The sequence below is a fragment of the Prosopis cineraria genome, unplaced genomic scaffold, assembly GCF_029017545.1.
Source record: "Prosopis cineraria cultivar Desert tree isolate PC_DT_omini unplaced genomic scaffold, ASM2901754v1 PC8, whole genome shotgun sequence".
NCBI lineage: Eukaryota > Viridiplantae > Streptophyta > Magnoliopsida > Fabales > Fabaceae > Prosopis > Prosopis cineraria.
Window position 1 is genome coordinate 6,952,083 of NW_026555339.1, and position 124,352 is coordinate 7,076,434.

At 31.5% G+C, this 124,352-nt stretch overlaps 14 protein-coding genes across 18 annotated transcripts; 8 read left to right on the forward strand and 6 right to left on the reverse strand.

The window, feature by feature from the left end:
* Window positions 1-1,381: 1,381 nt before the first annotated feature.
* LOC129317013 (transcription termination factor MTERF9, chloroplastic) lies at window positions 1,382-4,993 on the reverse strand. Its single transcript, XM_054961315.1, is given in 7 exon segments — window positions 1,382-1,693; window positions 1,773-2,406; window positions 2,521-2,900; window positions 2,903-3,209; window positions 3,296-3,402; window positions 3,478-3,544; window positions 4,610-4,993. Coding segments are annotated over 6 exon segments (1,461 nt in total). The 5' UTR covers window positions 4,892-4,993; the 3' UTR covers window positions 1,382-1,693; window positions 1,773-2,088.
* A 1,264-nt stretch (window positions 4,994-6,257) lies between these two features.
* LOC129318769 (uncharacterized) lies at window positions 6,258-8,257 on the forward strand. Of its 2 annotated transcripts, XM_054963706.1 has the most exons (4): window positions 6,263-6,638; window positions 6,829-6,878; window positions 7,225-7,306; window positions 7,856-8,257. In XM_054963706.1, exons 1-4 carry the CDS (start codon window positions 6,278-6,280, stop codon window positions 7,900-7,902), a joined length of 540 nt encoding a protein of 179 aa, XP_054819681.1. In that variant the 5' UTR covers window positions 6,263-6,277; the 3' UTR covers window positions 7,903-8,257. The 2 variants fall into 2 exon arrangements, with proteins under 2 accessions (XP_054819682.1, XP_054819681.1); XM_054963707.1 differs by lacking the exon at window positions 7,856-8,257 and having other exon boundaries at window positions 6,258-6,670; window positions 7,225-7,308.
* A 12,642-nt stretch (window positions 8,258-20,899) lies between these two features.
* LOC129319087 (scarecrow-like transcription factor PAT1) lies at window positions 20,900-24,102 on the forward strand. Its single transcript, XM_054964131.1, has 3 exons — window positions 20,900-21,052; window positions 21,781-23,606; window positions 23,707-24,102. Exon 2 carries the CDS (start codon window positions 21,956-21,958, stop codon window positions 23,549-23,551), a length of 1,596 nt encoding a protein of 531 aa, XP_054820106.1. The 5' UTR covers window positions 20,900-21,052; window positions 21,781-21,955; the 3' UTR covers window positions 23,552-23,606; window positions 23,707-24,102.
* Window positions 24,103-26,307: 2,205 nt separating this feature from the next.
* Window positions 26,308-31,302, reverse strand: LOC129319086 (probable WRKY transcription factor 20). 3 transcript variants are annotated; one of them, XR_008595410.1, is made up of 7 exons: window positions 30,849-31,297; window positions 29,152-29,316; window positions 28,331-28,841; window positions 28,069-28,225; window positions 27,834-27,992; window positions 26,625-27,173; window positions 26,308-26,513 (listed from the first exon to the last, which is right to left on the reverse strand). XR_008595410.1 is itself a non-coding variant. In XM_054964130.1 (6 exons), exons 1-6 carry the CDS (start codon window positions 31,071-31,073, stop codon window positions 26,702-26,704), a joined length of 1,611 nt encoding a protein of 536 aa, XP_054820105.1. In that variant the 5' UTR covers window positions 31,074-31,302; the 3' UTR covers window positions 26,308-26,701. The 3 variants fall into 3 exon arrangements, 2 of the variants coding, with proteins under 2 accessions (XP_054820105.1, XP_054820104.1); XM_054964130.1 differs by having other exon boundaries at window positions 26,308-27,173; window positions 29,230-29,316; window positions 30,849-31,302; XM_054964129.1 differs by having other exon boundaries at window positions 26,308-27,173.
* An 8,027-nt stretch (window positions 31,303-39,329) lies between these two features.
* Window positions 39,330-42,386, reverse strand: LOC129318636 (FRIGIDA-like protein 1). Its single transcript, XM_054963514.1, has 3 exons — window positions 41,312-42,386; window positions 40,302-40,465; window positions 39,330-40,228 (listed from the first exon to the last, which is right to left on the reverse strand). The coding sequence occupies exons 1-3, from the start codon at window positions 42,207-42,209 to the stop codon at window positions 39,602-39,604; spliced, it is 1,689 nt and encodes a 562-aa protein (XP_054819489.1). The 5' UTR covers window positions 42,210-42,386; the 3' UTR covers window positions 39,330-39,601.
* An 8,799-nt stretch (window positions 42,387-51,185) lies between these two features.
* LOC129318467 (probable serine/threonine-protein kinase WNK11) lies at window positions 51,186-53,624 on the forward strand. Its single transcript, XM_054963243.1, has 3 exons — window positions 51,186-51,343; window positions 51,731-52,231; window positions 52,964-53,624. Exons 2-3 carry the CDS (start codon window positions 51,731-51,733, stop codon window positions 53,354-53,356), a joined length of 894 nt encoding a protein of 297 aa, XP_054819218.1. The 5' UTR covers window positions 51,186-51,343; the 3' UTR covers window positions 53,357-53,624.
* A 7,737-nt stretch (window positions 53,625-61,361) lies between these two features.
* Window positions 61,362-64,359, forward strand: LOC129318391 (probable inactive receptor kinase At5g53320). The gene is made up of 4 exons (XM_054963116.1): window positions 61,362-61,384; window positions 61,880-62,814; window positions 62,861-63,037; window positions 63,674-64,359. Exons 1-4 carry the CDS (start codon window positions 61,362-61,364, stop codon window positions 64,357-64,359), a joined length of 1,821 nt encoding a protein of 606 aa, XP_054819091.1.
* A 3,858-nt stretch (window positions 64,360-68,217) lies between these two features.
* LOC129318683 (heterogeneous nuclear ribonucleoprotein 1-like) lies at window positions 68,218-72,956 on the forward strand. Its single transcript, XM_054963582.1, has 5 exons — window positions 68,218-68,474; window positions 68,587-68,767; window positions 69,011-69,240; window positions 69,519-70,719; window positions 72,350-72,956. The coding sequence occupies exons 3-5, from the start codon at window positions 69,019-69,021 to the stop codon at window positions 72,361-72,363; spliced, it is 1,437 nt and encodes a 478-aa protein (XP_054819557.1). The 5' UTR covers window positions 68,218-68,474; window positions 68,587-68,767; window positions 69,011-69,018; the 3' UTR covers window positions 72,364-72,956.
* A 2,005-nt stretch (window positions 72,957-74,961) lies between these two features.
* Window positions 74,962-77,206, reverse strand: LOC129319045 (mitochondrial import inner membrane translocase subunit TIM22-3). The gene is given in 7 exon segments (XM_054964076.1): window positions 74,962-75,182; window positions 75,184-75,380; window positions 75,869-75,922; window positions 76,002-76,034; window positions 76,037-76,073; window positions 76,206-76,327; window positions 77,015-77,206. Coding segments are annotated over 7 exon segments (666 nt in total). The 5' UTR covers window positions 77,178-77,206; the 3' UTR covers window positions 74,962-75,122.
* A 2,927-nt stretch (window positions 77,207-80,133) lies between these two features.
* Window positions 80,134-84,170, forward strand: LOC129319014 (heterogeneous nuclear ribonucleoprotein 1-like). Its single transcript, XM_054964045.1, has 5 exons — window positions 80,134-80,385; window positions 80,502-80,682; window positions 80,923-81,152; window positions 81,415-82,615; window positions 83,514-84,170. The coding sequence occupies exons 3-5, from the start codon at window positions 80,931-80,933 to the stop codon at window positions 83,525-83,527; spliced, it is 1,437 nt and encodes a 478-aa protein (XP_054820020.1). The 5' UTR covers window positions 80,134-80,385; window positions 80,502-80,682; window positions 80,923-80,930; the 3' UTR covers window positions 83,528-84,170.
* Window positions 84,171-87,507: 3,337 nt separating this feature from the next.
* LOC129317721 (kinesin-like protein KIN-12F) lies at window positions 87,508-94,104 on the reverse strand. 2 transcript variants are annotated; one of them, XM_054962089.1, is made up of 16 exons: window positions 93,705-94,104; window positions 93,435-93,572; window positions 92,782-92,865; window positions 92,557-92,682; window positions 92,416-92,469; window positions 92,233-92,286; window positions 92,039-92,131; window positions 91,816-91,911; window positions 91,516-91,658; window positions 90,973-91,122; window positions 90,733-90,862; window positions 89,760-90,635; window positions 89,496-89,594; window positions 89,312-89,422; window positions 88,310-89,098; window positions 87,508-87,950 (listed from the first exon to the last, which is right to left on the reverse strand). In XM_054962089.1, exons 1-16 carry the CDS (start codon window positions 93,987-93,989, stop codon window positions 87,702-87,704), a joined length of 3,477 nt encoding a protein of 1,158 aa, XP_054818064.1. In that variant the 5' UTR covers window positions 93,990-94,104; the 3' UTR covers window positions 87,508-87,701. The 2 variants fall into 2 exon arrangements, with proteins under 2 accessions (XP_054818064.1, XP_054818065.1); XM_054962090.1 differs by lacking the exon at window positions 90,973-91,122.
* An 11,356-nt stretch (window positions 94,105-105,460) lies between these two features.
* On the forward strand, window positions 105,461-108,545 carry LOC129318871 (uncharacterized). Its single transcript, XM_054963847.1, has 2 exons — window positions 105,461-105,778; window positions 106,588-108,545. The coding sequence occupies exon 2, from the start codon at window positions 106,603-106,605 to the stop codon at window positions 107,806-107,808; it is 1,206 nt and encodes a 401-aa protein (XP_054819822.1). The 5' UTR covers window positions 105,461-105,778; window positions 106,588-106,602; the 3' UTR covers window positions 107,809-108,545.
* A 2,374-nt stretch (window positions 108,546-110,919) lies between these two features.
* LOC129318928 (tubulin-folding cofactor A) lies at window positions 110,920-114,261 on the forward strand. Its single transcript, XM_054963938.1, has 4 exons — window positions 110,920-111,078; window positions 111,382-111,540; window positions 113,182-113,268; window positions 113,830-114,261. Exons 2-4 carry the CDS (start codon window positions 111,388-111,390, stop codon window positions 113,929-113,931), a joined length of 342 nt encoding a protein of 113 aa, XP_054819913.1. The 5' UTR covers window positions 110,920-111,078; window positions 111,382-111,387; the 3' UTR covers window positions 113,932-114,261.
* Window positions 114,262-115,014: 753 nt separating this feature from the next.
* On the reverse strand, window positions 115,015-118,314 carry LOC129318927 (probable cytokinin riboside 5'-monophosphate phosphoribohydrolase LOGL10). The gene is made up of 4 exons (XM_054963937.1): window positions 118,002-118,314; window positions 116,887-117,015; window positions 116,167-116,351; window positions 115,015-115,522 (listed from the first exon to the last, which is right to left on the reverse strand). Exons 1-4 carry the CDS (start codon window positions 118,209-118,211, stop codon window positions 115,144-115,146), a joined length of 903 nt encoding a protein of 300 aa, XP_054819912.1. The 5' UTR covers window positions 118,212-118,314; the 3' UTR covers window positions 115,015-115,143.
* Between the last annotated feature and the right edge of the window lie 6,038 nt (window positions 118,315-124,352).

Genomic DNA, 124,352 nt, shown 5'->3' on the forward strand with positions numbered 1-124,352 from the left:
TCAGTAATTATCTATTGCATGTGTCACGTGCTGCACTCCTCTTCTATCAAATATCACGCACGATTCTAACCAATTGAAGAGGATAATTTGCCACGTACATATATATATATTCATGAGTATCAATATCTTGACATGAACTAATGTCCTATTTGGTACGAGGGAGGAGTTTTCATAGAAATAGAGGTGAAAATAGAAGTGAAAATAAAATTTAAAAGTACTTGGCATGCAAATGGAAGTGAAATAACAAAATTATTTAATAAATATACTTATATTTAAAGAAGACCAAAATGCTCATAGAATTAAAAAAAAGATCTCCACTACCTTCATTGTTCACAGCCATCACTGCAAATATTCATAAGAAATCATCAAACTCTGACATCTACCTAGACTTGTCGGAATACCGCCGGAAAACTTCAGCACCTTAGATTCATGATACTAATTTTCGGTCTATGGAGAAAATGAAGCCAAGAAGTAACCATATCTGATTCGTTAATGTCAAAATTGTGCCATCTCAAAAACCCAAAGTTTAAAAAACAATAACAAAAATGGTGTTCGTATGCATAAAACATTGAGAAGACAGAAAGCTACAATGGATAGACCAAGCAAAAGAACTGAACAAAAAAAGGAAGCAAGTGAAAGATATCGAAGAGGATGGCTCTCATGTGGAAAGGGAAAGCAAGTGAAAGAAATCGAAGAGGAAGGCTCTCCAGTGGTAAGGCTCAAAAGACAGAAATTAGGGAGGAAATCGAATCAGAATTGAACTTCAAATGCAAATGGGAGGAACCTGAAGACAAAAATCAAAGAGGAAGAACGTGAACTAGAAAACGAAGGAGCATCATCGTTCGTCATGGGTTTCATTTCGGGATGCATTGCCGTTCATAAGAGCATCACCTTCATCTTTGCTGGAGTTATTGCCGTCCATCATCATCATCACCGGAGTCACCATTGTTCGGTCCACCGCCTCTCCACTACTCCTCAGCGTCGACAATGAGAGATGGTGAGGGGGCAAAATGGTTAGACTTGAGGCTTTAATGGAAGTGAAACTGGTTCCATGAGGTTGATGAGGAAGTCAATTCCAATAATTTTGATAGAAATGACTTTCACATGGAAACCAGTTCAAATGAATCAATCATGTAAACTTTTGAATTCCATTTTCACTTCCATTTCTCTAAACTCCAATTTCTTCTTACCAATCGGAGCATAAATGATATAGATGTCTCTGTCTTTCTCACAAACATAAGTACTACTTTGTCACACGAGAAATCCACCAGACAAGATAATAAGGTGATAAGCTTTCTATTGTCTGTAATACGGAAAATGAGGATAAAATATCACCTAACAGATTTCTCTGTGCCAAGATCTAAATAAGAGTTTAAGAGTATTCTGTGACAAAACCATGCAAATGTGATAACAGTTTGTTGTGTAAATACCAAAAGCTCAAATATGATTTTTGTTTCTCATGTTACTATAGTTCTTATTTCTCTTGTGAGTTTAGGGGCATGTATAACAACAGAAGTCCCCTCTATATGAGATATACAAAAGCATGGAAGGAAAAAATAATTCATTGAGGGCATTATTGCCAGAAAAAAGGTAAAAGAGGAGGTAGCAACCACAACATTTGTAGGAAGGATCGTTAAATTACAGCAGCTTCCTTATTTGATTTAGACAGCTTGCTTGCAGTATAGTCCACAACCTGCAATAAGTTGAAGGTCAAGTCACAATTCCTATAGAACGTATGAACTAATAAACAAGCACACCTTAAGATGACAGACCTCAACATCATGTGCTCTGCCTTTCTGATACCAAGGACTTTGAAAACAACCATCTGACTTTGACAAATACGATACCAGTCAACTTTCACAGAAGAAGTTGAGCTTGAGCCATTACAGGGAAGATTCAACAGAAATTTGAACGTCATGAAACATCAGTACAGAGCAGCACAAAAAATTGCCGAATGAACTAGAGTGATTGAGCTTCAGCCACTATGGCAACCATCATGGACGATTATATCAACAACTTGTAGGTTTCTAGTATTATCACTTGCAAGAGACTGCTCTTCCAGTACTCATGCAAGTGGACTAACACGCTTTATTTTGATTTTTCATACTTTTCAGCAAATTTCTTGATTAAAAGTCTCTGACGAAAAGCCAAATACTTATCCAAACTAGTCCCTGCCCACTGCTCACAAAAGCATTCATCAGTTGGGACCAGTGATCCAAGTGGGAATGGTCCTTTTGGAGCTTTCTTCAGAGAAACCAAGAACCTATGACGAGGACGTATTCTCTGGTCCAAAGACAAGCTCAAGTACATTGGATATTTGGTCAAGGATTGAACTTCATTCTGAAGTTCATTTACCAGATACAAGTACTTGGGCTTTAGATTCTCCTCCAGGGACAGGGAAAGGACCTGTAGAAGCAACAATCAATGAAAGAGCTAAAATGGAAGAATGGGATTTTGCAACAAAAAACAGAGTTCTGTTAATATATCAGTAATGGGGTCGTAAATAAATCAAAGAATGACCTGTGCAAGACTAGTCAAGACTTTTAAGATGTCTGAATTTTTCATTCCTATGCTCCTCAGAAAGTTAATCCTAGGCAGTAATCCATCATCTATGCTATAATGGAGAAGCTGAGGATGTTTGGTCACCATCTTCACTATGCTATCTCTGGGTGCTCCCAACTCTTTGGTTAGAAACATATACCGAATATTCCAGGAAATGTCAATACGCTGAACGAGAATTTGTGGGCTCAACTGAATGACTTTACTCAGATCCTTTTCCTTGATCCCAACTTCCTCAACTAAATATCTTACTGTTGGTTTTAAAGATTTTTCAACACTATAAGAAAGCAGGGATGGAGCAGCAGCAATGATTTGCCCTACTCTGGAATTTGGAATTCCCAACCCATCAAGAATGCAACGTGAGTCTTTAAATTGCTCTCCACAGTGTACTCCAAAATTTGTGGTTGTCTCAAAAGGATTCTTCTTACATCTCTATGTTTGACACCAACACTCATTAAGTATTCTAACCTTTCCTGTGCAGAACATACATTGATTTGAAGTGAGGACATATGCCTTTCATACATTTGGATAAAGTGTGATTCCTTGATTCCAAATGTGCTTAAGTAATCCAGAAGTGGAATCCATTTCTTATCCAAATTTATCTCCTCAGACAATCGAGGATATTTGTTCTCCTTTAAATTTCTACCAACCTGCAATAAAAAAAGAATATGGGGTTCCTCAGCTTCAGTTGTACATTTAATGGAATTTGCCACTCAAGATTATCACATCTCTGTACCTTTACACTGCTATTTGATTCAAAGGATACCACTTTCTCACTTTTTACCATTTTAGAGCTTTCCAATGATCTCACCTTCCACCCTTTTTCCTGTCGCCAATCTTTTACTGCACATTACACACAAGATACTCAAAATACTTTCACTTAAAAAAAAACAAGAAGAAGATTCATATCAAGCATACCTTCTATTTTCTTTGACTTAAATTTCTTGTCATTAGAATCGAAGTCAGCAGGCTCCGCAAATTCTTCCTGAATACACTCCACAATGAAAACAGTCGTGGTTTCAGCAAAGTAAAAATATATACAAATTTACAAATTTCCCACCAAAATCTAATGAAACGTTAAAAATAAAGTTACAAGCATGCTACTGGCAGACAGCGACACCATAATACCAAAGTACAGTGCTTCACCATAACAAAAAAGGGGAGAAAATAATATAGTAAACTCGTATATGGTGAATAAGCAGGGTAGCAACTATGGACAGCTTGTTGAATTCTTCCTTTAGTAATAAGATGGCTATGTGAAGAATTCATAAAGAAAATTCATATATGGTGACTAGAGAAATAAAACCGTCCATAATTCGAAATATCTTTACGAAAATCAAAATCTATCTCGAGAATATCAAAACACTGAAAGTCGGCCCAAAAAAAAAAAACAAAAAAAAACTCTTTGCACTACTTTTTTTTGAGTTGAACTCTTTGCACTACTTGATAACAAATACTCCCTCCGTTAAAAAAATATAAAAAATTTGAAATATTAAAAATTATAAAGTATTTTTTTAAGGTATAATTAATAAGTTCTTTTCCAAGAGTATCCCTAATAAATAAAAACTGTTCAAACCTTCACCTTTAAATAAAATAACCAGTTAAATAAGAGAAAGATGGTGTTAGTTTACTTATAATTAAGGCGTAATCAGGTTAGAAATGACTTATATTTTTGAAAGGAGGGAGTAAGAAACAGACATATGAATTGAAGACAAAAAATCAACATTAGTCATTTACCATGGAGAAAGCCTAGAGAGCAGAAACATTAGCGTCTGTCAAAAGGAACATGGAACAGTATATACTCGAAGACAAGAGCGTACACATAAATTCAGTTGAAAAAACATCGATTTCTCACTGAAAGCAGGACACTATACTTCTATCCTAGGAGAATTCCTCTATAGCAGGGATGACGTCAAAGATAGATTTTCAAATATCGTGAAGCAAGAACTTAAAGTAAAGCCATTTCCCAAAAGGCCATAAAGTACTCCCGACGGAGCAAACAACTGTTAACGAAAGCCCAAAAAATTCAGGAACTGAAAAACAAACTTACATCAGATAGCCAATCATCATCATCGTCCTCATCCTCGTCTTCCAATGCTTCATCATCAGCATCGCTGTCGTACGGTGATAGCGCCTGCCCGAACCTCGATTTCCGATTAGTCTTCAGAATCTTAGGGTTGGAATGCGCCGCAAGCACCACGAACTTGCGCGCTCCTCTTCCCCGACGAGATTTTGAGACCAAATGCCACTTGCTCAAAGTCGAAGCCAAAGAGGAAGGAGAAGAAGCAGGTCGAACGGGATTGTAAGGGTAGAAAGTGGAAATGGTAGCCATATCCGGACGGAAAAGAAAAGGAAGGATAGAGGAATACACTCAAAAACCCTAAACCAGAGAATCTCTCCACTCTGTCCAGTAGAATAGGCTTATCCTCCTCCACTCTCCTTCACTCGAATTGAAGAATCAGTTAGTCAGAATAAATATGGCGCGTCATTAATCAATACGTGGGCCATACATGAAACGGCGTCGTTGAAAAAGATTATCAGAAGTTGGGTGTCATGTCACCAGCCCATTGGCAGTTAGCATAATTCAAAGGGAGGCTGAGATCGTGTGAAAAGAATCAATTAATTCAGTTTAAATTTTAAGTATCAAATTTAAGAATTTTGTAAGTTGAGTTTTTATTTTTTTTATTAAAATTTAAAATATAAGTTATAAATTCATCATAATAAAATTACAAAATTGATAGCCCAACTTACAAATTTTTATAGTTTGACATTTAAAACTTAAATTAAATTAATTAATCTTTTTAAAATTTTGTTATCATTCTCTTAATTCAAATTCCAGATTCCTTAAGAGTATAACACCCCTTTTTTTTTAATTAAAGGATAAAGGATACTTGTTATTATGTGGACAAAGCTCCAAGGATGTTTATTTATAAATTACTCCTCACAAATAAATTCCATAAATTCACAAAAATACTGCCAATTTTTTTGGGCTCTAATTATAATTTTTTTATAGGGATGAAAATATGGCATTGTCCCAATTTCAGACTTATCGAATTATAAATTATAATATTTTAATTATAAATAATGAAGATTAATTGAAGATATATGTCCACAAAGATTTTATTATTCTCTATTATTTACAGCTGATTTTAAAAATATTTATAATTAAAATATGATAATTTATATTCCCTCCATTAAAAAATGTAAGGCATTTTTTGAGAAGTTAGATGTTTAAAAATGTAAGATATTTTTAGTCTTTTGAGATATAATCATTTTTTTTTTAAGTGTCTCTATTGATAATAACTTTATATTTATTATAAGATGTTTAATAGCGATAAATATAAAAAGATAGGGTCAGTTAAAAAATAGGTAATTATTTTATTGAATGTGAGATTCAATTAAAAATACTTTATATTTGTTAATGGAGAGAATAATAACAAAGATGGGTCGCCACTCAATTTTATTGTTGTTGTTTTTTATGGGATTTTATTGTCGTTATTATGCATTATTTTTTACCGTGTATTTGAACACATTTTCTTCCATTTAAGCTCCAAAAATTCTGTTGGGCCCATAATAATTTCACAATTTTCCCTTAACCCCATCATCAAAAATTAGATGCATCTGCCCCAACATTACCAGTTCAAGAAGCTAGAAAGCACATGATACGACGTAGTTCTAGTGAGAGGAATGCAATCTTCGAACGCGGTTCACAGGAGTTATGTGTGGATGGCGCGAACCCACTAGCTATGAGCCTACGTGGCAGGCTGGCAGCAATAGCCTTTGCGGACCGGTGGTGCGTGGCCGGGTCGGGAATAGGGATAATGCCATGGAAACTTCAGTGTCCTCATCTTCGTCCGTGCTTTCTACCAAGATTCCCACAACACTGAGCGGAGTGTATTGTTGTTCCGGATCAAAGGCAACGGTTCATTTTCCTATAAGGAGAAGTTGCGAAAATACATCGGTTCAGAATGCAAGAAGAACCAGAAGGACCAGGCCGATAGCGGCAATCAACGATGTACAAACCGTGCTTGACCCAGCTCCCGTGCAAGTCACATGGCAAATTGTGGTCGGAGCTATGGGTATTGCGTTTGGGATAATCCCTAACCTTCACGTATGCCCGTTGATATTCTCTTCAATGATATAGCGAGGATTTAATTTTCTGCTTACGTGGGATAGTGTTTCGTTGTCCTGAAAGAATATTGAAGTTGGTGCGTTCGATTGTATTTACAGTTTGGTTTGATAATGATATTTTTCTTTTTCTTTTGGTAGCTGGAGTTATGCCTTTTGTGGTGGCTGGAGTTGAATTTAGCAAAAGAATTGTAAGTTAATCTTGCTCTTGCTTTGTTGGGCATTGGCTTATTGACAGATTCTTAAATAGATTCAGACTGAAAAGGATCATAATTGAGAAACTTAATGTCACATACTGGGTTTGAATTCTTCAAAAAAGTTTCACATGCTATGTTTTCGCTCAATGATTTGATATGATAACAAACTCTTAAGAAACTGCACTGAAGTTTTGTTCCAATAGTAAGCTTAATTGTTTATGTAATATTGGCTTGACCCATATCTTCTGTAGATTTGGTCCGTCTAAGAATTTTTCTGAGCTAACCCGTAAGTTGTGAATCTTGTTCTCATACTGATGTGATTAATTGCATTGAATGACAGATAGCTCAGAAAAGATGTGAGGAGTGTGGAGGGTCAGGGTTGGTTCTTATGGAAAAGGAGTATTTCCGTTGCCCAGAATGTGGTAGGATTGCATGTTCTTCTTCTGCATAGTTGTTGATTCAGTTAAAACTTTCTTTCTGTCATTTTCAACTTTTCTGTTCTTTTGGATTTTAACTACAATCTTACATCTTAAGCCATTTACTAGGATAAATGCATCATTTTATAATGGCCTCTAAATCATGAACATCATGCAACTTGAAGATAAACAGCCATGAAGCCCATTGTTCTTCTAGTTGAAGAGGCCATGCATTTACCTTGCATACAACAAATAATACAATGGTTAATTCTGCTGTTGCTTTAGTAATTCCAGCAGCGCAATTACAGTTGTACTAATCAGTCTCATTTAACTTTATTTCAAACCCATGAATGATGAATCCAGCGAGGAGATAATACTTATTTCAAAACAAGAATGCAATTTACAGTTTTTTTGTAAATCATGATTTTAGCATGATGACTGAGTGGTATCGATAATTTTCTCTGCCTTTCTATGTTTCATTTCCAGTCTACTGGTCTTTACTTCTTGGTAATTAAATTGTTCGGCATATAATCCTTCATATATAACGTATTTCAGGTGGATTTCTTCCTTGGCAGTCTTGGAAAAGGTTCTTTTCTGGTTGAATGTCTAAAGCACGATGCAAGATATTATTTTGTAAGCACAACAATGAGGACTTCATTATAGCCATACCAATTGAATATATTTTCATCTTGTATGAGTTGGACCAATAATCAGTCTCTAACTGAATAGTTTTTCTATACTTGCTTGTCAAATACAAAATTTATTGGGAACTTCATTGATTGATCTTGGGGAAACTGGTGTTTTCTGCTTTATGTATTCAGTTATTCTATACGTGCTTGTCAAATACAAAATTTATTGGGAACTTCATTGATTGATCTTGGGGAAACTGGTGTTTTCTGCTTTATGTAAATGCCTTTGAACAAGTTCACTTCATCAATAAGCTATCCTCAGTCTGAAGATCCTTGTGAAAGCATCCTTGCAACTAGTTTAGCTTCTTAGTCATTCATTCAAAATAACATTTGTTTTGAGTGATGTTTTTATAACTCTGCCCTTCCCCTCTGTGCGCGCGTGTTTTTTCTTTTTGTATTCAGGTTAAGCTGATGCAATACAGGTGTCACTGCGCCGCATTGGCCACTGGCATTTGATATTAGTATTTGGTATTTTTAATATAATATTTAATTATGTCAGATTTAAATATTGTTGAGTTCGAAGGTAATTCTTTCACTCAGGCATTTATTATTATGTGAAGCACTTTAGTGGGAGTTGCAATTTTGTCCCATTTTAAAGGCCCAAGTTTCAGTTAAAATAAGTTTCATTCAGGTCATGCCCATATTCTGGCAAAACATGCCTGGCCCGTCTTGGGATAATATATCATATTAAACCCATTATCTGAGGGGGCAGAACAAAGTAGGAATTTTCTTCTTCCCCTTTTCAGTTTTGATTTGTCACTTAGTCATTTTTTCAGGATAAATGATAAAAAATCATTTTCATCCTTAAAAAATGCCATGTGAATATTATTTATAAATTTCCTTTCCTTCTGCCAAAGCAGCCAAAACTGGGGTTGTCGTAGGTGTACTTGGTGAAAAGTTGTTTGACCTTTTCCCCCGTTGTTTTAAAGGCTCTCTCATTGTAATGTCCACGTATCTTTTTTTATTTTTTTCTTTTTGGCCAGCCATATCTAATTTTCGTTGCGTAATGTACCGGACGAGAAAATTCATTAAATCAAGTGACAAATATTATCATAAGTAGTACAAAGTCAACAAAATAGTACATCAGCCGTATTTAATGTATCAAGATCAAGAGATATTCTGTAGACTTTACAGGGCTCATGAAAGAAAAACATAAACCAAATTTGTGTCTAGCATTTATTGAGGTTCCATGTCAAAAAAAAAAAAGTGTTTATTATTGAGGATCTCTACTGTTGGCTGCAAACAGCAAGATGATAGATCAACATTTACAGTCTAAATTATATTTTTTTTATTATTATTTGTTGTTTATGTTATTAGTCTTCTTGCATGTCATATAATCCTCCTGCTTATTATTTTTTTTTCAAACTGTGTTTCATGAAGTTAATATTTATTTTCACAGGACAGATTTACTTCATTAATTACAGGATAATAAAATTTTTAATTTTTAATTTTAAACATAATTATCATACTTAAACAAATTTCTTGAATTGTATAAATTAATTATTTTTCTCGTATATTTAGAAAACGAATTATTAGTACATGTGTATGCTGTTCATGTTGAGCTGCTGCTTTTGTTTCGATAAGTTACTGTTCATTAATTTAGATTTTTAAAATTTGATGATTCAAAAATTAAATATTTGGGTTCAATCCTTTTATTTTCATTTTTACAGTAAGTCTCTTTGGTTCAACGATGGCAGGCGGACACGAAGTATTTTAATATCTTCTTATCTGGAGTAGTTGCAGCAGAAAAAGTGAAATATTCCTTCTCCTTATTATTTTAAAGCAAATGGGTTAAATAAAGTCATGAACTCTTGCTGGTCCAAAAAAAAAAAAAGTCATGAATTCTCAACAATCTAGTAATTTATAATTAATATTCAATTGTAAACCTAAATAAAATCATTTGATGCCGACAAAAATTGATCCAATAGACAAATCTGTTATTTATATTTTAGAAGGGAAAGAATTTGAATTTGAACCTTATTACTAATATAAGAATTTATTAATAGATAATTTGTAAATATTGTTATAATTAAGTGTTTTTGAGACCTATTATATCCCTTTTGAATGCGTCTCTAAAACTAAACTAAACTCATTTAAGGGTTTATTTGATAACTTAACTTTTAACTTTTAAAAAATGCTTTTAACATTTAAATTTTAAATGTTTAAATATAAATTTCATTACAATAATTAATTTACATTAAATAACTTTTACCAAATAATTTTTACTAAACTGAAAACTAAACACACATAAGTTAGCTCAAGGGGGAAAAAAATGGTATCATCATTATTACCAATTTACTAAAACTAGTAATGGCATTTGAATAAAGTTGTTTAAAGAAAAAGGTATGTGTGGAATCACATTAATCAAATGGTTGTGATTTTGTGTAACAAATGATCAATTAGAAAACTTATAGATTAAAAAAATAACACATAAACATAATAACCAATATTAATATCAACACATATTATCACTATATCACCATACAAAATAAAATTTATAGTAATAAAATGTTTAGTTTATAAAACGTATTAAATGAAGGAGGAAAAAATCATCAATTGTTTGTGTATATGCGGTCCATTTCATCATTTTCAATATTTATTGCGAACACGTCATTCGTTATGTCAGATAAGTGTGACTATGTTTATTGTTATTTGACTTTGCGAGTCAAATCGTTCCAACCATTCCGTGTACAGTTGCACTGATATGAGAATTTTTGGGTGCCGATCCTCTCCTCATCTCTTTTCTCATTTTCTTCTCTTCTCGAGTCTCATTCTTACTTTTGAATAATAAAATCAATAATTTGAATTTAATTGTTTTGCCATAACACCATATAAAAATAAAGTAAATAAATTTAGACACAACTTACACTTCACAAATACATGCTGTTATTAAAATATTTTATAAATTAATTTTATTTATTTATTTTATAGTTAGAAACTATGCATGTCAAATTTTAATAATTTAAATTTATTTATTTATTTTTTAAATGTATTATTATGATAATTATTTTACAAAACAATTAAATTTGAATCATTTATTTTTTTATTTAAGGGTGGAGATAAGATGAAGAGAAGAAAAGGGAAAAGAGGAATGAAGAGAGAATAATGTTTCTTTATTTTTTCAGATCAAGTTTTTTGTTTTTGTTTTTACAAGAAAGTTTAAGTAAACTAAGCCTCATAAATCCATCAAAGAATTACGTAATTATTTATAAATCACCTGCTAACAAAAATCTCTTATAAATAATGGGATTTGAATGTTATGAGTCAAATTTTTAATAATTATATCTGTTAATTTCTTACATTTAAGATTCTATGATGTTGAACAAATGGCTGTTTCAATAATGGCTTTTTAAATTGTCAACAATAATACAAGTGGCAATTGAGCATCTTGGGCAAGTAATTAAAGTGATTGGCGTCTATGATGTTGATTGTTTGTCTTCAACGACACTTGCGCCTCCGTTATTTGTAGACGAGAACTAAATCATGACACGTTGCACATCCCTTAAAACTTGTTACCGCAAAAGTCTTGCTCTACTTTTTGTCTTTTTCACTATCTAGACTGTGTTTATGCATTTAGTGGTTGAGTTGCTAGGACGTGGATTTATTGCATTGACACTTCATTGCCCTGCTTTATTTATTGGACTGAGGTCCTAGAACTTACTCATTTTTGGATTCAAACACAATTAAACAAGAAACATGTCATCTAGAAAAAATTCAAGAAATAAAATCTTCACAAATTAAACCCAATGTATATTCGTTTCCAAGTCTTATAATAATTTCCAGTTTATTTTCGGCCGAATGGAAAATCACAAAGTCGACATTGGAAAGCACCCTGAAAGCCCCGTGGAAGTGGAAGGGGAAATCCCGAGAAGGAATTGCATGAAGAATTAAGCAAATTGATATATGTGCTACTCTTTTTCATTTTTATTTATAAATTATTTTTTAATTAATTTTCATAAAAGCAATAAAAGTAGTTAAAATTTCTCCATCTTTCTAAACACGCCCTTAGTTAAGTGAAAAATCTTAATCATTTCGATTCTCTCTCAATCATTTTATCCATGATAATTATTCAATGATATCCTCACCGAGGGCGTTATTAAAAGAATATTAATTATTAGGAGAACAATAATTAGGTTCCAAAATATTAAATTAATAATAGTTAAGTCTTTGACAATTTTTTTAATAAATGAGTTATGAATATCAATTAAGACAGTTATAAATTATTTTTTATAATTTTTTGAAAGGAACCTAACTATAATTAATTTAAGTTTTGAAACATAATTGTCATAAATTTTACAAAAGCGACTTATATTCGAATATAAAAAAAATTATAAATGAAAACTAAAGAGAAAGTCAGTATATAGTTATATTATGTAAATTCATTATGTTTGTGTTATTATTCACTTATTTAATAGTAATTGTTGAAAAAAATATTAATAGTAATTTTTATTTTTTAAAATTCATGAACATGATTTTTCTTCATGATCCATTGCAAAAGATGAATTCACAAGAGCCATATAAATCATAACATATATAAGAGGAAATTATCTTAATTTTAAAAAAGTTAAAAATTATTTAAATAATACTCCTTTCAATCCTATTTATAAGAAACTTTTTAAAAAAAATTAGTCTAAAATATAGGAAACTTTTTAATAATTAAATTATTTTTTTAATGTTATCCTTTCTTGATTAACGTAAAGATATTTAATATAATTATATTATTATTTAAAGCTAATAGTAAAAATAAAAGTATTTTTTACTTTTTGATAATATTAAAAAATTAATTTTTTAAAATATATAAAATAATTAAAAGTGTCGTGTAATAAACATTGAGAAGGGTAGATGGATGAAAGTGTTAGCAAATGAAAAAAATCAGAGAAGAGGTGACGCAGAAGTGAGGAGAAAATGATGCAGCAGAGAAGATGGATGATGACAACATGAGTGATGTGGGCTTGCAAGTGGTGATTGAAATTTGAGACACTGATGATGATAACGATAATGATGATAATACATGAGAATTAGATTTAACGGCAGATATTAATCCTTAAAACTTAGGTTTGAATTCCTGTTAATAAATGTTTTTACATTTAATGCTTGACATTAAATTTAAATATAATTACTTTTAATAAAAAAATATGATGAGCATCCAAAAAATAATAATAATTCATAGCCCTTGCCTTTTTGTTACCGTCTTTTATATGATTCTATCAGTTTATCAAAGCCAAGAAAGCCATTCATTCATCACCAAATTCTACGCACGCTTTCTCGAGTCTCAATTGCTTAAGTATACACGCAGGCAACGGATTATTCATTAATTTGTCATTTCATGCAATTTGCATAACTTAGCCAATCCCTGTCTTCATGAAGCTTTAAGAATAAGTTTCGCTACTTGTCTAATAATTTCTCTATCTGTTTACATTTTTATACAGAAAAATATAAGATTAAAAATTAAAAAAATTAATCATTTAATCTTTATAGTTTTGAACAAATTATAACTCAATTATTAAATTTTGACTCATAATAACTCAATTTTTGAAATTTTAACTTTGTTGTAAATTATTTTCTGAATTTTACTTCCTACAATTTAGTTCCTGAAGTTTTACTTTCTTAAATAGTAGGTTCTATATTTTAAAAAATAAAATTAAAAATATTTTAAAATTTATTACTAATATTTTAAATTACTAAACCCTTTTAATCTTCATAAATATTAAAATTTTGAAATATTTTCAATATTTATAATTTTATTTTTTAAAATATAGGAATTAATATTTAAGAGGTTGAAACTTTAAGAACTAAATTGTAAAAGGTAAAGTTTAATGATTGATTTACAATCGAGTCAAAATTTCAAAGATTGAATTATAACGAGTCAAAATTTAGGAATTGAATTACAATTAAGTTAAAATTATATTGACTAAATGATCAATTTTTTTCTTAAAAATTTCTCTATCAATACCATCCAATTACTCCAAGAGTCAAGAGTTGGTAGCTGCCAAGGTTAAAACTAAATGAACTATGGTTAATTTAGTTACAAATAAGGATGGATCCAAAAACAACAGTGCTAAGGGCAATGCAATATCACATAAAAGTGGAGGGGCCAAAATTAATTTTAGCATTTTTTATGAGCAAAAACAAAGTGTTTTTTTTTTCAAAAAAAAAAATTATGGCAAGGCTCCTGCTGCCTTCCCCAATTTGTCCCTACCTACAGGTGAAAAAATATTAAAATAGTTAATTCCCTCAATTTGTATATGACTTTTAGCAACCAAATGAAATTTTTACCTGTTAAAAGAATGGCCAATTTTAAACTTCTTTTTAAGCACTCATGTACAACTAATGGATTGTTTGCTTGTAAGGAGTTCAATCAAGGTCCTTATAGTATTTTTCTTAAGAGCATAAATTTCAACCTACATAACGTCCTTCCACTTGGGGTATTTCACTACTTGATTATATGTTTTAGACTCAAAGTAATTGCAAAAGTAATCAATGATAATTAAGCAAGCAAGAATGAGATTTGTGAGACCAAGAAGAGTGACATAAAGGAAATGAAGAAGGTACATAAGCAAAAGAATGATATGAAGAGGTAAGAGAAACGAGAGCTATAAAATTTGGAGTAACATAATTAGCAAAAGTAAAGGAGGATTGAATGATAAAAAATCAAAATAATTAAGGGCAGGTGCAGACTGTGGCAAAGGAAAATTAGAAAAAGTGGAAGATAAAAGAAAAGGAAACTTAATTTCAAAGAAAATGATATGTTGATTAATGAAAATATTGTGAGAATGCAAATTGAGACATATAAAACCTTTGGTGGCAAGGTAAAAATCAAGAAAAACACATTTTCTAATTTAATGATTAAATTTAGTGCGATGAGAAATAGAAGTGGAAGAAAAAACAAAGAGAACCAAAGACATAAAAATTAAAAAAAAATCAAGGAACACATTACAAAGAACTTCGTAAGGTGCTCGCTGTTGTAAAATAGGGTTGGGAAGATGATTAATGATGTAAATAGTATGTAAACTAGTATAAGATCAATAAACTATTGAAACAATAAAACTTGAGCGACATTAAAGTATTTACGTTCCACAACACTATTTCATTTATACATTCCAACACAAGTTATTTTATGAAGAATTCCTTTTGAATCAAATAAAAAATGCATGAGAAATTCAGGACCAACTTGTTTAAGCGAAATTTTTTTACAGCAAAACAAAATTAATTTTTTGAAATAGAATGAGGCACTTCAAATGAGTTCTAGTTTCAAATTTTAATTTCATTAAAATAACCTAAAAAAAGCAATAATAATTATTGACAATAGTCAAAATAATGATGGTTATGAACAGAAATAATATTAAATAGATCCCAGATATCAAGATGTAAAAGTTTAAGAGAACAAATAGTGTGGAAAACACAAATAGGATATGGTAATTTCCTTTGTTTGGCAATTCACTTTTATGCAATTTTTTAGAATAACAAAAGTATTTTTACCCCTCAACTATTTATTCAAGAACATATGGCATTATAAACTTTTATGTGATACGATTTCACTCCTTAACATTTGAAAATTGTGCTCTAAGTACTATGCCATTAAAAAAATTATTATTTATATATAATGTAGGGGATTTAATTGATATTAAATTTTTACAGGGTGCTTATGTGTAATTTTACATGTCTTTTTTTTTTTATTTCTAATGTCATTTTTAATAATTTTTAAGTTAACTAATAGGTAAAATTAATTTTTTTAACAACAAAGTGTTCAATACATCATTTTTTAATGTTATTAGAAATGGATTAATGATTGAATCGATCAAGGTGCAAGTTCACGCTTCAATAGTCAAATTGTTGGTTATTAAATTAATATATTTTAAATACCATATACTAACATTTATAAGTAAAATGATAAAATTACAAAAACTTATTACTGATAATAATAATCCCCACATGATTCAAACTTTAAAGTCATACCAACACATTCAATAACACAATCCAATTACACACTAACAGTCTAACATTGATAGTGTAATATAAACGAAACAACAAAAGAAACATCCACATTCAAAGTCATCCATGCATAGCATGACATTTTCATACAGTCAAAATTTATAGAAGCACAACTAGCATATAGAATCCAACACTCAATAAATAATAGATATCATTTATGAACAATGAAGTATTGAGCATGCAATATGAACTATAAAGGCCGAAGGGAGCTCTAACTTGTTAATCAAAAGAGGTCGAGGAGACGAACGCAATTGCAGACAAAACTCGACTAAGTTGACGCTGAAGACTGGAAGAAACTCAAAGCCGAAGAGCAGGAGCCATGAGCAAGATGAGCCATAATGTTAAGGGGTAGGGGTAGGTGGATGTATATGTGTGTTACTCTTCCTTTTACTGGAAAGGTCACTGTTTTCTACTAACAAAGGGATAGATATGTAGATGTGTGTGGGTTGTGTTAATATCTGATCTATTAAAAAAAACACACAAAACAAAGGAGTCATGATAATTATGTTTATTAAAAAAATAGGAGTTGTTTAAAATTATTTTCGTTTTTTAATTTTAAAAATTAATGTTTTATACAACATGTTTTGAGAATCAAAAAAATAATAAAAATATATATTTTTTATATTTTTTTTTGTTTTTCCGAACAATAATCTCAAACTATTTAAAAGATATTTTTATTTTCTATTCTTTAAAATAATATTTAATTTTTTTATTTTTCAAAACACTTTTTAAAAACATATTATTAAACAGTTTTTTTTGGTAGAACAGAAAATTAATCCTAAAATAGATTGCTAAACAAGCCTTTAAATTCTCTTCTGATAAATACATTTTAAGTGAAGAGGGGGAAAATTGCAGGGCCCACCCAAACCTCTATCTCATATTCTCATTCTCTCTTCGCATGTAATTGGAGAGAATTTTCTCATTCGGGAAGAAATCTTAAATTAAATATAAAATTGTGCATGTTTTCCTTTGTGTTGCACTGTCACTTATTACCAAGCTCCGCTAATTGATGCCTTGATAGTGCTGCGTGAGTGTTCTATCTTTTTGTCCCATCAAAACACAAATAGGAACTGAGATGAGCCAGACATGTTCCATGAATTCAATTAATTGATCGCAAATAAAGTAATTGATCCCAAACTTTTCCCTCTCATTTCACCCAAAAAAGAAGAAGAAGAAGATAAGTCTTAACTGTTATTATTATTTTTTTTTTGGGCCAACATGATGACGTCTTAACTTAATAAAGTTTACTTCGGCTAATCACAAATTAGACTGTTTTACTCACTCTTCTAGAAAAGCCTGAAACCTTTGATTATTTGAGCCATAGAGAGTTGCTGGATCAATTTCTATGACTAATTTGACGATAATAAATGCTTTTGTTTGGATAAGAATTTTATTATTTTTCTCATGAATAGACTACACGTCTGCTTAAGTGTAAATTAAATAATTAATAATTTTTTTATCTATTAAAAAAGTTGGTTGACTTAGACAAAGTTTGTTTAATACAATTTCAACAAAAAAAAGTACGCACATGACTTGCAGAAGAAACTGTCTTGTTTTTGTGCGGCACATGGTTTTGTGGGACATATAATTCTTGTTCTTATAGTAATAATCCGTGAACATTTGTACGCCTCTAGATAATTAAAACAAAATTACTTGTAATAGAATTGTATTTAGTTTGAATATGAAATCGGCCTGTAGTTTATATAATTAAATTTATATAATAAATGATAAAGATATAACAAGAAAAACATCATATTGAAAATTAATCTTTCAACGCTATATTTCTCTTCCGGGATAGAAATTCCACCTTAGTCTAATGTCATAGTCATGATATGATTTCGCATTCTGTAATCTAGCAATTGTGTACCACGCTTTGCAATTTTAATCATTATGATTACGATTATGTCATCAATTTAAATTTAGCATAGTGAAAGGGATTTATAATCTCTTAATGTTTTTTTTTTAAATTGAAAGCGACGATTTCTTGATAAAATAAACGATGTGATTTATTTGGTTCATCATGACAATTGATGAGTTATGAATCACTCCTGATCTTAAAGCCTCCCACGTTTTGCAACATTTTTTCAAAAAAAAAAAACCAAAATAGATTGATAGAACATATTTGTAGAAATTAATTGTCACTGGCTTAGCATTTTTTTTAAAAAAGAATTACTATGAAGTCCCACGACCTTAATTCACTTGTTAATAGACTTTATAATAATTAATTTTGTTATATGGTATATGCATTTAATTCTCTCTTTTTCCTTCCATTTGTTGAAATAAATTAGTCATTACTTTAATTGTTATACTCCCTATATCTTTTCTTTTAATACAATTACCCATTATTTATGGGTTGAGCTAGACATGATCACATTGGTAGCAAAGCTCTTCCAATAAATATTTAATACGGCTGCATATTCAAGAGTCAGGATTCAAACTTGAGACAACTAATTAAGTTAGTATGGTCCTTTATCAGTTGAGCTACATGCTCGTTGGTTTTCTCTATTTTTAAATAGAGGATAAAATAATAGATTCACATAGTTTAAAAACTTAGTTAAGTACAATAACTATGTCTAAAATTAAAAAATGAAGACTAAGTTATGTTTTTAACTAATGAAGCAAAATTGTCCAATGAAAATAAACATGGATTTTATAAGTGACAATTTAAAAAAATTAATATTTCTTAAAAATTATAGTATTACGTATAAATAAAAATAAATAAATATATTATTTTTCTTATATTTAAAAACAGAGTAGTAATTAGCTTCAATGATCAATAAACTTGTAGATTGATAAAATAAACTTGGAAAAATTAATTGTCACTAGCTGAGATTATTTTTTTTTGTCATTCGCTGAAACAAAATACTCGTTATTTTAACTATTATAGTCATTCAACTCTAGATATCAATAAACCTGGAGACTGATAACAATTTTGATGAATATTTGTGTCATTTTCCATATTTTTTAGTACTAAAAAATATATTTTTAATTTAATTGTATCTTGTAATTCTTAAGGTAAACCTAAAAATATATAATAAATAATAAATTCAATAAGTTATGATGTCGCGTACTCATATACACTGTTTCAGTGTGTTGAATTTGGATAAAAAGATGGAAGAAGAGAAATAAAGGAGAGGAAATGAAAGCCGTTGGGAGAAAGGGTAACATAAAAGAGGCATCCAGCGGCGAAAACCGCGTGGCCAGACCCTCCCACACGTTCGATTTGTCATCTACTTTGACCGACAAACCCTTTTTCTTTCTTATCTTTTTTTCTTTCATCTTTTATCAAGTGACGGATTCAGAACGTGACACGTGGAGGGTCACATTTAAAAAAATTCATGAAAGTGGTGCGGCCAAAATTTGTTTTCCCATTTTTTTAAGCAAACATCGTAAAAATTTACTCAAAAATCTCCCCCAAAAAGTTCAAGTGAATTGGATGGAGAGCTTATAAAGCCACGGCATGCTTTTAAATTTAAATAACATTCATTTTGAATGAAAATAATTTCAAATAAAATCAAAAGCTGTAATTCAAAGAATATTTATAAAAATATTTATAAATTGCTTCTAACCTTTGTTTGTATTCTTTTTCTCTCTCTGATTTTTTTAATAGCATAAGATGTAGATTTTATTGATAGTAAAGATCATCTTCTCAAGACACAGAAGGCAAAAGGTAAGGGGTTGTTTAAAATTATTTTTATTTTATTATTTTGAGAATTGATATTTTGTAAAATATATTTTAAAAATAAAAAATAATAAAAATAAATTTTTTTATTTTTTTATTTTCCAAAACAATAATTTCAAAACACTTGAAAGTTATTTTTATTTTTCTACTCTCAAAAATAATATTTTATTTTTTATTCTTTAAAATACTTTTTAAAAACATGTTACTAAATATTTTTTTTATTCTTTTATTTTAAAAAATAAAAAAATATTCTCAAAATAAGTTATTAAACAGGCCCTAAATCTCTCTTAACTAAATTGTTACATGTATAAGGATTGTGATTTGAGTTCTCAATCACTTATTTAAGTGATGAGAACTCTTATTGCTTATGCCAATTTTAACTGACACTCTTTTCTCTTTCTTACTTTTTCTTAGTTTAAAATAAATTTATATGAAATATTTTCATTGTCATAATCAAATTTGGATTCTCTAAGTTGGAATGGCAGCATCGTCGTACTGTTGTGATGTTGTGTTATCAACTCATTCCCATGCACACCATTCAGTGTTACTTGCCAGTCTCACATTTGATGAGGGAATGCAACACCGACATAATCTAATTGAATTCAAGCTATTTGATTATATTATTTTGTTTTTCATTTTAGATATTTTTTTAAGACTATTTTTATTTATCCGGGTGGATTCATGGACCAAATCAAAATCTTTAATAAATGTGGTTGTTCGTGACATTAGATCAAAAAATTGATCTACCAACTTAAATTGTCGTAGATAACAAAAAGTTTTTGTTCGTTAAGCAAGCTCGAAAGTGTATAAATCCACTTGAATAATAAATGTTTTATTCTTCCGGTCAAAACTAATAAAAAAATTGATGATGATAAAATAAAAAATAAAATTAATATTAATATATCATCCATATCAATATCATTCACGTCAATATAAAATATAAAATTTATAATACATTTATAAGTTTGAAACAATAAAATTTATTATTCAAATTTCATATAGTGTACCGTCATAGTACAATTGATTTTCAAATTTCACACAACATGGGTCAAAATAAACATGCTATAAAGTTGACTTGAAATAACCAACCAATCCACAATTTCTTAGAATCAACGAATAACAAACAAGCGGAGATCATTTAATAATTACTAGTTGTAATTAATACATCTAAGTCCACGTAATTTCAGGGCAACAATAGTGGCGTTAAAGTAATTTCCCAAAGCTCGACCTTCATTGTTGTTCATATAAATAAAACGGCAATATGCGTTTCAGAGGGAAAGATCAAGAGGGCAAGAAGAAGGAGAGCTGGAACACCTCTCTCTCTATCTCTGAGCTATCTTATCTCCAAAATCAGAGAGGCTCGAGCTGGGGATTTTTGTGATTCTTAAGGTGAGAATCTACGAAGTTATTTGTCTTCCTTGCTGATATAGTGAGTTTTCCATAAAGCGTTGGTGCTTTGAGCCACTTTCGCGATTTTCAGATAAAGCTGAGAAAGAAAAGACGCCTCCTGATAATTTTAAATTTTATTTTTCTATAAAATCTGGTTCTGCGGCTTGAAATTTCAGGTTTTAGTAATATCAGCAAAGTGATTGATCTGAATCTCTGGGCTTGAATTTTTCTGTTCAACGATTATATTCGTGAATTCATACTATTTTGTGGCGGTTCCTAGCTAGGGAAGGTGCTCTTGGTTTTGTACTGATGCTTACAAATTTTTTCCTTATTTAGGTAAGTGTACGATTTTGAAGATCTTTCCGTAAAATTGAGCGTAAGCGCTGGGTGAAAAACGGGGTATCACACACACACACACACACACACCCCTGAATTATTTAGTGCGTATACAACACGTAAACTTTGCACGCTATTTCTGTGTACTAGTAGGCGGCTAGCCTCCCTTTCTTTCTTCTTCTTTGTCTTCTTCTGGTGAACAATCGTTCCCTTTCTTTCATTGATATTAGAAATTTGATTCTTGAATTGTTTTCAGAGAGTTTCAGTGTGGTTTCTAACGCTAGCTGGTTTTTATTTAGTCAGTATGGATACTGCATCTTGGTTTTGTGTGGTTATGGCTCTTCTATCATGTTATTGTTCCTATAATTGTTGTCTTGTTACACTTTATGCAGAATAACACAACTCTAGGACACTGCTTTTACCTGGTAAAATATTGAAAGGTGGACATCAAGCATGAAGCCTACGAAGTGAAGAGGTATCAAACTTTTCTGTCAAAGAACATTGGGTATATTTGCGGAAAGGCATTTGGCACTTCTTGAGATTATTCATTGAAGTGGTTATTTTTCCATGGAAACTTCGGAGAAACATTCATATGGGTCTGGAAGGTTCTATGTTGGGCACCAAGACTACAACTCATCCGATAACACCAGCCAAGTGACTACTTACTCTTCAGTTCAGACTTTAGAGCAGCATTACACCCTAGAATCTTCCTCAAGAACAAACAGTTTCCCAAACCATAATAATTCTCCATCTACTGCCAATTTCTCACCTAATGACAGCCCTGCGTCACAGCTGGAGTCAAATTCTTATGCCCTAAAGTCTCAACACTCACTTGATATCATCAATGGCTCGCTAGAGAATGAATCTTGCTTGACAAATGACCTTGATGACTTGAGCCACAAGATAAGAGAGCTCGAAACTGCTATGTTGGGACTTGATACAGAAATTCTTGGGATGTATGATACTGTAGTTCCTGTGGAATCTAATCAGATTTTGTCAGAGGCAGAGAAGTGGAAGCTAACAATGGAGATAGTATGCAGAGGGGATTTGAAAGAAATGCTTTATGCTTGCGCAAAAGCGATGGATTCAAATGATACAGAGACAACTGAGTTGTTGATGTCTGAGATTCGGAAAATGGTGTCCATTTCAGGTAGCCCAGTCCAACGAATAGGAGCTTATATGTTGGAGTCTCTTGTGGCAAGGATGGCCAGTTCTGGGAGCGCAATCTACAAGGCTTTAAAATGCAAGGAGCCTACCGGTAATGAACTCCTTTCTTACATGCACTTGCTTTATGAAATCTGCCCATACTTCAAGTTTGGGTATTTATCAGCAAATGGGGCAATTGCCGAAGCCATGAAGGAAGAAAATAGGATCCATATCATTGATTTTCAGATTAACCAGGGCGGCCAGTGGATAAGCCTAATTCAAGCTCTTGCTGGACGACCAGGAGGGCCCCCAGAGCTCAGAATTACTGGTTTTGATGACTCTACTTCAAATTTTGCTCGTGGAGGGGGTCTCAATATCGTGGGGAACAGACTATCAAGACTTGCACAATCATGTCAGGTTCCCTTTGAGTTCCATGCTGGTGGAGTTGCTCCTTCCAAGGTGCAACTCAAAGATCTTGATCTTCGACCAGGTGAAGCTGTTGCTGTAAATTTTGCCATGATGTTGCACCATATACCGGACGAAAGCGTGGATAGTCAGAATCCCCGTGACCAGTTGTTGAGATTGGCAAAGTACTTGTGCCCCAAAGTGGTGACTCTCGTGGAGCAGGAATCCAACACCAACACTGTCCCATTCTTCCCCCGTTTCGTTGAGACAATGAACTATTATTTGCCTATTTTCGAGTCAATTGATATAGTTCTGCCAAGGGAGCACAAGGAGAGGATCAATGTGGAACAACACTGTCTGGCACGAGAACTTGTCAACTTAGTTGCATGTGAAGGTGCAGAAAGGGTGGAACGCCACGAGCCTCTAACGATGTGGAGGTCACGCTTTGCCATGGCTGGATTTAAGCCGTATCCATTGAGCTCCTTTGTGAATTCTACCATCAAGAATCTGCTGGAGAACTACTGTGGAAATTATACTCTAGAAGAGAGAGATGGTGCACTATACCTTGGTTGGATGAATCAACCTCTTATTGCCTCTTGTGCTTGGAGATAAAAATCCCCCAGAGCTGGAAATTGATTCAATTTTGCTATTGAGGGCTTTTAGTGAGGTAACCTATATCTGTATATTTCTATTTTCCCTTCAATCTTCATTTCATAATGAATTTACTCTATACTAATATAATACTTTCGTCACTCAAAACCATCCAGGCTTTTATATCAGAAATATCAGTTTCAGCAAGGAAGGAAGAAGGCTGGATTATATGAATTTATCTAGGTTTGCGGCTTGGGCCAAAGCCTAAGCGCATATTTGATATATGGAAATGTGTTTTTTATAAAGGAAAAGAAAAATGTATGTGAAAGACAATAGGATGTGTGCATTTTTCATTTTCTTTCTAGAAAACACTTTTTCATGTACCAAGCATGTGCTAATAGTCTTTAGCTGTTGGGCTTAAGCTTACCTTGACTTAGACTCATAATTAAAGACCTAGTATGTCCTAAGCACAAGTTTGAGCTCGATACACATTTTTGTATAAAATTCTGTCAGTTTTTAAGGGGGGAAAATGTTAATTGCTCTTCTAATAATAAATAAGTTCTATGTTTATAGCATTCGCCTAAAAAACAAAAGGTTCTAAGTTTATAGCCCAAAGGCATAGGCCTATTATATTGGGCCAAATATACACACGAGTTGGCCTAATCACTTAAAGCTTGGAAACAAACCGAAGGGTTATCCAAATGAGCCCTTTGTAAATTACGTTCTAAACATGCTAAACAAATCCTGGGAATGATGATTTTAGGAGCATTCGAAGTTATTAATTTAGATGAATCTGAGAATAGTCTTAACTAAAATACCCAAGAAATTTGAAACTCTCTGAACCAAGACAGTTTCCAATAGGACTTGTAGTTCAGATCTTTCTCAGTAGTGGCTTTGAAGGGTTGTTCAAAGAGTTTAGCAAACGAAATTTTTATTTCATAGGTGCAAAAATTTTATTTGTAGACAAGGAACCAGGTGCAAAAGGCAGATTTTGAAAGAAGAAATCTTTAAAGATTTTTTTGGTGCATTTTGATGCTCCATAATATAAGATATTTTATGAAAAATAATAATTTATCTATAAAATTTATTCTAAAATTATCTATTGTTTCACTCCTCAAGTATCTCTCTCTCCGTTATTAAATAAAGAATATTTCTGGAAATGCTTTTATTGAAGAAATTAATATTTTAATTGACTATATTGGTATTCACAATTTTGTTAAAAAAATATCTTATAAAATGGAAGATAGACAAGTATTGAGTTGGAGATTCCGAGTTAGATGCATCTCTACCTAGCTCTAATCTCTGCATCTCTGATAAGATAAAGAAGAAAACAAATGCATCATGTGATATGATAAGAAATATAACAAAAAGAGAATTGTACAAAAGGGGGAAACAGCTATTACTCATTGTATTTGATATCATAGGAGGTAAAAGAAGATATTTCTTTTCCTGATTTTCACGCCATTTTGTTGTTGCAACTAGTTATATAATTATAATGTGTGGGTCCTAAAGCTCAACTTGCTTGTAAACTGGTTGTACAAAGTGCAATTTTTTTTTTTTAAGGAGTGTTACGAAAAAGTATTAAATTTTTTAATTTCATTGTCTGCTGTCTTGGTAAACTTGAGATATTACCATCTCCTATCTAGATTCAAACTCTTGCTTTGTGAGATTATTATTAACAGCGGTGATCTCACAGATACTTTAAGAATATTTTTGACATATTTATTTAATATGATTACTCAAACTCAAGAGCATAGGATAAACTAATTCAACCCCTACCACCAGTTGAACTAAATGTCTCTTGGTTAAAAAATAAAAATAAAAAAATTACTTTTAACTTGTTCTTTTTGAGCTAAATTGATATTGCAAACTAAAATAATTTAGGCTTGTTTGGTCGCTACAAAGAAATGAATTGAAAAAATAAAGGTAATAATGAAATGATAAAAAATGTGAAAAAAGAGAGGTGAATTATACTCATAAAAGAAAGGGTAATTTAACTATTGGGTTGGGAGTTATGAATCATGTGGTTTGTGAAGGAAGCAATGATGCTTACATTTGTTAGATATATATTAAATTTTATCATGTTTATTATAAAGAGAAAAGGTTATTTAGTTTATTTTTTATTTGATCTTTTCAATTCAATTCATTCTCATCTTTTTTTAACAATTAAACAAGACCTAGCTATATGGAAATTAGGTGAATGATCACTCTCTTCTAACAAATTCTAATCAAGGAAGTTAAAATCATTTTTTTTTCTTCACTTCATATTTTAGCAGAATAAAAGATTCTAATTGCTCCATGCTCATCCAAGTCAGGCCTTCTATTTTTGGTGATTATAAAAGAATTCGCTCCATTTACAACTCTTTACTCTTAAAGCTGAGAACACAATCCTTTGAGAATTTCCATTTTCCATGTAAATGGAACTCTTTACTTTTAAATGGAACACAATAATAGAATCAGGGAATCACCGACCTGGAATTCAACCAAAGGCAAGACGCTATAGTTTTGAACAGCATTATGTGAAAACATGGGCTCTAATTATACGCAAGTGCAAAACAAAAGGAAAGAGAAAGACAATGATAAATTCACGGTTATTCTTGAGATTAAAGTGCAAATCATATATGCTCTAATTTCACATTGTCCACAAGGAAAAGAGGAGTCAGACTTAATTGCTTACACTTTTTTTTTCCCCAAACATTTGAAGTACAATTTACTTGTAATATTTCGTGTACAATTCATAAGATTTCACACTATCAAGCACGTCATAGATCACAAACTGTTTTGAACATGAGTTGCTTGAACATACAACAATCTCTTTTTAATTACAAACAAGAGTTCTTCAATGAAAGGCTTAACGCCCCTAACATAAACAGTACCTTTTACAAGGGTTTCTCTTAAAGAAGCAATTCTGAAATCAGCTTCACTTCTGTACAGATGAACTCCAATTTTAATTTACAAACAGTAATTAGACCTCCAAGTCAACCTGAAGAAAAAAGGCAGCTAATAAAAGCAATATAGATGCGGATCTCAAATAGTGAATCTACACATAAAAATGAACTATCTGCATTTTCATAGTGATAATAAGGTGTTTTACCCTTCCATCTCTCGCCGCCAAAATGAAGTAAAATAATACTTGGAAATTTATCTTTCCTCAGTACAGAGTAGACAACTTCATGGACCTGTTAGTATTCTTCCCATGCCCTGTGGGCACCGATAAGTGGAATGGTTCAAAGATGGAGGTTCTCTAGAAGAACCGTATGGATTTGAGCCATTGTTTAGAACACCAAAGTATGCTGGAGCTGGGGTGTTATGAACAAACTTGAAATTGGAACTGTTAGCATGAGTTTGACCATTCCCAAATTCAGAGAGTAGCATTTTCCCTTGCCCATTCAATCTATTTTCAGCAGCCGAACTGATTCCCATCCCGAGATCAAGGCTAATAGTATCGCTTTCTTCCGATCTTATTCGTGTCTGTCCGGCTGCAGCTGCTGGTCCTGCTGTATCATGGCTACTGCTTCTTGCAGTAGGCACATCATGATTGTGCTTACCCTCGTATGTGGTTATTACTGCTTTGGGATCATGAGAAGCCCTTTCCACATGTTTTCTAACAGGGCAGCCAGCATTTGTGCATTTGTAGTAACTCCTGCAAGAGTAAGCATAGTGAGAAACAGACAAGCATGAGAAGATGAAGCTAAAGACTTACTTTCTTGTTAGCCATAAAAACTAGGTCCAGGGACATAAATTTGATTTACAGTTTCATGCTTTTGATCCATTTCCAAAACACCGAAAGTACAATTATTATTGCAGTAAAAACTCAATAAAAGCAACGACACTCCCAGGCCAAATGTTAACTTGCTGAAGATTGACATCGCAGAAAGCAAAAAATTCTGCATGTCTTGGGCAAATTACGTAAAATACTGGCTTTGCTGGAAAACATACACACACGCACAAAACTTCACAATTGCAAATGTAATATTAATATACCATAACAACGAAATTAAAAAAAAAGAGGGAGGATTTTAAAGACTAAACAAAAATTGGACTAGAAATTAGAAGAGCCCCCTAAGTTACATAGATAATATTGCTGCAAGAAAGAGATAGTACAGTGCTTATATAACCCTTGATAGTTTACAATTACATGTCAAGCTGAAATCTCACTTCAATTGTTGTCCAGACGGTAAGCGAGAGATGAAAATAGGACAACAATGAAAATGAAAAATCTCTAATGACGAGCATATTTTAGATTTTATTTCCAATTTAGTCAATCTGGATTAGTCTCCTAGCCATATATGTGAGGACATACCTAGGGTTGGGATTGCCTCTCACCACCTTCTGCCCATACTTTCGCCAACGATACCCATCATCCAATATGTCAACCTCACTTAGAGTTTGTACAACAACCCTTGGTTCTCGAATAGGCTTAACTATAGGAGTAATGTCAGCATTTCCATTCTCTACCTTCCTGCTTAGTAAAATGCACAATGATCAGCAAGTAAGCACAGGAGAAAACTCACAGATTTGGCCAAAACTTTTCAAACCTTCGCTTTGAGAAGGGATCATCATCATCAACCTCATCACTGATCCTATTAGAAGCTAATCCTGCACCCTCCCGACCATCATCATTTGCTGCTAAAGCAGATAACTCTGGATTACCGTTGGGCTCAGTAGTGTGAGACACTTGACCATACATATGAACTGTTTTATATACAGAGGAAGAATGAGGATAAAAGAACAGTCATATAATATACATTGGAACAAGCAATAACAGTTGGAATTAACGAAAAGCATTTGGTTGTTTACCATCTTGGCCAGACAACGATGAAGGTTTATCAGATCTCTCCTCATGCATAGACATAGTAGTACCAGAAGAGTATCGGCGACTGGGTTGAGGTTTAGGATGATCATGTGATCCCTTGTAAATTATCTCTGTGATTTGCCCATCATGAGAGCGTTCAAATAGTTTTTTGACTTCGCAGTTAGGATGTGTGCATTTGTAATAGCAGCGTGGAAATTCACTCCCTTTAACATGCTTCTGTCCATATTTCCGCCAATTATATCCATCATCAGATGTTCTCTCAGCAGCAACTGAGACACCGCTGCCTCTGGAAGGGTTAGACCCATCCATATCGGCTTGAACAGGAGCACTAGCCCCTGAACAAACCATTTGAACAGGTGATGATAAACTTAATTCATTTGAGGGCATTGCCATCTCACTTTTCACTAATGGTGATGAAGCAGAAGACTGAGCTGGGCTCGAACCTTGTATTTGCATAGATGGTTCATTTACATGGTTGTTGAAATCTGTGGAAGCCTGACATTAAGTGAATAACATTGAGTAAGTACTAGCAATCTTGAAAACGACAATGAGATTGTAACATGAAATATGACAACCATGCTTGTTTCCAACTAAACTTCAAACAAAGGAACTAGAAAATTATAACATCAAAGGGATGATTTAATCAAATACGATAATGTTGCATATAGTTAGATATATAATTAAACTTCACATCTTGTTAACTATGTACACACATTAAAGCGCAGAAGAAACCCAGGTTCATACATCCACCTGATTAAACAAGATATGTTCATCACATTATTAAGATCAACAAATATTCCATTACCATGTTCGATCTATTGTTTGAGTTAAACTCAAAGAAGCCACATATTTTGTCATCAACAGTATTGGTTTTGAAGCGTACAGTTGTTGAAGGATATGTTGCAGAAGAAACAGAATCTTGAGCAGACTGAGGTTTAGTAAGAGACCCAGTGGTTGGTGAAGGCTCCACCTGCAAATCAAGAAAAGATGTAACAAATAAATCACAGCCCTTAAAGTGTAGCAATAGCTTACTGTAGTAAAACATACAATATGCAGGGGGAGTACATTTAGTTTCATGGGAAATAAAATGAAATGGGCGGGGGAAAAGCAAAAACAATAGAAGAACGGTGAGTTTCTCAATACCAGCAAATCATTAGGCCCCAAACATCAATAAAGGAATCAGCAAAATCAGTGATAACCTTACAAATATTATGCATATATACCCTGTTGGTAATACCCCCCCCCAACAAACTTCCAGTATGTTTATCTAAAGTGAAAATAGAAAGGAGAGAACACGTATAAACATCTGAGATAAGCAAACTACCGAGCAGATTTATAAGCCAGCAATGCATAAAGGCTCACAATATTTTCGCAAAGGAAAAATTATTTCTTCTCTCAAAACGTTAGGGTTCCTAGGACTAGATAGATAATCAGAAGATATGTGCTGTGGTAGACTGGTAGTTATATAAATACAACTGTGAAAAACCACTCCTGCACGAATCTCGCATAGAATTCTGCACAAATTAAGGCCGCCTAGACGATTAATGTCTAGATAATTGTGTCCTTTCAATTTAAAAAAGCAAAAAAAACTTGACCCACAATCTTTCTGACATTCCCTATACTATTCTCAGGGCACACTTAAAAAATCATTCCACTAATCCTTAAATGCATTTATTCGTTTATTCCAAACACAGATTGGAGATTGATTTTCAGTATAGCCAACTAAACAGTAAACAACCGCAAACAAACAAAAAGAGCAAGCACCAACAAAAAAGGAAGATTCATTATGTGAAAAAACAACACTGACATTAAAAAAGAATGTTGAGCGATCCTAAGAGCAAGTCAGATTCCAATGAATACTATATCAGGGAAAGGGCATAAAGCAGCCAACACAGAATTCTGCTAGAGAGCAGGCATCAGAATCCACCGGTCCCAACTTCCAACAGAAGCAAGCACCGATATATGAAATCAACTAATTGAAAGACCAAAGAAGAAAAAGCCAACTAAAAGAAATAATCGCCACGAGCAGAAACAAGCATATACGGTGCACTAACAAGAACATCGAATTTTTCATTAAAGAAAGAGCATCTTTAGCTCATCAGCATTTAAATCACGTCATAGAAGTTATCAATTATTCCTTCCAGAGTATAATCCTGGACGTGAAAAGCTCGCGAGAAAACAATTTGAGCCCAGCAAAGCAAGGCATGGACCTACATATTTGGTCGCAGGGTATAATAAGCAGGGAAATTGTCGTGAAAATAACAGATTCTCCAAATGCCACTCACAGTGGAAGACCTTTATTTCACCAGAGTCAACTTAACAACACTATCCTTGACCCCATTGAGCTGGACAAAAATACATTACGACCTCACTTTCCTTGTTATTACTCTCGTAACCAAACAGAGCTAAAAAAATCTTCAGTATATCCCACACACGCACCGCATTATCAAGCCAGAGGGGAAAACCAGAAAAGAAACCTAAAATAAAGAAGCCGGAGCTTACCTTGACGTTGGAGAGAAGCACGGGGGACTCGAGGAAGGACGAGGGACTAAGACCAGGGGGAATCGTGATACAGGGCGACCTGGAGATCGGAAGACTAGCAGGAGACAAGAGCTTGTACCTGGCACCTCGGGAAACGACGAATTGAGTCGAATCGGAAGAAGCAACCTGGCGGAGCCGGAGCTCCGAACCGGAACGGGCGTCGGAGGAGTTGATAGTGTTGTCCATTGTGAGAGAGGGAGCGGGAGAGAGGGAGTCAAAGAGGAAAGAGGAGGGGCAAAAAGGTCATTTCACAGGGGAAGTGTTGTCAGGAGGAGGAGGACTGGAGGAGACGGGAAGGGAGAGAGAGAGAGAGAGAGAGAGACGCAGTTGACTTGTAACTTTGGATCTGCTCTGTGTCTCTGACGGCTTGTGTGAGTGAGGGAGCGTCGTTGGCTTCGCTGCTTCTTTCTCATTTTAAACGTTCCCTCCTTCACCTCCTTCCACTTCAACCAACCAAACCAACCCCCTACGCCCTAACCATCAATCATTTTTTTTAATCACAACAAAATAAATTAGAGTTGTTGCCTGTGACTATATTAATTAATATTTAATATAAAAAAATGGAATGGGCGCATGTGTTGCAGAAACAAGTAAAAGTTATTTATTAAAAAATTTTCACTCTTCATTTATCATATTCTCACTGTTTAAAAATATAAAATATTTTTAATTTAATTTTACTCTCAATAAAATAATTATCTACTCTTAAATTAATTATATTTTTTTATCTTTATTCATATTAAACACTCTAAAATAAATATAAAGTCATTATCGATAGAGATACTTTTAAAATAAGGCAATGATTACACATCAAAATATTAAAAATGTTTTATATTTTTGAACATCTAACTCTTTAAAAAATTTTATATTTTTTAACAGAAGGAGGATACAATATATGATATCCAGTATTATTAGGTCATACTCCTTCTTGTATATATTTTTTATTCCTAATATAAGTCTTATGGACGGTTATTAATTATATTTTTCAATTTTACATCCAACAGATTATTAAAAGAAGAATTTAACTCCAATTTAAAGTTTCTATGTGGCTTCTAGAATGCTATGTTCCTCTTGCTTTTTGGTATAAGTATAATTGGTATATTTTTTTGAATTTTAACCCTAACAAATCACTCCAACGAGAGAGTTGAAAGTAGTAAGGAATGGGGGGAGTACCTTCTAGAAGCAATGGATTATTTATTTGGTGAACAAGCGATGGATTATTTTTATTGTGAGTTAAGTTTTTCTAATATTGTTCATATTTAAAGCCATTAACTATATGAAAAAATATAATGTAAATTTAATTTTTTTTATTTAAATACAGGTATTTTTAAATAAAATTAATAATTTAATTTTGATGAGGTGATTGAATATATCTTATAATAAAGAATAGAGAAAATGTTTGAGTATTATATGAATAACTCTTTTAAGAATATTTTTTGCATTTACATGAATCATAGTCTTGTGGAAGTCATAGCAGGATATAGAGCTTATGAATATTTTGTTTTTTAATATTTTTATCATATTGTGTATATGGATTCTTCTACTCTCATTTAAAATTATGAGTTATGTATGTATATAAAATAACAATAATTATTGTGTTTTATGTATATTTAATGATTATTTTCTGAGAAATATGTAAAGATTTACATTTTGATCAATATATAAAGATCAAATAATAAATGATTGCCACTAAAAAAAAAAAAAAAAACATTATTACAATTTTTAGGTGGGTAATGATCATTTACAATTTTTTTTTGAAGTGTTTTTTGAAAAAGCAAATCAATGATGATAATTAGATTACATAATCTAATAAATTTACAGAAATAAGTTATCCAGACATATTTAATTTTCCCTTTCATTGTAAATGTTCTGGTGCATCATAGTCATCATTTTTTGCAAGACTTTATGAAAAGCCCAGGTAATTTTAATTTTGTCTGAAGATTTTCGACACGTAAGACTCCCATGAGATTAGAACTTCATTACAACGACAACACAAAAAATCCAATTCTAGTGGGACCACTCAATCCTTTCAAAAATATAAAATACATATATATAATTAATATTTAAAAAATTTCTTATCAAAAAAAGCAAAAAGTGAGGATTGTGAGGATTTAACTTTTAGACTTTAAGCCCGGGAGGCTAATGATTGTGTCAAGGCATTATTTGCTATTGGACAAAGATTGTGTAACAAAAATGTTTCTATTCTTTTCCTTTTTCTCGCTGTACTAATTTTTTTGATTAAAAAATTGATTAATAGTATGATAATCTCACTTTAGCAAGGTAAGATTTGAAAGTGAAAAGTAGTGGGAAGTACCAACTCAATGTTACTCTTTACCACACAAAATCACAAAATGTGAGTGATTGGTGCAAAACTGCAAATCCTTTTCCTTTGAATTTGAAAGCCCAATTTAAACCAAAACAATTTTGGTTCCATAAAGGTCTAGATTCACATAATTTATATGACTGTCTATATCAACTAATATCACCTTAGCTCAAAAAAAATTGTTGTTTATATGTTTTTCTTAATTCTTTTTTTCTATTTTATGTATTCATGTACTTAATATAAGACAAATTTTATCAACTTTTGTTGTTCTTAATGTAAGATAGATTTAGAATATTTTTTCAATTTTACCTCTTGTTTATTTATTATATTTTAATTTTTAATAACTATTTATTATAATTATTAATTGCAAATAAGAGCGAAAGTGAAAATTATATATTTTTTAACATTTTCAAAAAATATATATCACAATATATGCAATGGTAACTATTTCATGATTTAAAAAAATAGTTTTTAAACTTCAATATTTTAAAAAATTGTACATCTTTTTAATTATACCCTTATTAAATACTTTATATAAGTGTTATAACAATGATAATTGAAATTCTTATGGACTATTTTTTAAAATATTTAATAAATAAAATGGGAATATAGTTGAAAGAATATAAAAATTATTCAATACCGTATATTTTGAATTGGAATGAGTAATTTGTTAATTAAATTCAATTATTTTTTTCTTGGTTTTTTGTCGGTAATTCCATAACCAATTAGCGGATTCAAGCCTCCTAATCGATTTGTTCATTCTAACATGTCTAGGTTAATTGCATGAAAGGTGATAGGGAGGATTGAGTTTGATCATGAAATTAGTGCATAAGCTTTGAAAATTGATTAGGTGCATCTATAACCTTTGAATTAACATACAAACTTCAAATTTTAACTGGAATTAACGCCAAAAGTCTTTTTTTTTTCTTTTTTACTCGTTGGCATTAAATTGGAATGAAAATCCTTGAAGAAGATCACATGGCCTCTTCATTCAATTTTGGTCTACAATTTAATATCTTATGATTTCAATTCAATTTTAGGCAGTTCTGTTATTATAGTTTAAATTAAATATGTTGCTAGTGGCAATTTTTTCGAGTGCTTTGGTGCTTATTATGGAGTTCAAATCTTATATATGAAAGAAAATTGCTGCTAAAAAAAGTTTTACCACCCATATGATTCAACCTAATCCAATTGGAGTCAAACAAGATATGATATGATTTTAAAAAATCAGTTAGTAATATGAAATAGTATACATTAAAAAAGTGTTTTCTAAAAAAAAATTTCCATACAAAAAATGGGATATGTATTTTTTTTTCTAAAAAGCATTTTCCTATCTACTAAACCTTGCATAAATATATCAATTTTATTATTCCCAATTTTAAAGCTATACATACAAACATTCAAAGATAAATGTGTTCATATGTATTTTTCATTGAGAGGTAATCTAATTTTGACTTCAGACACAAGCTAGGAGTTTAATTTGATCTAAACAGGGGATTTTTTGACTCAATTATTGGTAATCCAAACTCTGATGTCCCTTCAACTTTTAGTCGCAATAGAGAGTATGTGGTCAATTTTCATGGACGTGCTTGGAGACAATAAATAATAGCATCTGATGAAAAATGGTTTAAAGAAAGCAGAATTATAAAAAAAAATTATTTTTCTTCATTTAATTTAATTATTACATTATATTTTTACAGTTAAAACAAAAGGGTATCCTATTCATGCCAATAATTAGGTAAGGAAAAAGGAAAGCAAACCAAAATTTGAGCAATTAACGGCTAGCCATCCATTTAGAAGATCAAAGATTTGGTCGTTTTTTTTTTCTTTTTTTTTTCAACTTTTTTTTTATTTTTTTCTAAAAACTTGGAGTTATTATCTCTATCCACCTAAATGAAATGAATCGTACAATTGAACTTGTCACATCCATTAGAAGTGCACATGATAAATGTCTATCCAAACTCAAACATCAACTCTCTTTCTCTCTCTAAAAGAGTTTTCATTTGAAAGATATTTTTTGAAAGTATGAATCATTAGTGACTCCCACTTGATTGAAGCCATGTTCTGGGAATTTTGTAGCGTTCAATGCATATGGTCCTACATCTAAAATATATTATTTCAACACAATTTATCAATTTTAGAGAGCGAATATACCAGACTCAATTTGTTCTCTTTATAAAAATTTGATAAAGATATTTTGGGAGAATCCCAGTATTGTTTACAAAATTTATAAATTTTAGGGAGAGAATCTATGAGACTCAATTTTATAAAATATTATAAAGATACTGATAAATGTTAATCATAATAAAAGAAACTATGATCGCTTAAATATAAGATTGTGAATTCTAATTTATGTAAATACAAAAAAAAAATCCTTAAAAGATGTACTTTCAGTTGGGTTCAATAATTTTGGCAAAAAAAAAAGGGTTCAACAGTGTTTGAATATGACCCAGCTATAATAAAAAATCGATAAAGTCGAAATTGGGAGAATCCATGTTAGTTTATATGAGTTTGAAATTTCTAAATCACACGACTTAGAAAATTCCCCCCAAAAAAAGCAGAACATAAAAAAGAAAATTATTCCACTCATGTCTCGTGCATATTTCCTACTTTAAATAATTTAAAGCCCCCCTTCCTCTGCACCAAGTTTAGAGAGAAATTAAAAAATATATTTCCTTTTGTTCTATGCCAAAAAATATTAGTGCATTCAAATTTTCATTAAAAATAATACCAAGAGAACTTGATTCAAATTAATTATCAATATCAACCTTATAATAATCATTTTGAATGATTTTAACCCCACTACTCTCTGGGTGGTTGTATAATAAAAGTGGAGTAAGTAATCATGTATAAGCATATTTTCTTTTCTGTATTGCAAATTGGGATGGATGAAAATCACTTTAAAGGATGCTTTAAACAATTACGACTTTTTTTTTAAAAAAAAAGAATATTTCTTAATACACTACAAACAATCTCAAACTAAATAATAAAAATTACTTTAACTATTATTATTTTTCACATAAATTTTTAATACAACATAAAATAAACTTAAGACAAGGAAACACTGACAGAAAGAGTATTATAGAATACTCATTTAAACAACTCTAAATTTATTTGATCAAAATTTCCACAAATTTATGGTTTCGATCAAAGAAAAGGTCCTAGTGATATAAGCTATAAACACCTTAAATAGGTGTGCGTGTTTTCTTCTTGTTGATTGAATCCTGAGCATTAACAAGTCGCAAGCACAAAAAGAAGAAAGCTGGGAAGTCATGCACGGCCTATTTTCAAGGAACGCACTGAGAATACGTCTCAACCATTAGAGGAATAAAATTTTCCATACACTTAGAAAACGAGGTCTCTTACATGTTACATTACTCAACTATCAATACAAAAAAGATGAACTTCTTTTGGAAAGGTGGGATGAATAATCTTCTACAAAACAGCATCAAGTAATAATACAGACATATCTTTTCCCACAGGTAAAAGATCAATTCAAAGGTACCACAGTTTAAAATTTCTTCAATACATCTTTTTTAACCTTACTCCTAAGTCCTACCTTTATCAGACAGAGTCTAAGAACTTGAAATTCAAAAGAGAAATAAAAATCCTAGAGCTAATAACTTGCTCCGGTTAGAGAGGAAGAGACTATAGCTGCTGCACAGAGACATGAATGCAGAAACTCCAGGCATGGTCATGTCTTCACTAGTCAAAAAATTTACTCATGCTCATGTTGAGGGAAATAAATAGGGAGCATTTATTTACAACAAACGGAATTAGTTCAGTTAGTAAAGAGAAATGAGACTTCTCATCAACATGACCAAATTTAACCCTTATAGGGAACACTTTGAGAGCCTGTTTGGTGCAAAATTGAAACGAGAACAGGAACAAGAATGACAAAGCTATTTCCCATAGATATGGGAAACTTTCCTTCTATGATGTCATTTTGCCATTGATCAAACACTATGAATAATAGTACTCATATTTTCCCTTTCCTAAAATTCCTATTCCGTGTACTAAACACACCCTTAAGGTAAAACCTTCAATATACAAGGTTGAGGCCGACGCAAGATGCAAATAAATGCCTTCAAAAATTGCCCAAGTTTTTATTCTCGGCCACAGAATGAAAACGCCCTTGACAACTGACAGTAAAAACACAAACACAAACACAAACAGACACAAATGTTTTCTTAAGCTTATTCTCCTAATTACCAACGTGAGGGAGAGAGAGGGAGGTTATCTTCATTGTCCATTATTCAGTGTTCTTAGTTTGACCTGCTGTGAGTAATTGATCTACAATCCACAATGACTCACACAGCTCAAGATACTTTCTATGTCACTTTGCTTGGATTCAAAACTTTTGGATTCAAAATCAATGAGGCCAACCCCAAGAATGATAGATGGGTACCCAAACATGTCACAATTTGGGCTGCTTTCACCTTTCTACAAGAATGACACATCAACTTCCATGGCAAGAAACATACATGAAATGGCACTACCAAAAGCCATGAGAGTGATTAACGTCATTTCAGGTCCATCTACATAAGCTATAAGCTACTCAACGTGGATTAGGTGTCATAGTCTCTAAGAAGGAATGGATTAAAACTATCTCTTGTCTACTCAATTTACAAGTAGACTGAAACAAAAATCCCCCATTTACAAAAGCACGAACCGTAAATTATATCAAGTGCCCTTCACAACCAAAGCTACACGCCAATTCAATGCACGTGTGCCAAATTCAAATTTGAAGAGAACAGCAAAATGCAAACCAGACAGGAAACCAAGAGATTGACTTCACACTTTCAAGACAACCTCAGATGGGGCTATACACACAAAAAGAAAAAAGAAAGAAAGAAAATAGAGCGCCCTCAATTCTACTTTTAGAAGGAACTTAAAAAAAAGAGAAAGGGGGGGGGGGAAGGTTTGATGTTGAAGATAGAAAATGTGTAAGAGAGGTATACAAGAAAACCAATTAAAAAAAAAAATATAGCGGCATTTGCCATGCCACATCCAGATGGATGGTTCATAGGACTGAGTATAATAAGACTAAAAATAGGGAAAATACCGCTTCAACTCCCTATACTTTAACTGTGTTTTATTTTTAGTCCTTATATTTATTTTCGTGGTTTCTTATCCATTTTATTTGCTGCATCTGAAACGTTGGTCCTATATTTTGTAAAATACTTATAAGAATCATGAGATGACCCAATCAATGTTAATTTTACTGAGGTGGACTTAACATTATTAAACCTATTACATCTAACACAAAAAAAATTGTAAAATTATTTGATTAAAAATTTGATCTGATAAAAAAAATAGGAAAAGGAATCTCACTTCCCTAAAATGACAACGCATGAGTGAGAGGGAGAATGTCATCAGAGAAGTATAAAAGCATTAGACCTCAGCAAAATTAACATTGTTTGGGCCAACTCATGGTCCTTCCGAGTATTTTAGTTTTTTTAAATAAAGGGATTAATGTTTTAGACAGGGCAAACAAAAAGGATGGAAAACCATGAATATAAACTATAGGTACTGAAAACAAAAGTATAGGGACTGGAGTGGTTTTTTCCCTTAAAAACAACATCCTTCTAAACAATTATTAGCAACATTTAGTTCTCTAGGCACTGGCTCAAGTGGAACTTCCACTGGACACAAGTGTATGGGGTTTTGGTATACGTAGGTTAATCTCTATCCTGTCCCTTTCACACTCCCAGCTCCCAGTCCTTTGTAGATTGTAAAAAAATTTCTTAAAAAAAAAAAAAGTCATAAGTTTGAATTTTGACATCGAAAGTAAAGGCATATCTTATGAAGGTATGTGTTTGTTTATGGGGGAGAGGCAAACAAAGTAAAATCCCAAAATGACTAAATATATCCAGCAAATGTTTTCTGATGGCAGATTACTTCCATCCCATACATTTATTTTGAAAAGTCAAGCCATTTAAAACTACAGTGGCCTTCTTTTACTTTTTTAAAACAGAAAAGAAAAAAAATCATATGCGCATATGAACTGAAAGTAGGCTCATTTGATAAGAGTTTTACCTCAAGTGTATTAATTATCCTATACTTAATAGAAATGCTTTACTTTTCAAAGCCCATTTAAGTCCCATCTCTAGCCACCAAAAAACAGAAGAAAGCAAAGTAGGCTTGAATATCATGTTTAACCTAAAAGTAATCTCACAGATACAAACCGATCAAGCAATCAAAAGCATAAACCTAAATATCCCCTCACAATTCGTATCTACTGAACCTAGTTCCTATCCTACAATCATAGTGATTAAAGAAGCATAATACGCTTTTGATAACCAGAAACCAGCAGTGCTAAGCCCCGGAGAAACTAAAATAGTATAATATCACCCCAAGAGTTCAGTGTTGAAAACAGGTTCAGTTTCTTGAACTATTGAGGATAGTAAGATGAACGGTAATAATGTGGAAGACCACTATAAGCAGTGATTCTATCATAATAACCAGATGGAAAATTTGGCTCTGATGAGTATGGATGAGAACCAACTTGACTGGGGTTTCCACTGGAACCCATAGGGACACTGGCAAAATCATAAGACCCAGCTGAAGGACCCGTATAAGGTGAAATGGTGGGGGTTGGTCCCACCATGCTGTATGGCGTGGCTTGTGAGCTCAAGCATGAATCCTGATGTTTTGTCAACAAACCTGTTGAATGAACAAAAGGCAGTTGGTACTGGTGTAATGCTGAACTGGCACTACCAGCATTCTGCTGGACAGCTGGAACAGATACTCGAGGAAGCTTGTTTCCATTATGTTGCTTCCGCTCCTGGCTCTTGATATTTTTCTTTTGATGTTGCTGTTGTTGTTGTTGCTGATGCTGTTGAGACTGAGGTTGAGGCTTTGCAGCAAGAGCATATGCAGGTCGTTTTTTACCCTCCTTTTCCAGTAGTTCTATCCGCTGCTCAAGGCCTGATATTGGATATTCAGATTCAAGTTTGTGGCTCTGGATAGCCTTAATTACAGATCTCAGTTTATGTATTTCTCTAGATGTGGCCTCAGCCTGCATAGAACACCACAAGAAGTATGAGCATTAGCATCACAAATAAGGATATCAATTATAGGAACGCACTTACTGGAGGCTTCCCTTCTTCGAGAATTCTTTTAGCAAGTTTCTCAGAGTCATTCACACAAGCTCTCAAAATGGGTACTGGTGGGATCTTATCAGCAAGGTTAAACTCCATAACATACTTGACAGCCAAAACATATTTGCCCCTACCCACAAGTTTCTGAACAAGATCTGAAGAGGCAAAAAATAACAACAACAACAACAATAATAGTCGTTTAATCTCTTGCCAACAAAACTACCTAAAAAGATCAAACTATTAATTATACAAACATAACATTTAGAAACATGCGGCTGCCTGTCTATGCATACATGTGAAATGCCATCATCAGATGATAAGATCCACACTATCTTTTCTCTTCACATTTTTTATGTTTTAATCCACTCATGAAATGTACATGAATCCCATCTATCAAGTACACCATAACATGCAAACATCTGAACATCCCAAGGAAATTCAAGAAAGGACTGATTTCCACATCAATATGTGACAAACACTTGTATCAACGCATACTCTTTTGAATGAAATATCAACACCTACTTTACATAACATATTAACACTTAGATTTGTCTTTCCATTGCATGCTTCATAAGCAGATGCCATTTATCTATCAAATTAATATTGCAACCTTGCACGTGGTGCATATACCTACTTGTAATTTCAATAGTTGCTTCCAAATAAGAACCCTTATCAACCATTTCTTCACTTACTTTTAAAATCTTAAAGTTTCGTTCAATCTTACTATCCATCTTCATTAGAGAACGTAATGTTGAATATAAACTTATGCCGAAGCCACAAACTTCTAAAAATCGTAATTCCAAAAGCACGTCAATACATCATTCACATGAATAAACAAGGAAATCACCAACAAGTCTGTAACCAACAACGTACTATAATTCTAACACAAAGGTAGGAATCGTTTCATATTAGCATTAAAAAGTCCTAGAAGCTCCAATATAACATCGAACAGCAATAAATTGGGCGGCATTAACTGGCCCTTAAAAGGGAAATTGTCTTACCGGGAACTTTATCAACCAACCCCATAATTCGGCAGAGCTCGGGAACTTCTTTATTGCTCGCAGCCATTGCGGAAATTTCAACAAGGTCATCCATGCTGACTTCTGAAACCAAACCATAGGTCAACACAAGATGCAAATAAGCCGAGGCCCCCGTTGCGTCTGCACGATCGTCAGTCATGAACTTCCATTTCCACTCTGACGCCAACTTCCTAGCTTTTTCTCTCGCGTTGAATTCAATCTTTGGAGATATAGCCCTCAACTTTCCCAAGAAGAGTGAGCAACATGTCCTGATCCTCCGTATTTCCGCATTCTTCATGCCATTAGCCCCACAGAACCCATCCAATGAATCCAGAACCATTGCCGCTGGGTCTGGAGCACACCGTAAGGCACCAGGAAGCTCATCTTCAAGACCACTACCTCTTCTAAAATGCTCAATAACGTACTTCCTCAACCCCTTGCCATCCATCTTCTCACAAAATGCAACCAACTCGCGCCTAGGCGCCACTGCATCCAATACTACAGTCTTTTCGGCAATTAAATCAGTTACATTCTTGGTCGAAGGGTTTGAAGATGAGGGTGGGTCATTAGGAACCGAGGGACAATCTTCAATCTTTGGGTTTTGATTAGTCAATGGTGAAGAAGAAACGGGAATTGATTGGGTAGTAAGTCCCAATTGAGGGTCGCATTGCCGGGTTTCAAGGGATTCGAGATGCTGAAAACGTTGAGTGAGAGAATTTTGGATTGAGGTAAAATGGGAATCAATGTCAGACCAGGAGAGACGGGAGGTGGAGAAGAGAAGAGAATATTGAGTTTGGAGCTCATCGTACGCTTTCTTAAGGTTTTCTTTCTTTGCGTCAATGAGTTTTAGAGCCGCAGAAATTGAATTCAACGTAGCCATTTTTCTGGGTAGCAGAGGTTGAGACTGAAACCAGAAATCGATTAACTAGAATAGCGTTGCAGTGTTTGCCAGATAATTGGTCCGAATAGCAGGCCCTAGGGAGACCGAATCCAATTCTACGGAGATGAAGACGACGACGAAAAGAATAAGACGATGCCGTAACTATCGATGGGGATCGACTTCGGTGTTGCGGAAGATTTAAACCTTGCGCCTGCAATAAAACGCTGTGCGATCGTGTGTCGTTTACTAGCTTGCCGATGGGAAACGCTGCGTGTTGACTCGGTACTCCCCGACCTTTTTTTTTTATTTTTTGGTCCGATGGGAATAAAAGCGCAGGGGTACTAGACTCTTGCATGGAGAGCGAATGACTCAGAAAGACAATCAGGGGTTCGAGAAAGACACAAAACCATCTCGCCTAGACAAGGCATTTTTCACAAGTTTGTCCGCAATAGCATTAGCTTCCTATTTGCACCATTGAACTGACATTGACCAATTTTGTCCCAGCATATTAGAAATTTTCAGAAGAATATTTTGATCAAGGTGTTGAGGAGAAGTACCTATAGTAATAGCTTCAATTGCCTCCACACAATCTGATTCAATTACAATAGTCTTCCATCCTAAGTCTCAGGCTCTCTTGAGAGCCCAAAGCACTCCCTATAATTTTGCATGCAAATTACTTCCATATTGATATGACACAGGGAGCCTTTAAGGAATCTCCTTTTATGGTCACCAGCTACTCCTCCACATCTTATCATTGTATCATCCTTCCCACTAATCCCATCAACATTGATATTAACCACTTCAAGATCTAGAGTAGTCCAGCGATCACTATCACATTAATTTTCTCGATATGAGTTTCAAATTAGATCACATAGTCATGGCCTGCACTTGAGAGATGACTCCCTGAACTTCAAACTCTTTACCCTAGAACACTTTAAAATTTTTGCAAAGCCTTAATTGCTGACATAATATAGCAAACCAAACACCCCATCTAACGCCCTTTACCTGTGTATGCTTAGATAAGTTCTAGTCAATCCATGTATGAGATAAGAATTCTGGCTTGAAATCCCTAAAAACCAATCTCTTCCAACAAACAGCCACTAAGAGACAATCGCGTAGCATGTGTAATATGTCTTCTCAGCACTCAAGACACATATGGCAAGAGTCATTAGTTTGAAGTCCTCTAGCTGCGTGTAAAGAGTTTGTCATAAGCTTGCTCCTCTAACACAACCATAAGAATGTTTTTATTTCTTTGAGGTATAGGTGCCTTTTAAATTTTCCTCCACAAGTATATGCTATTTAAAGCAAGGCTCAAATATAGTTTCATGTAAGAAAATTTAGTGGTGAACTCTCCATTATTAAACCATCTCCACCTTGTTAGATCCTTTACATTACTGCACAAGATTTTAAAAAATTGTTCGAGTATTTTTGTGGGAAGATAGTCAACAAATTTCACCATATTTCAATTGCCAAATGCAGTCAAGAACTCACCCACAGTTTCTTTGCAAAGCATGTCAGGAGCCTATTTCAGTGTATAGGTAATCAAAGCCTCATGGTGAGGCAACCAACAATCCTTTCAAAATTTAACCTTTGTCCCCTATCCAACAAGTCATGCAATAAAGTTTGAAGTTTTTTCTCAAACATTACATAAGCCACGCTAAGCACTAGAGCCGCTCTTTTGAGCCTCAACCTTAGAGATAACATCATCACCACATCCATACTTTGTCCTCATAAATCTAACTCAAAGAAAATCTCTCTTATTGATCAACTCCCAACCCAATTTTATCATAAAAGCTTTGTTTTGATGGTGAGCCATTCCAAGACCAAGCCCTCTATCCTCCTTACGACGACAAACATCCTCCCAAGTAACTAAGTGCATTTTCTTTTTGGAGTGCATTTCTCTCCAAATAAAATGACAATGCTTCTTATCAATTTCATTGCATGTATGAATAGGCAACAAAGTTAATTGCATAGTATAGTTAGGAAAAGCGGTTACAACAGAAGAGACTGACTTGTGTCTAGCTGCCAATGACAAGGTATTACTTTCCATGATGATAACCTCCTATCCATCTTATTCAAGACATACTGATAAGTATCTTTAGACACTTGTTGGTGATGCAGTGAGACCCTACGTACTTATCAAGATCAGTGGTAGAAGTAAATTCAAGAAATTTACTAATTTTCTTAGCAAGAGAACTCTTCACATTTTCAGGGAGGAAAAAACTCTAGGCTACAATAAAACGCTATGATAGGTGTCGTTTATGAGCGTATCAATGGGAAACGGTGCGTTACTTGGTACTCCCTTTTTTTTTCAACGAGAATAAAAGCGCAAGGGTACTACCCTTATATCAAGAGCTAATGAAACGCTGTGGAAGCTTTTTTCGATGGAAACGTTGTGTGTTACTTGGCGCTTCCTTTTACCAGGGTCAACTAGAGTTAATTAAATTATTGATATGGTTAACAAAATATTCTTAACTTATCTTTATTGAACATATTATCTTTAAAAATAATTTTTGTCTCATGTAATTTTTTATTCTCTATTCATCAAAAATTACTCAAGGGTAAAATTGACAGAAAATAATTAATAATTTTTTTTAATGCAAGGTAACTTATAAAAAAAAGCATGGATTCTTCATGAAAGATGACTTATATATAAGACCAAACAAAATATTTCAATTCTCCAAGAAAATGACGCTCACATGAAAACAAGTATTTAGTGTTAGCATTATTATAGTTATAGGGACCTTAGGCATAGACAAAGAAAAGTATAGGGATTTGAAATACTGAAAAAAAATATTAAGACTTATAGCAAAACTTAAGTAAAGTACAGAAACATGTTTTCTCAAATCTAAAATATTGGATGATGTTTTTTCAGTAATGGATAATGCATTTTGAAGAAGGTAAAAATAAAAAATAACATATTTTGAATATTAGAATGATAAAGCTTGACTCGTAATTAGGCTGAATTTAAATTGAAATTATTTTAAAAATATGATTTATTTGTTAACAAGTTGACTCAATTGAATTTACTTCACATGTCCGAAATGTTATTTGGCAATACACTAGGCTTGGTTTTGCTGTGCTAAGTTTGTAAAGCATCAAAGCCAAGTTTCCCTCAAATCAACTAGGTAAAGCCCAACCCACAATCCTGATTATTGTGATTTTGCATCAGGTTTGAAAGTTCTTTTTTTTTTTAATTTTTTTTTCTTGTTATAATATAAAATCTAAACTTTAATAATTGAAATTTCAGTACAAATAAAAATCTTTTTTTCCCCTTCAAGAAGGCTAGCCAAGGCTAGAAGAGAAATAAAGATCAAGTACTGGGTGCAGATAAAAATCTTAATGCATCTATGCCGAGAAGACTGAGTGCTAAGCGTAATGAGGGGATCCGGTGAGAAAGAAAAAAAAAAAGGTAACGAAAGATGAGTGGGTAGAACCGTAGAAGATCGATTGTCTGGCATTAAGAGGAAGAGAGTGCGTGTGAGTGTGGATAAGTGTTAAAATTTTGGCAGGCTGGGTCAAGAACTCAAGATTGAGATGTGAGGAAAACAAGATGTCGTAAAAAAAAACAACAACACAGTTGGCTTGTGGGCTTAATCTCAGCCTAAGCAGGCTATATTTTGCAGGCCTTTTAAGTTTGAGCCTGAAAGCACTAACTTGTCTGTTTGTTTGTTTTCATTTTCAAAACTTTTTTTTTCACAACCACATTTTGCAAAATTAAGCCTGCTTTTAGAGATATAGAAAGAAGAGGCCAGCGTATAAACCTGCATGAATTTCTGAACTTTAAATGTCACATATAATTTATGAATGTTAAATTTAATGAAAGGAACTAATTGTTCACAATATGATAAATTAATATTTGTATTTCTATTAAAGAAAATACCCACATTAGTTATTAACAATACTTCAAATATAATTGCCTTTAATAAAAAAAGATATGCACTTCTTCCGTTCAAAAATATAAAGCATTTTTAATCGAATCTTACTCTTCAATAAAGTAGTTGCCTATTTTTCAATTGATCATATTTTTTTATATTTATCCCTATTAAATAATCTATAATAAATATAAAGTCATTATTAATATGAGCACTTTTGAAAAAAAAAAAAGTAATGATTATCCCTCAAAAGATTAAAAATACTTTACATTTTTTAACATTTAATTTTTTAAAAAATATCTTATATTTTAGATAACAAGAAAAATATCACTTATAGATTCTATTATTGTGAATAATCAACAAGTCAATCAATCAATGTGTAAAAGTTGGCACCAAAAAAAAAAAAAAAAGGCCAATCCGTATGTAATATAAATTTTGTGGCAAATCACACATTCATGGATGGGCACAGCCAGGCGAGCATGTAATGTGGACCAATGGTTCTTTTTACAATTAAAAAAAAAGGACTTTTAAAGAAAAGCATTTAAAATATAACCATCTGTGTTGAAATGGAAGGAAGGCGAGTGAGATACAATAGACGTCTTTTTCATCACAACATCTTCCTTCCCATTTGACTCCATTAATATCCCAAAGCCCTGAGCCAACTCTAAACCTTCAATTTTTTTTTTTTTTTAGCAAAACAGAGTCAAATTTAGTAATGACCAAATATATATATATATATATTATACACACTATTTCACTTGTAAAAAAGAAAAGAAGGAAAGCAATAAACCCTAGCATACAACCTAAACAAACAAACAGAAACGAACAAGTACAAGCTACCCAACCCCATTCAAACCAAAACAAATCAACCAATCCCCTTCTTCTTCCATGGACATCATCCTTGCGATACCAATCCTCTCATTGAATGAGCTGCAAGCATAATTGCCTGTCCTTGAAACCAAAGACAGACTACACCCCTCAACAGATCCCCATAATGCAAAACACTGCTGCAAATCATCCCAATACTTCTAGTCACAACCCTTTTCATCCACATGCAATGATCTTCAATAAAGCTCCTGAGACAATTAGCCTCAAGATCACAGTACCGTCACTAAACAAGTCCTTGAGCCCCAAAACCTCCAACACAGCTAAACATTCAGCTTGAAAAGCAGATACAGCATCAACAAGCTTCCTTATTCCCCTCCAAATATCAACCACTACAGTCCCTCCCTAATATCCCAATAGCTGCTTTGCCTGTACGAGCACAAATACAATAAACCCCATCCACTTTAATTTTTACAGAACCAACATCAGGTAACTAGGATTAATATCCTTCCTCTTCTTATTCTTAGCCATACAGACCCAATAACACTTCGTTCTCAACTCACCCCCACAGCACTAGCAATACACCCATTAATATTCATCTCAGCCCCTTCAAAGACAAATCTACATTTGCTCTTCCGAATGGACCAGCAAATCGCAGAAAAAAGAGCCACAGCATAATCATCAGTACCAAACTTTGGCAATAACCAATCCTCAAACCATTTATCAAACCTCCTGACCTTCCTGCTATTAAATCTCTTCAAGCCAAAGGAGAGCCAAACCATATCAAAACTCTAAACCTTCAAATTTAAATCTAAAAGTTTTAAAAAATATGTTTGTTAATTTGAAAAAAAATGGTCCCCGCAAGTTTTACTATGCTTCAATTGCTCGCCCAGTTATAAGACATAAGCAATGTATCTCATGCAATAAACTTAACATACCTAAAATAAAAATCTTTCACATATATTATATATAGAGAGAGAGAGGGAGTGTGTGCGGGGAGTTTAAGGGGGGAAACTTCTAGCATTTTGAAAATATTCGTCACAACATAAATACTACTTCTTTTTTAAATAGAAGATAAACTATTATGTGTCTTTTTATTTTTATTTCTAAACAAAATTATAAATTTCAATAAGTATTTATCACATTTTGTTCAAATTGTCCCTCATCAAAACAATGTTTATTAGACAAATTTATTTCATTAATTATAGGAATAGTTTAGTTCAGATTTTTTAATTTCAAACATAATTATTATATTTAACAAAAAATTTTAAATTGTATTAATTTATTATTTTCTCCTATATTTGAAAATGGAAGGAGTAGATTGAAATCTAGGGAGAAACTTAGATGTTTTCCTTTACAATTAAAAACAGTAGTGAAATAATGATTTAGGACCCATTTAGTTGTTGAGAAAAAAATGAAATGAAATATGTTGATAAAGAAATAACAGAGCAATTGAGTATAATAAAAATGTTGGTCTCTAATGGCATAATAAATCAAAGGTGGGATTTTAACTAGAAAAATGTTCACATTTAGTGCTTGTATTTTAAATAAAATTATCTCCAATAAAATATATGTATATAATAAAAAATTTATCTCAAATAAGATGATATATGTATGCAATAAAAATATGTCAATAAAAAATAAAATAATGATATAGATTAATAAAGAAAGAAATGTTATTGAGTAGGATGTAGGATCTCTCTGTTTTTTTATCTCATTTTTCTCCACTTCTCTCATCTCAACCATTTATTAAATCTATAATTTTAAAAAAATTATTTAATAAAATAATATGAATGATTGAGATTGAGAAAGTAGAAGAAAAATGAAATAAAGAAATGGGGAGGTCTCTCTCCATTATAATTTCAAGTACATAGTTCCTATAAATTATCTTCTTAAAAAATTCCTCACATTTGGTTTTTATGGTTGGTTGACACTATATCATGGCCTTTGTCAAAAATATCTTATGACATTTTATGTAAATTAATAAAATTATTTTTTAAAAAATTAAAGTTATTCTCTTAATATAAGTCGTTAGACAGAAGGATTGAATTTGTTTGACTAGTTACGAATAGTATGTTAGAGATACTATGTAGGGGGAAAAAATCAATGCTTTAAACAATGTTATAGTTATGCTATCATCTCATAATATTTTTTCAGAATGATTTAATATTTCATATTATATTCACAATTTTATTTAAAAAAATATCTCATATACAACAAAGAGAACTAAAAAAGAAGCTATAGGTTAGCCATGATAATAAGCCAGCTAGTTTGTATAATATTTTTTTCATGAATCAAACATGAATAGGAAACCATTTAAAGGACCTATATAAAATTTGGCATTTTAAATAACATACATGACAGGCTTTGTAGGTTTTAACTAGGTTTTGGGCATATATATATAATCTACCAACTTCATTACATATTAAATATTTATATATCATATAAGATTAATATTAATTATACATATGTAAACAAACCGGCCTGACAAGTTTATAAACCATGCCGTATATATTTACCTGAGTAGGCTTATCAAATTTCAAATTCTTGAATCCGGACTGGAGGGAGCCAGATGATATTATTACAACAAGAACTCGAGGGAGTCTGCGGCGCGTGTCGGCATCTGGATCGTTCGCTTCGGTCAGGTTCACGCAGGACACGTTGACGCGGAGACGCGCCGCCATACGCGGCGTTAGACATTGACCCGAACAACAGCAACGGTAGAATAAGACAGCGCATGAGGAAATGGCTCTGGATTCCACTTGCCAAGAAAATGCTTTTGGGTTATCCAATTCCCATGATGATGGAACTCCGGTTTGACTCTTGACTTTTACTCTGCCTTTCCAAGAAAGCAGCACAGCTCGTTTGAAAAACATGGCGAATTAGGATATACATAATCTGAATAAATGGTTTCATAAACCAGCGGCATGCAAGCTTTCCAATAAGTGAGAGATCAGCTCAATCTCGCTTTTAACTTGAGATAGTGTCTACCTTCTAATTTTTTTTAAACAAATTATGACCTAAAGGCTAAAATAAAAACACACGTATAAGGAAAAAATTATATAAATTTTAGATAAATATTAATTACTAATAGGTCATATAATATAAAAATTTGAATAAAAGACGCATCGTATAAGTGGTAAATTTTTAAGTTAAAAAACTCATAAACATCATATAAAAATAAACTTTATATTAGATTTATACTTACACATATTTTTTTAAAAAAATAGTAAAGAATTTATTTTAAAAAATACTAATGGCTTTCAATTATTTTTTATGCGTTATAATGATTATGTTGTATATATTTCCTTATTCTCTGTAATTATAGATAGAATTATTGGTTAAATAAACGAAAGATTGAAACAGTAATATAAATAAAAGTTCTAATGAATCAGTATCAAAAAATAATTTTAACAAGTCACAACAACATCTGTAATTTATAAACAATGCAGCTTATTTAAGATTTTTGGACGGGGTGTGATTAGAAATTAATGTTCAAATCATCTTAATAAAAAATACATTTTTTTTAAATTCATACTTCAAATGAGGCAAAACTTCAATTAAAATTCCATTTGATGAAAAAAAAATAAAACCAACTACAGTAGCTCATGGATTTGTCTGGGTCCAAAATCCTCTCCTTTAAGGGGAAAAATTAAATAGATAATTTTTCATCCAACAAGCCATTTAGCTAAGTACCTCACCTAAGCTAAATTTTATATTTTAAAACCAGTGTTGGTCTCAGTAAAAAATTATAACTACTTACATATTATTCCTTGATTTTATTTATAAAGTAAAGAGAGAGAAAAATTTAATTCTATTTATAAAATACTTGTTAATTTTTAATATTTCTCTTTACATTTTTACTCTTATTAAATGTTTTGAATAAAGATATGAGTAATAAGATTTAAAAATATTTATTAAGGATAAAGATGATAACTTGTTAAATTTTAACATAAATTAATAAAATTAAAAAAATTAATTATAATAAAATATGTTAAAAATAATTTATAAATAATAGGATGGGGCTTGAGTTTGAATTTCAAATTTCAGAGTATGTGTGAATAAAAAAAAAACTAATTCCAATAGTCATATAAAAGAAAACAGCACTTCATAAACAATATTTTCCTTCTTTTTTTTCCTCTTGAAGTTGATTGGCCATTACCCAATTGTAAGTAATTATTTAATTTTTAAAAGTCAAAATATCGCTGAAAAATCTATTTAATTAAATCTGAATTATATTAGATTAGCATTCAACTTCGCCAACCTCTTCGATTTCTATATAAACGACCACCGAATTCGTCTCTGTCTCTCTCCCACCTCTTCTTCTCTCTTCCTGATTCATCGTTGTGTTCTGCTTCCCTTTCTCTCACAAGGAGAGCTCAAGCTCGTTGCTTCTTCCCTCTTGCGGGGTCAAGCATTCGGTTTCCTTTCACGGTAATGATTCCTCAGTCCTCACAATCTCATTCTCTTCTGCATTCTATTTCTGTTATAATTCTTCAATTGAACGCTTCAAAATCTCTCAAAAATAAAGCATCAAATTCTATTTCTATGTCTTCTTCTCGGCTTGATGTGTTGCTTCTCCTGAGTGATTTGACTTTTCAAGCGCGCTATACGGAATATCTTCGTATTTACTTCAATATCTTTTTCTTTAGCTAAATTTATCTAGTAAATATCAATACGATGCTCGCTTGAACTTCAAATTGTTACCGGACATTATGTATTTTGCTTATCGTGTTGTATATTTTTCTGAATTTGTGTGAATACAAGTCTTAGGTTTAAATTGCTTTGATTTTGACGATTTTTTGTTTGAATTGGCGATAGATGCCGATTGTGAAGCCTGAAGCATCGGGAGATTCCGAACCGTTCGTCGAAATCGACCCGACCGGAAGGTACGGCCGATACGGTGAGCTGTTAGGGTCCGGTGCGGTGAAGAAAGTGTACAGAGCATTTGATCAAGAGGAAGGAATAGAGGTGGCGTGGAACCAGGTAAAGCTGAGAAACTTCAGTGATGAACCGGCCATGGTGGAACGGCTTTACTCTGAAGTGAGGTTGCTGAGAAGCCTCACCAACAAGAACATCATAGCGCTCTACAATTTCTGGAGGGACGACGAACGCAACACTCTGAACTTCATCACTGAAGTCTGTACGAGCGGGAATCTGAGGGAGTACAGGAAGAAGCACAAGCATGTGTCGATGAAGGCATTGAAGAAATGGTCGAAGCAGATTCTGAAAGGGTTGAACTATATGCATACGCACGAGCCTTGTATCATCCACAGAGATCTCAATTGCAGCAATATTTTCGTCAATGGGAATACTGGCCAGGTAGCAATTTTTTGCTTCGAATCGAAAAGTTTCTGCTGTTTGCCCCCCACATGTTTGCTTAATTGTCAAGTTGAAAATGGTATCCAAATTGAAAAGGAAACAAAAATATTAAAATGAGATATTGGTGTCTGGAAAATGGTTGGAAAATCAAATTTGATTTTGCAGTTATCTGTTGAGAACTTGCCGTTGCTTAAATCAATGAAAAGAGAAAAGGTCAAGAAAAATAAAGGAAAGAAGAAATAAGAAAATTCAGCATGTACTTTGTCAAATTGGAAGCTTTTTTATGAGAAATAAAGTACGCAGATCACGCATTACATTGTTAACGTGAATGAAGGAAAAGAAAAGGGTAAAATACAATTCATTATCTTGTGCTCTGGTCCTTTAGAAAGTTGACATGATGTTACCATGAGATTTTTTTGTTAGTACAGCACTACTGGTTCTTTAATTTCTTCAAATTGGATATACTTTGACACGAGCATCATGTGAGTTTAAAAATTATCCTATTTTCATGATTTTTTCCTTCTAAGCTTTTCCAAGATTTATACCACTCTGATTTTCAAATCTCCAATTATTCTCTTTCCAACCAAGCTCCATCCTCTTAAATTATTCCCTTTCCTCAGGACCATAGTATCAAAGATTTTGACCCTAAACAATACCGTCCTAATCAAATTGATATGAAACTGAGAGTAGATCATTTCTCAAAGAATATATCTATTTGCATGGTGAGTGTAGGTTAAGATTGGTGACTTGGGGTTGGCAGCAATAGTGGGGAAGAACCACTCTGCACATTCAATTCTGGGGACGCCAGAATTCATGGCGCCGGAGTTATACGACGAGAACTATACAGAACTGGTGGACATATACTCATTTGGGATGTGTGTGTTGGAGATGGTGACAATGGAGATTCCTTACAGTGAGTGTGACAATGTGGCGAGGATATACAAGAAGGTTTCTTCTGGTGTGAGACCTCAGGCACTGAACAAGGTCATGGATTCAGAGGTTAAGGCTTTCATTGAGAGGTGTCTTGCTCAGCCAAGGGCAAGACCCTCTGCTGCTCAGCTCCTCAGAGATCCTTTCTTTGATGGCATTGTTGACGATGACGAAAATAATAATTCTATTTCCTAATGACTCACAAGATGAGTGGTTCTAGATATGTAAAGTTTATAGTCATTATTTTCTTTTTATCATTAGTTAACAAATTATATTAAAAATAATCTCGCATCAACCTGATGGCTTCCTTTTACTTTGATTTATTCCCATCTTAGTTTACGTGTCATTGTCAATTTGGGGCAAGCTATTGCTTTTTTCTTTTCTTTTCTTTTTTAAAAAAGGCTGTCAAGTTGAATTGGATTGAATGTGAGTGGAAGTTAAAAAAAGGTGGCTGCTTTATTGAGGATGGTTCATGGTTGGTTATTTTATGCAATTTTGTGCACAAGAATTTCGTGTTTATACGAAACTTCAATTAATACTCAACTTGTCATAGAAAAGTTTCAAGTCTGACTAAGTATTCGGTCATGGCTAGGATTATTGATATGATTTTCGTTTTTGGGTCTGTGTTAACTTTCAGGAGTTCCAAAATTTTAAAATTTAATAGCTTTTTTTATACTAAATGAAATTCAAAAATTGACATCTAGGTTTAATAATAAGAAAAGCCATGATACGGAGAAGTAAGCGATTTCACTCTGGCATCCAAGTGCAATAATGTTATGGTGAGGAAATGCATGGCTTCGCTAATACTGCTAATTTTCTTTTCTCTATTGGATTCTTCGCCTGGAATGTAGTTGGATGTTAAATTTTTTATTTTCTTTCTTTTTTGTATTATGTTGTTTTATTATATATATATATATATGATTCGCTCCAAGAAAAAAATAATGTCAAGGTGATTTATGCAATGAATCCAATGATTCTAATGTTCTAAAACAATATTTTTTCAGGGAAAATAAATTTTATGAGGCAGATAGATTTGTAACCCTAATGCAATCAGCATCACTAACACCCCTGGCAAACAGCCTGCTAGTGGGGAATAAAAACAAAGAAGAAACGAAAAGAACTGCCAGAAAAAATGGAACCTAGGATTTAAATGATGGGAAAAAAAAATGTTATCATTAAACTAGCAGTCGAGCCTTTTGAGTATTATTTCATGTTTCACTCAATTTTTTTGAGGGATTAATATTACGTTTACCGATTGTAAGAATATCTTGAATTAAAAAAAATATTATCAGTAAATTGTGTAGCACAAAAAAAGGGTCATCCTGGAAATGTACAAAAAAATCTTGTCTCATTGCCAAATTCACTGTCTAAGTTAAAAAGGAGATATTGAAGAGACGTGAGAACACGAAAAAGAGATTTAACGTTGGCTTTGAAGTCAAAGAATAAGAGGAACAACAAAAAAGCAAGATATGGATGATTAAACATAACGAGTGGGATTAAATTAAATCGAAGGGAACAAATGTGAGGTGTGTGGATTCTTAAATATAAAAAGAGAAGGTGGGGAGGATTGTGGGAGAGAAAAGCTAATTAGGTTTAATTAAAAAAGACAAGTGGGTGGTGTGAGTTGTGACTTGTGACCCAAAGTAAAGGGCCTTCATCGTGCATTCCCACTCACCTTTGTTGCCAAATTATTGCACTCCTATTTTCTTCTTCATGACTCCTCTGTTTCCCAATATTCCTTTTTTTTAAAAAAAAAAAAATCAATTAGCCTTGTTGAGCTTTTGGGATTCCTCAAACATCAATCCTGCCACGTGTCTCAAATAATATTTACAAAGATATTTGTCATTTACTCACAAATTATTCACCAACCATCGTTATATCTGTAATGAGATTTAAACTCCACGTCTGATTGGGATATATGGCCAAATTATTTACCAGTTGAACTCATTTGGCTATTTCATTTCAAACATAATTCAAAGATGGAATTCAGAAACTATTTATTTCTTAGAATCTTGAGTGTTAAATGCTTGAAGAGGCACTAGTAAATTTTGAATATAAACTTGGTCCTTTTCAACAATTTCCCCTAATTTATGTTTACTGTTTAATATCTAACGCTCAACTTTTTTCCCCATTTTAATAGTTAATTTTTAAGAGCCATATTGATCCCAATTAATTCAAATCTCTCTGTCGGTCAAACCACTACATGCGCCTTAATAAATACTCCTTCTATTTAAAAATATAAAATATTTTTTAAAGAGTTAAATGTTAAAAAATATAAAAAAAATTAATATTTTGATATGTAATTAATATGTTTTTTTTTCAAAAATACATTTAATAATAAACTAATCAATTACTCATCTTTAAGTGAGACACTTTACTTAATAAGAGCCAACGTGAAAGAATGGCATAAGTTTATAAATAATTAACCAATATATTAGGAGAGTGATTTGGTTAAAAAAGTTTTATATTTTTTAATGTAGAGAGTAATTTCTTTTATTCACAAGATCTTAGCATGGTACATATAATATGGTGTTTTTTTTAATACGTATGCATAGTACATAGCATCATTTGTTGACCACGCAAGGAGCACACACATGCCCCATTTCCTGAAAATATGATGATCATGTTCCATGCGTGTATACAAGTTTTCATGAATAAGATAAAGCTGTGTTTAATTAGCTTAGTTTGTGTTCCATCTAAATCTGATAGAGATCAATATGTTTCCACAATTTTGTAATATATTATCCAATAAGTTATTTGGGAACCAAGTTAATATATCACGTAATGTGGGGAAAATATGTCTCTTTGCTTTGTTATGTCAACGAATGCAACTTTTAGATCAATACAATATAAAATATCTCAATATATATACACACGCGCACACACATATATCACAAAAAGAATACAAGTATAGGGTAAAAGAATAAATTGACTCATGAATTATAGGACTCTAAGAGCTTCTCAGATTCTAAATTTATTTTTTTTTATGTTCCCTTTCAACTGTTTGAAAATAATGTAATATGACCCTACCAATAATAAATATTAATTTTAATTGTTAGTTGACTAGAAAATTATAGAAAGGATATCAAAAATTATTGAAAAACATATCTTTAGGTTTCTGTGCTTTGCTCTTGATCTTTGTATTTTTATTTTTTATTGTTTTAAGTCCATCATATTTCTTTATGAAGGGATCTAAAACAATAAAAAATAAAAATACAAGGATCAAAAATATGAAAAAAATATATGAATCAATAGCAAAACACGAGTAAAATATATGGACATAAAATTATGCTTTTCCAAAATTATTAGAAAAATAAAAAATTACAATTAAGGATCCAAAAATTATAGACATTGACAAAAAAATTTGTTGGTCTTTTTTTATAATTTTTAGGCCTCTTTCTATTATTTTTTGATCAATTAAGGGTCAAAATTAATTTTTGTTGATGAGAGAAGTCAAAGGACACTGTTTTTAAAAATTAAAGAAGAGCAGTACATAAAAAATTAGTTTAGAATTTCAAATACTTTTATAGTTACAGTTTAAGGACCAATTTATTTTTTACCCCATAAACATATAACATGCTACATCATAATTTTTTTTAATCTGCTTCATCATGCTTTACTGCCATAAATATTAGATGAGATATCCGTGACAAATTGGCACAATAAATTGCACTCTTATCATGGTTCACCAAAGTATGTTGCACTTTATTAATATGGGTTGAGTCTAACAAAAAATATTAGTCTCTCTTAAATCAAGAGATAATGAATTAATATTTGAATTTCATTGAAAAAAGTACCTATATCTAATGCCAACTATAATTTGAACATAATTATTTTTCAATAAAAGAATACATGTATAACTATGTTGCAATTTTTGTAAGAAGTAATGAGTTTGATTTATTTGTAAGGAATTTGAAAGGAGTGAAATTATTTATAATTCATGAACAATATAATTTTTTTTACATTTTTTTTAAATATATTGATCGTGATTGATGCTTTTTTGTGTATATATATAAAGTGTGGATGATATGTAATTGTGTATTTGACTCCAAGTTCCAATCAGACATGGGCTATTTTTTTAATAAAAAATAAATTTAAAGATGAAGTGTTTTGTAGAAATTATTATCAATATCAATAAAAAATTTATGTATAGGTCCCTTAAAGTGAACTTATTTATAAATAAATTTTATAAAATTTAAAAACTACAATCAAGTCCTTTTAAAACTTAAATGCAATTTAAAATTGGAGTATAGAGATAATAATATCTCTATTAAAAATTCATTACATCAATTAATTAATTTATAATTATTTTATTATTAATTTATAATTATCACCTCAACTTTTTACAATTATAACTTTATATATCTAATTGTTAAATTAATCATGTTTTGCATGCTTAATACTAATTAAATAGAACTATCTCATTAATAATTTACATATATCACTTCAACAAATTATAACTACAATATCATATATTTAATAGTTAAATCATTCAAGTATTATTAATAAACTTTAACGCTCATTGTTTACAATTATCCCACTAAAAATTTATAATTATTATTTTAATATTTTACAAATGTAATTTTACATATGTAATTGTTAAACTTAAGAAGTAAGGGTGTTATTATTTTTATATTATAATTTCAAATTACACATGAATTCTAAAAAATCAGCCTAACAGTTTTTAAATTTCGCAAGACTCGCGAGAGTTATACATAATTTTTCATATCAATACATATAACAAAGCATAATGTTGATATATAGTCAATGTAAAAGGCAAACACCGGTCTATTTAGGGGGCCCATCCAGGTGGCGCAATGCAATCAAAGATTAATATTATGAGAAAGTGAAAATTTGATTAAGACTGAGAAATTCTTCTATGAATTTGGTTTATCACATTATTTATGTTCTATTTAATAAAAACTTATCTAGTTAGGTGAATATAAATGTAAATTGATTATGCCATTGATAACAATAAAACAAAAAAAGATAAGAAATTAAAGAAGTACTCTATTCTTAAAAAAAAGTCATAAAAAATAACGACATATTCTCTTCATTAAAAAATATAATGTATTTTTCAAACGGTTGGATATTTAAAAATATAAAGTATTTTTAATCTTTATAAGTATAATTATTCTTTTTTTTAATTGCCCCTATTAAATAAATTACTTTATATTTATTTTACAATGAAATAACCTATTAAATATGGATAAATATAAAAATATAGGGTTAATTTAAAAATAAGTAACCACTTTATTAAGATAAGATTTAGTTAAAAATACTTTATATTTTTTAACAAAGAGAGTACAACATTTTATTTGGTTGAATTGGTACTCCCTCCGTTTTTATATACTCCATCTGTTTCTATATATAAGATAATTTTAATTAAATCTCTCAAACTAATAAATATTTATTATTTAGTTAAAATCATATAAAAATACAATAATTTTTTAATTTTATCCCTAATAGTATCATAATTAATACTATGATAGTGGTGGAGAAAATATACAATTAATGATCTATTTTATTTTTCAATACAAGGGTAAAATTGTTTAATTATTTAAAAATATCATTGCTACCCTTTATATTTAAGGTCAAAATAAGTTTTTAGAAAATACCTTATATATAAGTACAGAGGAAGTATAAGAGAAAAAAATTATATTACATAGTTTAAGAAAGTTAATCAACCATAATAATTATATCTGAAAATAAAAAATTAGATAAAAATGTTCTATATTAATCAATACAAGCATGCATTAATTATTTCTCATTAATGTAAATTACAAGGGGTGATTTAGAAAATTTATAATAAATATTTATTGAAATAGGTGATTTTATTTATATAAAAAATAAATAAAAAGTGATAGTTTCTCTTACAAATAAAAATAAAAGGAGTACAATTCTATTAGACAAAGCATGCAAAATATGATGCATTAGACCCATGCAAAAATTTCTCAATTGAAAATACTTGTGTGGGCCCCCATGGACCATCTCCTGTGTCTAAATAGTTTTTCTTTTGCAAAAAATTATTCTATAAATAATTAAATGTATATTCTTTAAATTTATTTTTCATACTTAAATTCTAAATTTATTTATTTGGTTTTTAATTAATTTTTAGTCTTCGAATTCGAATTTTTTAAAAAGTCTAAGTTTGTATATACTTGTTATAATTATATTCATATTCAAATCTCTCAAATCAATAATTTATGAAATATTTATCTGGCGACTTCTTAATTGATATGAATTTGTATTAATTAAATTGATGATCAAGCCCCTGAGTAGGTAGTTAATTGTTCACAAAATTGACTCATTATAATTTTACTTTTCATGAGGTCGACTCTCAAGAACAAAACCTTGTAATTTGAGTTTAGATGCCGTAACAATGTTATTTTCGCACAGGATTAAATCTTGTTAGTTTAAAGTAACAAAAATTATATGCGAAAATAAATAAAGGTTAAAAAAATAACCAAATTATTAGCTGATTAATCCAGAATGTAATTGGGTCAGGCCCAAAGTCCAACTCAGTTATTTCTTATTACTGAAATGAAGGTGGTGTTGGGCTCTTCATGGCACTTTATACCTTGTGTCGTTATACAAACCCATTTTCACGGTTGATACAATAGAAAAACCATTTTCACGAGTTCCTTTTGTGACAATAATAATCAATCTTGGAGGGATTGGTTGCACTAATAAAAATATGAGCGATTCGAATCAATTTATCTTAAAATTTCATATTCTAGTGAAATATGTATCCATATTTTGGTAAAAAAAAATGTATCCATAATAAATAAAACTACTAAAAACATTCTTGAGGTACCTATGATTTTGTAGGACTTGTATTCATATATTTCGTGAAATAAAAAAAGAAACTGAAATTTGAAAAAAAAAAAGTCAAAAACAATGCGTTGCATGAAAACCTGACATTTTATTTTTAGACGGACTATTATTTTTAATTTATTATATGCGTCTATTACTGTAAATGGACAAGATTTAAATTTGTTTAAAGGAAGATTGACAAATAAATACCTCAAAATATAAAATTGATAATTTGGTCTCTCAAAATGTAATAATATCTTCTAAGTTTCAAATGACCTAATTGTTATTGAAAAATTTTATAAAATGACAAAAGTATCTTTTAATTTAAAAAAGTGTAACAATTTTTTTATATTTCACAACTCTAATTTATCAAATGACTAAAGTGTTTTAAGTATTTACAATTTTTTCTCACCATTTTTATTCAATGAGCAAACTGCAACAAAAAATTTTAAAATTTACAATTCTAACTTAGTAAATGATTAAAATGATTTAAGCATTTGCAACTTTTTATCACATTTTTTCTTCAATTAACAGAGTGTAGCAATTTTTTTTTTACAACTTCAGATATGAAATTTATAAGTCTGGTTTAATAAATAACCAAAATGGTTTCAACATTCACAAGTTTTGTTTTATCATTTTTCTTTACTTTCTTAAAATTAAGGGGTATTTTTATTATCTCATCAACACGGTAATGACAATTAGGTTTTCTGGAACTTTTTCACAAAATCAAATTGTCATTTTTTTAATTTTGGAGAAATTTATTTTTCATTGTACCATATTTAAATAAACACCCCAAAGATTTTTTTAATTTTGAAAAATTGAAAACAATACGAGAAAACAATTGGCAATGGATTGAGACAACATGCTGTCCCAAAACACTGCCATATCTTCTTCCATAATTGATGATTCCTAAAAAGCCCACATCTTACATCCTCTTCAAAAAAATTGTCAATTTACAGAAAATTGCATTTGAAGTAACAATTCTTCGAAACAACATCAATAATAAATAAAAAATTATACTATTTTAAATACCAGTCCTTTTTATTTCGTGAAAAATGTTTATATAGTTTTGATGGCAAGCTTTCTTTCATTTTGGTAAAAAAGTCTTTTCACATTAAAACTAATTGATAGATAGTAAATCCCTGGAAACTATATAGAAAATAATTATCACATTTTGTAATACGTAATTGTCATTTGCATATTTTGATGATATCTTCCAATCATTCTTCCTTTTTTTAATACATATTTAAAGTAGTTTTATTATTTATAAAGTTTAGGTGAGTTGGGTTTTAAAGACTATCAGAGTTATAACATTTACTCAAATTTAAAGAATACTTATAAAGATACTTACATATCGCCTATCAATAATATATTTTTATTGACAATGAGATTTGAACTTATGACTTTGTAAGTTATAGGTTGAATCCTTATTAACTGGACTAATTCTTTTATAGGCAAAATTTAATAATTTACAGCAATTATTATCATATTTATGTTAATTTTTTTAAAAAGTTATATTTTAACATCAACTAATTAACTTTTTATTATCCTTAAGAATAATTAACTATAATTATTCCGTACATTGAACGATGTTCATCTCCCACATCACCCGGCAACTTCAGAAACTGGGTTAACTTCGTGGACATAAACAAAGCTCCGATGATCCCAACTATACTTAATATTAACAGTTTCATGCCAGCTAAATCGTCGAAATCGATGCACAAGACATATCTTATCCTCTTTCCATAATTAAGAATCGACCACACGCGACATACTCTGTGATCAATTCGAGGTATAGCTTACCTTCACGAATTTCTCGTTCCATTTGCTGTCAAAAAACCAAACCAAAATCATGTAATTCCCGACAACATCGTCCTTCACTTTCACCGTGTTCTTAACCAGCAAAAACCTTTTCTTCGTTCCCCTCCTCCTTCTTCATGTCTTCATCGTGGTGTCTGGCCAAGCACAAGGTGGGTTTTCAGAATCTGAGCCGTTCTTCAGTTTCATCAGAGCCATTGATCCCCAGAACGTTCTTCACATTAATGGCTCATTTTCTTCATCTGCGAGAACTTCACATCTCTGCATGATGAAGCTGAAGGGTGTTAGATGCGACTCTGAAGGTACCAACATTGTAGAGATTAGGCTAGAAAGCCTGAATCTCACTGGAACAATCGATGCAGAATCTCTGTGCAGGCTTAAGAAGCTTAGGGTTTTGAGCTTAGCTGCGAATAATATCAGAGGCAATGTTCCGAACTCAATTCTGCACTGTGCTAGCTTGTGTTATCTGAATCTTTCAAGCAATCATTTGAATGGGAGAATACCCAGAGGCTTAACGAAACTGAAGTTTCTGAGAACATTGGACATCTCAAACAATAATTTTCTAGGAAAGATGAACTTAAGTCATTTGTTTGCTGATTCGTTGAATGAAGAAGCTGTAATGCAATCAATGGTGGATCCTCCTCTTACCAGTAATATTTCTCAATCTAATAATGATGAAGGAGACAATTTCTCGATCCTATATGTTTTGGTCATTGGAATAATGTTGTTATTCTTGAGTTTTTACTTTGCAAGCATTAAGGTTGGGGAAAAAAGTGCAGATCATGATAATAATGATGATGATAAGACATTGAAGAGCATTGAGCAATTTGATCATGCCATCAGAAAGGCTAAAATAACTGAGGTCAAAGAAGAAGAAGACATGATGATGATGAAGCTGAAGAAAAGAGATCATATTCATACAGATGACCAGCTTGTATTCTTTGAAGAGAATGAGAGATTCACAATGGAGGATCTTCTTGGAGCCAGTGCTGACTTAAGAAGCGAAAGCTTCTGCAGCTGTCTCTATAAGATAAAAACTGAAGAATAATGATGGCGAGTATGCAGTGAAGAGATTGAAGAATTTGCAGATATCCTCAGATGAGTTCAGTAAAACAATGAGGAAGATAAGCATGTTCAAGCATCCTAATATCCTTCCCCTTGTTGCCTACCGTTCTACCAGTGAAGAAAAACTCATCATTTACAGGCACCAGAGCAATGGAAGTCTGCTAAATCTTTTCAAGGGTGAGTTCACACTAATTTTTGAAACATGTTATATCTGCACATTTCCAATAGAATCATCTCATCTCAACATTAATCATAAAAGCTTAAATGGAGTGGCTTTCTTAAGCTAGTTTAAAGATTGATCAAAGGTGTGCGTGGATAGAGGTTTGGGATTAGGTTTCGTTCCTGGTGCCTCCCTTCTGGTCTTCCTCCATGATAGGTGGGTTTGAAAAAAAAAACAAAGAGAAAAAGAAACAAAAACTTCCTAACGTGAGTGCAAGAGGGAGATCAGAAAGGAAGCGCAAGGAGACAAGCTTGCAACTTGCAAGTCTAGAGGTTAGGGTTCAAATCTTCCTGATATCCCGTTTAGATAGTATTTCTTAAAATCTCAAATATGTTTTTGGTTCAATATTCGAGAGAAACGTCGTGAGAAGCAAAGTAAATAAGGTTTTGAAAGTCTATGATAAATTCATCATCATCTAACTGTGACGATTCAGGCAAAAAAAAAAAATCGTGACGATACTTTTTCAATATGAATTTTACCATCCATGAAGTTTGAAACCATGATCTAAATGTAATAAGCCTTAATAATACCTTCCACTCCACTCAATCACTCTTGGCCCGCTTTTAAGTCTTCTTCTTTTGTTTCTGTTTCAGACTATCTTGAAGGCAGAAGATATTTTCCATGGAAACTGAGGCTATCTATAGCACGAGGGATAGCAAGAGGATTAGCATGCTTGCACCAGAAAGTGAAAGAACAAGACACAACAATTCCACATGGGAATCTGAAACTATCAAATATCCTTCTCAGTGACAACAACAATGAACCACTTATAAGCGAGCATGGACTATCAAATTTGTTCCTAGACACAACAACCAGACTGTTCTTCATTTTGGGGCTGGCATACACAGCCCCAGAGAAGAGTCTATCAGAGAAGGCTAATGTTTATAGCTTTGGAGTAATCTTGTTAGAACTACTCACAGGAAAGAGCATAGAACTGAGCAGAATAGATCTCACAAAGTGGGTCAGATCCATGGTGAAGGAGGAGTGGACTGTGGAAGTGTTTGACAAAGAGGTTAGGGAAGATGAGTATCAGTGGGCATTTCCTGTGCTAAACGTGGCCCTCATGCGCGTTTTAAGTCTCCCAGAAACTCGACCTTCCATGGAAGAGTCGGTGAAGATGATAGAGGAAGTGATGAAGGAGAGAGAAGAAAATGATAATAATAAGAATGTTTCAACAACGGTAGCTTGCTGCCCTATTGGATCCAACCAGCATGAAGCTTGTTGCTCGCTTCATAAGATCATTCCTGATATGTGGGATTCTCCAGGATCAAATTATTGAGTTTTGAGTCTCCAGCTTCTTCTTCTTCTTCTACTTCACGCAAAGCATGTGCTTGCCTGCATTTTTAAATCTGATCATATATATAAGTACATAACCAAGTTAGTGATTATTGCAATATTTGACATATGAGATATCAGATATCTACGGTATAAAAGTGACGTATTTTGGTTAGTTTCATCTATATATATATATATATATATAAATTTGATCCTTTTCATAGTTCACATAGTATTAAGTGTTTGATGAATTATAAGATTTTTTAACTTGCTTTGATGGGTCACAATTTTTTTATACTCATTCCTTACAAATGCGCTCCCTGATGCCATGCGCTTGTGAAGAGAATGATCATCTTTGAATTAACTAACCCATCTTGTCTAGGGAGAATGATAGAGAGATTTCAAAAAGATTAATTAATTTAAATTAGATTTTAAGTATCAAATTTTAATAATTTTCAACTCAATCTCTCAATTTTATAACTTCATTGTAATGAATTTGCAATTTGTATTTCAAATTTTAGCAGAAAAATATTTTGTTATTTTTCGACCATGTTAAAATTTAAAAAATTAAATTATAAATTCACCACGATACAGTTATAAAATTGAGAGATTGAATTGTAAATTTATAAAGTTTGACACTTAAAATTTAATTTAAATTAATTGATCCTTTTGGGACTTCTTTGTCGTTCTCCCTTCTGTCTATTTAATTTATTCACAATGTTATGCACTCTCTCCATTTTAATGTGATGAACGTTTTATATTTTTCATTATGTTTTGAAAATATTATTTTCTTCAAGACTCCAGTGGAATATAAATTACTCTTTTTTATAATTACCCGTTTTTAATTGTTAATTTATTAGGGAAAGAGATAATATTTAAGAGATGATTAGATATTGATATTACGAGTAATTTTGTTAAATACACTTCAAATGTTTTACCATCTAAACTATTCAAAAGCTTTTTTTAGTCTACATATACTAAAAAGACAGGGAGAATGACAGAGATATCTTAAGGAGATTAATTAATTTAAATTAAGTCTTAAATGTCAAAGTTCAAAAATTTACAAGTTCGGCTCTCAATTTTATAATTTTATTGTAATAAATTTGTAATTTATATTTTAAATTTTAATAAAAAAATAAATTTATTTATTCTTTAATCATGTTAAGATTTAAAAAATAAGTTACAAATTCATCACATAAGTTGCAAAGTTAAAAAAATGAATTTAAAAATCCATGAAGTTTGGTATTTGAAACTTAATTTAAATTAATTAATCTTTTTAAAACCTATTTATCATTCTCCCAAAATGGTATCCCCTTAACTTCATCTTCTGGTTCTCGTCCCTACTTTTGATTTGAATTATTTAGATTAAATTTAGACATTTTAAGTTAAATATTTCATAAAAAATAAAATAACAGTTAGATATAAAAAAGTAAATAAACCTGAAGTGTCAAAATTCAATAAGAGAAATTCAAAGCAAAATGGAAGTGAGAGAAAATGTATTCCTGTACATTATTATTTTTTATTGCCAGAATTAATCCTGTACATTACTTTGAACATCAATCAAATCAGTATATGTAAAATACAATTTATAATAAACATATCATTATAAGTTATGAATAATGCAATTTATTTTTATATATTTTTACATAATACTTGAGAACGTGTCTAATTATTTTTTTGAAAAATATTATATACAATTAATTTATGCCTAAAAAAATATCCACATTCCATGCCCACTTGAACACATGATGAAACACAAACATACAAACAAAAAGCTACCCAATTAGGCTTTTAAAACAGCCTTTTAAGTGATTTCTCCAGCAACCACCCAACCCTCCTCTTGAAGAAATTCTGGTGGGAACATGGTCCACTTGCATACAATAATAAAGTTCTTATTTTTTTAATTCACCAAAAAAAAAGTTTTTATTTTTTATTTTTATTTGGTTGCTTGTAGATGTGTTGATTAATAAGAAGTATCTATCTCCTTCCACCTGAGCTGTTAAATTAAATGTCATTGGAATCAACTTTGCTTATCCTTTTCATGAAATGCCTCTCCCTCTCACACTTTGACAGAAATTCATTGTTATATAAATATGTATATCACAAGAATTTGATGGCCTAGAATACAAGCATCTCTACTGTATTTTTTCTTCAATTCTCTTTAAAAAAAAACACTTAAAAGAAAGAACACATGCTTGACTGTGACACCACCTCAACATATATAAGTCAATAATAATATATATTGACTGATCACTTGTTCTTGAAAATTTAATTTCTAACTAAGTTTGCCATTGCTTTTATTCTGTCTTTTTTGAGCTTTTCTTTAATAATTGAGTCCTTTAATTGCAAAACAAGCCCTTTAGACAAGATCTATCATTATTATTATTCTTATTGTTTTTTTTGTAATGTTGTTTGTTTTGTTTTTTTTTATAAATATAAACGAGACATGAGTAAAAATATTTAAAATAAACTATATTTTACTTTATTTTATCACCTGTGAACATTACATCTTATTAGTTATTATAGATTTTAGTACAACTACATAGATTTAGAAATTTTCGATGACATAGGCTCAATAATGTCTCTTACAGAAATACCAAATCTTACATTTTATTACATTTTTTGGGAATTTTGTAAGGATATCCTTGCCCCAAGTTGACAGAAGATTGCTCGTTTCAATCACATAATTTATATTTCAATGAAAAAGCTTCAACAAATGAGCACTTGAAAAATGTGTTGCAGTTTGAGTTACTTGACCATAATGAATTATCACAAGTACATTTTTGGTTAAACAAACTAATTTAACTGCTAAAATTAACAAAGGTATAAACTATATTAATGTCTTGGAATATTTTGAGAAGAACATTGCATCATTTAATAATTCAAAATTTTCGGTGCTTGCTAGAGAACAATTTAAAGGAAACACACAAAAAAAAAAAGTTCTTTAATCCTATTATATATGCGCATGACTATGTATGTGTGTGTGCGTATCATGCATCGATTGTAATTATATATAGTCTTTACATTTATGAAAAATATAAGTAATTGATTAGATTAAGAAAGTTTATCTTTCATGACATTTTGAATAAATTAAGAATTGATGGAATTAAAGAATTCTGAAAATTCAATGCCACACTAAAAGATTTAATTGACAGTATGTTTTTGAAGAGAAATGATCATAATGCTCTTGTTTATGAATATCATATATCCCAAGTGGAATTTTTCTTAATACGAAAAACTTATAAACTTAATCATATGTATGTAAGGTATTTGTTTCTAATCAAATTAAGACATGTAAAAATCATTTAAATATTATTTATTTTACAACAAAATCTTATTATTAATATTATAAACACATTAAAATCCATTTACTCTAATTTAATTGAATAAAAATAAATTAAATATATAAGATTAACTACTTGAATCATGTTCTCTCTTAATAATGTGCGGAGAAGGTAAAGCACCACAAAAGGGATTAGATTTTCTTTCAGTTTTTTTTTTTAACATAGAAATTTCATCAGTTCAATGCTACCGATTCAATCATATTAGATGCACACATTATTCTCTCACAAAAAAAAAAATGCACAGATTATCCAATGTCTTCAATCAAAGCCAATTTTCAAATATTATGAAAAAATTTTAAGAGTTATAAAACAAAAAATAAATAGCAATTAGTGTTTTTTTATAAAAAAATTGTCTTTGTTTTTTTAATTAAAACTTCAATTTCTCTGTCCGTAAGGTCACTTACCAAAATTCGAATTATTAAAAAAATAAAACTCTAATTTTATTCTGACTATGAATAAATGACTATGTTTTTTAAATAAAAGAAAATATCATCATCTGCTGTCATCTCTTGCTCCTCCTCCTCCTCCAAATATTCTTACACCAGACGATTTGCAGTCTCTCTATTTATATATCGTCTCCTTCTCATGTTAGCTGCCATTTCTATCTCTGTTTATTATTTTCCTTTTGATTTAATTGAGGGGCGGTGGTATCACCAACGAAGAGATAAAAAGCAAGGGACAGGCTTTCGATGGAGGATGAGCGCATCCTCTGTTTTCCTTCTTAGTTTTCCCTTACATTGAAAATTTTTTCACAGATTTTTCTCATCCGTAACTGGTAAATTGATATCTGTGTTTGCTTCATTTTTCGTCGATCTCTTGACCCTTTGTAGTTTCGTCTTTGATCCATAAAAATTCATTTGCTTTGGTTTTTCTCCTTCTGATTCCAGATAATCTGATTCTTCTTTTGATTGATGCACGAAAGATCCGATGTTCTTAGATCGACTTTGACAAAACCCACTTCGTTTCTGATCGAAGCTCCATCTGGGTTCTGTCTGAATTTAAAGTTAAGGAGTATCTTCTCAGATTTTCTTCATCTGCATTCTTGATCGCTTTGCGATTTTCAAGCAGGTGAATATTGAATTTTTCTTCGCAGACTGAGCTTAATTATTTATCATCCGTTAAAAAATTTAATTAAATTGTTTCTGTGTCTGGATTTTTTCGCCATCATTGAATTATTTAGTCATCCTTATGGAATTGTGGTCACTTCTTGGTGAACCATGAGAATTTTGATCCAAAATCATTGCTTGTTTGAATTCGTACGAACTTAGTATGGAAATCTGTTATTGATAGCTGAATGGTCATGCTTGGCAGAAGAACAGATGGAATCAGATCTTGGCAAGCTTTTCATTGGAGGAATTTCTTGGGATACTGATGAAGAACGACTCAGAGAATATTTTGGGAAATATGGAGAGGTGATAGAGGCTGTGATAATGAGAGATCGCACCACAGGTCGTGCTCGTGGTTTTGGCTTTGTAGTGTTTGCTGATCCTGCAGTTGCAGAAAGAGTCATTTTGGAAAAGCACATGATTGATGGTCGCACAGTGAGTTAGTTAATCGTGGATATATATACATATGTGCAGTGATAGGACTCACCAAAGTTTTCGTTACAAATGACGACATAATCTTTGTACTTTAGTTCTAATCTGTTGATGATATAAATTGTATTTATTTCTGGCTTCCATGGGCTAAAGACTTGCACTTTGCTGGCCGATTTGAGCTACTTATTATGTACATTGGATGAGAATTGACTTTTGATTATAAAAAGAAATTGAAAGTGACTTGCAAGTTTTGATCTATATGCTGGCTTCTCAATTTTCAGGTTGAAGCAAAGAAAGCTGTTCCTAGGGATGATCAGCAGATGATCAGCAGAACCTCTGGCAGTGTACATGGCTCTCCTGGTCCTGGGCGCACAAAAAAGATTTTTGTTGGAGGACTGCCTTCCAGCATCACTGAAAGTGAATTTAAGAAGTATTTTGATCAGTTCGGTACAATTAATGATGTTGTAGTGATGTATGATCACAATACCCAGAGGCCAAGAGGCTTTGGCTTCATCACTTACGATTCAGAAGATGCTGTGGACAGAGTTCTTTATAAAACATTTCATGAACTCAATGGAAAAATGGTTGAGGTCAAGAGGGCAGTTCCAAAAGAGCTTTCTGCTGGATCCAGCCGAAGCCTGTTGTTAGGAACTAATTTTGGTTTTAATAGGGGCAGTAGCTACCTAAACAGTTATGCACAGAGTTATAATATGAGTCCAGTTGGGGGCTATGGAGTGAGGATGGATGGTAGGTTTAGTCCTCTTACAAGTAGTAGAAGTGGAATTTCCCCCTTTGGCACCAGCGGTTATGGAATGGGACTGAATCTGGACGCAGGACTGAGTGCAGGATATGGTGGCGGGACTTCAAATTATGGAAGTAATCTCGGATATGGTCGGGTGATTGGTCCTTTTTACAGTGGTAACTCAAGCAGATATACCACTCCTATAGGCTATAATAGTGGTAATGGGAGAAGTGATTCTCTAATGAGCTCATCTTCTCGAAATGTCTGGGGAAATGGTGGCTTAAGTAATGCCAATAACCAAGTCAGTGCTGGTGCTAGCTTGGGATCTGGAGGTGGTCCTTTTGGTGTTTCAATTAAAAATAGTGGCACAAATTGGGGTCAATCCTTTCCAACGCAGGGTGGAGTGGCTGCTTCCGGTTACACCACTGGGATTAATGTTTATGAAGGTGGCGACAACAGTTTTGGGTTAGGAGGTACAGGGTATGGAAGAAGTGGTAATATAGGTGTAAATTCATCTTCTACATTTTCTACATCAGCTGGTGGTTATGAAGGATCCTATGGGGATTTATACCACAATAGTTCAGTTTACAGTGACTCAGCTTGGCGATCTGCCGCTTCTGATCCAGATGGTTCTGGTTCATTCAGTTATGGACTTGGTGGTATAGCCTCAGAGGACCCAGTAAAGACTTCAGAGGGTTATATTGGAAGCTACAATGTTTCAAGCAGACAGCCTAATAGAGGTAAGACCTTTGGATACATCAAGTGACCTTATCTCATAAAGAAATCTGATTATAGTTTATTAATATGATTTTTTTATGGTATCTAAATGTGAGATTAAGGATGGAATGCCACCCAAAACCATGCTATGGTAGAAGCAACATGCCACCCCTAACACATATTAAGGCTTTGCATATCAGAAAATGAATTGTTTAAAAAGAAGTTAAAAAGAAAATATGGTTATTAAGGATTTACTCATTTGTGGTTACAATAGTCTGTTCTTAAATTTGGATCAGCGAATTTGTGTGATAAATTGTTAAGGACACAAGCAGCTTCACTAGTGTTTTCCTTCAATCAATATCAATCAATCTAAAATTTTAAATCTAGAATGAGCTGCACTGTTTACAAGCTATAAACAGCGACAACTCCTCTCAAGTTCTTAATAACTTTTTTTATTCTTCCAATATCCGTCCACACATTTTATTGGACTCATGGAACTTAATCGTTTATTGCTTCATTATTTTTTCACAAGAAGGTTTAAATATTAGAAAGATGAGTATCTCTCCCAAACATCATTTGGGGGAAAAGATATCTCTTTATGCCCATTATTCTAGGTTCCTCATCTTTATTTCCCCCATGGATATCAATGCTGACAAGCCACAAGAAACTTTTAATAATGTAATTGTTTTCATTGATTATTTGAATTGGAGAAAAGCTAAAGGAGTTATTTGTGACCGTAAGGTGCCTAATAAACTTAAAGGAAAGTTTTATCGTACTGCTATCAGACCGACAATGTTATATAGTAGTGAATGCTGGGCTCTAACAGGACAGCAAGAGCATAAAGTTGGAGTAGCAGAGATGAGAATGTTACGATGGATGTGCGGACATACACGTAAAGATAAAATTCGAAATGAGCACATACGTGAAAAAGTGAGGGTGGCACCTATTGAGGAAAAAATGGTAGAAAATCGGTTGAGATGGTTTGGGCATGTACAAAGAAGACCAAGGGAGGCACCAGTGAGAAGAGTGGAACATATAACTTTGAGTCCGATTAAGAGAGGTAGAGGAAGGCCTAAGAGAACACTCTTGGAAGTTGTTGAACGTGATCTCTTAATTAATAATATTTCTAAAAGCTTAATAAATGATAGAGCACAATGGCGTCTTGCAATCCATGTAGCCGACCCCACCTAGTGGGATAAAGGCTTGTTGTTGTTGTTGTTGTTGTTGATTATTTGAAATGGATTATCATATAGTCTTTTTTTAAGAGTTTGCTGCAATTTGAGTATAAGTATAGCCTACTTCTTCCTCTGCATGCTCCTCCTAGCATTGCTGATTTTCTTTATCTTACAGTATGATGAAATTGGATATTTCCTGAAAATAATTCATTGTTATTTTCAAGAAAGTGTACAACTGATTTCGTGTTAATGAAGCATTGTGATTTTAATATCAAATTTGACCATTCAATTCATTTATGTGGTCATCCAATGAAGAAGGACCGGACCATTTGCATAACTTTGCCTATCAGATCGCTATAAAATGGTTGACATTTTGGGATTTGCATTCCTTAAATATGTCAAATGTTTTGGGATGTTATTTTGACTCAGTCCAATGAGTTTTATTCACTTTCTCATCTCGTCTTCCCACTTTCTCCAGGAATTGCTGCCTAGAGGAGATGTGTTAATTCGGTTTATCATGGAAACAGTAGATCAAGTGAAACTGGTCAGGAAAAAGAGGTTTTGTGAATTCTTACATTTTCAGCTTATATGGATATCATCATATATATATATAGCTAACGGTGTTCTTTCATTTGAAGTATACATGTTCAAAGAAAGCAGTTTACAAATTTTATGTAAGGTTTGGGATTTTTTTTTCTTTTTCTTTTTTTGGGTTCTCTTGTTATTTTTTCAAGACTTAGGCTTCCTTTCTTGGAATTTGATTGAGCTGTAAAATCAGATTGCGGGATATACTCATGAAGATTGGTTCCCATAGTGTAGTAGTGCATCTCCAGCAACGCGTATCAGCATTAGTATGTTTAGTGATAGATTAATGATTGTTAAGCTTTTTTTTCTTTTGCCCACTGTAATGTGCGGCAGAGGTGTTGTTCGTGTCACCACGTTCTTCTGAAATATGTTTTTTTTCTCATACCAAGTTGTAAGTGAGGTTTAGTTTGATTTATCAAGTGTGAAACATGGGAGGGATTTGCAGTTTAGGATCCCCATCAAATAATTAAGTTGCTAAACAGTTTTATAATTCTTTCTTAGACAGATTGTCATACAAGTTTTTACAGTTTTCATAGTCATTGTCTGATTGATGAATCTATAATTAGTCAGTCTCTTCTTCTCCTGTTTGGCTTTTTTTTTTTTTTTTCCAAATGCTTAGTGCTGATAATGCATATGATTGGAAATGGACAAAAGTTGATTGGTTCAAATAAGTGGGTTTGTTAAATGAAATATTTTAGAGCCTATGCTTAGTCAGCGTAGACTTTTATTATGTTATTTGGCTTGCTGTTTAGGGCAAATAATATGCATATTATTGAAATATGAACAAAAGTTGATTGGTTCAAGCAAGTGGGTATGTCTCAGAATTGAAACATTTTAGAGCTTATGCTTTGGCTGTAAAGACTGTTATTTTATTTAGCTTTCTGTTTGTTCCTTTTATGGGATACCATCCTTCTAATAACATATTAGATTTTGATTTTTCACCCAATTTTTGTGTGGTTGCATTGCAACTTGGGTAAACCAGGATTTCTTTAACTTTAATTGAAACACACAATTATATGTATTTCACTATCTATAAATTTTTGAAGTTCCTTTTTTCCTCCTAATACCAATTGATTTCGAGAAGTCACAACTAATTTAGATAGAATCTTTTTGGATCACATGGGTATAAAAATTTGTTTCTCGGAAAATAGCAATTAAGGACAACTGAAAAAATTTATATCGGTCAAATATCAGTTGTTAAAACTCAATGAAAAACAAACTCAAATGGATTTTTAACTTAAAATAAGTTGTTAAAATTTGAATAAATATTTATTGGTAAAAGACTAACTTAAATAATCAATTTAGATTTTGACAATAAATAGTCCTTAATTAATATAAATTTCTTTCAACAATTTTAATTGATATTTTTTCTTTATTTCTTTTTAACAAATCATTATAGTGTGAATAGTCCAGATTCATGTCAGGTTGGGCTCTAATAAAAAAACTTTCTCAGCATAATTTATAATTAAGCACACCTTATAGTTATGCACATGCATTCACAAAAGCCTTCATGCAAGTTCAAGCGGTCCCATTTCTAACTTACGAAGTCTCTTATGTGAGAATAAATTAAATATTGTTCTCTGGTTTCTGCTTGACTAAGTCGAAAATAAATGTTTCTGTTCTCAGAGATTCTATATAGTTTGTTTTGCTATTTTTGTTAATTTGAGAGGATTTATCCAAAGATGCTTTTAAAAGTTGTTTTAACAAGTGTTGAAATTGAAAAGTAATGTTTGGCAATCAACTCAAGGGGGAAAAAAAAAAAAGAGAAGAGAGTAGCTTTTGGGCTGAGAAAGGCCACCTGCAGATTATTTTATTCATATAATACTTCGACCGTGGGCGATTACTTTATTTTTAGTTTTTAATTATGTGCTCAAAATTACATTCGTTTGGAATCATTATTTTCAAAAGTGGTTACGAAAGGAAAGTAAAGACTTAACGAGTGCATATCACGCCACAAGAATTAAATGTATAAGAACTTAACGAGTGTAGATTAAAGGTACTAATTAATAATTTTCCCAAAAATCTTTCTCAAAAATCAATAAATGTACCAGTACAAAATATATTTTATCTAAAATATCAGTATTTAACAAACACTTTTTTTATTATTATTTCTTGAAAGCCACAGAAAATTCTCATTTATAAATGGAGGTGCTTGGAAAACTTGCTTCATCCTTGGTGCACAAAAAAGTATTTTTTAGAAAAGAAATAAAAAAAAATATAACTAAAAAATGAAATAGGTGTATTTTTCATTTCTTTTCCAGAAAACATCTTTCTATTACCAAATATTGCATTAACATATTCGTGTTGCTCAACCACCGCAAGTTTCAAAATATAGCCTCCATAATTTAATCTCATTTTTAATACTCATGAAGACAAAATGTCACAATTTTGCATTGCATAATTGTCTTTTAATCGGCTGCTCAACAAGCCTTCGAGTCGCGTCATTGTTCAAATCATCTAGAAAGTACTCAATGTAACCAATTCAAGCGATTCGAGCTCCAATTCAGCACAAATCCAGATCAACCATCTCATCAGAAGTAATTCCAGATTCAACAAGAAGTAAACCTAAGTTGTTAGAAAATTATTAACATGGTTTAGTTAACACCAACTAAAAAGAGAGAACGTGTCTTATTCACATGTTGCTAAAAAACCCCCAAAACTATGATTTATCGTTGAGATGTGGGAAAAGTGCCCTTACTGTGATGTTTCGGAGACTTGCAGAAAAAAAGAAAAGGCTCCTTTTAGTTCATTTGGAAGGGAAAGTTGGAGAGAAAGTGCCAAGGGAGGAGGACGTGTGGGGTAGTGCACACTTGTTTTACTGGAGATGGCATGAGCAAGGGCTGGCTGTTGCTTGTTTAGCCCTTCAACGATAAAAGAAAAGGCCCCAAAAGTAAGGCAGCTCTGAAGAAGTTCATGTGGTGCACCTGGAAAATCCTAGAGAATAAATCAAGATTGCAAAAATAACTGGGAAAAATACAACTTTCATCTGTATTTAACTATGCATTATATTGATTTTCAGAAGAATCAGGTGGTCTTAGTCGACGAAGTTTTTTCTCTCTATTTTGCGTCATTTAATGGGGTAACATTTACATCTCAAAGAATCTCTCGACTTCCCAGTCAGGATAAGTCAACTGCGTCCATTTCTCTCTCTCCTTATCTCTTTATTTCAGTTATCCATATTTAATACGCACAAACGCACTCTCAGTCTCAATGCTTTGCCAATAAGATGTGATTTAATGCATATGATTGGATTTATCTATATTTAACACGCACAAACGCACTCAGTCTCAATGCTTTGCCAATAAGATGTGGTTTGATGTATATGATTGGAGAGTTAATTGCATGTGTGCATGTAAGGATGAGGAGGGCTATTTACAGCATCATTCAGAAAAGGCAAAAGAAACATTGATACCTGGAAAACTTAAAGCAAGACCAGTACAGCATCCAGCTACCCCAGCATTAATGTCTGACGATGAAATAGTCAAATATCACAAATATGTTACTATGAAATAAAAGTAACAATTCCATGGTAAACAAGCTTATACCATCATCCTTTCCTCTGAGTCTTTTCAAGATGCGACAACCAAACTGTGCACTCCCGACAAAACTGCAAATGACTAGTACATAGAGAAAAGATTACAAGCTGTTTAAAAAAGAAAGAAAGAAAGAAATATATCCAAATGTGAACTGACTAGACAAAGTTAAAGTAGCTGGAAGAAAAAAGAAAAGGACTAAGGTCCCCAATGCACCTTGGCATAAGATCCTGCTTCCACAAAGGATCCTTTGAATCCTTTCTTCTTAAACAATCCAGCATCTGAGACATGCCCAACAAAGGCATCCTTGAGTAATATCATAAGGATTGAATGTAGTACTGTAAGCAAAAGTCAGATTTCTTCAAAATGGTCCTATAGTCGTTACCTCAGAAATCATTGAATTCTCAAGTCAGGAATGGATTATGCATACTTAAAACTAAAACACCTGTCAAAAATCATCACACGGCTGGCAAATTATGTACCAACATCCATTTTCATCCAAATTACAGAGTAGCTAATACCGAGTAAGCCTTTTACTAAGTGAGGGCATCCAGAAAAACTTCAAGTCCTAATCAACACATCATTAGGGGGAAAAGGATTAATTGTAAGTTTATAACAAATCACAAGAGCTTTCCCCTAAAAATTGAATCGAACATGTTTCCTTATTCTCGAGTACATTTTACCAAAGGATTACAAATCTTTGCAGCCCAAACAATATATCGTTCCTCATAGAAACCTTCCACCAATGGAAACCAATATTTCCCGCTACTGAAACATTACTTCAAGTCCATCCACATTCTGACACAGCAATAAGGTAACGACAATTTCCATAATCGGAGAGGCTATCTTCGTCCTTAAAGACAAAAGTTATAGTTTACACGCTATTCAATACGCAATTTTTTCTCCGTTAGGTTCATCTAAACATCTAATGCTCCCCAGCTTTAGAAGAATACTCAAAATCAAGCTATTTAAGTAATGTATGTAGGAGTAAGGCAGTAAGTCGCAGGGACGGGGAGAGAGAGAACAATAGCCAAAGACGGAGCCCATCAAGTCGCCGGAGGCAGAGTCGCCGGCGAATCGTAGAAGGCAGACAGAAGGAGAAGCAGAGAGTGCAGGAACTTGAGCCATGCGAACAACGGTTGCTTTAGTGGTAACCTCTTTGTCGGAAGCGATCTTCGAAAAGGCCATGGTTTGTTAAATCCAAAATGTGGTCGGAGCTGGTGGCATCGTCACTTTTGAGATAAATATTTTACTTCCGAGAGCCACATGCGCATTTAACGTTGAAGATTTTTCCCGTTCCACGTTTTTTTTTTAAAACAAATATTAACAAAATTATGAATTTTAATTAATCTAACAATACTTAAATTTCGCTCAATTATTATATAAAAATATAGGTAAAAAATCCAATTTTATTTAAAAGGATATTATACTTAATTTTGTATATTTAATATGATTGCTTCTAATTAAATTAAAACATTTCTATCTTTCATAAAGTATTTACTTTCTCCATTTAAAAATATAAGATATTTTTAATAAAATCTCATCATTAATAAAATAGTTACTTACTTTCAAATTAACTCTATTTTTTATATTTATTCATATTAAATACCCTATAATAAATATAAAGTTATTATTAATATGAGCACTTTTGAAAAATCAATGATTATATCTCAAAAGATTAAAAATGTTTCATCTTTTTTTAACATCTAACTTCTCAAAAAATACCTTATATTTTTTGATGAAGGAGTATTTTCTAATAAATTTTTATTATTAATATTATTAATATTATTAATATGTTAAAATCTACTCCCTCCGTTAAAAAATATAAGGGGGAGCTAACAAAACCCTATACTTTTCATTACAAAACCAATAAGCTTGAAAAAGATGGATTATTTTGTGAAAGAATTTTTGGGCCTATAGATTCAGTTTTTAACTGAATCTCACCCTAATAACGTAATTACCTACTTTTCAACTAATCTTACCTTTTTATATTTATCCCTATTAAACAACCTATGATAAATATAAAGTCATTATCAATAGGACACTTTAAAAAAAAGATAATGATTACACCTCAAAAAACTAAAAATACCTTATATTTTTAAACATTCAACTCCTTAAAAAATGTCTTACATTCTTAAACGAAGGAAATACTTGTTTTAATTTAATTTGATTTGATGAAAGTATATTAAAGTTAAATATCTCGATCTTATCCTAATACAAGATTATGAATATTTTGAAAACATCTAAAAATATTTTATTCAACATAATTGCATATTTGAAACTGAAACTCATAAATTTTAAAATAAACTTATTAAAGTCCTTCATTACTTGAATTAAACACTTTTCTTTTAATCAATCTATCTTATTATCACTATTGACCGACCTCCTCCAAAGCTTTATTTTTGTTTGTTATGCACATAATTCTTTGTTTTTAACATTCCTCTTTCAACGGGTAGCATTTATTTAAACATTGAAATTTTAAAGACATAAATAAAAAATTTAAATTAAAACAAGTAGTTAGTTAAACTTATTTTAAACATGAACTATATTTAATTAGTTGCTCGCACTTCGGCTACAAAAAAACAAAATCAAACACTTAAGTATCATTATAAAATATATATTTTTGACAAATTATGCTATTTATAAGTTAGGATAAGACTTGCTCCCTCCGTCTAAAAATGTAAAATATTTTTTAAGAAGTTAGATGTTAAAAAATGTAAAATATTTTTAGTCTTTCGAGGTGTAATAATGATCCTTTTTTAACAATACCCTAATTGATAAATAATTTTATATTTATTATATAGTGTTTAATAGGAGTAAAATAAAAAGATAAAGTTAGTTTAAAAATAAGTAATTACTTTATTGAAAGGTGAAATTCAATTAAAAATATCTTATATTTTTAAATGGATGAATTATATACTTAACCTTATATACTTAATATACTTATATCAAATTAAATCATGACACGTGGATTTTGATGCATTCATTTAAGTAATAATAATAATTTATTATAAAAAAATAATCTATAAAACATTCACATGTCTTAATTTAATTGAATACAAACACCATATAAATTTAAGTATATACATTTTTTCCTTTAAGTTATAACATTGAGCCATGTAGTGTATGAAATTGTTTTTTGGGAGATGACAATTTGAGACCACTGAAGCAATTTTAATTCATTATAAGACAAACAAATTATCAAATTTTTTAGGATTTGACATCAATTATCTGTAATTTTAACACTTGTGTTTAAAGAATTAGCGATTCATGTTTCACTTTTTAATTCGAAGTATTGAAAAATTTAGTCTCAACGATTTATAATTTGTGCTTGCAAGATTCTAAATTGAATTTAGCAATTCGCTGTCTTACAATGGAATTAAATTACTATATTAGCCTCAAACTGTCATTCTAAAAAAAAATCCAAGGGAAAAAAGAAAATGTGGGAGAGACTGTAGATGCTAAAGTGCCATACTTCTCTCTCTCTTTTTTTTTTTTTAATGCTGAATTTAAATCTTCAGTCTAACAATTAAAACTCGCAACTTGACCAATAAATTTGTTTCAAATTTGCTGTCAAATGTAAATACCCCTCTAATTTTATGAATACGGTGTCTTCTCAAAGATAAAATTAATCCAATTTATAAAGTATTGTATTAATATATCAAATAATTTTTCTTTTTTATCCCTAAAATTTTAATAGTAGTAACGTCATTTAAGCTAAAGTTTAATGATATTTAAAAAAATGAATAGAAATATAATTGGAATACTTGAATGTTTTCTGGACAAATAAATCCATGTAACACATCCTATAATAAGCACTAGACAGACTACATGTCTTACCTGTAGAATAATTGAAGCATTAAGTTTAATACAATTTTTTCTTTTACATCAATGCAACTGATTTCAATCATGCAATAGTGCCCAAATTATTCAATGTTTTCAATTAAAGTCAAATTTTTAAAATTATTAAAATATTTTTTAGAGTTATACAGCATAATAAGTATTTTTTTTATAAGAATTGTCTGTTTTTTTTTGGCAAAAAAAAATCTAATTTATTTTGAACATTAATAGATGACTATGCTTTTTATATATATAAAAAAAATTTAAAATATCGTCATCCGCTGTACCCCTTACTCCTCCAAATATTCTTGCACCAGAGGATTTGCAGTCTCTCTCTCTCTCTATTTATATGTTGTCTCCTTCTCATGTTAGCTGCCATTTCTCTGTCTGTTATTTTATGTTTCTTTTGATTTAATTGAGGGGCAGTGGTATCACCAACGAAGAGATAAAAAGCAAGGGACAGGCTTTCGATAGAGGATGAGTACATCCTCTGTTTTTCTTCTCAGTTTCCCCCCACATTGAAAGTTTTTTCACAGATTTTTCTTATCTTTAAATGGTAAATTAATATCTGGGCTTGCTTCATTTGTCATCGATCTCTTGACCTTTTTGAGTTTCGTCTTTGATCCATAGAAATTCATTTGCTTTGTTTTTTCCCCCTCCTTCTGAATCCAGATAATCTGATTCTTCTTTTGATTGATGCACGAAAGATCTGATGCTCTTAGATCGACTTTGACAAAACCTACTTCGTTTCTGATCGAAGCTCCAACTGGGTTCTGTCTGAATTTAAAGTTAAAGAGTATCTTCTAAGAATTTCTTCATCTGCATTTTTGATCGCTTTGCCTTTATCAAGCAGGTGAATATTGTTTTTTTCTTGCTAGAGTGAGCTTAATTATATATCATATGTTAAACAAATTAAATTGTTTCCGACTCCGGATTTTTTTCTCCATCATTTAATTATTCAGACATCCTTGTGGAATTTTGGCTGCTACTTGGAGAACCAAGATAATTTTGACCCAAAATCATTGCTTGTTTGAATTTGTACAAGCTTAGTATAGAAACCTGTTATTGATAGCTAAACGATCATGCTTGGCAGGATAACAGATGGAATCAGATCTCGGCAAGCTTTTCATTGGAGGAATTTCTTGGGATACTGATGAAGAACGACTCAAAGAATATTTTGGGAAATATGGAGAGGTGATAGAGGCTGTGATCATGAGAGATCGCACAACAGGTCGTGCTCGTGGTTTCGGTTTTGTAGTGTTTGCTGATCCAGCTGTTGCAGAACGAGTCATTATGGATAAGCACATGATTGATGGCCGCACAGTGAGTTAGTTCATTGTGGATATATATATGCAGTGATGAGGCGCACTAAAGTTTTTGTTGCAAATGACATCATGATCTTTGTACTTTATTTATAATCTGTTGATGACAGAAATTGTAATTTTTTCTGGCTTGACTGAGCTAAAGACTTGCACTTTGATGGCTGATTTGAATTATTTATTATGTACATTGGATGAGAACGGACTTCTGTTTAATGAAAGTGGCTGGCAAGTATTGACGTACATGCTGGCTTTTCAATTTTCAGGTTGAAGCAAAGAAAGCTGTTCCTAGAGATGATCAGCAGATGATAAATAGAACTTCTGGCAGTGTACATGGCTCTCTTGGTCCTGGGCGCACAAAAAAGATTTTTGTAGGAGGCCTGCCTTCAAGTATCACTGAAAGTGAATTTAAGAAGTATTTTGATCAGTTTGGCACAATCAACGATGTTGTAGTAATGTATGATCACAATACCCAGAGGCCAAGAGGCTTTGGCTTCATCACTTACGATTCAGAAGATGCTGTGGACAGAGTTCTTTATAAAACATTTCATGAACTCAATGGAAAAATGGTTGAGGTCAAGAGGGCAGTTCCAAAAGAGCTTTCCCCTGGATCCAACCGAAGCCCGTTGTTAGGAACTAATTTTGGTTTTAATAGGGCCGGTAGCTACCTAAACAGTTACGCACAGAGTTATAATATGAGTCCAGTTGGGGGCTATGGAATGAGGATGGATGGTAGGTTTAGTCCTCTCGCAAGTGGTAGAAATGGAATTTCCCCCTTTGGCACCAGCGGTTATGGAATGGGACTGAATCTGGATGCAGGACTGAGCACAGGATATGGTGGTGGGACTTCAAATTATGGAAGTAATCTCGGATATGGTCGGGTGATTGGTCCTTTTTACAGTGGCAACTCAAGCAGATATACCACTCCTATAGGCTATAACAGTGGTAATGGGAGAAGTGATTCTCTAATGAACTCATCTTCTCGAAATGTTTGGGCAAATGGTGGCCTAAGTAATGCCAATAACCAAGTCAGTGCTGGTGCTAGCTTGGGATCTGGAGGTGGTGCTTTTGGCGTTTCAATTAAAAACAGTGGCACAAATTGGGGCCAATCCTTTCCAACGCAGGGTGGAGTGGCTGCTTCCAGCTCCACCACTGGGATTAATTTTTACGAAGGTGGAGACAATAGTTTTGGGCTAGGAGGTACAGGGTCTGGAAGAAATGGTAGTATAGGTGTAAATTCATCTTCTACATTTTCTGCATCAGCTGGTGGTTATGAAGGATCCTTTGGGGATTTATACCGCAATGGTTCCGTTTACACTGACTCAACTTGGCGGTCTGCTGCTTCTGACCTAGATGGTTCTGGTTCATTTGGTTATGGACTTGGTGGTATTGCCTCCGAGGATCCAGTAAAGACTTCAGAGGGTTATATTGGTAACTACAACGTTTCAAGCAGACAACCTAACAGAGGTAAAACTTTTGTCTGCATCTAGTGACCTTATCTCATGAAGAAATCCAGATTATAGTTTATTAATATGATTTTCGCTGGTATATAAATGAGAGATTAAGTCGTTGCATGTAAGAAAATGAATTGTTTAAAATGAAGTGAAACAGAAAATATGGTTATTTGCTCATCAGCAGTTATCATAGTTTTTAAAATTTTGATCAGTGAATTTGCGTTATAAATTGATAGACACGGGAGTAGCTTCAGATGTTTTATTTCAATCAATCAATCAATATGTGAACTATACAAGTTATGAATAGTGCAGCTTCTGTTGAGCTTCATGTAATATTTTCTTATTCTTCCAATATCTCTCCCTACATTTTAACGGACTCCATGCAACTTTACTTTTATTTCTGCAATTCTTTTTTCTCATATTTCAACAAGGTCTAAATAGTAGAAAGATGAGCATCTCTCCTGTGAGGGAAAAGATATCTAGTTATACCAATTACTCTAGGTTCCTCGTCTATATTTCCCCCATGGATTTCAATGCTTGACAAACCACAAGAACTTTATAACATTGGCCTTATGTTCTTTTATTTTTTGAAATGCATTATCATATAGGATTTTTCAAGAGATTACTACAATTTAAATAGAAATATAGCCTGCATGTTCCTGCACATATGCCCAGTGTTGCTGAATGTCTTCATCTTATAGCATGATGAAATTGGATATTTCCTGAAGAAAAAAAATCATCAGTGAGACCAACTACTCTCATGTCAGAAGCGTATGGTTGATTTTGTGTGAATGAAGTATTGAGATTTTAATATCAAGGTTGATCATTCAATTCACTTTGAAACGGATGTTCTTCTGAATTTATCATTTTACTTTACTCATTTTCTCTTCTTGTCTTCCTACTTTCTCCAGGAATTGCCGCCTAGAGGAGAAATGTTAATTCAGTTTATCATGGAAACAATAGATCAAGGGAAACTGATCAGGAAAAAGAGGATTTGTGAATTCTTACATCTCAGTCGCTTAAGATTTCAGCTTATATGGATTTCATCATATATATAGCTAACGGTGTTCTTTCATTTGAAGTATACATGTTTAAAGAGAAAGCAGTTTACAAGGGATTTTATGTAAGGTTTGGGACTTTTTGGGTTCTCTCATTATTATTTTTTTCAAGACTTAGGCTTCTCTTGGAATTTGATTGAGCTGAAAAATCAGATTGCCGGATATACTCATGAAGATTGGTTCCAATAGTGTAGTAATGCATCTCCAGCGAGGCGTATCAGCATTAGTATGTTTATTTAATGATAGAGTAATTGTTGTTAAGCTTTTTTTTTTTTTTTTTCCTTTTGCCACTGTAATGGCTGGCAATGTTGTTCTTGTTGCCACGTTCTTCTGAGATATGTTTTTTCCCCCTTATCAAATTGTAAGTGAGGTTCGGTTTGATTTATCAAGTGTGAAAACATGAGAGGGATTTGCAGTGTAGGATCCCCCATCAAATAATTAAGTTTGTAAACAGTCTTATAATTCTTGTTTAGCCAGATTATCATACAAGTTTTACAGTTTTTATAGTCATTGTCTTTCTCTGCTTCTAATTGATGAATCTTTAGTTTATCAATCTCTTTCTGTTCTGTTTGGCTTTTTCATCTGCTCTGCGCAAATAATACGCATGATTGGAAAATGGACAAAAGTTGATTGGTTCAAATTAGTGGCTATGTTTCAAAATTGAAATATTTTAGAGCCTATGCTTAGTCAGCATAGGCTTTTATTATGCTTTTTTAGCTTACTGTTTAATGCAAACACTAGGACTATTATTGGAATATGGACAAAGGTTGAATGGTCAGATAAGTAGGTTTGTTTCAAAATTGGAACTTTTAGAGCTTATGCTTTGGCATTAGAGACTTTTTATGTTTAGCTTTCTGTTTGTTCCTTTTATGGGTTACTATCCTTCTAATAAATAATAACAAATTAGATTCTGATCTTACACAGAATTCCTGTGTGGTTGTGCCTAGGTAAATCAGGATTTGTTTGGCTTTTAATAGAAATATACAATTGCATGTTTCACTGTCTCTACTCATAAGATCCTCTTCTCAATATATGTATATATTAATTGTTTTTTGAAGCCACACTGCGTTTAACTAATTCAAATCGAGTAGAGTCGGATCACATAAGTGCAAACATTTTTGCCTATAACGAATTATATAATCTAGATTCAAGCCAAGTTGGGGCCGGCCTAATTAAGAAAGAAGCTTTATTAATCTAATTTATAATTAGTCAAACTGAATAGCTCTTGGGGAAACCATAAAGCACAAGCATTAACAAGTCTTCATGTAAGTTCAAGTGGTCCCATTTCTAACTCATGAAGTCTCTCTCTCTTTGCGATGCTTAATTTGAAAATGTTTCTAATCTCAGTGCTTTTTTATAGTTTTTTGTTGTTGCTATTTTTGTTATATGAAGGGATTTATTAAAAGGTGCTTTTAAAAGTTGACTAACAAGTTTCAAAATTAAAAGTCATGTTTGGTAATCAATTCAGAGGAAGGAAAAGAAAAAGCGTCTTTTTGGGTGAGAAAAGGAGTCATAAACCTCTAATGCAAGGTAAAACGAATACAATTTGAACTTAAGCAGAGATCTTGTCCGTTGGCTTAGCAAAAAGTGAAGATTAGTTCATTAAATGAAAGCAATCTCAGCCGTTGGTCGGAATAACAAATCTTAGTCATTGGTTGCTTTAAATTAAAATTTCAGTCTTCTTCCTCACTCAAACAATCATACTTGCACAATAAGAAGTTTCTTCTTGTGCCGGAAAACAAAGCAAGACAAGAAAGATTCATGAGTCATTTGCACGTCTCTGGCATGGATTTTAAGATCTTACGCCCGTAAAATGTATAAGGACTTTTAAATTGTAAATCCCTGAAATTTTCATTTATAAAAGGCTCTTGGGTTCTTATTTGTCATTCTACCAAAAATGTATGAGAAAATATCATTCAAAGAGATGAGGCAATTTAATATCAAACAAGAATCAAAAGATTTTGAAATATTATTGTAAGATTAGGAATTGATTTAAAAATAATTTGAGCTGGGAAAAGATTATAACACCTTTACTTTTCTTTTTCTTTTTAAAAAAACTTGTCAATTAGCATTTATTTTTTATTAAATGAAAATAAATACTTGTTAATTAATAAATAGCTGCATGTTAAAATATGATCTACACTTCTCTCTTTTTACAATCAAGTTTTTTTAAAATTCTTAAATTTATCAATCAGCGAATGATTTCTTATTAAATGAAAATGTGTACTTATTAATTAACAAATGACTATTTATTGCAACATATTTCCTATGATACTATTTATAGAATACCTTTTAGAAATAATTTTTATTCCAAAATATTGAACACCTTGTAACAATTAAACTATTTTTTTTAATTTTACTATTTCTTGATCAGCGTAAAAATATTTAATATAGTTGTATTATTATTTAAAATCAAAAGTAAAAATGGAAGTGCATAACATATTTTTATGATATCAAGAAAAAATTATTTTTTCTTAATTTGAGTGAAATGATTAAAAGTGACTTATAATAAAAATTTGAGGGAGTAATACACACTTGCCCTTTCTCACAATCAAACACTTTCATATTCTTAAAATTGTCAATTAATGAATGTCTTGTAAACAAGTAATTTTTAATTAACGAATGACTACTTGTAAATTAAAAAAGAAAAGTAAAGGTATTATATTTTTTTTATATAAAATTATTTTCAAATCAGTTCTTTGATTCTGTAGTAATATTTCAAAATCTTTTCTTTCTTATTTGATACTCTCTCCATTCAAAAATGTAAGGTATTTTTAATTAAATTTCACCCATAATAAAGTAGTTATCTACTTTTCAACTAACCCTATCTTTTTATATTTACCCTTATTAAACACCCTACGATAAACATAAAATTATTATCAATAGGGGCACTTTTAAAAAAATATAATGATTACACTTTAAAAGATTAAAAATGCTTTACATTTTTAAACATTCAACTCCTTAAAAAATACCTTACATTTTTGAATGAAGGAGTGTTAAATACCCTCAACAATTCTTGAATGATATTTTCCCTAAACAATATACTCCCTCTGTTCAAAAATATAAGGCATTTTTTGATGAATTGGATATTAAAAAATATAAAGTATTTTTAATCTTTTAAAATGTAATCATTACCTTTTTTTTCAATAGTGCTCCTATTAATAATGATTTTATATTTATTGTAGGATATTTAATAAGAGTGAATATGAAAAAATAGGGTTAGTTTAAAAGTAGATAATTATTTTATTAGGAGATGAAATTTAATTAAAAATATTTAATATTTCTTAACAGACGAAATACTAGATATGACAAAAGATGCAAGGAAGTATTTTTCCCATTCCATTTCTGGTTTTTTTTCCTTTAACTTATCCGTTTAATTGTGATCTATCGATTTAATATTTTTCATTAATTAATTTGTTTGTTTTAAGTTGGGTGACATTTGTTTCTTTGGAATATTGTAGCGTTAAAATCGAACGCGCACACACAAGTTCGTTTAAGTTAGGCGACTTGAAATGATTAACATAAAAAATTGCGCTTTGAACAAAAGATTTTTACAATTTCATTTTATTATTATTTCCCATTAATAAATATAATTAACTTACATTATTATCACAACTAACTTATATCCTCCAGAGCTCTTGCTTTTGTGTTGTTATGTATTTTTGAATAAATTTCTTTTCTTTTTTTAAAAATTCCTCTTTCAATTTATAGTCGTATTTAAGCATTAAATAAAAATTACGGGGGGTGAATATGATATAACTTAAAAATATAAAAATTAAAATTAAAATAGTTAAACTTACTTTTAAAGATGAACTGTATCAATTAGTTTTTCTTTTGGTTTAATTGCTTGTAACAAAACCAAACAGTCAAATATCATTATAGCAATATAGTATGTGAGAGTATAAAAGAATACAATGAATGTACCAAGTCAAAAAAACCAAAATAGGAAAAATGAATTATAGAGAATACACAAAAGGCTTTTCGATCCAAGGAGGATCTGAAGCCAGAGCCAGTTGATAATTCAGAAACAGCAGATAAGAACTAGTAATGCTCTTGATAGATGGCTCCAAATTCTGCTCTCCATGCCTGGTCATCATCATTATCGGCATTGTTACGTGCAACAGCATCATAAGAGTCCTCTCTATATAGTGGTTTCAGCGCAGCCTCTGGTAACTTGCTATCTGCTAGGTACTGCTTCATGGTTATCATCTCCATCTTCTGTTTCCTTTGGAGCTTCTCTATTTTCTTTTTCAACTTCCCATTCTCTTCTTGTACATTCGCAAAATTCTCCTGTATAAACAACCATAAAAGAGATTCATGAGATAAATCAGTATGTTATATGATGGTGTAAATTTGAAACATCTCAAACACACCAAACAAAAGTTTAATTCAAAGTTTTCTTTACTCTGATTATTCTGACATACCATGTTCACAATAAATCTCCTTTCTGTCATACCATTATTCCGTTTCTTTACTCCCCAAATTAGAGTAATGAAATATTTTTTGAAGTTTAGTAGAAAATCTTTCATTATCCTCCCATCATTATTCAGAATTCTTATAAAGGTCTAAACCCAAATATTTCAATACAGACGGATTCCATTTCAATACACTGAAGCAATGACTAACAGCCCTAGAGGTTGGATTTTTACCTGGGTAATGGATACTGCATGCTCAGCTTCTCTAAGTCTAACAAGTAGTTCTCCAGCTGCATGCACAGCTTCTGCAGTGTCTCTAAGTTGAATCTTGAGGCTCCTGTTCTCTTTCTTCAAAAATTCTCTCTCCCTTTCTCTCTCTACTCTCATTGTAGAAAGCTCAGCTGCAAGAGATTTGGCAAATTTAGCATGGCCCTTTTTGCCTGCCTTTGCTGCCGCCGCCTTCATTTCTGCTATTCCTTCCATAATAGCATTGTGCTTTGCAGCCACCTCATCATATCTTTCTTGTAGTTCAGCATAATGTTCTATCATTCTCGAATGCCCATCAACAGCTCTTTTCAATGCATCATCCAACTCCTCCTTGCACTTCTTCTCTAACTTCAATTCCAACTCCACCCTCTCTAGATGTTGACGGCTTGACTCAAGGTCAACTCTCAGTTCATCAGTGAGACAAATCCATTCACTTTCCATTTCTGTCCATCTCTGTCTTTCTTTCTCTAGCTCTTCCCCGCCATTAGCCTGAAAAGATACACCGCTTTTTTGCAGTTGTATGGATCTTGATATCAATGAAGATCTCAATTTATCTGTAGATTTTTTGACTGGTGCATCACCACCACATAACTGCAACTTATTTCTTAGAATCTGAATTTCCTTCAAAAGTGCTTCCTTCTCACTATCGTCGAAACAGGTGTCTCTTACAGCAAACTCTTTTTCGACTTCTTTAATTTCAGATTTTCCCTCTGAAATATGCCGTAGAAGGTTTTCTGAAGTGGAAAAGCTCAGAAGCTGCAAATGACACCAAGAAACAAATGAGAAAAGATCATTCCTACCTTAGTAGCAGAGGCCTTTTGGATTTGATACATCAATGGTAAAATCATAAGATACGCTCAATTGAAGATACTTAACTTTTTTTTTTTTTAACAGAGTATGCGTAGGTATTTTATGAAAGGAGTATCAGAGTCAAAGAGCTGTTGAATAGACAAAATAAATTAAACAAACCTTGTCCTTATCTTCTAGCGAGTTGTACTCTTCATCTTTAATCTGCCTGTCAATTTCTTGATCATACACAATGAGGGAGTTTATTTCCTTTTCACCTCTGTATTTCTCCACCTAGAGAAGTCAAATTGTCAATTACATAGAAACCCATATCCCATGCATAATTCATGAGAGCCAAGATTCTTACCAACTGACTTAGCTGCTCAATTCTAGATCTTTGTTCCTGGCAAATGATTTCCAGCTCCTTCTCTCTCTTGATGGCTTTTGCCATTTCATTTTCCAAATGCTAGGGGGAAAAAGAAATAAACAATCAACAATAATTATTAAATATTATTAGTGGAAAATTAAGTCAAAATGCATAAATGCAGATTCTCTGGAACCTTATTTTTCAATAATATCAGAATTTTTTTCTTTTTTTTTTGTCAATCCAAGATTTCAAACTATCTTGTACCTCAGCGGAAGCCATATCAGATACTTTTATGCCACAAGATCCACAGAGGAAATTAGCAGGTACTACATCACTTGAAAGTTTTTCCTGTGTTGTTTGCATAGAAGAATCAACCTTGTCAATTTTTGAGCAGGGTTCCAAGGTTAAGTGCTCAAAGGAGAAGGAAGTTGAAGATTTGTTCAGTGCAGAGTTCTGCTGATGATAGTCAATTATCTGTAAGCCCCTCTGAAGACTGGCTGCCAAGGACTCAGTGGGGCCTGGCAAAACCTTACCCGACTGTCTTAACATGTCTTTACTATAATTCAAACTCCCTGCAGCATTATTCCAACCTCCCAGATAACTTGATGAAACAGCCATGCTTTTCCTTTGGGTATTTCTGATTTTTGGAGACTCAGATAACGGTGGTTCCAAGATCGGAGAGCTGACTGAAATGCTGTTTCTAGATGAAGATTTAATCGCCCTTAAAGTGCACAGATGGTCATCCGATGGTGTCATTTTGTCCTCATGACAGAGCTTATTCAAAGTTTTTTCTGAATCCTCTTCCTTCTTTTCAGTTTCGTCGCCCTCAATCATGTCAGCATCAAAACTTTCCTCAACAGAATTAACCTGGGAACCATCTTCATCGACAGATATATCTATTGAATTCTCAATTTCACATGGACCGTACAGGTCATTAATCTGCTTGCTTAATTGCTTTATGTCAGCCTCATCCACGTTTGCCTTTTCTTCAGTATCATTATCGATTTGATGTAGGAGTAAAGAGCGGTTTAAGCTGACTCTCAACTTATTCAAGCTTTCCCGAACATTACGTCCTTGGAAGCATCCATTTTTACTCCCCATTGAATTATGAACGTTAGCCTTTTCTCTAACAAGTTCTTCCTGCAATGCAAAAGAAAATGTTTATATATGTTGATGATCACATTAGCTTAATCCTTGAAAAACTATATCTAGTAAATTTCCTAGAGACGACATATACCTTTAGCTGCCGGATTTGATCACTCAAACCATTAGCTTCATCATCTTTTATTTCATTGATAACTGACTTGTTCCTAATGGATCTTATTCGTTGTCCAAATCTGAGAGTCCGCAGTGTTTCGCTATTACTCCTGTAATCAACAAATACAATCTTTATCTTTAGAATGGTAGGGCCCATATACTGTCATTGGTGCTTGGCTTTATATATGATGAAATCATGCTCTTCGATTTAAGTTAGTACTTGTTATCAGATGAGATGGAACAGATTACTGAGAGTTTGACATTTCCACCAAGTGATTCTTGTACTAAGCGTGTTAAATAAGAACTCCTGTCTGTAATTTCTGCAGCATTGGCAGACCGAGTTTCTTGAGTCAGGGCTTCCACTAGGTGCCTACACCAATGAAATAAATCAAACAATCATATTTGCTTTCCCTTACACATTGTCTATCTGCTTCTTCATTTTTATTTTTGTTCAATCCAGCAAGATTCTACTTATATGATGTGTCGAATCTTGATAAAATTAATCATCATATTCGCATATTCATCCAGGTACCATAAGAGCATCGATCTATCAGCCACCATAACCAAAAGCCACCAATGCAGATGCTCACAATATTCCTCAATTACCTTTATTAATCAAGTCTAAAGTGCGTGTAATGCATAAATACATACATTAATAACATACATATGTATATGTATATCAACTATATATAATTATTCACAAAACATATTAAAATTATAAATTTAATTCTATATACATGAAAATGATACGCATGGTACTTACCCAAAATCAGACAAGGACTTCTTCAAATTTTTGCTTTCCCTTACACATAGTCTATCTGCTTCATTTTCATTTTTGTTCAATCCAGCAAGATCAATAAGGGTAATTCTGCTTGTTGTTGAGCTTCTGAAACCCTTTGATGTTTGCTGAAGCATCAGTTGACAAATAACACATTTAGCAATAAAAATAATACTGAAAATGAACAATACAACCTCCTTTTTAATAATTTTAAAGGATACAACTATAGTTTCATACACAAGAGCAGTAATTGTACATTGTCAGAATATAATCATGTGCTGATACCTTACACCAAGACGCAACTGTAAAAGTAAAAATGATATGCGATCTGGAGCGCTCAGAATTTGAGCTTGCCTCTCCAACTTTTCTTCTTGAAAGGCCCTGCAACATGTGTAGAAAAGTTAACTTAGCGGATGAGATATAATAAAATACTGCAGTCATCAATAGAACAAATAACTGACAATTTTTTAACCATAGAGTAACATCATTTACTAAAATGCTTCAATACCTTAATAAGAATTTGTGCCACATCCTCATAGCTTGTGACATATTCCTCTGTCAAATTCTCAATATACAATGCATTATTGGAATCCTCCTTCAGCTGCATATTTTGGACCAAGACCTTATTAAATTTGAAAACAATGTAGCAGAAAATAATTACTTGATGAAAAAACTGTAGCATAAGGGATGGCACAAACCTACCTCAAGGTTTTGCTGGACTGGATCAAGTAAATTCCCAATTTTCTCATTGTATATCTGTTAAAAAACAGCAAAAATATGAATCAAAGATAGCTTATGGTCATTTGAAAAAATAAAAACATCCCCCTACCCTCCACAATTGGCCCAAAGCAAAGCAATTTTATGAAGATTTAAAAACAAGTTCACCTCAAGGAAAGAACAACGACATTGATAGTTGAACTGTTGCCCTTTGTGTTGCTCCTACAAATAGTAACACAAACTCATTGTCAAAACTCAACAAACCATGATAGAAAATTCTATGAGTGGCAGTTAAAACTCAAAGCATACTCTCTCAAGTTCAGAAAATAACATTCTGAAGATCCGAGGAGCCATTCCCTGTTTACTGTAACGCGAGGGTTCTTCAACCATGGCACTCAGGGGACCCCACATTGTATAAGTCTTCCCACTTCCAGGCTAGCGAAAAATAAAGAAAATATCTCAGATGATCATCGTAAGTGCTAATGTTCATTTCATGTGAATCTATTCAAATATACTACAAAAAGCGATAGATACCTGTCCATATGACAGGAGTGAAGTGTTGTAACCAGCTAAAGCATTTTTAACCAATGAGACACCAACTGACTGAAAAATATCTTCCTGTACAAACCAAAGCTCATCATTACTGTCCACCCTTAGATGTAGTAAGCAAGAATAGAAGACTATCGAAGCAAAGAAAGTGTGAACTGCTAGAAACAAATCCAGGTTGTAATAATCTTTTCTAGTTAATCTAACGGTAAATTTTGTCATTGCACTAATCTCTTCTAAATTGGAAGTATAAATCTTCACATTAAAAAGGGGGGGAATTCAGAGTGAAAGAAAATAAAATAGAAGTCAAACATGCCCCAATTAAGCGTTTTAAATAGGAGGTTGAGGGAGAAGAAAACAGATAGTTACGCCCATTCGATCCTGCAACAAAAAAACACAGAAAGGAAAGGCAACAAAGCTTCCGAAACTTCAACAGCAGATTACATCAACAAAGAAAAGCAAATTGCTTATATCTGGAAGAGAGAGAGGGACAGAGAGAAAATGAAGCAGAAGCACTCCTCTCTTTGCTGAAACCAATTTGTTATTGATTGGCCGAAAGAAAACAGCCACCATTTAGATGAAAACAAACTACTGAAGATTAATAGAAAGCATACCAAGATTCTAAAGTGGAATTTATTTACCTGGTAAGAGTTTGAATCAAAAACCAAATCAAATGTGAATTCACTGTCAGCAATGCATAACGTATCCGAAGAAACCTTCTTAATGGTCTCATCTCCTTCGCTTCCTTCGTTATTAGGAGGTCTGATTCGCACTACAACCTGTTACAAGACTTGATCAGTGTTCACCAAACCAAACGGATGATTTCTCAATTCAAACTCTCGTCGCAACCATCACAAATTACGCATTCACTGTACAACATCAAGCTGAAACAAAACATGTTCTCTGCTTGCCTTCACTGGGGAGTCCCGAGGAGCATCTGATTCAACAACTTCGAGCTGGGAAGATGGGGCTTTGGACTGTAATTGCTTGGTAGCTGGCGATGATCGGTCGTCGCAAACTTGAATGTTTGGATCAGATGGTGGAGTATTTTCAGCATTCGGTTTGGGAATTTTAGGGTTTGAGTTAGATTTCTGTTTGGAAGAGATTGATCTGGGAAGAAGGCTTCTGATTGAAGAGGACGAAATGCTACCGAAGAAACCAGTTTCGGCATTTTCTGAGATTCTGCTTTGCCTCATGGTTTTTGCCAAGCAAGCAAACGAGCCAACCAAAGAAGTGAAGAACTGTACAGGGGGAGAGAGGAGCACTGGATTCAAAAGTTGTAGATGGAAGAGGAAGACGAAAGGCCTTCCAGAGTAATAGAGAGGATGATTGAGAGAGATGACCGTTGCAAAGCTTCCTATTTAGTCACGGCATCGAGATGACTAAATTGCCCCTCCATAGTATCTAATTACCCACCTTATCCGAACCGAAATAAATGTAAAATCTAGGAGCCTGTCAGAACTCAAGAGAAGGGTCACGCTTTTTGAGAGATTAAATCTTTCTAGAAATATTGAATGTATTTGATGGCAAGGAAACAAAATATTGAATGAATTTAAATTTAAATATTAAATATCAATGAAGAAATAGCAATTCTCATGGAATTTAAAAAAAACAAAATTTTAAATCTTTACATTTTATTTAAGTTTTTCAAAGATTTAAAGTTATATTAAAAAAAATGAACTCTTTAAGATTTAAAGATTTTTAACTTTAAATTCCAAAAAAAAAATCAAATCCTCTACCGTAAGAAAAAAATAGCTTCGATGGTCTCCTTACTATCTTTTTAATATTTCAAATTAAAAATTATATTTTGTGGCAAAAAAATTAAAATATATATATTTTAGAATTTTATGAAGGTGCAACAAATCATTCTAAAGACAGCATATAACCTCTGTCTTAAATTTACTTATAAATTACAAATCTTTGTGTAAGTAAAATTTAACTAATTAGACATCATATATTCTTCAATACATATTTACAAATAAAACTTAATTAATTAATCATATATCTATATAAGTCAAGGGAAAATGGCAATAAATTTTTTTAAATTATGTAAATAATATTCTAATCTCTTGAAATGTTATAATTCTCTCAAAGTTTCTAACAATTTTTCTATAATTAAAGAATTAATATAAATGACAAAATTGTCTTAGTTTAAAATTTCAAATGTGAACTTATGAATTGTTGTTGCATTCTTGTGATTTTAAAAAGAAAAGTTGTAAATTTTAAACAAAACTTATGGATAGTGATTGATATTTGTAACACTTGAAGAATATTAAGGTTTTAAATGCAAACTTGTGAATTGTTAAATTCTTATGATTTTTTAAAAAATTATGAATCTTAAAACAAAACTTATGAATAGCAATCAATATTTGCAACATTTGAAGAATATTAAGATTTTAAATGTGAGCTTGTAAATTGTTATTAAATCCTTACAATTTAAAAAAATATAAATCTTAAAATAAAACTTATGAATAATAATTGATATTTGCAATACTTAAAAAATATTAAAATTTTAAATATAAACTTGTAAATTATTGTTAAATTTTTATAGTTTAAAAAAAATCGTGAATCTTGAAACAAAACTTATGAATATCAATTGTTATTTGAATTAAGAATAACCTGATCATTTATATTACTTTCTTAATGACATAAAAGTTTTAAAAATTTCATTGATATTATGACATTTTGATATACTAAATTATCATATGCATAATTCAAAAAATTCTATTATATTTTTTCATAAGTCAATGTCAATTTAGTTAAATATTTCAGTGATATTGAAGTAGATATGCACATCATAGGAATCGGCATATTGAAGACTTTTTTATTTCCAACAATATATTGAAGAATTCAAAATTTTTTTTAATAAAGTGATAGACAGCTCTGAGAAAAAATATAGGTAGTAATTTTCTAAGAAAAATATTCAAGATCCATACTGATGTAAAAATCAACCTGTGTAATAATCTATGAAAAAAAATATACGTAGTGTTTACTTTAAGCGTTTGAAAAAATTGAAAACTTTTTGTCGGCTAAAAAAAATTGTATATAATAAAATATTGAACACAAGAGAAAATAATATTCTCGCGCCAAACGGCAAGTATCCATCATCAACGGCCGAGCCGGGGATAAATTAGTCAATGCAATAAGCGGAATTCAAATGAAAGTAGCCGTTGTGGTCGGTAAAAGATGACTTTAACGCCGGATCACCGTCTTCATATATCATTAGGGACCACGATAATCAATATTTAAAGTTTAATCTCCACCCTTATAATCATTTGCATTTTTGTTGGCGAAAGTTTTTTATACTTTTTTTGGTAATCAATTTTTGTAAAAAAAAAAAAAGATATCCAAAGATCTGGTAAGAGATCAATAACAAGTTTTATTGGGAAAAAACAAATACATATTCCCAATTTAATAATAATTCATTTTATATTAATTATTATTTGTGAATGATTATCTTCCCTTTTCCTTCGATGCAATGCATTTTATAATTTTACATAAATAAAATTATAATTTAAACAAGTCCTATTGGTATTGGGCTCAGAGATAAATTTGCGGGCTTGAGCCCAATTCAAGCATTCAATGGTACTTGATAATTTCTTTCGGCTTTTTCAGTCAAATCAGCTGTCTTCGCTTTTCATGTAAAACAAATTACCGGCTGAGCCCATTACACATAGAAAGAAAAATACATGTATTGCATAGTTATAAAAAAAAATCATATTTAATGACTTATGAAAAAAATTATTCGCAAAGATCAATAATAAGTTATTATTAACAAAAATAAGCTTAGATCATTATTTTAATACCAATTTATTTTATATTAATTATTATTTGTGAATAACTTTTTTATTAGTCTTTAAATGTGCTTTTTTCTTTAAAAAATTAAAAAAACAGGAAAAAAAAAGAACTCATAAAAACGGTAGACCGGACGACGTGAGTTACATTTTCAATCCAACCCGCACTGCACCAGCTCGCCCATCTTTTTTTTTTTGAAAAAAAATCAATATTTTTTTATTGAATTATATAAGTTGTTTCTGTGTTTTTGATAAAATTACATGATCAAACTAACTTTAAAATTTTCAAATATAAGCTATTAAACCATGTCACGTAATTGTTATAATTAAATAAAAATGATGAATCATTGCAAAAATAAAATATGTGAAAATCAACGAGATTTGAAACCTATTTCTTTGGAGAATTTGGCAAGAATACACGTGATCAATTGTACTAAATTTTTAAATTTGACTTGTCAATATTGCAAAAAAAAAAAATTGTAAACTCCCCTCAATTCTATGGTTTAAGATTTAGCCAAGAATTTCTTACAAGTCATTTATTCACAAATCATATTTATAAATTTACTTATCCTGTATGTTTTTGCACAAATTCTCTTGGAGATATATTAGCAAATTAATTTCTTTGCCAAGGGACTCAAATGTAATTTACTTAACAATACTAACTCATTTATCAAATTTTGTATGCTATCTTCCATCGTGTGCGTAGGAAGCTTTTGTCAGATTCACGTAAGAATTAAAAAATACTATTTATTTAGTTTTTTTAATAAATATATCAATAATTTGTATTCTTTTTCACATTCACCCCCACAATTAGTGGTACTTGCTACTCCCATTGTCAACCTTGTTAATTTACCACTAAAAATGAAGCATTAAGCAGGGATATTTAAAAAAAATAAAAATAAAAGAAGACAGAATTAGATGGGTCCTACATCTAGGCCGAACGCAAGGTCCCCAAAAGGTCTCCGCATAAAGGACGAGAATGAGTAATAAATAATAAATAACTTTCTTGATTCTTAGATTATAATTATAAATTACAAATTTTAAATACTAACTAGATTTTAGACGTGTACGATACACAGAAACATTAATTCACTTTATTTAAGAGAAATGAAAGGAAGAAGGGTAAAATTTAAATATTATTAATTTTTTAAAAAAAGGACAAGTGAAAATAACTATATTTTTACTATTTTTTCAGCAACTGCTATTATATTTTTTATTGCTAGTACAATGTAAAAAAAAATTAATAGTTAGAATGTAGAAATATAAAAAATAATTTTTTCTCATATAAGTTATTTTAGAATATACAATATAATTGACATTTATTCTAGATAAGTTATTTTAAAATTAGTTAATTGGTATGAGCGATAAAAACTTTCAAGCAATTAGTTAGAGATAAATTTTTATTTTTATGTATGTAATAACTTTGTTGAAAAATGTCTACCATTTATTATATTTGGTTGGATCCCCTCCAAAATTTTAAAGGGGCCCTCCTCTCCTTTCCATTTAAATAGAGGCCAAGCCAAAATAAAAATAACAAGTTCTTCAACAGCATAGATAAAAAAAATGTTAATATAATATCATAAAATTTAAAAAGTATGATTTAAATGGTAAAAAGCTTAAACATAAAATATAATTTAAATTTATATTATTAAAAATTAATTTTCCAAGGAAATTTTAATTTATAAAGTTAAAAAAATAATTTTACCGGCTGGCACTGTAGAACTATATTCCGACACAAATTGCAAGGAAAAGAAGATTGATATTTTTTTTAAATGTTCCTAATCAGTTAATTAAAAAAATTGATCTTATTGAAAGAAAGAAAGAAAGAAATGTACAGGCTTCTAGTATAAAAAATGTTACTCTCTCCAAACCATAATGTAAAATATCTTTTAAAAGTTTTACTTGTTTCAAAAATACTTCTCTTAGTTCTATTTATAGGATAGAAAGAGAGATTTTTTATCTCATTTATAAATCATTTTACACAAATTTCTCCCTTTACCTTCCATTGAATATTGAAAAGAAAAATATATTATTAAAGTATATATATTTAATAGGGATAAAGTTGAGAATTAATAAATTTTAAGATAAAGTTAATGAGTTTTGAAATTTTTCTTGATTTCAACAAAATATGCTCAAAATGACTTATAAACAGGGTTAAAAAATTACAAGGCATTGGGTAACTTTTATAATTTTTTTCACCTATGTCCCTACTTTATTTATTACTCTTTTTGAAAAAAAAATGATCTATTAAAATTTTAATTATTGTTATCAAAGCACCTATATAAAGTATTTAATGATGGTAAAATTAAATATATACATATATATATATATATATACATACATATATATATATAGATATATCTATTTAAAAAATTAAGGTTTCAACTTATATTTTTTTATAATAAAGAATTAGGTACCAATACCTTGTATTTTGATTTGGAGGGAGTAAGTGTTAATTAAGGATATAGGTGGAAAGGATGAATAAAACTTCAAGACATGATTTAGTTGAAAATTAATTAATTAACATTTGTAAGTTAGAGAATTTTATCTCATAATTAGCAAAAAAGAAAGTATGATAAACATTATATTCCCTCCATTTAAAAATATCAGATATTTTTAATTAAATCTCACCTTCAATAAAATAGTTACTTATTTTTAAACTAATAGTATTTTTTTATATTTATCCTTATTAAACACCCTACAATAAATATAAAGTCATATTAATAAAAACACTTTTAAAAAAATAATAATTATATTTTAAAAGATTTTTAAATATTTAATTTTTATTTTTTTTTTCGAATGCAGTATAAAACATGACCTTTTACCTTCTTTTACACTTGCTCCCTCTCTCCCAACCTCCCCCCCCCCGGTCACACGCGCTCTCGTTTCAATCTTCTTTCACAAGCTTCTATACACTCATTAAAGTTTACATTATTGATTGATTATTGAAGTAGTGTCACATGATGTCATGATTGCCATACAACTGAACATACAAAACCCTCATTATAAAATGAATTTTGTTATATTTTAAAAACCATTATTTCTCATGTGTATCACCAAACGATTGAAGACATCTAATACAACCATAACTAAAATGAAGTGCTAATATATATAAAAATCAGAGCTTCTCATAATGACAAGAGGAGGATGAGATTTTTCAAAAAGTGAAATACACTAATTTCAAAGATATTGTTTGAGAGCCGTTGAAATAGTGGACAATTGAGGAAGAATATAGAGACAGACACGTGACCCCACAATAATTAAACTTTGATTTTATATTCAAATTTGGTGCGTAATAATTGCCCAATACCGAGGGCGTCATGTGTGCTTTTGGACCCACCTTAAGAAAAAGTGGAAGCAATTTTTCTAAATCAAAGTGCCCATGTTGCTGGACCAGGTCTCTTCCTTTCTTTTCTTCCCTTTCTCTCTACTTTCTCCATTTCTATCATTCAAATTTTTTTATTAAATAATTTTTTTAAATAAAAAAATTAATAAATGATAAGAATGGAAAAATGGAGGGAAATGGAGGAAAAGGAAGTGGAGAGACCTACTTTCCATATTGCTTTCCTACTTCTCGCACACTTTTTTCGTTTAGGTAATTTATCTTGACATATTTTTTTGTATACTCTTTCCGGTTTTAACTGTATACCAAAATTTTAAAATTTAATTTGATTTGATTTTAAATATAAGGCAAAATTATAGTAGTCCAATTTTTTAATATCATCTCTGTTAAATTGTAATTTCTAGACATTTTATTATGATCATTAATTTTTTTTAAAGGCAAAACTGAAAATTAAAATATTTTCACAAATTTAAAGATATTAACTATTTATTATTTAAGAATGGTAAAGTTTGTTAGTTTTGCTTCATAATTAGGATCGAAAGGAGTATAAGTTTTTTTATTGTGAAAGTAATTTATATGCTCAAGGCAGCATTTTTTTCAATTTTGTCTTTTGTGCATGCACCTGATATTTAAAATTATTTAGGGCTCGATTTGGTACGAGAGAATGGAAGGTTAGATTTGGAATTGACATTGAAAAAGGTACGACTTGATGTGTTTGGTGTGAGAGATTGAGGTTAACATGAAATTGCTCAATCCCACTTACTTGAGATTACTCAATCCACCCTCCAGCTCTAACAATGTATTCTTAGTTCACTGTTCCATTGGGCAAGGGCTTAGGACATAAGCCTTTTCCTACTAACCTAAGAAATAGAGTTTTGCATCGAGTCTTTCTTCCTAGTTATCTCTCAAAGGTAGATAACCACTGGAGTAATAAGCACCTTTTAGTCGTTAGAGCTACTGAGAGCACCCTCACTCGATCGATTTTGGTGAGAGCTTATGCTAGTATTGAGAATTTAGTCTTGGGATTGAAAATTTTGTTGACAATAATATCCTCGCTTATAATAATTTTTAGACAAGATGCCCTTCTGAATTTTATCCCTCAACCTCATTGTGATGCCTCAATAGAGCATCATCTTCATCATTATGAAGCCCTGCATTTGTGAATCTCCATCACCGCCATAAGGCCCTTTGCCTCTTGAACTCTATTAGTTCGTCGAGAAGCTCCATTAGGTTAAAAACATTGTTAGAATACTTTTTCATTGTTAGGTACAATGAACTATGCTTCCATAGATTCTTATTCCTCAAAATTGAGATGAGTTATTAGGATTTTATTGCTCATAGCCATGTGATTAGAGAATGGAGATATGACTTTCTTGGAAAGAGATTTCTTGTACCATTTGATCTATAGGCAAGTGTGTGCACCCCTTTTCCTTCCTTAATGCCTCAAAGCAATAGCTTTGCATTTGCTTCCCATCCTTCTTACCCACAACTTAGAAAAAGAGAGTGATTGTAGCAGATGAAGAAGATGGTGATTGTGACAAGGGGAGGAAGGGTCGAGGTTAAATCACGATAGAGGAATAGATTTTATTAAGGTTGGAATATTTTTATTAATTAAAAGGAGTATTGTAGCCTTTTCATAATTTATATTTAATTGTAGAATAAAATAAATACAAGTATTCTCTATCACTATTACTTCACAATAAGCATAATTTTAAGGTTTCAATCCTACTCTTAATCCTAATGTCAATTCCGTCAAACTTAAGATTATATACCAAATAAAGCCTTAGATCCCAACTATTATGGATTGAATCAGGTTGAACGACAAGGAAAGCAAGCTCTATCAATAAGTATTTAATGTAGCTATAGGACTCAAATTTTAAGACCTTTTTATTAATCTTGCATACTTTAGAATAAAGAATTAGATTTTTTTTTTTCATGCATGATGTTGGAAGATGCATCTATTTAAATATATTTTTATATTTTTTTTAAATTTAAGTGGGTTGAGCCGAAATTCATTAAGATAAGTTCATGAGGTATTTATAAATTAGCCACTAGCAAAATTTTCATACTGGAAACGAGATTTTAGGTCATGTTGTTAAAGTATGAAATATGAACCAATCCATTCCTCGATGAATTTACCTTCGTTGGCTTATCTAAATCTTTCTAACCCTTTTAAATTGAAACATATGGAAAAAAAATGGAAAGAATGAGTATAAAGTTGCACGAGCATCTCCTGTATATATACAGAGAGAAAAAGGGAAAAAATGGAAAATAAAAAATGTTTAGAATTTGAGCCAAGTCGCGTCACTTATGATTTTTGTGAGTAGCGTGATTTCTCGTGAATTTTAAATTTACACTGCTGATTAAAGATTGCACATAATACAATACAACAAGTAGTATTATTTATCAATTAATCAATGCGAACGGTGCATCATGGCATCACACTTAAAATTATTTCCATAATATAATTATACGACGCTTCAGGTTTAAATAATACTGAGATTGGGAGAATGAAAAAGAGATTCCAAAATAATTAATTAATTCAAATTAAATTTTAAGTGTCAGATTTTAAAAATTTGTAAGTCAATCTCTTAATTTTGTAACTGCTTTATGATAAATTTGTAATTTATTTTTTTAAATTTTAATAAAGTTGAAGAATAAAAAATTTATTTTTCTATTAAAATTTGAAATATATGTTACGAATTTATCATAACAGAGTTATAAAATTGATAGATTGAATTATAATTTTATAAAGTTTAACACTTAAAATCTAATTTAAATTAATTGATCTTTTTAAGATCTCTCTGTAATTCTCCCTTTGTGATTTGATGGTAACTCTCCAACATCATCTTACTATAAATTATTAGCGTTAATAATTTTAGAATAAAATACTCTAGTTTTCCTTTTACTTTAATTACATATATTTTTCTTATATTTTTGAAACTTATATGAACCTCTCCTAACATGAATAGCTACAAAATACAAACATCATCTCTATTTTTAATATTTTATTTTCATCCACCTAACTATTAGTTGACTGTTATGTTATATATATTGGATTAAAATACCCTCTCTTTGAATATATGATAAATGAATAAATTATCCCTTAAATTTTGGGTCCAATAATAACATAAATCCTAAACTTATTTATTGTATGAACTATTTTCTAATTTTTAAAAATGATATAATTAAGCCCTTACCATTAATGAAAGTTAACTTTAACCGTTAATTGACTATAAAATAATCTAAAAAAGCACATCAAAAGAACTAATTTTTTTATTATTGTCTATAATTTTTTGAGTTCTTTATTGTAATTTTGTCTTTTTTAGATAGTTTTTGAGGTTATTTTCTATTATTTTTAATTAATTAATAATTAAAGTTAACTTTTATTAATAGTAAAAAACTACATCATTATCAAAAGTTAAAGAAATAATTTGTATAATGAACAAACTCAGGATCTACGGTGCTATTGAATTTAAAGTGTAGGGGGTAGTTTGCTTATTTATTCTTAAATATAAATATTTTTTAAAAATAATTCAAATTACTCAAACAAAATAAAGCATATATTTTTTACTTTTAAATTTATATCTTAATTTTTTTTCCATTGTGAAACATATTTATTTAGTATTTTAAAAAACATTCAATGCTTAAAGTGGTTAAAATAATATTTCAAACTCAATTGAAACAAAACTTAATGAAATAAGGATTTGGCAAAAATACAATAAATTACTTAATATAATTTGTGTTTATTTTTTTAAAAAAATTTCATTATTTTTAACAAAAAATTAAATTATTTATTTAAATATCCACACACTTATTTAAAGTTTTTAAAATTGAAAGAGAGAATAGGCAATTAAATTACATGGGCAAATAATAATTTTAAAATTTTTAACATAATTACAAATAAAAAATTGAGTGTTTTAGAATCTTTAACGAAGTATTTCTAATGTTGTTAAAAATTAAATTAAAGCATATGTTTTTAAAATAAAATAAAATTCTCTATAATTTTAAAGAAACAAAAAGGGGTTATTATTTCGGCCAAAAAAAAGAGTGAAAGGGGTTAATGTATTTTACTCATATTTTTTATTGAATTATAATAATTACATTATTGTTAATAAGTTACGAGTTTGACCTGTGTTGTGTGAAAGGAACTTAATAAAGATCTAGACTAATTTAAATTGAGTATTCCTTTATATCTTTATTATAGAATCTTTCAATCATTTTATACATTTTAAGAAAAGTTTATTTTCTTTTTATTACAGAGTATTATATATTTTAAATTAAAAGTTATTTTTAAAAAATATTTTATAAATAAGATTGGGATATTGTAAAACCGTTTCAGACAGTGAGCTCATCCGTTGAGGCTTGATGCTGCTTTTATAGGAATTCAACACTAGATCACTTGTTAAACTAAAACAATCGTTTATCAATTGGTATAGATGCTCAGCTGCATAAAGTGTGCATCTTCAAATCGTGGCTTAAAGGCTTTTCTCTTCATCACTAATCCCATGCATTAGAGTTTAACTAGTAATGTCTGAGTTGGAATCTTAAAACCACAACAACGTCAAAATTCTACAGTAGAGCTCGAGTCCCCTCAACTTAATGCATAACAGACTCAAGCAACGGGTCGGCTAGCAACGGAGGAAAAAAATAAAAAAAACTTTTCTTTTCTTTTTCCTATTTATTTATTTTTTAATTTTTTCAGCAAGCCAGGTGAGACTATAGTTGAGAATACGGACCCGATTTTAAATGTCTAAGTCCTTGAACCTAATTATTCATTTTCAGTCTCTTCCTTATTTAATGCCCCGCCCTTATGTAAAGAGTTTAGCACCAAGTTCGGAAGTCCTATTAAAAAAATAAAAAATTAAATTAAATTAAATATTATAAATTAATTAAATATTTTAAAATTAAAAAAATTAAAATCCACACAATATTTTAAAAATTAAATAATATATTTAAAAATCTAAACAATACACATTCATCAATCAAAACCCAAATCTTCCTTATCCTCAAAGAAAACATTAGATCCCTTGAATGTAAGTGTATTTATTAAAGATGAAGGTGGAAGTTCAATATCAATTACTTTTACAACTTTTTTTTGATCACCTATAATAAATATTAATCAAATTGTGTTATTATCAATTAAATATATGCATGTATGTATATATATATATATAAAATAATCAAACTTATTAGGACTTGGAGGGTTACTGTAAGCTTTAGTTTTTTTTTATAAAACTTATCAAAATTAACCTTTCAAACTCAATTTTTTTTAAAAAAATAATTTTTTAAATTTAAATTTTTATTTAAATAACACCTATAAATTTAAGTTTGAACCTTATTCCCAACTTTAGGTGAAAGAGGGATGTTGATGCTCACACACACACACACACGGTGTGGTAGTACCGGTACCTAAAACAGTGCGTAGGAGGGTAGGAGACGAAAAAGTCATCTGCATGATGCCAGCGCTGCGTTCAGATCGCACCCATCTTCGTCCCTATTGGCATTTTCATCATTCAGGGTCCACCGCGTGGGACGGTCTATCCCTTATCCCATCCTCTTCCCCACACAGAATGTCCTCTCTCTCTCTTCTCTTCTCTCTCTCTATTTATATATCCACGGACACATCCTCGGAAATATGCTCTTGAATTCCCAGTTGCATTCAGAAGAAGTAGATTTTATTCTCTTCTTTTACATTTCCATGATTTTTTCTCTCTACGAGTGCCCGGCTTTTTGGTTGCTCTTTCAATGAATCCCACCTCGATTCGCGAACTGGGTCATCTGTTGATTGTGGTTTAGAGCCACAGCAGACTCCACTTTGACTTTGGAGGCGACGAAGGCAGAGCAGGTAAATAAATTTAAATCCACTAGCTATTCTCACTACTTTCTCCTCCTTTATTCGCTCTTTTGAGTTTCCTTTTGTCAATTTTTTTTTCCCGTTCGTTTGTTTTTATGTTTTTGGGTGATTCGGATTTCGAAGGGGGATTTTTAAGTGGCTTCGTTTTGAAACGTTGCGCTTTTGCGTTCCCTGTTTCCCTCCCTCGGATTCTTGCAGTACTGTTTGTGTAGATTGGTAGGTAGTAGTGGTAGCTTTGTTGGAGTCTGATCAAAATTGGCTCTTTTATTTGATTTCTTTTTTTTTTTTTGATAAAGTCTTTTATTTGATTCTTATTTGTTTTTAACTTGGTCGGTTTCGCTGTACTCTAGCTGTTCACCTTATTTTCTCAATTTGGGGCCTGGGATTCTTGCTCTTGAGAATCTTTCATGCCCCTCTAGGAGATTTATGTGCTTTGGTTCTCCAATTTGGATTTCTCTGCTCTTTCAACATTGTGAAGGAATTCAAGTTTAACCCTCCCATTTCTCTCACTTGTCGAAGTAGATTGAGTGTTACATTTCTCTTGATATTATTTCACCAACAATTGGCGGATCTCGTTGCGTCAAGGTTTTAAAGTAGTTTATTCTAGCTTTGCTTCTATTATATACTTACTATGTGGGTTTTACAAAGTACTGAATCTATAAATTTTTAGCTCTACCCAGCTGGGTTTGTTTAAATTACTGTTTTTTAGCGCTGGGGGTTCAAGTGTTGTGAATTATATGTGGCTTTTATCTCGGCTAAAGCCTGTCTTAAATTAGGGTTACTTGATTTTTTTTCCCTAGTTATCCTTCTGTAACATGGAATCTCCGCAATCTGTGGTATCACCTTTCAAGAGCTCAGTCTTGTCAAAGGACGTTGAGGTCAATGGGAGGGAAGCTGTTATGTCTAATGTGGAAGACTTCATTGGTGTTCTTGATGTTTACATACACCAAGCCAGGGACATCCACAACATCTGCATATACCACAAACAAGATGTTTATGCGAAGATTTGCCTCACTAGCAACCCTGAGAACACTGCATCCACCAAGATCATCAATGGAGGTGGAAGGAACCCTGTGTTTAATGAGAACCTTTCTCTGAACGTTAGAACTGTGGAATCTTCTCTCAAATGTGAGATATGGATGCTGAGCAGGGTGAAGAACTATCTAGAAGACCAGCTTCTTGGCTTTGCTTTGGTGCCTTTGTCTGAAGTGCTTGCGAAGAATGGTGGGACACTAGAGAAAGAGTTCTCTCTTTCTTCAACTGATCTGTTTCATTCACCAGCAGGTTTTGTTCACATGTCTCTGGCATACACTGGAGCTTCACCTGATGTTATGGTGGTTCCAGCTGAGGAAGTCACTGAGAGAGACTCGGGAACTCGTCAGTCCCTGGCGAAAGACTTAGAAAAGATTGAGTTCCCAGACCCCAAAATAGCGAAAGAAGACCACCTGATGGTTTCAGAATACTTTGGAATTCCATGTGAGGAGAGCTTTACTACATCTTCTGATGCTGCTGAAAGCCATAGCTCTGATGAAGCAGGTGTTCAGCTTGTAGAGAGCTTCTCAGCGTGCAGTGTTGAGTCTGCCCAACCTCAAAAAATTGTCGATTCGCCAAAGAGCAGTGTGTCAACAAATGGAGTTTCTTCATCTTCTCCTTCAGTGCCTGCAAGCTCAGACTCATCTGAGCTTGAACAAGTCTCAGGAGCCAAAGAGAAAACTCTGGATCCTAAAGATGGTGAGAGTGATTCCTCAAATGGGATGCCAAATGATTCATTTTCAAAGCCTGTTGTGACTGTGAAGATTGAGCCAGAACCGAAGGTGGTGCAGCAGGACATAGTAGACATGTACATGAAGAGCATGCAGCAATTTACTGAATCTCTAGCAAAGATGAAGCTTCCTAATATGGATGTTGAAAGTGGACCAACCAGTTCAGGAAACTCGAGCTCAGATCAGAAACTACAAGCATCAGCATCATCAAAGAACAATAGCTCCCGAGTGTTTTATGGGAGTAGAGCTTTCTTCTGAGCTTATGTAGATGAGTAAGCTTCTTTAGGTGTTTGTCATGAGATCATTCAATAAAAATATGACATGTAATAATTTTTTGAAATGCATCAGTTGATACTGATCTTCGAAATACATGACATGTCATGTTTTTATTGGATTACACATCACAAACATCTTAAGAACAATACCTAAAGTGTTGTCCTCTTTTTTTTTTTTTTTTTTTGCTTTGAATAAAGAAGTAACATTAATCCAAAGGATAGATACGTCATGTAAGATCAGAGTTCATTCTCCCATCATCAACCTCTGGCTCCGTACTACAAGGTACAGCAAAATGTTGTCCTTTGCTTAACCGGTTGAAGAATATCCAGACAGGTGACTAATGAATTAGATGATAGAACTAAACCTGATATGAGTGATAGAGAAACATAATAATGTATTGTCTAGTGTTCTATTGTGGTTTCTTCTTTGGTACTTTGAGCTAGCAGACATGTACATGAAGATACTGAGTCATTTGCAGAAGTGAAGCTTCCTAATTTGGATATTGAAAAGAGTTTTCTGCTGAGCTTTGTAGCATGGATGGTTGAGAGAGAAATTGTTGGCAGGTGACTCTAAAGTTTAGAACCAAAAATGATATCAATAGTGGTGAAATGTACTGATGTATGCATCTTGCAGTATGGTTTCTGCTTGTGTACTTTGAAATGTCAAGGTAATAAGGGATGATAAATTAACGCTGTAATCGCACAAGCTTGTTTCTTTTATGTTTATCCCAGCTGCTCTTGATCTTTCCTGTTTTGGGCGCAACGCTGCCACCCTCTCTTTTGGCTTTGGATGTCAATAATTTACTAGTCAAATCCCAGTAGCACTTCGGGGTTAGATTGAATAAAACTAATTACTTCTTGATTAAGGTTGTGATTTTTTTTTTGGTTGATACATGTAAAGTATATGGGAATTGAGTTGCGGGAATTCATCAGGCCAAAACATGACTTTTAAATACTTATGAATTATTTATCAATAAAGTTTTTATCTTGATAGTAAGATTTGAACTCAATCTTGTAGAAGGTTGAGTTTGATTTTAATGAGTAGAAACAAAATCTTCTTTTGAGCGTGATATTCAAAATTGATTTAAAAGCAACTGGCTACAATGAAGTCATACCTGAAAAGAAGTTAAAAAAAATAAAATCCACAAACCATGGGTTAATTATGAGTGATTGCTTGGTATCTCTTACACGTGGAGGATGCTAAAGTTGATTTGAGTTCAACTAAACGATACATTCTTCTATATTGATCTGGATATTATAATTAATTGTTTTTGTATTATAATTAAAATATAATTTTTTGAAAGTGTGAAATCAAATAATTGCTTCTAGTAAGAATAGGAGGGGGGATGATTTTCAAAAGGGGAAATACACTTTCAAAGATATTATTAGAGAATCGTTGAAATAGCGGATTGTTGAAATGAATAGAGACACACGAGACCATAATTCATCTTTGATTTTCCCCCCTCCTTTTGACGGCACATCTTTGATTTACAATTATTGCCTAATGCCAAAGGAATGTGGCATATGCTGTGGGACCCATGTACCAAAAAAAGCAAGTTTTTAAGGTCACAAGTTCAATTGTTGCATTCCGAAAGTGAGATCTTTATTATCAATAATTTTTAGAGTTTTACTGTGTATTTGATTTTTAATTTATATTTGATAAAAATTTATTTAAAAGATTAAACTATTTATTGAATTTGATAAAAACATATTTTAAATCTGGTTTGAATGTATTTTTTAGGATTACCCAATTAAGTCCTTAACTTTTTAAGGCGCTTTTTATTTTTTTATTTTTTTGGATAAAAGTTCTTTGGCACTTTTTGTTGTTGGTAATTATGTCTTCATTTTTTTGTATATAATCTTCTATTATAACAGACACATGTAGATGTTATAATGACTCTATATATGATTACGTATGGTCTTATATAGTAACCCAGACCCTTCTCATGTATGTATTCATATAGGAGATTTTATAAGAACGAGTTTGGTGCACATAATTAAAAAAAAAATACCGATAATGATACAAAATTATTTAAAAATAAAAACGTAATATCACACAAACATAAAATAACGATGTCTTCTGATATTTATAATTATATATTTAAATCAATGCTTATAATGCAATATCTAGTGTGCTTTTATCCTCCTGTAGTGCTTGGACATGGGAGGCATATCACATGTAGATGAAGAGGCTGAGTTGTTACCAGAAATGAAGCTTCCTAATTTGGACGTTCAAAGCAGAAACTACAGGAACCATAAACTAACAGTATTAGTTCATGTCTCTATGCGTCTTTTATATGAGCAAAGTTTTTTAGGGTAACTACATTCAAAGGCTACTCAAGCACCTTATTATAGTTGATGATTAATAATAAGTTTCATTAAAAAAAAAACAAGTGTATGTTCTCATTTTAATAATAATTTATTTCATATTGATCATTGTTAAAAAATAATTTACTTGAATGAACCATTCAATGTGATTTTTTTTGCTTCCGAGCATAAATTAATGGTTGATAAGGGAAATTCTGGCAGCTAATTCTAGGGGAACCAAAAATCCTTGGACTCATGTCAAGCTTCTTCTATGAGTTCGATTTGGGCTTACCCATGAATTAATAAGGCCTTTGATCTGTATGTTAACGTTACGATATAGACCCGTATGGCAATAAACTTTTGAAATAGTAATATTGCATGCATTATCATTAGGGACAAGTATACTTAACTTTTTTTTTTTTTTTCCTGACTACTTCTATCTTTTTTTTGGTACTAAAAGTATTTGTTAACAAATAGTTAAAGACTAATCCCTTTCAAAATACTGTATATATAAACTTCTTCTATCTCTATTCTAGCTGCTTTTTATGGAATATCTTGTGTTTCCACTTTCCACTAGCATCTAGTTGCAAATCAAATTCCACCTAAGCATGAGATTAATCATGAGTTAAAAATTAAAATGCATTATTTTATTTTTTTTCCACTTTTTTAAACGTTTGAGAATTCTTTTGGGGAATGGATCCTTTTATCTTTTATAATTTCACTCATTTTTCAAGTTAGTCCCTGTGGTTTGATTTTTCAAGCTCCACATTTTTTATGAAAATAAAATTCCATGGTGTAAACGGTGCGTTGGATTCAGAGAGGACAGAGAAGCGGATCTGCTGCATCCTCTTCCCCGACAATCTGCTAGGGCACTGCATTCTGCAGCCAGCAACAAGACGAAGCTTAGGCGCTGGTTGAAATTTCACGTTATCGGTCACATTTCGTAGTAAGACCCTCTCTCTTTCCCACTCTCGATCGCGTGTTGCCTTTCCTTTTTATTTTTTCCAATGCAATTTTCACACTTGGAAGAACTACTCGGTTGGATCACTGTGTTTGATGAGGAATTACTGCACTTTCATGATTTTTGTAAAATTAAAGGCCTTGAATGGCGATGTCAAGTTTAATTACTGAGAAGGCCATGATAAAATAATTCAACAAAATATTGCATCTTGCTTTACATTACGTCATTGCCCAACTCATTGATCTTGTTGTAGAATCGTTTTCTAGATAGAATTTCCCTTTCTTGCAGGATTCTATGGCTACCATAAGAAGTATGAAGATCAAGACGAGTACCTGCAAACGCATTGTCAAGGAGCTTCATTCGTATGAGAAAGAAGTTGAGAGAGAAGCTGCCAAAACAGCCGACATGAAGGAGAAAGGAGCTGACTTCTATGACCTTAAGCAGCAGGTAAAACAATACGTTCTCGCTATCCATTCAGATGCAATTTTAGAGCTTAGTATTTCTGCGGTACCATATCCTTGGATTGTCTTTGTATGATTAGTGAGGATAGTCCCTTTTCTACCTTGTTATCTGGTCAATGCACGATGGACCATCTTGTCTTGGACTGCGTGGCATACCAGTGCCTCCATATATATATATATATATAAACCATACTCTTCTCAGCTTGATTGTGCTTTTTACTGCAGTATAAGCCGTCTATGAACATAGTTTTATTCATATTTGTTGTTCAGCAATGGTGCACTTTTGGGAATCTTTCCTCTTGTTTCATAAATTAACCCTTGGTTTTTTTAGGATTCTGTGGTCCAACATTTTTTTCTAACTTTTTTGTATTTTTAATGTGCATGATTTTACTACCATTTTCTGTTTCTTGAAGTCATTGGGGAAGCACAGTGCCATTTTAAACCATTATTTGGCATTTCAGTTGATGAAGTGGGAACTGGGGAGGGGACACTTATCGGGACTTCCTACAAAGAGACGATTGTTCAAAATTATAAATTTTTATTGTACTCTTTCAGAATCCCATGGTCATTGTGAATATTTTACATCTTTTTACGTACAACCCTCCATTACTATAATAACATGCATTATAAGTAATATACATAAGAAAAATCTATTATTCTTGAAAGGTCGTAGACATAAATTGTCAGTTTGAGGTTCAAAGATGAAATGTAGCCAAAAAGAAAGTAAAATTATCCTGACACGTGAAATTCAACTCACTGAAGTTTTATTTGAGATGAAAACTGCACTGTTTTGCTATTTTAGTTGACAGGGAGGAGGTAAGATATATCTACAGTTAAATTTTTTAATTGAGTTAATGTAAAAGTTGGTAATCTACCTATGAGATTGAAACATCTTCTTGTAAAATGTAACCTGTTTTCTTTGAAATCTGAGTCATGTACAATTGGAAGCCACTGACTTGGAACCAGTACCTTTAAAATTTAAAATGAAACACAAAATGTTGATACTTTATCCTGACATTTTATCAAGTGTTTTCTGAACCAAAGAAAGGGGGGGTCAAGTGTAGCAATGGTGTCAGATCAATCCGTACCTGTCACCCTAGGAGAAAGTCAAGCCTTGTCTGGTGTAAGTTTATTTAAGGGCAACTCCAGAAGTTCTTAAACTGGACCCTTCATTAGTTTCTAGTATTCCGAGGTCTATTCTCTCTCAACTCAAATCATATAAAGGCAACTTCAGCATTGTCTTAACTCTTAATCTTCACTTTCATATGATCCTCCCTCTCCACTTCCTGATATACCAAGGTCCATTATCCATAAACTCAGACCGAAAATAAATAAGGTATTAACTAAAAGACACGTAGAGGCAGAAATTGAAGTTAATACCTTATCTACTTGAATGGTGAGAAGAGAAACGATATTCTCAGCTTCTTGATTTGTAAGATGGATCTCTTACTATTTTACTTGGGCTGTAATAAGAGCTGGGTAAGTGTGATAGGGACCGTGTCTTTGCAATTGCATTATGTTTGAATTGGAGCATCACTTTTTTCTTATAAATAAATAGGATATTAATCATTGAAGGTTCCTTTCATATAATTAATAGTTGTATATTTTGTTGATCTCATTTGGACAGGAAAATGTACTGGCTGAATCTAGGATGATGATTCCTGACTGCCGCAATCGCCTAGAGGCTGCATTAGCAGACTTAAAAGGAATAGTGGTACTCTATTCTTGCTTTTCTTATGTCTCAGTTTTCTACTGTTGTCTGATGTCAAACATTTTCTACCAAATTGATACTCTGAACTTTTGATGTCTTGGCATTATTAACAAAATCACTCTGACCCTACAATTTTGATTGGGATTAGTGGAGGATGTTACCCCTTTGTTGATATTTAATTATTAGAAGCAAGAGTTTGGTATAGGAATATGGTTAGATTCCTGCTGATTCAAGGAATAGTTACATAAAACAAAGTTGATGATTTCAAGGCATCTGGCAACAAATCATATTCTGTGTTAGTATGCTAAAATGGAATCATTTTTTGCAACTTTTCCCTTCTTATGTTTTATGAATCTTTTAGTTTCTGTCTATAGTAGGGTTTCCCTGCAAAATTACTCAATATTCTTTGTTTTTTCTTTATACTCATGGCTTGTCTTTATCTTTTTTGAATTTCTCGCTCTGCTTTGAGAATAACGATACCAACATTTAAGTCTGGGATTTGCTGGAGAATGGACTCTTACTTGGTGCCACTGTTTTACATGAGAATGTTTGCTTCAATTTCAGGCGGAGTTGGAGGAATCAAACGAGAAGGAAGGCCCTGAAATTGATGAAGCTCGTAACACCATTGCTGAGATTGAGAAATTATTTGAAACAGCTGAAGCTTAGCAGGGCGGCTTTGTTGATGCCTTCAATGCAAGATATTGGACCTGTATTTTATAGTCTCCAGGTCAAACATCAACCATACCTAGTGGCCTCATGACCCAAGAAAAGACCTTGCTTTTATGAGCTATGAAACTCAGATGATTCCATCTTGTCTATTAGTGTTTGCTACTTTGAAAATGGGTTAGCCTACCTGTTCTTTAAGCTTGTGAAGTTTTTTACACCTTGGTGAGCTTATGTGTGAATCTTTTTATCGTAAGGTTGCTAGGCGCGCGAATGGCAACCACACGACTATCTTGACTTCTATTTCAAACTTCGAAAGAGTTTGATATGCTATTTTTGTTCATAACATTGGGGAGGGGGTTATTTTTAAAGTCAAAGCATGTAATATCGTATGAAAAAAAGTTTGCATGCCACTTTCCTTAGAAAATTTAATCCCAAATCCTTAATCTAATATTCCCTCAAGTCTTATATATAAGGTGCCTTTTAGACCTGTACACAATCTATCATATAAAGTGTTTTGCTATAATTTAAAATGAATTCTCTATTTTAACTCTTGTGCATTTAATTAAATATTTTGTAATCTGTTTTTTTCTTCAATTTATTTAAGAGTAAAAGTGGAAGTTTCGGTTCATCCAGAAAAAAAAAGAAAAGAAAAGAAAAGTGGAAGTTTGGCTAATATATTTTAAAGAGCTTATGATTGCAACTAACTTTTTTGAAAATGTGCAAGGTAGTTGAAAATATCCTATATTTAGGACTAGAAAGAATACAAAACATTTGGACTAGCATTTTGATTTTTCTAAGAACTCAAGTGACTGCCTATTAGCTAATAATACAATTGACACTGATCTCAGTAACCAACGTTAAAGTAAGCTGAGAGGGAGCTAGAAAGAAAATTTATTGTTAATAGATAATTTTCCACCTTGATTAGAGTCACTTTCTCTTCCAACCTAATGTTGGGGTTTCTGAAAAAAGGATTTTCTTCCCCCCGGGGGGAATTGAAATTTTAGTGTTAGTGAAAAGATTTTCACCAACAAGGATATACAGATTTCAGGATCCTATCCCTCATATTAAAGTATCGCCAAAAAGAAAAAAAGAAAAAACCTTTGAATATAACCCCTCTTTCCCTTCCATCATCTTCCATCCAAACAAACAGCTTATGAAAAGGAATTATTTGATGTTTAAAAATTGAAGGGCAGAGAAATTCCCCTATCCGTATTATATGCTTCCTAATGCAGTTTCTTTCTTCCTTGTATCGCTGCAAGAGATGTTATAGAACTCAGCAAGGTAAGCCAAAGCCTGTGAATTACTTTCACAAACCTTCCACAATGATGCAACCTCTCCTTTGCGGAGAGTGCCCCAATCCTCACAGGAATCCAGAAATTCAAGCAGCTTCGAGTAGAATGAATCATAGTTCATCAAGATGAAGGGAACGGGAAGCTTCGATCCGATCCTTTCAAGCTGAATCAACCCCAGCATTTCAAACATCTCATCCAGAGTACCAATACCACCAGGAAGAGCAACCATGGCAGTCTTATCAGACGACTCGTTTCTCACTGCAGCATCCACCAGTCCATGCTTCCTTGCGGAGAAAAACCTGAAAAGCAAAATCAGACTAAACCTTCGATTCCGAAAAATATCTATAAAAACTAAAAAAAAAAAAAAATGCATGCTTTTCTTTCGAAGAAGATCGTGTCTTTTGTGAAGACATAAATCAGCTGTTAAGTGATAGCAGAATCTATTTTTCTGATTCTGCTGTGATAGAGAAGCAGGAAGTTGGCAACTTCTCTGAAGAAAGATGAAAAGAAAAAATTTCGTTTCTTCCAAAAATCCTCGCTTTAAAAATATCATCTAACATTATACTGTTTCTAGATGTATCGTTTTAGGTAATTTGAGAATACCGAGTACTTTTCTGAAAGATTAGCCAAGCATTTGTGGCATTGCTTGTGTTTATCAGAATGCCTTTTTATGATAGCACTTTTTGAGAAGGACAAAACATTGCTGTAATTTACAAGTGTTAGCAATCAAGTTAGCCAAAAAGAAGTGTGACAAGTTCGAATCGTTCCCAGCTCAAGATCTCACGACTACATGTTCTTAAAATTTCTTCATGTTATAGGTTTATTGAATAACCTAATGGCAAATACTTGAAAAACTTTAACCAAGTTCCATCATTTAAGAAAATGTTTTATTGAAAGCACAGCCAAACTAGGACTAAGCAATCAAGCAATGGTGGTAAGTTGCCTGCAAGTAAAGTAGGCTTCTGAAGGTAAATAAGGATGGACATTGGAACTTGTCCACTCCCCCGGTTCTCTTCCAATCTTGAGTCCAGCGACCGGTTTTCTTGCTTGCATAGCACCTTGAGTGACAGCATCCATTAGCCCTGGTCCAGCTCCAGACCATGTAGTGCAATCTAAAAGATTTGCTATCTGTGAAGACAAGCATGTAAACAAGAATCATAAAAACAGCTGCAGGAGGTCCTTGCCACTAGATTATTGTACATTTTCGGAGACAATAAGAACCTTCTTTAAATATAAAAATAATACGGCCCTATTGCTGTTTTCTTTTATGCAAGAATGCATGAGAACGGAAAAAAAGCCTAAATTAGATACTCTACAATCATAGACTAGTACATTTAGAGAATGACACAAAGGAATGAAACTGGACATGTGATTTTTTCTTCTCCTTACACTCAACCTTTCTTTTAAGCATGAATGTAAGAGAACAGAAAAAAAAGCTCAAATTAGATACTCTACAATCATGCACTTGTGCATTTAGAGAATGACGCAAAAGAATGAAACTGTACATGTGATTTGTTTCTTCTCTTTACACTTGCCCTTTCTTTTGTTTTTATCTCTCACCAACTTTTTGTGACTGCAGAGGGTTCTTATTTCTTATTGAAGCTCTAATAAGACCCTCTATTCTATCTGGATTGGAAGGAAGCCATAGGAAGAATACACTTGCCTCTTTAGCCAGCTCCTGTGCTTGCATGTAATGCGAATGACTTGGCCCCATCCTTGAAGAACCTAGATACACAACTCCTCTCCCTTGCCTGTTTATGAGTTCATAACATTGCTTGATCTCCTCTTTAACCTTTCATGTTCCAAAACCAAAGTGAGAGTCAATTTCCTGGATTTTTAGTTTAACTCCAATTTTTCCAGAATTTTATTTTTCACGTAAACAGATAAGAAGGCACATGCTAGTCATTAGTGACATACAAGAACATCCATGAGCATTACCATAAAATGCTTTTCTAGAGATTCTAGATCCAGTTCCCAACTTCATATAGACACACAAAGTCCAAATACAGTTCAGCATAAAATGTTCCATCATAATTTACTTATTGTCTGTCTGAAATTTGATTATCCAAGACATTTTTTTAATCATGATGAAAAGCACCATGAGGAATAATAGAAATAAGAATGAGAACTGATTTCACTAAATCGTAATCCGTGATAATTGATTCATAATTCAGTATAAGTTAAAAGCACATGATCCTCCCGTTCCTGTCCTCACATTATATTATCATGTCCATAAAAATATCAGTTTAATATTGCAGCACCCAGACCCAATATGAGCAGAAGATAAATTTCAAACTGTCATAGACAAGCTCACACAGAAACACCTCCTTTTGTTGGCTCGGATTCCCTGTAACAATCTCCCTCACTAAACCTTGAACTAAACAAAATGAAGATCAGTCTCTAAACGGTTATCCAGTAGAACATTTCCTTGTTGAGTTATATATTGAACAACGTACAAAGAAGAAATCAACATATCAACTAACAATTTGTCCGCAGGATTATCAAAGTCTATTCAGTTTTGGTCTCCAACAATTATTATTTTCTGGACTAGAAGCTAAATATATCTAACAACCCAATAATCAAATTGCTAGTTTAAAGGGAAAATAATTAACTGAAATATATCTATATCCAGGTCTACTTCCATGTAGCTAGTTCTAGAGCAGAGAAATAGGTTGCCCAAAACAAAACAGCACATGAAAATATATCAGAAAAAGCAATGCTACAACAGTAACATGTGCGTCAAAGAAGTTGACTATGGGAAGTAGATATTACAGTCACCTCATGTGGGCTTTTCCTCTCATCAAATTCAGTTGACTCGTGTTTACTCAGAGAAAGCCTTCCTTGAAGAAGCCTGCGTTTTTGGAACTTGAAATTAAGAGAGTTCAGGTCCGTCCTTCTGAAATATTGAAACTTCGTTCTTCTTTGATGAGATTGAGAGCCCACCACTATAACATGAGAACCTAAAGAACCCCATGTTGAAAATCCCATTTTGAAGGACTCTTCGAAACTTCAATTCAAAGAAGGATTGCTCTGATCTATCAAAAGGTCTGTGTCATGTCATCTGCGAAAACAAGGAAGAAGAAAATGAAAATCTCAGAGCAGAACAAAGAATCAAATAGTATCACTCTTCAATTATGTGTTGGGCCTGTTTTCTCATTTTATCTATTTGGACCTGTTATTTGGGGCTTGCCCCGCTGGACATTAAGGCCCATGGACTTCTGGGCTAAATATCCACAAAATCGATTTTATTATTGGGTTAAGGAAAAAAAATACTTCAAAGTTTTTTCAAAAGAATGCTGGTTACTTTTATCTTTTAATAGATATAATATTATCTTAAAAGTGTTAAAAATGGAACAATCTCATCTTACTATTAAATCTAGATAAAGTTGACTGTTAAAATTAAAGTTTGAACAAAATGGAACACACACGGCTTATTGGGGTTAGTTGATTGTTTTGGGTTTGTTAAGTTGTCACACGAGATGTTCATTTTTTTTAGAGTTGGCTTCTCCCCACTAAGAAAAGCTTCCTTTGCCTCTCCATTAAGGTAGAGGAAAATTTGAACTAGATTTAATATTTTTAATTTTTAATTTTAATTTATATTTTTAAAATAAAAATTATATAAAAATTGTAAAAAAATAACAAAATATACTTATCAATTTAATAATCTAAATTTAATATAAATTTTTTTAATAAGTTTACTATTCTATTTAGAATATATCTACACCGTTCATAATATATTTAAAAAGTTAATTTAAATTTTTAATATTAAATTTGAACTATCTATATATATCTGGATTGTCGGATTGATAAGTATATTTGTTAAAAAAACTTATAATTTTTGTATATTTTTTATTTCAAAAATAAAAATTAAGATTCAAATTTTCCTTTATATCAGTGGAGGGGAGCTGACTCTCATCTTCTTCCTTCTCTTTCAATGACTTTCACTTCTCCCTCTATTTATAAAATTTTATAAATACTCTTCATTTGATACTCCACAAGTGAAATAATATTAAAAAGAGAGAATATATAAAAAGAGTAATATTAAAAAATATTATTGATGAAATTTTATTTTTATCAAAGTGTCTTATATTTTGAAACGATAAATTTTTTCTAAAAATACTTTATAATTTAAAATAGAGAAAGTAATTAATATTTAAAAATATTTTATTAATATTTAAAAGTTTAAAATATAATTTTTTTATAACAAAATTAATGATGTTAGAATGAAAAATTAAAAAACATGGTTAAAATATAATTTATATAAAAATAAATGATTAGATGTATAATATAATTTAATAGGCTTATATGATTTGACGGCGTCAAACACATCGGGTTCCCCAAGTTGGTGGATCCCCTGATGGGCCATTAATACGATGAAGGTTGACTGGTGATTTAAACATGATGGTGAAAAACACTGATGAAGACGATGACTTGACTTTACAAAGGGCAAAACGTGAATAGAAACGGTGTCTCACGCATTGATTTGCGGAGGTCCCCTCAATATTATCATCATTTTTTTTTTTTTAGCGCGTGTTTGAATAACGTTTTTAATCAATTATTTGATAGTTTAATCGATTAAAAATCAAAATTATCCAAACACTTATTTTATGGGTGAATCAATTTGATTTTTTCTCAAAGTTAAAAAGCTGAGCTATTCTGAAAAAGCTGACAAAAAACGTTGAGAAAAATTATAAAGAGAAGGTCAAAAAAAATTATAAAGAAAATATATAATTTGATAAAAATAAAACTAAACTCTCTTTTTTTTAATAAAATTTAAATTTTGTATACTTAAAAAAGTTGTTAGCATAAGTTTTCATTAACCATCACCTTTCATTCAACCCTTACTATAAAACTAATTCAAATAAAATATTAATTAATAGAAAAAATTAATTTAAAATTTAAATCATGACAAACATTGTTGTAAAAGTCGAGAGAGATAGATTTTATATCCTTTGTGACATTACTACATTTTCTTTGTTGTCAAAATTTTAAAACAGTGTTTAACATCTTTGTCAGATATTGTTCATATCGATAATGTCATTAGAGATCAATTTATATATTATCATCTTTATTAATTATTGTAAAATTAATATTTGATATTTAATAATTAAATATTTCTCTTTTATTAAATTTATTTGAACTAAGATATATTAAGTTATTTATTTACATAAATTAAATTATTAATATTAATATAATTTAAATTTTTTAATTAATTAAATATGTAGTTTAAATAATATATTTTACTTCTTAAATAAAATGTAACAATTTTAATAATATTAGAAAAAATTTATTAATAATTTAATTTTAAAAAATAATATTCTTTATGGTAATTTATATAGTTAAAATTGATTTTTAAGAAATTATCTAAATATCTTCAATTCTATTAAAATTAATTTAAAAAAAAAGCATTCAAACAGATTGTGTTATAACATAATCAATTATAATTAAAATCTATAATTTAATTAATTATTTTTATAATTTATTATATATAATTGAAATTCAAACAGACACTTGATACACAAGTGAAGGTGTAGTAAAACTTTGAAGTGTTGAGGACATTACTAAAAAGAGAAAACACGCGGGCATGAGGCAAAATTTGTAGCCTCTCAAAATTATGGATTATTACAACCTTCAAATGAAGTTGATAATTCGAACAAGTTAGACTAAGCTTATTCGAGTTAATTTAAATAAGCTCAAAAAAATATGCTTGAATATATAAGAAAAAACCCACATACAAATTATTTTATAATGATATTTCCTCTATTTAAAAATATAAGACATTTTTAATTAATTTTTTTAATAAAGTTGTTACCTACTTTCAAACTAACCCTATCTTTCTATACTTACCTATATTAAGTACCTTATAATAAATATATTATTAATAGGGATACTTTAAAAAAATAATAATTATACCTTAAAAAAATATAAGAGTATTTTTTTTTATTAAAAAAATGTGGCAGTGAACTTTGTTAATCAGCATGTGTGTGGGATACACACACACATATACACATATCAAAGTGACATTATTCATGGAAGCATAAATAGTAAACTATTGTTTTGAGTGACGCATGGAATCCAAGACCAAGAGGGTATGTGTGTGTGTTTATAAGAATGGTATCTTGAGCTGGCACAGTTGGATGACTCTTAATTGATCCATTTTTCAAGTTTCAACCATGATCCGATTTTTAAACTCTATTATTAGATTAATTACTCCCTAATTTCTATTATAGGATGCTTTTTGGAAGGTTTTTTTTTCATTACTAAATTAATATAAAGCATTTGATGCATTGTTAATCACATTTTTTTTTCAAATACTCATATTTAAATTTATTAACTATGAGGAGAATACAATGTAAATTAATTTTTTTTTCATTTAAACATAAACAAAATAAAAAATTTATTATATTTTTAGATAAATTAAAAATTTTAACTACCACTTCTTGATTTCAGTGAGATAATTAGATGTGTTTTATAATAGAGAATGAAGGGAGGGGTAATTAATTACCTCTAGCTTCTAATGCTTTACTACTCCCTCCATTTTAAATTATAAAATACTTTTGATGGAGAATTATCGTCATGAAATATAAGACAATTTAATAAAAATAAAGTTTTATTAATGATCTTTTTTTAATATTATCATTCACATATATTTTTTTTTAACATTCTTTCATAAGTAGAGTATTAAATGAAAGATATTTTTAAAATTTTTTATTTTTATTTTGAAAAAGTAAACTTATAATGTGTATTCAACTAGTTTTATTAGTATATGTAATTTTATCTAAAAATATCTTATAAATTAAATAAAGAAAGTGTTATTTTATTAATACAAGGCCTATACTCTTTATGTTTCTATTTGTAGAAAAATTTATCATTTTTATTTATTTTTTATATAAGCAAAATTATATATTTCAATAAGCATTTATTATATATTTTTTAAATCACTCTTCATAATTTACATTAACGATAAATAATTAATGCATACTTATATTAATTAACATAAAGTATTTTAGTTTAATTTTTTTATTTTCAGATATAATTATTATAATTAACTAATATTCTTAAATTGTGTGATGTATTTTTTTAATATATAAAAACGGAGGGAGTACCTCTTAACACATGATTTAATGAAACTTCTTTGTTCTTCAATGTTGTAGAATTTATGTTTCATCATCAATGTATGTGGTTGGGAGAGAGCAGAGTGGGAAGTTGTTCCAGTAAAATTAGAATTATTTTTTTACAAAAAATGTTTAAATTAGTTGGATTTCAGAAATTAACTGGACATATATTTATATATTGTTCATTAACAAATTCATCATAACAATTCCAAAAAAATTTAATAAAAATCATAATAATAAAAATGTTAATTTAATAAAATCAACATGTTATAAGAAAACTAATAAAAGTGAGATTAAAAACTTCTACTCCGCCAAATAGACAAATCGAAAGGCAAAGTCTATCTCTTTACACAACTTCATTAAATATTATTTAATTTACAAATTAAAACATAAAAATGTCATCAATATATATATATATATATATATATATATTTGACAAAGTCTACGAATTAAATGTTCATGCATCCAAGTCAGAACAATGACAGCCAACATGCCCTCAGGTTCCGTCTTTATTCTTCTTGACTTCGTCAAAATGACAAAAAATTACATTAAAGACTTTAGATTTATTAAAATTAATCATATTTATTGAATTAAATAAAAAATGATGATATATATTTGAACATCTTATATATCTAATACTAATAATAATACTGATTTTTTGATGTAAAAATACATCTTTTTAAACATATTATATTATATATATTTAATTACTATGATTGACATATTAATTGTTATTTCAAGAAGATCCAAATAAAGTCTGTAAAGGATTAGCAGCAGAAAATTATTTTATTCAAATTTTATAAATATAAGGTCATTAATTTAATTTTACGGTATTTTCAAAAGTACTCTGCAAATGTGAAAAGGTTTTACGCACAGATAATTTTTTTTTATAAAACGCATACGGCTTTTTTTTAACAAATAATTACACAAATCACATGAATTCATCTTAAATTTTAATAAAATAACACAGATTTCATGAACTTTGTTAAAATTATAAAGCTCTCCTTTCTTCTTTTTTTTTTAAAGAAAACAATTTTATGCATATAAAAAATAGGAAGAATATATATATATATATATATATATGATAAAATTTTAAAAGATGGTAACTCAACTATTTGTTTGAAGGTAGTTCTATATAAATTCTTAAAAAATTGTACTTCTTATGTTAAAAAATGTAAGTTATTTTTTAAAGGGTTAAATGTTATAAAATATAAGATAATTTTAGTGTTTTAAAATGTAATTAATGTATTTTTTTCAGAAGTACTCATAATAAATAAACAACTTTATATTTACTTTAAAGTAAAACATTTAATTAAATAAGGGTAGATATAAAAATATGTTATCAATTTAAAGATAATTAATTACTTTTGAGGTAAGATTAACTTACAAATTTCTTAAATTTTTGAATAGACAGTAAAATTTTTTGAAGTTGTAAAGAAATTATGCTGGTTTTGGAAATAAAAGGGGGATTTATGTAATCTTAATAAAATAAAATAAAAATTAATCTATTTATGTGATGTATTTCTTCAACACTATAGCGTTAAGCGTCAATCAAGCTCCTTTGACAAGCATTTCCAAATTGATCTTAGCTGGAAAATTAAAATTTTTATACACAAATATATCGCTGATAATACCAAGTCGTGAACTCGTGATTGAATAAAAATAACATTTTTTTTAAATAGACGGCACTATTTTCAGATAAAGTTTCAACATGTTGAAGCGAAGTGGCAATCTTCATCCTCACAACACACAACTTCACATGTACTGCACATCTTAGCCTTTTCTTCTTGTTGCCTAATACTAATGTTCATCGTCCTTTATCTTAAATGGCTGAAAAGGAATCTTGTTAGGAGCTGTCGCACGTTAGACTATGACTCAAAGAAATACTGTTCCGATCTTATTTATAAGAAAAAAAAAGTTTTTTAATCTTATTTATAAAATATGTCTTTAAAATTTTTATCACATATTCACTGCCCCATTACACCCATTAAATATTGAAAAGAAAAAATATATT

What these genes read in the sequence shown, in the direction of transcription:
- LOC129318636 (XM_054963514.1), bottom strand. Translation starts at nt 42,209, where the DNA reads ATGGCTACGTTGAATTCAATTTCTGCGGCTCTAAAACTCATTGACGCA. An exon ending in GTTGGTTGATAAAGTTCCCG is followed by an intron (nt 40,466 to 41,311) that starts GTAAGACAATTT and finishes TTGCCTCTTCAG; the next exon opens with ATCTTGTTCAGAAACTTGTG. An exon ending in TCGAAGAAGGGAAGCCTCCA is followed by an intron (nt 40,229 to 40,301) that starts GTAAGTGCGTTC and finishes TGTTCTATGCAG; the next exon opens with GCTGAGGCCACATCTAGAGA.
- LOC129319087 (XM_054964131.1), top strand. Translation starts at nt 21,956, where the DNA reads ATGGAAACTTCGGAGAAACATTCATATGGGTCTGGAAGGTTCTATGTT.
- LOC129319014 (XM_054964045.1), top strand. Translation starts at nt 80,931, where the DNA reads ATGGAATCAGATCTCGGCAAGCTTTTCATTGGAGGAATTTCTTGGGAT. An exon ending in ACATGATTGATGGCCGCACA is followed by an intron (nt 81,153 to 81,414) that starts GTGAGTTAGTTC and finishes TTCAATTTTCAG; the next exon opens with GTTGAAGCAAAGAAAGCTGT.
- LOC129318871 (XM_054963847.1), top strand. Translation starts at nt 106,603, where the DNA reads ATGGAATCTCCGCAATCTGTGGTATCACCTTTCAAGAGCTCAGTCTTG.
- LOC129318927 (XM_054963937.1), bottom strand. Translation starts at nt 118,211, where the DNA reads ATGGGATTTTCAACATGGGGTTCTTTAGGTTCTCATGTTATAGTGGTG. An exon ending in AGAGGAAAAGCCCACATGAG is followed by an intron (nt 117,016 to 118,001) that starts GTGACTGTAATA and finishes GGAACATGAAAG; the next exon opens with GTTAAAGAGGAGATCAAGCA. An exon ending in GAAGCCTACTTTACTTGCAG is followed by an intron (nt 115,523 to 116,166) that starts GCAACTTACCAC and finishes TTTGCTTTTCAG; the next exon opens with GTTTTTCTCCGCAAGGAAGC.
- LOC129318683 (XM_054963582.1), top strand. Translation starts at nt 69,019, where the DNA reads ATGGAATCAGATCTTGGCAAGCTTTTCATTGGAGGAATTTCTTGGGAT. An exon ending in ACATGATTGATGGTCGCACA is followed by an intron (nt 69,241 to 69,518) that starts GTGAGTTAGTTA and finishes CTCAATTTTCAG; the next exon opens with GTTGAAGCAAAGAAAGCTGT.
- LOC129318391 (XM_054963116.1), top strand. Translation starts at nt 61,362, where the DNA reads ATGAGATTTGAACTTATGACTTT. An exon ending in AGATTTGAACTTATGACTTT is followed by an intron (nt 61,385 to 61,879) that starts GTAAGTTATAGG and finishes GTTCTTAACCAG; the next exon opens with CAAAAACCTTTTCTTCGTTC. An exon ending in AAGCGAAAGCTTCTGCAGCT is followed by an intron (nt 62,815 to 62,860) that starts GTCTCTATAAGA and finishes GCGAGTATGCAG; the next exon opens with TGAAGAGATTGAAGAATTTG.
- LOC129318928 (XM_054963938.1), top strand. Translation starts at nt 111,388, where the DNA reads ATGGCTACCATAAGAAGTATGAAGATCAAGACGAGTACCTGCAAACGC. An exon ending in TCTATGACCTTAAGCAGCAG is followed by an intron (nt 111,541 to 113,181) that starts GTAAAACAATAC and finishes TCATTTGGACAG; the next exon opens with GAAAATGTACTGGCTGAATC. An exon ending in CAGACTTAAAAGGAATAGTG is followed by an intron (nt 113,269 to 113,829) that starts GTACTCTATTCT and finishes CTTCAATTTCAG; the next exon opens with GCGGAGTTGGAGGAATCAAA.
- LOC129317721 (XM_054962089.1), bottom strand. Translation starts at nt 93,989, where the DNA reads ATGAGGCAAAGCAGAATCTCAGAAAATGCCGAAACTGGTTTCTTCGGT. An exon ending in ATCAAATCCGGCAGCTAAAG is followed by an intron (nt 90,636 to 90,732) that starts GTATATGTCGTC and finishes TTTGCATTGCAG; the next exon opens with GAAGAACTTGTTAGAGAAAA. An exon ending in ATGCAGTATCCATTACCCAG is followed by an intron (nt 87,951 to 88,309) that starts GTAAAAATCCAA and finishes TTGTTTATACAG; the next exon opens with GAGAATTTTGCGAATGTACA.
- LOC129318467 (XM_054963243.1), top strand. Translation starts at nt 51,731, where the DNA reads ATGCCGATTGTGAAGCCTGAAGCATCGGGAGATTCCGAACCGTTCGTC. An exon ending in TCAATGGGAATACTGGCCAG is followed by an intron (nt 52,232 to 52,963) that starts GTAGCAATTTTT and finishes TGGTGAGTGTAG; the next exon opens with GTTAAGATTGGTGACTTGGG.
- LOC129319086 (XM_054964129.1), bottom strand. Translation starts at nt 31,073, where the DNA reads ATGGACAACACTATCAACTCCTCCGACGCCCGTTCCGGTTCGGAGCTC. An exon ending in TGCTTCTCTCCAACGTCAAG is followed by an intron (nt 29,317 to 30,848) that starts GTAAGCTCCGGC and finishes CTTGATTTGCAG; the next exon opens with GTGGAGCCTTCACCAACCAC. An exon ending in AGAGGCAATCCCAACCCTAG is followed by an intron (nt 27,174 to 27,833) that starts GTATGTCCTCAC and finishes TTACTCTTGCAG; the next exon opens with GAGTTACTACAAATGCACAA.
- LOC129318769 (XM_054963706.1), top strand. Translation starts at nt 6,278, where the DNA reads ATGTGTGGATGGCGCGAACCCACTAGCTATGAGCCTACGTGGCAGGCT. An exon ending in AATTGTGGTCGGAGCTATGG is followed by an intron (nt 6,639 to 6,828) that starts GTATTGCGTTTG and finishes TTCTTTTGGTAG; the next exon opens with CTGGAGTTATGCCTTTTGTG. An exon ending in TTTCCGTTGCCCAGAATGTG is followed by an intron (nt 7,307 to 7,855) that starts GTAGGATTGCAT and finishes AACGTATTTCAG; the next exon opens with GTGGATTTCTTCCTTGGCAG.